This window comes from Camelus bactrianus, chromosome 1 (assembly GCF_048773025.1).
Source record: "Camelus bactrianus isolate YW-2024 breed Bactrian camel chromosome 1, ASM4877302v1, whole genome shotgun sequence".
NCBI classification, from domain to species: domain Eukaryota; kingdom Metazoa; phylum Chordata; class Mammalia; order Artiodactyla; family Camelidae; genus Camelus; species Camelus bactrianus.
In genome coordinates, this window is record NC_133539.1 from 41,928,972 (window position 1) to 42,038,433 (window position 109,462).

The following is a 109,462-nucleotide window of genomic DNA, read 5'->3' on the forward strand; positions in this document are numbered from 1 at the left end:
TTCGGCCCTACTTTTTTTTTTTTTTTTTTTTTTTTTTTGAGTAGGTACACGTGAGCTAGCAAAAACAGAGTGAAAGACCCTACTAGCTTCAGGTGAAATCACACCCCGGTCTGCAGAAACCTTTCAAGATTTCACCAACGTTTTCAGGGTTAGGTTCCCATCTCGGCTCATTTCTCTGGATCCGCCAGCAGACAATGAAAATCAAACTGCCCTCTAATGATGCCCCCAGTCATTCCCGTACTGGACCACCTTCCCCTCCCTTTCCTTAGAGGCGGCTTGCAGATGATATCACATCCGCTTCCGTTTCCGAAGGCACGCTCTTTATTCTCTAGGGCCGCTCTAGGCTACCACCTCCAGCGCTGGCTTCGAAGCTCAATGGTTGCTGGGCGGGGCCGTGACGTCCTTGGCGAGGCTGCAGGGGAGGCCGCGGCGGGGAAAATGGCGGACGGGAAGGCGGGAGAGGAGAAGCCTGAGAAACCGCAGCGAGCTGGAGCCGCCGGAGGTGAACACAACCCCAGCGTCGCGGGCTGCGTGGGATGCTGTGGGCCTTTCTTTGAGCTCCCTGGGGTGGGGGGAGGAGAGTGGGGTGAGAATGGGCAGATCTGGCGCTCACCCGGTCAGGTGCTGGGCCCAGACGAGCCCCGGGCACGCCCGGTGCGGCCCGCTGGGATCCGGGCCCACATCGCCTCCTTGTCGGGCGGAGCCGGTCACTGTTGGTCACGACCTGGCCCCAGCGGAGGCCCTGCTTCCGAAGAGAAGGGAGATGGGCACCAGAAATGGGGACCGAACTCGGGGTGGGAATAGGAGTGGCGGTGCAGGGGCCGCTGCCGCCACACCGGAGACGCACATCACATAAAACGCACTCGCGCGCTCACCAAGTGCGAGTCACCGAGGAGTGGCCTTTCAGGAACTGGCCGCAGGCCGAGTTTCCGACGGTGCCGGCCTCTCTGTTACACCTAGGAGTTAGTTTGCTGTTCCCTTTTCGCTGAGGAGGTGGACGACCTCGGCCTTGTTCTTTCCTACATTTTCAAGCCTAATACTGATCCTGTAACGGGATAGATCGAGGCGATGGAGGGAAAGAGAAATACCTTTGCCTGCCTCCTGGTTTAATCTGCGAGGTATAGGGTTAGGTTGTCTTTCTTTGAATATCTGCCTTTCTGAGCCAAGCTGTTGCCAGCTTCGCTGCATGCCAGGTATTTAGGTGTCTCAATAGGCTAGCATGATTCTTCCTCTATTTCCTTACGATGTAAACTCAGATTACAGCTATCTTTATTCTGTCACCTCCATCTCTCTAAATTGGGGTGTTGTGCATGAAGGAAAAGAAACACGTAATCTCTCGAGCTCTCCCGCCGCTTTGTCCTAAGAAGGCAAGTGACTTAACACGTGCGAGCTGATCATAATGTCTTTAGAACGTTTTAAGTACTACACTATTCTAACTCTCCCTCAAGTCTTATCCCAGAAAGTATTTAGTATGAGAAAATACGGAAGAGTAATAGTATATGGAGGCAACTGTTAGGACCTAACTAACATGTTTAGATTGACTTGGAAACAAAAATTGAAAAAAGTGTAATTAATGTTAGGTTACTTTGGACCCAGAATTTCTTTTTTAAAAAATACGTACAGTGCTATTACTTGAGCCAGAACTCTTACTCCTTCCCACACCTCTCCCCTTTTGTTTTGTTTTGTTCACTAGTAAAATAGTTTATGAAACAGCAGTTTAAACCACGTAGTGCTACGTGAGCGATTTTTTTCCTCAAAAATTGTCTTGGAAATTATCGAGTGAAATTAACATTGAAAAATTAATAGTTTGAGGAAAAACAAAGATCTCTAGCTTAAAGAATCTTATCTCGCTTTTAGACTATCTTTTAATTTTCAGAATGGCTTTTTTTTTGTTTTTGAGGGGGGAGGTAATTAGATTTATCTGTTTACTTAACAGAGGTACTGGGAATTGAACCCAGGACCTCTTGCATGCTAAGCATATGCTCTACCAATTGAGCTATCTCCTCCCCTTCTAATTATTTTGACTGAGAGTATCTGAGATGTGTTTTAGTGTGCTGCCAAAATGTACCTTAAGCGTCTGTGTTTTTATCCACCACCCTTTCAGTTGGAATAATTCCCTCTGTAGGATGAACACTGATGTTTCTATTTTAGCATTTTTGCGGAGAGAGTGGTACAAAATTATCTTTGCTAATTGGTATCAAAAATTTTTAATGTCTCCTCATTGGTGACTTAAAATGCATAATATCCCTTAATAAATCTATGTAATCTGCCTTGGTATGCCTTCCCTTGCAAGAAAATAGTAGTTTGTAGGTTCCTATAAACCATTTTTGAATGTAGGTATTTTTAATGAAATTGTGCCAAGAAATCATAGCTAAACATTTCATGCCATGGATATTGCTAAGTTGATAATTTTGTGGCAAGTAGGCACTGTTTTAAAACAGTAGGTCTGTAGGCACTGTTAAGTTTGTCTTAGGGGCTTACCTAGAAATTATTCTGATTTTTAACTCCTATTGAATAGTCCAATAAGTTGGAAATGTATTTTTTTTTTCAATGAGTAGATTACTTCCATAGTTAACCTTAATTTATGTCGATATGAGAAGCTTCTTACTTGAATTGCTAATGTTAAGGATAAGGCTTTCCGTAGTCCCCCCCCCCCTTTGGCTAAATATTTGTAGCTCCTTGAAATAAGTCAAAATTTTAGAGAAGAGCTATTCATATCGAAATCACACCCACCTCAGGCTATATAAAAGCTACTCTAATGAAATTGACACTTATTTTGCCAGACAGTAGGAGGTTCTTGAATATGTTCTCATTTAAGCTGCACACCATTACTATTAGAGAAGTAGGTATGTGCCCTTTTTTTCAAATGAAGAATCTACCAGAATTCAAATGGGTCATGAAGGGTATCCTTATGAACTTAAATCTTATTAGGTAATTTTTTTCAAAGTGAGGTACATTTGTACTCCAAGGCTCACCTCTCCTCCCCAACTACTCAATGAAAAAGGAAAAAAAAATGTATAATTTGATTTCACATTAACTAATCTACATATTTTGTTTGCTCAAAATGAGTTCAAATTAGATAAAAATCTCTTTTATTAAAATACTCCTTGATAAAGAATCTTGTAATTTGATACAATTTATCCATGTTTTGTTATAAAATGATGTTTTATTTTTTAAAAACTGACCCTGTATTTAGTTGCTCCTTAAAATGTAAGTCACATTGTTAAAAATGTTCACATAACAAATCTGTGGCCATTCAAAATTTTGTTTTCCGCAGTCCCTAAATACAAAACATTTCATTAAATAAGTAACAGCAGTTCTGGATTAAAAGCCCCAAATACTATAGTAGTACGTGTTGTGTTTAAAGGAAAACACTTAATGGACTTAGGAATTAATGTTTATGTTTAATGGTATGTTTCAAAGCTCACATTAGGTTGAAGTAATTTTCTAATCAACTATATATAGATTTACAGAAATTGTAATTGCAGTCACATTGATAATAACATAGATTTGGCTGTCATATTTCCCATCTTCATCTCTTTCTTCCATTTGCTTTATTTCCTAAATGTTTTGTGTATTTTACTGCATAGTTGTTGGAAGAGGATTACTTGAAGAGAAAATACAGCTCCAATCCATGTGACAAATTGAGCCATTTAAGGCTAAGTAATGAGTACTGTTAGTGCATTCACCTTCCTTCACTCCATCTCCCATCCCTTCCCTGAAGAGTAGATTTTTTTAAAGCTATAGAGTATTTACATTTGCTTTAAAACAAACAAACAAAAGGTGATGGGGAGCAAGTCCAGTTATTTGCTATGTCCAGAAATAAATTGTTGGATCTAGAATCAGTCATGTGTAGAAATGACCTAATAGACATGTTTAATCTTCAGAGTGAAACTGAGGTGTGGGTGGTCTTAATAGTTTGCTTCTTCAGATGGCAGGGACACAAATGTAAATAAAATTGAGTTGCTGCTAGCTGACTGATTAATGGTAAAGTAGTTTTCCCAACTCTCCTGTTCATACTACCTTTTTCTAGAGCAGTCACTATAGAAATCTGCCTTGCAGCATGATAGAATTGGAAAATAGTATAGTTTTCATGTATTAGTACATACTAGTTCAGCTGGTTATCACAATGTTATTATTAATGTTATAGTAAGAATTAAGTCTTTCACCTTTTCTCATATTTATGCTTTGATTTTTCTAGATTCTTTGTCCATAATTATTCTCTGGGTAAAAAGAGACCCAGAATTAAGAAAAGATAGGTTTCTAAAGAACCAGGAATTTTGACTAATAGTCCATGTGTCATATTTCAAAGAGCAGGGTTATAGTACAATCAAGACTAAATGTTCTTTATACTGTTTGTTTTGATGTTTTTCAGAGTTTGTGCTTGCACAGAACTTGTTTCTTTAGTGTATAGATTACTTCTGTATGTGAATCCAGTGGGTTTTTTATATGTTTACATGTGTTCCAAAATGTAAAGCCAGTGAATTTTCAGTTTTAGCTATGTGTCAGTCACAAAGAAGTAGTTATCATTGTTTTGGTTTTACTGTAAAATTCATGTTTGATTAAAACTATAAATAGAATGCAGAATAAAATTTAGCATAAGTGCTTTTAGTGATAAACTTAGACCTTAAAAAAATAGTGTTTGTATAATACTCTTTTTTTAAATTCTATATTGAGTTCTATATTTCAAATATTGAATGGCAATTTTACATTCTTTATGTGCTTTTGTAATTTTACATCTAAATAAGTGAATGGCACCTCAGGCAACCATTCCAGTACTATCTTTGCCTCCTTGGGGAAATCCCAGAACCTAATCCTGCTTAATTCTTCCCCCACATTGTTATTACAACTTTCACCCCATATCTAAAGGTAACAAAGAGTTCCTTTTCTTTCCCTCTAAACAAAATCAAATGTTCTGTTCAAGGTGCTTATTAATATAGCAACCCCATCATTCCAAAACTATATAGATTGGGATCTATAGCCTCCTGCCTTTTAATTCACCACTTGTCCTCTGTTTTTCCCCCTATTCTAGCTTTTTGTCCTGTTTTCTTAACTGTTGTCAGGGCCATCCCTTAGAGGATCTTCTCTTTCCCTATAAATAAACCATTCATTCAGTGTAGCAAAGTACATTCAGAAGAGTAAATTGGTAAACTTGGGGAAGAAAATAAAATTCCTAATAATCAGCTTTCTTCAGTCTTACCTCCCAATATATTCTTAAATAGCCTTCATCTGTAAGAGACCTAAGATATTCAAGATGTGAACTGATTTCATCATTGATTAACGTAAACAGAAGCAAAATTACTGAAAGACGTCTTGCATTCCTTATCTACATATGTATGCCTTCTGTTTGAAATTTTCATTAGCTCATCTTCCTTTCATGAGAAAAAAATGTGTAAACCTAAGTATGACTGTAGGTAGCTCTCAAGGGTAGTTTAAACAGATGATAACCAAGCTCCAAGAGCAGAATTAAATTACTCAGGAAGGGATGACCTTCAAGTTCTTTTTCAACTCTAAAGATGGTATGAGATGTACATGAAGAACACATCACTCAAGAAAATAACTCCAGGCTGTACTAACATTGTAGTTTGAGTAATAGTGGGCTGTTCATAACAAGGTACTTTGTATAACTAGTAGCATATTATTGAAAAAATTAGACTTTATTAGTCAAATGTATTATTCTGTGTTGTGACTAATTGCTAACAAACTACTTTTTATAGAAGAATTTATGTCTTTATTTATGAAAAGCAAAAATCCCACAAATAACTTGATTATTGTACAACTTACAGTGTTTAGTTGAAGGGTCTTTTTGTGAACTTTGTATTTATAATTTTAAATTGCTCTGTATTTTATGCTAGTTAATTCATGGGAGCCTTTTCTACTGCCACACAATCTCAGTTCCTGCTGTATACTCTAACAAACAGTGGAAGAGACTGTTGGGTCAGTAGGTGACAACTGCAGAGGTATCTTCCTAATAACGATGCTTTTTGAGGTTGCTGCTCCCATCAATCTGCTCAGTAAAAATAGCTCATCTTGGTAAGTTGTTTCGACTTCACCAGGACCTGAAGAAGAAGCAGAAAAACCTGTGAAAACTAAGACTGTTTCTTCCAGTAATGGAGGGGAAAGTTCCAGTCGCAGCGCTGAGAAGCGATCAGCTGAAGAAGAAGCTGCAGACCTCCCAACAAAGCCTACAAAGATCTCCAAGTTTGGATTTGCCATAGGTAGTCAGACAACAAAGAAAGCCTCAGCCATATCCATCAAACTTGGCTCAAGTGTGAGTTAATTTATATATTACATTCGTAATAGGTCTTAGGAATTTGTTTTGGAAACCTACTTTGACTGGATTATGATAAATTAAGTATAAAAAGATACATTGCTGCATGAACCTGTATGTAGGTATTTAAGAAATTATTAGCTCTGTATTCAAAAAAGATCTGGGTAAGTTATAACTTGTTAAAAGGAATTTTCAATATGAGAAGAAGAATATATGATTATAAAGTAATTGGTTAGAATTTCCTGTGTTGAGCAAAACCTCTGAAAGATATTTTCAGAAAGAATTTGTTTATTTTTCTTACCTTTAAATTTTGGTAATATTAAAAATAATATCTCTAGAAATCAGTTATTTGTATTTTAAAAGATTACTATTAGTAAGGTATTGATTGATAAGAAGAGCTTCCTGATTACCTTACTTTGGAGCTACAAATGGACATTGAATACTCTGTATTCTAGGATAGTAGTCCTTTACAGATCAACTTTTTATCCCTTGTAAGATGTCAGCCTTGAATTAGTACTTAATGAACCTTGGAGTGTCTGGAAAGTATTTGAAATATTAGATTGAAGTTTCGAGATTTGACAGTTTCTGACCCACAGAAGTGATAACTTTGTGTGGTTCCACTAAATAGATCTCTTCTTTAAGAAAAAGAAGTTTACTTGAATAGTGTATTGCTGTTGACTTTAGAAAAGAGTTATATGTAAGGAGAATAATCCTAAAATTGCTTTTAAGGTGTTTATTCAAGTCTGTTCTGTGAAAACTAATGCTAAGTTGCCAGATACATGCAGCTTTATTTCTTTTTCATTATGTGTCATTCAGAGATCTTAAAAATATGGTAGATATTAGGTTCCTACTAGAGACAGTATGTTTGGGCTGCACTTCTAGTTTTAAAAGAGACACCATTCCTCAGAACCCTCACTCCTACCCTGTGTTGTTTGCCCTTTTCCTTTGCTTCCTTTTTCTAAAAAAAAAAATCAGTCTGAACAAAAGACATTCAGCTTGTAACTTCATTATTTCATAACTAGTCTCCCTATTTGAGCTGATTCTTTTGGTTTAATCTGTTTTGTATAAAGATCATTGACATGGTTTAATAACTGCTGATCATTTTAGTTGGGAGTATTGTGCTTGAAAAAGCCTATTCAGTAAAACTTTTTAATATTTAGAAAACAAAAACCTGTGTTCATGAAATAAACCAAAGTGTAAACATAATCTTCTTGGCAAAGTGAGATGTAGGATATAAAAACTAGTTAAAACTGTTGCTTTTGATTATATGATGTGATAAGATAGTTTATCAACCAACAAATACTTATTTGTGTCTTACATTGTATGTACAACATCAGATATATGACATCTTTTAAGAGTAAAGGGTGTTTCTGGAGTTACTATGCATATTCTCCAAATGAACATTTTTTATTCCTTCAAAAGCAGATATTATTTATAAAAAGTGTTTGTGTGTGCTATATAAGAAGGGGTGGTTAATTTTGTTTCAGCAGCTTGGAGAAGATTTCACTGATGTGGTGATGCTAGAGTTGGCCTTAAGTGCAGGCAGAAGGTAAAGGGACATCTCAGATAAAAAGAACTTCATGCAGAGGCAGTTTAGATGTGAAGCCGCATGATGCATTCAGGAAATTGTTCCTGGTTAGAAGGTGTTAGGTAGGCAAATGTAGGGATAGAAAGCTCCCCAAATAAGACGATAGGACCAAATCATAAAGGACTTGTACTCCAAAATATAGTTTGGGTTTATTCTTTAGATTCTGGAGGAGTCGTGGAACCATTATAAGGAGTGTCAACCCTTAAACAGGTGTGCATTTTAGAAAAATGACTCAGGTACCAATATAGAGAATTAGAGGGGAAAAAAACAGATGGGGAGATGGTATTTTTAACAGTAGTTCAGGAGAGTGATGCTAAGAGGCCTTAGGTGCTGGTAGTGTGGTAGTAAAAGGCAGAGGCAGGTTTAAGTCTATTTAATAGAGATCTAATTAGCAGGACCTTACAATAGAACGTGCAAGTTGAAGAAAAGGTTCTCTGGCTTGGGTACTTGAGGACACTGAAACTACGGTACCCCTGGGAGCTCTAAGTGGAGCTGTCCAGTAGGCAGATGACATCTGTTTGGGGTAGACATAGGATTTGGTAGTTAAAACTGGGAGTAAATGAAGTTGACGAGGGAAGTACAGAAAAGGAAAGATCACTAAGGACAGAATCTTGGGTATCTATCATTTAAGGGAGGAACAGGAGGCAAGGAAGAGCAAGAACAAGAGGTCAGAGAATTAGAAGAATAGCCAATTAAAAGCAGTGTCACAGAAGCCAAAGTAAGGGTGTTTTCAAAAAGGAGCTGGTGATTAGTCAAATGTAGCACCCTAGTCATTGGTGACTATAGAATCAGGGTCACTTGGTTCTAGGTGAGTGGGGAATCATGGGAAATGGTGAAAGAGGAAGCCAGGTTGCAGTGGGTTGAAGGCTGACTGGTGGTGAAAGGCTGGAGATAGGACAATGTAGTTCAGAAACCTAGGTTAGAAGAGATGGTGTGGATGAAGCAAGTTTACAGGCTGAGGGGTAGGAAGCTAGCTACTAGAGAAGGATGAGTCTTGGTGTCTTTCTCAAGACATGCTATACTTAATGTTACTATGAGAGTATTAATGTCCATTTTCTTTTACCTGTACCAGGTACCTTTTAGCTTAATGATATTAAATTATAGATCCTAGCTATAAAATCTTTACAGGAGGAAAACAAACAGATATAATTAATAAAGTAAAACCTACCCATTGTTAACCTACATTTTAAAAGAGAGAGAATGGATTTCTCCAAAGTCTGTTCTTAGTTCCTTACTATATGTTTCTATGAAAATGTAAAGTTGAATCTTTGATGATAAATTACTCATATTGTTAAAATAAGCCTTATAAACACTATGTGATACTCTTTTTAATGTTTCTTCTTCAGAAGCCTAAAGAAACCGTTCCAACTCTTGCTCCAAAAACCCTTTCAGTAGCAGCAGCTTTTAATGAAGATGAAGATGTAAGTCGATACTTGGTTTTTTTTATTTTAACCAATTCTTTAAGGAAGATATTAGTGGCAAATTGTCAAGTTGTATTATGGTACTAGTGAATTTTCTTTGAACTCTGAACAGTTTGTTGTTGTTGTTTTAATGACACCTGCAAAATCTGGATTGTTTTTTTAATTTGATTGTAGGGTCATTTAAAATACTGACTGCCAGATCTGCTCAATACACATATGTTCCAGAATGAGCATAGGATGCTTACGTGCTCTTCTCTTAGGCAGTCCTAGTTCTTCTGTGCCCCTCACAATGTCCTTCTCTTACCGTCCTTGTGAATGACACAGGGAATTTTAAGCATAATTATGACTATGATTTTTTTCCTTAGGCTCTGACTTTAGAACCTAACCCTCACTTAAGATGTGACCCCAGTGTATAACAGTTACAGGATACCTGAGCAATCGCTCCCTAAAGCAGTGTGGATAAGAATTATACATTCAGAGGAGCACAAACTGGGGCTGGAGTGATTGGGAAGAAGATATGAGAAGAAATAGATAGGAGTTGGGTACTAAAACATTAGACAAGGTTTTGACAAACCAAGTAATAGTTTTGTAAGCTAAGACATTAGCCTTCAAATCACACATGGTAAATGCTAAGCAGCTATATTTGACAGGACTGGAGGTTTTTGTAGAAAAGTTTTAGGCAAGGGTAACTATGGAATGATTGGAGCCCGGATGAATGGGTAAATAATTGCTGTTATCTCTATTCTTCTTTGGACTTTTACTCATTCTACACATTTGAGTGCTTTCCATATGCTAGGTACAGTGAGATTACAAAGATAAATCAGACATGTTCTGGGAACTCAGCCTAGCAGGGCAGGGACTTAAACATAAAATAGTACGAGATAAAAGTTAAAAGTACCTGAAGAGATGAAATGATAGAGATTCAGGTAAGGAAGAGGGGCCCAGTAACTAGTTGCTGCTAGACTGGTGATGGGAAGACCTGGATTCTTTTCCTGCCCTGTCCAGTTATTAACCAATAGAAAACCTGTGGATAAATAACTTTACCTTTTTGGAGCCTTAGTTTTTCAGCTGTAAAATGAAGACTAAATTTAGATGACAGATTTTTAAACTTTCTCAGAGTTCCAGGGTTCTGTGGGAATGTCTCAGGAGCTACTGTGGTGTTAGGTGATGGTTAACAAGCACAGTTCTGGCCTCTTGCTCCTGTTTCACTTATATCTATTCTTTTATCTGTTTGGTGCTTGGGAACTCAAGTAATGTTTTGTTGAGGAAAATGTATTTAATTTCCCATCCCCCATAAAAAAGTTTGAAAAGCACTAACCTAAATTATATTTAATGTTTTCTGTCATCTCTAACATTCTTAAGAGATTAGTTAGCATTTTGATATTTACAGGTTGTATCAGGGAAGGACAGTATAGGAAAGGGAACAGCCTGTGCAGAAGTACAGAGGCTGGGAATTGTAAACACCTACCTAATGGTAATGGCTTACTTTGCCTAATGAGTTGAATCTTTTCATGTAACTTTATCTTACCTTCCATATATCCCTGTGAATTGTCTGACATAATTATTCCTGTTTTGCAGATGGGGAAATTAAGTTAAACATGCATGAGTATGTTTTAATGCATATAAGTATTGAACCAGAATTTAGGTCTCTGGTTTCTTGTCCTGTGTTCTACTGTTTTCCCTGTTTTGAAAGAAGTTTTAGACAGGTTCAGACAACACTCTTTCTGCTATAAGATGGTAATGGTAGTTAAGGATAAAGTTGTCTCTTAGGTTAAAGAACACTGGCATCTAAAAATCTTCATCTGGTTCTTCCTTTTTCTGCAGAACATAGTTAAGTAACCTTAGATGTGTATCTAAGGTTAAGTCTGAAAGATACTGGACAAAGAGGGCATTCATTTAATTAATTAATTTTGAATTTCAGTTGTATCTCTTTAGTCTCTCATTTTGCAAAATTCCCAGGTGTTCTGTGTATTTTATGGCAGTAACATTTTTGAAGAGTGCAGGCCAGTTAGTTTGTAGAATGCCTCTCGGTTTGGATTTGTCTGATGTTTCCTCATGATTAGATTTACACACCTTTCAGCAGGCAAACCACAGAAGTGATCCCAAGTTCTCAATGTATCATATCAGGAAGCACATGCTGTCAGTATGTCCCATCACTGGCAGTGTTAACTTTGGTCATTTGCTTAAAGTAATGTCTGCCAGATTTCTCTACAGTCAAGTTACTGTTTCACCATGTGTAATTAAAATTATCTTGTGGGGATATTTTTTAAGAATATGTGAAAATATGTAATTTCTTAAGCATTCACTTGTGAGTGTTAACATTCATTGATGATTCTTACTAGAATCAAGTATTATGATGTTTGCCCAATGGTGATTTTTCTCCTTCTTTCATCCCCTTTATGTTTGTTAATTGTCTCTTACTGTAAGGAAGAGCTCTTACTCATGTAAGTGTAGGCTCGTGGGTTCTTTCTTCATTCAACAGTCCATAAGGCTCAAATTGCCTCACATTTGACCAGTAAAAACCCCATGAAGCTGGATCTTGCAGATGCCCGTTTAAACAAGAATGTTTAGCTGAGCAGTAACATTTATACATAAAAACAACTAAAAGGCACTTGTCACTTACCTTTTCACTAGCAATAACTATGAAAAAGTAGTGAATGAACTTTGAAGATGTCTTTATAGTGAAGGAGACATTTCTGAGAGCCAGCCATACAGTAAAGTGGTTAAGAGCTTTTGCTCTGGCATCCAACTATCTTGCTATTTATTAGCTTTGTGACTAGACAAGTTAACCTTGTTTATTACCTCACTTACAAAATGCAAATGATGATGCTCGTACTCACCTTGTAAAATCGTTAGGGTTTTAAGACATGGTGCATATTAAAGCATTTAATGCAATGTGTAGCTTATAGTAAACAAATGACTTTAGTTCTAGAATATCAAAAAGTTTTTACCAGACTTTTTTTCTTTATACAAAATCAGCACATTGGAAGCATGAATTTCTTTTTAAAATGTAATTAAGATAAGCGATTTTCTCTTTTTACCAAAATTTATGGACTTAGATATAAAATTTAGCATTACTGGTAATCATGTGAATTTAATACACAGTTGACCCTTGACCAGCACGAGTTTGAAATGCATGGGCCTACTTACACACAATTTTTTTTTTTTTTCAGTAAATACGTGCTAGAGTACTAGGCTATCCGAGGTTGGTTGAATCCTCGGGTGCAGAACCATGGACATGGAGGACACAACTATAAAGTTGTGTACAGATTTTTGACTATGAAGGGATAGGAACAGTGTTAGTGCCCATAGCCCCCACTTTGTTCAAGGATCTACTCTATCTATATGCAGTCATTTCTGTTTCTATCTTATTTTTTTTCTCCAGAGTGAACCAGAGGAAATGCCTCCAGAGGCAAAGATGAGGATGAAGAATATTGGAAGGTATTAAAATTTTTGTATAATATTGTAGAAAATTATAGTGAATTAAGAGCAAATTGCACATGATCTATTAGTGTTCAGGCTTTCCTTATATATTTTGGCAAAACAGTTTTGTTTTCTGAGTTATCGGTGATCTTTTCTATCCTGGTAAGAGAAAATGAGTATTTTTAAAAAATAACAACAACTTAAGGCTGTTTCTTTTCAGATACATAGCATGTATATTTTTTCAAATAAACAGTTATGAGAAATGTTTCTGATTTAAAATTAAAATCAAGTTTTTTCCTGGTATAAAGAAATGGTTATCACACATCTCACTTAAAAAATATCATTCCTGCCAGTTAATCTTGGTTGTATGTGTCCCTTTTTCCTTGATAACTAGATGCCAAATATCAAAATAAGACAAAAACATTTTTTCCATTGTTTCTGTTATTGTGGAAATAACATTAATTTCAAGTTTACACCATGTTCATTTTCCTGTCTTTGTATGCATAAATGGATAATTTAGAGGCTAGTAAGAAAGTTGGGCTTCAAAACAATTTATACTGTGTCCTCATTTCTACTAAATGTATATCCTCCTGAAGAACTAAGCGCTAAGTATTCAAACATCAGTCTTCAGACTTTGTCTGTGATTCAAATGGGAACAGACCCATGGCTGCCTTCCTGCCTGCCTTTTACACTGGGACCTAGAGTAAGAAATACATCTGACATTATAACCTAGTCTAAACATCCAGAATACATATATCTGCATAACCTAAGCACGTGCAATTGAAACAGAAGTTCGTAAAATGAACCTGAATTGTGTGTGTGAGATACATCTTCATGTTTTTTCTTCTATCTCATTTTTTATAAATACTGATGTTAAGCCACCAAATGATTCCATGACCCTGTTAATGGGTTACAAGCAATGTTTTTTTAAACTGTTGTGTTTGCCACCAATAGCTGTTAACGGAATCGCCTTAAATGTTTGTTAAACCTAAAGATTTACCTGGCTCCTCGTCAGGTCTTCTGAATCTGAAACTTGAGTACTGGGGCTGGAAAGGATATTTTTTAAAAGTTCTGTAGTGGCTTCTGATGTTTGGCCTGCATTTATAGTAGGCACTAAGTAAATGTATTTTGAATGAGTTAAAAACATGGCCCAAAAGGCATTATATATAACATTTTAAGTAAATTTCCTTTCTTTTAACAGGGATACACCAACATCAGCAGGACCAAATTCCTTCAATAAAGGAAAGCATGGGTTTTCTGATAACCAGAAGCTTTGGGAGCGAAATATAAAATCTCATCTTGGAAATGTCCATGACCAAGACAATTAAATGATGTGTTTTGAAATTAGGGTGTGGGGTGGGTGTAAAGTTAAAAGGAACAGTTTCCTTTTTTAAAGAATGGTATAAGACTATCTTTGGAGCCTCCTTTTTTTTTTTTTTAAGATTGAGTGGTACACTAATAAATGAGAATTTGAAATTAGAGGTAATTTATGTTTTATATACAGATTTCAAGACATTTACTAATTTTGTAGTTTCATGTGCTTAGTTTCCAAAGGTTGCAGATAATAAAAACATCAGAAATGGTACCTTTCTAAGAATTGCATATTTTTTTAGACACAACTATTAGCACATTAAGAGGGAAGCAAAAAGTTATTGTCTATTTAAACTGTAGGCAGTGACTCTCTAACTTAACTCCCTTAGTAACCTAAACTGTCTGGCTCCCAGGAACAGCCTTATAGAGAAGGGAGTATTGTATTGGGAGGAAAAAGTCTGGATTATTGACTGAAAAGTAAATTAGATAAAATACAGCTTTTTTTCCTAATGGGCATTTGTTTTGTTTTAAGTCATCATAAACTAGGTATTGCATTGCTGTCAGTGGATACAGATGCTTAGCTCTTTAAAAAGAACATTTTAAAGTTTTATGTAAACTGTTGAGTATTTGAAATAGCCCACTTCACTTTAAAGGTCTTGTCTACCTTCATTAGTCTTCAAAGAACAACCATTTGCTACCAAAGTAAATCAGTATTTTGAATGTGCTTCTCTTGGTTTTTGTTATTAGCTAGTTCCTGTAAGCATTTCCACCAGATCTTGAGGTAAATCATAAGGAAGCTGTTTCTTTTAAAATAACAAACCACCACCAAAAATTTAAATGTACATAATACTTAAATATTTGGCTGTTCTTATCTTTTAAAAGGTATAAACACCAAAAAAAAAAAGGGCAACATTGTATGAAGATTGAAAACAAGAAAGATGCACTTTCTGTAACTTTATCAAAGCAAAGCATTTAAGTTACTAACGTGAAATCTGATTTGAACTTACTGCAGGAGTTCTTATTTAGCACAATAATATTGGTTTATTTTAACTCTATACATATTAACCAGTAGCCTCTCAAAAGCACATTTTAGGTACTGAAAATAAAAGGAAGGAAAATGCATCTTTAAACATATTCTGTGGAATCTTTGACCACACATACTTTGTTAGAGCTATGTGCTATAGGATTGTGTTTTTATTTTGTATTTTTGTATTGTATATGAATTCTTTTTTAATGTGACAATTAAACATATCTTTAGAAGCATAGTCACAGATAAAAGAAACATAGTATAATGATTTTCTCAAAAACTCCTACAATGTTGAATTTGGAGGCAGCTTCAGACTATTTTATTGGTGGTAACCACTCAATGAGCTCTTTAATAGGTAATAACTCCAGAGAAGCAGCCTGTATATATTCCTAATACTTTGTTCACTTGCATTTGAGTTTAGAGTAAGCCCCAAGTAAAACAATGGCAATGTATATAGAACTGTTAGTTCTTACTCACATGATTTAATTATATCAAGATACATGAAGTTAACTTGCTTTAATATAGGCAGACTTTCCATTTTTGTCCATTTTAATGTTTATGTTCAAATAACATCCCTCTCCTACATTTATTTTTCTTGACTCAAATGAAATACTAACCTGAGGTCAAGATGGGAGAGAGAAATGACTGAGATGAATGTCTTTACTAAAATAACCAATAAATTTGTCAAACTCAATTAGTGTTCTTATTTTCTATTTCATTTAATTGTTCCTGGGTTTTTTGGTTTGTTTGTTTGTTTGTTTTAAAGAAGAGAAATTTTATCATTGCTCTTGCCCAGATTGTTGGCCAAAGTAATGAGAGATTTAAAATTATTTATTGGAGTCTACCTAACTTAGCACAAGTTCTGTAGCTAAGGGAGGGATTGTTCAAGTTACTTCCCTGCTGAAATGAAGACAGTTTCTAATTTTTTTAACACTTCATTTTGAAAAAACTTCAAATTTACAAAATATTGCAAAAATATCACAATGTATTTCCATGTTCTCCTAATAATAGCATTTTATTTAACCACAGGACAGTTGTTAAAAGCAGGGAGTTAACATTATTAAAATACTTTATTCTGTCACCTTCTACAGACCTTACTCAGATTTCACCAGTTGCTCCACTAATATCTCCCTGATTAAAGAGCCACTTCATTATCGTCAATCATTTAGTTGTCATCTCTTAAATTTCTTTAATCTGGAAGTCTTCAGTGTTTGCTTTTATGACCTTAGACTGTTTTAAAAATACAGGCCAACTATTTGTAAAAGATCTCCCAATTTGGGGTTTGCCAGATGTTTCCTCCTGATTAAATTCAGTTCATGTATTTTGGCAAGAGTAGCACAGAACTAATATGTCATTAGTGTGTCAGTGAGTCCGTGATGTGCAGTTTGTCCTCTCACTAGTGATGTTCATTTTGGTCACTTGGTTAGGGTGGTATCTGCCAGATATAGCCCGTGTCAAATTACTGTGTTTTTGTTTGTAATTAGTATCTCATGGGAAAATTCTTGTAAGTATCTTATCTCATCATATTTTTGTCCTTTAATTGGCAGGCATTCTTGGTTTTTATTTTGGGGTGGTTTTCCTCATGATTCTTTCCTGAAACAGTCGATAGTGTAAGGATTTGCCAAATGACGATTTTCTATTTCCATCACTTTCATCTATTTTCTTGCTAGTTGAAATTCTGTGAGGAAGTTTTCTTCTCCATTTTTTTTTTTTTTTAATGGAGGTACTGGGAGTTGTACCCAAGAGCTCATGCATGCTAAGCACGGGCTCTACAACTTGAGCTATTACCCTGCCCCCACTTCTCCATTCTTTATTCGGTTATTTTATTGATAATGGGCCCACATTTTTATGTTATTCTGTAGGTTATAACACATTGCTACCGTTATTTATTTTGTTACTCAAGATGTCCCAAATTTGCCCATACAAATCCCTTCCCTTTTGACCCTTGTGCCTTTTTGACGGGTCCCCATTCTTTTTAAAATAATTCCTTAATTTCTGGCACCAGAAGATATCCTGGACTCATCTTGTATTTTATCTTCTAGCCCTGGAATTAGTGATTTCTGTAAGCATCCATGGTTCCTTTTAGAACCTATTTAGAAACCAAGTGTACACTGCACTAAGTGTACTCATTGGTAGTGAAGAGTTACTGCTTCTAGCCTCCTTAACAGCTAGAAAATGTACATATGTGTGTATATATATATATATATACACACACACACACATACATCTGTATCTATTTCTAGATCTGTCTGTATGTGTATACTGTATGAGTTCATATAGGTACTTTCAATATCAGACCAACACCAGATTCATTCTAGTCTTCCACCTTTCTATATTTATTACTCTCATCCAACAGTAAGAAATCTGACTTTGACTATAATCTGTTCACTTACTTGCTTAATTTCTAGAATACACATAAAATAGTTCCAGAATTAAGTCATATATTTCCCTATGAGAAACCACTGATGAGTGCAGTATTCACGTGTAGTTTCTTTCCTTTTTAATCTTAGAGAACGTAAACAAAATACTATTTTATAAAGTTATGTAGATTATTTTCTCTGCTTCCTCCTCACTATGGTTGTTACCTATAATGCAGTTAGTTAATTTGTTTTTGTATTTCATAATGTATTCCTGCTCGTTCTTTGTTAAGATTTTGTATGTGAAATCTTAGCAGAGGTCTAAAGTTGGAACTATACAAAAAATGTACTCTTTCCTATCCTGTCTCATTCTCTTCCTCCCGTCCTTTCTGTCCTGTTTGCACCCATCCTGTATAGGTAATCTATCATCCCCTATAGGTAATCTATCTCTAGCTTCTGGTTTATCCTTCCTATGTTTCCTTTTGGATAAATATATGGATATTTATTATTTCTCCTTTTTTTATTACATGAAATGTAATATATTACAGTTACTCTTTTATCTTTTTTTTCACTTTGCAGTATACCCTAGAAACTATACCAGTTCATGGAGATCTTTCTCCAGAATTTTAACAGCTACATAGTACTCCATTGTGTAAATATACCACAGTTAATGCAATTACTCTTCCATGTGTAGGCATTTAGGTCATTTCCTATGTTTTGCCATTACAGTGTTGTAACTGAAAAACCTTGTGCGTGTCTTTTCATATTGGGATGTATCTTCTTTCAGGTAAATTCCCAGTAGGATGCTGGGTCAAAATATAAGTACATATATACTTTTGTTAGATATTGTCAAATTCTCCTCCAAAAGGATTGTACAAGTTTCTTTTCCCCACCAGAAATATACGAGAGTGCCTCTTCCCACAGCCCTGCTAGAGTTTGTCATGCTTTTTTTTTTCTTTCCCCCAAATCTGATCGATTAAAAAAGATGGTATTTCAGAGTAGTTTTAATTTGCATCTCTCTAGCTATGAGTGAGATTGAATGTATTTTCATATGTTTAAGGGCCATTTGAATATCTTTTCCTTGTGATTAGTCTGTTCATTTCACTCCCATTTTATTTGGTTTTTGGTCCTTTCTCAGATTTTAAGAATTCTTCATATAGTAACTATTTTTGATACATGTTATAATTTCTCCCACTTATTAGTTGTCTTTTGACTTTGATTATGGTGTTCTTTTGCAGTGCAAAAAAAATTTTTTTATGTAGTAAACTAATCTTTATTGCCTTTTGATTTTATATGAATAGTTAGAAAGCCTTTCCCTATACTGAGATTAAAGATGAATTCACCCTTGTTTCTCTAGGGCTTTTTTCTTTTTCTTTTTTTTTTCATTTTAAAATTGAATAGATTCCTAATTCGTTTAGAGTATATTCTTCTGCATTTGTAAGATCAAGATCTAATTTTATTTAATTAACTGATATTTTTATGATGTTTAGCCATCCTAATTGGGAGCAGTCTGCTTTTGTGTCTTTCAGGAGTGTTAAATTTTTCCACATACAAGTTTTGTATATTTCTTGTTAAGCTTCTTTCTAAATATTTAATTATCTTTGCTATTATTGAAAAGCGTTTGTCTCTGTCATGTGCTGGTTATTATTACAGGATATGAAGGTAATTAATTTCTGTATGTTAATTCTGTGTCTTGCAATCTTACTAAACTCTTACTGTTTGAGTTTTATCATTGATTCTTGAGGATTTTCCAGGTGTACCATCTTATCACCTGCAAATAGAGATGGCTTTACTTTACCAATTTTTGTGCCTCTAATTTATTTTTCCTGTCTAGTTGCATTGCTTAATACCTCTAATACAATATTAAATAGTAGTAGAAATAATGGGCATCCTTGCCTTGTTCTTATTCTCAGTAGAAAAGTCTCCAGTGTTTTACCATGAAGTAAGGTCCTGGCTTTAGGACTAGAGCAAATGATGAAATTATATCAGGCTAAAAATATATCCATCAATTCCTAATTTTCTCAAGTGCTTTTATCAGGAGTGGGTATTGAATTTTGTCAAAAGCTTTTTCAGCATTTTATCAATGAGGGAAGACATTGATACAAAGAATGTTAACATGGGAACTATCAGTAGTAGAAGTAGCAACTGCAGGAAGAAAACACCACCCTTAGGGCTGAGGGAATAAGTGAAAAAGGGAAACACAGTATTTTAGAGGAGGGACCCAGAGGCTGAAATTCAGGTCTTTCGGGAGGTGCAACTACTTGCTACAGGGAAAAGCAGCATACCAAGCTGCCCATCACCACGGTGAAGACAGATTTTGGAAACCCTTGATTCAACTTCTGCATGAAAAATCCCTGATGATGTGTAGCCCTTTACCCACACAAGAATCCATTGGTGGTTAACAATAATTACTGGTTTTAGTTTTTTTTTCTTCTTCTACTTTTTACTTCTTTTCATTGTCCTATACTTTTCAAATTTCCTACATTGACCTTAATTACTTTGATAACTGGAAATGAGTGGGGAGTGGTATCTAAATAAGGCAAATTAGGTTATCTGTCATGCCGGGGCTTCAGATGTGAGAACTTTTTCAGACTAAAGGCCTTGGGCCGCATCACAGTGGACATCCACTTAATTATTGCACATGGACATAGAACAGTCAAACCTTGTACTTTGCATGTAATACAAATGTGCTATTATTCTAAATCTTTTTTTCTAAGCATAAATCCTCTTTGGGAGCATTTTATCTGTGGTATCCATTGAATTCACATTGCTTAATATTTAGAAAAAAGAAAAACTTGTGTACTATGTAAAATCTCAAGGATGACCACTGTAACTACTGCAAGAAGACTTACCTCTGAACTTTTGTGTATCTGTATCACTGGTATGTCATCCGAATACACCACAAATGCATTTCACTCAGAATCCAGCATTGTCCTGCTCTCATGCTAGAACACCTGGAATTACTTATTTTACCCCTGCTTTTAGAATTCCACAACTAAATCATAGTTAACATGAAATTCAGATCAACAGAAACTATGAATTCACTCATGTACCCATGACTGAAAATAAAATAGTTTCTAAATCACATATATGGAATATATAATTTATTATAACCTGACTTTAAGGAAAAGATCAAAACTAGCAGCAGGACACTTACATCAAGTAATGCAAAGGAAGTAATATGGAAGGAATGCGAGTACTAATGAGATGATGAAATATTTGCAAATGATTAAAGCAAATTTAACTGAAAGTGCAGTTGAGGATGAAAAGGTGTACGTGTGGGGACGGGTTATATGGGAACTTTCCGCTGTTTCGCTATGAACCTAAAACTGCTCTTTAAAAAAAAGTATTTTTAAAAATCCAAGATGTTGAGTAATGGTTTGACTCACAGGCTCCCAAAGTACCTCTCAACAATAAATATATTAAGTTAAATATACCTGCCTCAAATATTTTAACAATACCATTGTAATGCTGTGTGTGAAAATGAATCTGTATAAACATATACATAACCATAGCAGAGAATTCCCAAAACAGGATTTAGATGTAGTTACAGTTTCAAAGGGCTACTTTGAGAAGAAAAATATCACTTTCCCAGCTAATTTTAAACATGTTTCTTCTCATTCTATCCCATTTGAATTCTACAGTAGGCATTGACTATGTGATGCTCCAAGGAAGAAAACTGAGACTCTTTTAAGTATGAATTATACTAAATGTGCAGTATACTGTATGTATGTATTTACATGCAATATAATGTGTATGTACAGTTGAGCTAATAATTCTACCTAATAAAACTGAAAAAAATTATGAATTATACTATAGGCCTTGCTTTTCCTAGATGGAAGAACTTAAGAAGCAGCTGCAATTCTGTGCCAACTCAAAATGAGGGGTGTGCTGGTAATGAAGAATGGAGAATTATGATTAACAGCCATCTCTTCACATTCAAAGTTAGTTATTTTCATTCCTACTGTGGGGTTTTTTGGGGGGGGGGTTTTGTTTTTGTTTTTGTTTTTGCTATGAACATAGAGCCATTAGAAAATGGAAAGTTAAAATATGATCAGTTTCAAATACTAATCTGGAATTAATGTCTGTGAGACAGGAAAATAAGGCAGGCATGGAAGCTAGGAAACCAAGATATTGGTAGTATACTGCATGCATGAGTTTATAAAATCTTAAGCGCAATACATTAACAGCAATTAGCACTAATGGAATAGAAGTAACAGATCAGAGACATTGCTAAGGAATTCAGTGGCTAAATCAACGAGAAGAAATGAAAGCATCCCGGATGACTAGGGGTCTGGACCTAGGTACCTGGGAGAATGGTAGATGCTGAAGAGGGGGGAAAAATCACAAATATATACAGGATAACCTTTAAAGTTTAACAAAACATCCAAACTTACATGGCGCTACAGCTCATGAAGTGGATATCCGTGGGGTACAAGACATTGTACCAAGAATTTTACTGTGACGTCTTGGCTAACTACTGAAATAATAGTTCAGGGGGCAGGGTATAGCTCATTGGTTGAGTGCTTGCTTAGCATGCATGAGGTCCTGGGTTCAATCCCCAGTACCTCCATTAATAAATAAGCAAATAGCCCAATTACCTCCCCCCAAATAATAAATAAATTAAAAGTAAAAAGTAGAAACCAGCAAAAAAAAAAAAAAAATTTAAAAACGAATAAAAAGTTTTAAAAAATCATTAAATGCTTAAAAAATAAAAATAATAGTTCAATGAACACATAGCTCACAAGCTGATGGGAAGAGGGAACAGGATTTTAAACAAGGCAGAAAAGGAAAATGTAGAACAGGCAGGACCAAAAAAAGCAAACTAAAATGGCAAATTTATATGCAAATATGTAATTACATCATGTTTTTAATTGGACTAATTTCTATCAAAAGACAAAGATTGGCAGCCTGGAATTTTTATTTCTTTAATGGAGGTGCTGGGGATTGAACCCAGGACCTTGTACATGCTAAGTAAGCACAAGCTTCACCACTGAGCTGTTCCTATTCACCTTAGATTTTTTTTTTAAAGACAACGATATGCTGTATATAAGAGATAAACCTTAAATACAAGGATATGAACAGGCTGACAGAAACAAGGATGGTAAAACATACCACATGAATACCAAAAAAACACTGATGTAGCTGTTTTAATTTCAATCAAAGTAGACTTAAAGCCAAGACCATTATCAGGGGCACTTAATTTTATCCTTTCATAATGATAAAAGGTTCAACTCACCAGGAAAACAGTTCTATATTATATGCAACTAATAACAGCTTCAAGGAAAAATTGCCAGAATTAGAAGGAGAAATAGGCAAATCCACTTTCATACAGGGATATTTTAATAAACTATTCTTAGTAATTGATAGAACCGGCAGACAAAAACAAAAAACAAAAACCAGTAAGGGTACAGAATATTGAACAAAAGTAATAGTTTAATCTAATTGACATTAAAACAATGCCTCCACAACTGCAGAATATTTTTAAGTTCTTATGAAACATTTATAAAAATTGACCATTGCATATTCATAAAAACCTCCAGCAAATTTTAAATAGAAAATATACAGAATATGCTTTTGACCACAGTAGAATTATGTTAGATCAGTAATAAAAAGATAACCCCCCAAAACCTTTTAAGCACGTACATTAGAAATAAATACCAAATCAGTAAACCTTACCTGAATTGCAGTGAAGTTAGAAAGAGGCAGCAAAGTAAGCCCAAAGCCCTCTTTACCTCTAGCCAACACTGTTTTTGTCTTAAAGTCTGTATTTTCTGATAATTAGTATCTCCACTCCAGCTTTCTTATGGTTGCTGTTTGCATGATTTCTCTCTTTCCATCTTTTTACTTTTAATCTAATTGTATCTCTGAATCTAAAGGTGTCTCATGTGGACAGAATATAGTTGGATCATGGTTTTTTTTTTTCAATCCAACCTAACAGTCTTTGCCTGTTGATTGACTTTTGATTGAATTGTTCATTTTATTTACATTTAATGATTTATTGATGTAGTTTTCTATGCCATTTTACTTTTGTTTTCTATGTCACTTTTTTTGTTCTTTTATTATTCTTTTACAGTTTTCTTTTGTATTGAGTATTTTCTAATGGAGCATCTTAATTTCTTTAATAATTTTTTTCAGTTTTTTAGAAGTTATTGCTCTAGGGTTTACCATATACATTTTAACTCATCAGACTGAGCTTCAGATTTATACTGACTTAATTTGCTACGTATAGAAAATTTATTCCTATATAACTCTATTCTATTCCCTTATCCCCCCTTCTGTGGTGTTACTGCTATACATGTTACATCTATTAATGTTAACAACTCCAACAATAGTGTTATAATTATTACTTTACCACCTATAGTCATTCCCTTATCTCAGTACAGCTTTGCTTTCACGACTTTGTGCTGTTATTGGCATATATTTTACATATATATTACATTTCTGTTATTGGCTCAATAATACTTTCTATACATATTATTTTATACAATTGCTTATTAAATCAATTAAAGGAATAAATGAGAATAATTATGCATATAACCTGTCTGTCACAATTTTGTAACTACTGGGTGTTGTTTCTTTCTTGTTTGATTAGTGACTGGCTGGATTATTTTAGTGAAGTCTATTTCCCCTCCTATACTCCAAGCCTCTGATTTTTCTGCTCAGGCAGTTGCAGCTTTGAGTATGCCAACAGTCACCCTGGGATGACAGTTATTTTAGTGGTGCTCTCTTCTTCTACTCCATGATCACACTGTACCATTAAACTCTGTCTGGTTAAATTAATGAATTAATGGCTACAGTGATTGAACTAAAATCTCCATCCTCTCTCCCCCCCCCCGGAGGTTGGGGGTTGGGGCTGGAAGTTCCAACTCTGAAATCACATGGTTGGTTTCTCTGGCCATAAGCCCTCATCCTGAAGCCATCTAACCCACCATGTGAATTTCAGATTTTCACTCTGAGACTGAAAAAAAGACAAGGATGCCAACCACAACAGCTATTTAACACTGTACTAGAATTCCCATACAGAACAATGAGTAAGTAGTAAGACGAACAGTACTTGGCAAGCATGCGGAGCAACCAGCACTGTTGAGTGTGAAATGGCACATTCTCTTCGGAAAATATTTCAGGTATTATCTGCTGAAGTTGAACGTTCACCAATCCAAATGACTCAAATTCCACTTTTAGTTATGTACCGAACAGAAATGCAAGCTTACATAGACCAGGAGGATAAAAATGGTCCCTGCCACGTTCTTCATGATAACCCCAAACTGAAAATAACCCAAACATCCATCAATGGTAGAAAAATAAAATTGTGATACATTCACAGAAAAGTAATTTTTTTAGCAGAGCATATAGAACAGACACAGTAAGAATTTAAAATGAACACAAACCAATCAACAAGGAAAGACAGACAAGGGAAGCAGGAATATAAGTACCTATGAAGAACCAAGTAGAAATGCTAGTATGAGAAATACGAATTTTAAAATAAATTCAGTTTAAAAAAAAAAAGTTTAAGTTGAGGAACTCCCAGGTTATCAGGAAAGGAGATGGGGAGGGTGAAAGAGCTATTGAGGGTAGCAACAAAACTTACTTCGAAGAAAAGTAACCAGAGACAAAACATATTTAAAGGAACAATACTATTTGGCTCCCAGAATTTGGAAAAGACTAAAATTTACCTTAACATCTCTGCTAAAATAAATTCCTTTGAAAGTCACAGTACTAAGTTTATAAGGGAATGTCCTAGGGTCCCCAAATTGGAGAAACTGAGTTGAAACTGTAGTAGCTTTGTGATTGATGGGACTGTCAGTTTCAAAGGACTGGATTTTGACAGGCAGGATTGAGGTCCACAGAGATTGGAACTAAGAATCATACACAAAGAACCAACCAGAAAAAACTCCCATTTACCAGCACAAAGATATTTGCCCCAGGCTGGGTACAAGGTGCGCAAACAGCCTCTCTTAAAGATTTATTATAGTGAGCTTGCTCTCACACTAGTCTACATGTCCAAATTTACAGTGGTTGGTCTAGGAAACCACAGTCTGAAAAATTAATATAAAAATAATACCTAGCTATCGATAATCTTGGGGCAATCTAGCAGAAGCAATCATAAACTGATCTGGAAGGACCAGTTTCCACCCAGGTGGGTGGAGCAGGATTCCAGATAAGGCCCTACTGGAGACAAGCCTATGCTCTAACATTTATATAACTGGAGAAATCCAATAAACAGCAGTATTCAACCTCAAATCTGAGCTAAAAGACTATAAGATAGGTACATTTACAATAATTAAACAAACAAGTTATCTATGCATCTTTGCTCCACAAGCCACTACAAACTATAACTGATAGATTTATAGGACCAGGGGAGACAAAGACTTACTATGTTCCAAACATTAGTTCCAAATCAATGCTACTTAAAAAAAAAAAAAAAAAAGACAAGACACTGAAGGTCTGGATTAACTCTAAGTCCAGCAGTTTAGGTAACCTTGTGAAATTATGTTAACTAGACACTAGCTTTTAATGAAACAAACAGCAGTAACAAGCAGATTTAATCAGGGCTACACACAGTTTGAGGAAAGTCATCTGATGACAACAAAACAATGCATATTTCTAAAAAGGAATTGTTATAAATTAAATAGAAAAGTTTCCCCGATGGAAATACGAAACTCTTAATTTTTGGAATCTTAACACTTGTTTCTATATGTAATTTGTATAATTCCACACACTTAAGTTCTCCGAAGTTGGCAGTTAATCGCACTACTTTTAATTTTGAGGTAAGGTTATGTTTGAGTGTAGTTTTAATAGTATGTGTTCCCCAATGGTTATTTTTTTAACATGTTCAATTTCTCTTCCCTTTAAATGTCAATCAACTTAATAACATATCAAATAACAGCAACTGGGGGTGGGATATAGCTCAAGTGGTAGAGCGCATGTGTAGTAGCATACAGAGGTTCCTGGGTTCTATTCCCCAGTATCACCTCTAAAAAATAAATAAATAAACCTAATTACTTTCCTCCCCCAAAAAATAAAAAAATAAAAAGAAAGAAAATGGGAAGCAAATAATAGCAACTGATTTATGAAAACAGTGACAAGCTCAACTCCAAAGCTTCTGCTTTAAACAAGATTCAACATCTTTTATTTACACATTTATGACATACATTAATGGTCTTACACAATTAACTAAATCTAATAACAATGGTGACGAGATGGAACACAAAGACACAATTCCAAACTTTAGGTTGAAATACATTTTCACTAACTGAAAGATATGATAAACAAGCAGCCATTATAAAGCTATAGACTGTATGTCAATTCACTTAAAATTGAAAGTCAGCCACAGAGCTATTGAAACAATGAGAAATTTGCAAATGCAAATATTACATATGCAGGTATAGTGCATGCATGGCATCACATTTATTCTTTATCTTTTAAGCCATTTTTAAAGTAAACTGGAATAAGCATCTTAATATATGTACATCAAGGCACATTCTTTTCTTGTGCTTTAGGAATGACTTACATGTGATTTGCTTATATCTTAATTTTACACCTTATATTAGCTTCTAATACTTAAAGTTTAATTTTAACAATTATAGCTTGAGTGGTGGTCTCCCAGAGGAGGGAAACATGGCATCTCCCCATGGTTATTTTGAAAATCAGAAAATTGGAAAGCATAAAGAGGTGGGAATTTAAAAATCAAACACACAAATTAATTCAATTTAATTCTCAGGCAACTTTTAAAAAACTTACTTTCAACAATTTGGTGGGCCATAATCAATTTCCTTAAGTAGTATATTATAATGAGGGCTAAAGTGAAGAATTTTTATTATTCTGAAATTACTTGATAATTAGATGGTATCCACAGGACCGCTGTAAATGTCTATATTACTATCCTATTTCTAGACTGCAGTTTTTCAACAAAATTGAACAATTAAACATGATACAAAAGCTGCAAACATACTAAACCTAGCTTTAACTTTTTTCCCCCCATTTATTGTCTCATGTTATCAAGGAAAAATTTCTCATCAACAGTTTAATAACAGTGTTCTTTGCTTATGGTCAATTTACTTGCCAGGAAGGACAGTAAGGCTTTAATAGGCATTTCATGCATTTTAATGGCATTAAAAAAATTAGCTATTCATTTAAGGGTTCCCCACATAGATTAAGTTTACTGTGCAAACTTGATTACAACACATAACTCATTAAGTGCTTTAAAACAGAATAAAGAATATCCCTGACTTTATAAGGGGTTAAAATAAATAGTAAGTCAAGAATCATAGACTTGAAGCATTTAAAAAATGTAGTATACCTAATGCATCCTACTAAAATATTTTATATTAGAATTTTTAATCCATAAACAGGGCAAATGAAATCACAGAACCGCTATATTTTGAGAAAAAGAAAAGCCAATTGGTGCAGCCTTTCAAACTCAAAGGATATAATAACGTCAAAATGCAAATAGAACTGTACAGTTTTAAATTTAATACAGTTCTTTATAAACATTAATTCATAAAAACTATACCATGATAAACCACTGCCATCAAATAGATTTGTTTTCAATTTCTTTACAGTAAGTGGACTTTTCTACAGACCCTATTAGCCAAACTGTTTAGAAATGTTAAAACACCACCAAATAGCCCAGAGCCCCGACATACAGACTCCAGGCGGATAGTCACATAGTGCTGTAAACAAATATCCTGCAAGTTCAGTATATGTGAGATGTCATTTCCTTTTATCTCCATTACTACATTCATTCTGTTTCTGAAATATGTGCCACCTCCACTTCAACAGTTTGAATAGCTTCTGCAACTTCAGACAGCTTCTGCCCTTGCTGTTGTGCCAACACATAATTAACCACTTGCATAATACTTTGGTCAGAAAGTGTAGAGACTGAGGGACATTCTTCAGTAGCTGCAACAGCTTCAAGAGCTTCCATAGTTTCTCCTGTCACTACCACAGTTTCAAGTTCTTGAGGACCACTGCTTTCTTGTTCCTGCATATCTGCTGTTAAGATGCTAACAGCATGCTCCACTTGAGTTCCTTGGTTATGAAACTGAAGGGTATCTTTTTCCAGCATAATTTTGCAAGGCACATAATCTCTGTGGAATTTAGTCATATGCTTACGGAGTGTCCGAGCGTCTATGTAGGCTTCACTACACACAGGACAGACGTAGGGCCGTTCACCAGTGTGTGTCCTGACATGGCGTTTCAGAGATCGGGCATCAGCCCAAGCTACTCCACATGTTAAGCACTCGAATGGCTTAACTCCTATTAAAAAAGGAAGAAAAGAGGTGTGTGTGGTGAGGTGCCAAGGACCAAAATGCATCACAGTTGCCTGATAAATAGTGCTTTTCTTTAAGTACAGTAGCCCATAAACCTTTCTATCTTGACTATGGTGATCCTTTATTTAGGACTGAATGGTTTCCCTCAGAATAAAGCAGATTCTGGACTATAATCTCTGCAAAGATGTTCCCATGGACGGAAGTTACTGAGAGACAATTCTGAGTTTCCGTGACTAGTCTCTTTTAAACTTCAGCGCAATCCTATAATCCTAAATAAGGAACCAGAAGCTTCAAGTAGTCTCTTTCAGAATAAAAATGCTGATACGGAATATTAAGCTCACTAAAAAAGGAATCTATCTACACAAACAACAATTAGGTAGTCAGGTTCAAGATCACCTCTATCACTTGAATAAATCGTCCACAACATGGGATTAATCTCTTTGTCAAGGGAGGTGAGACACTAGGCAAGAGGAATGGTAAAGGGAGAGTTACTACTGGACAGGCTTTTACTCTACTTAAAGGCAAACACACAGAACTACCGTAAGCACAGTTACCTCCGTGGTTGTTCATGTGTCTCCTATACTCTCTCAGCTGGGTGAATTTTCTCCCACATTGCTCACACACCCGTTCCAGGTTTTGCTTTGCTCTTCCTTTTTTCCCATGGGTAGCTTTCTTTACATGCCTTCTGAACAGTGCCTTTTCATAAAATTCTTTGCCACATATATTACACCTAAAATAAGGGAAAAACCAAATTATTTTTTTCAAAGCACCAGTATCCATAAGAATTATACCAAGTACATATGTATCTCAATTAAGTTCAGCTCCTCCTCAAATTTACCCACCTGTAAGGCTCAGTAACAGAATGAGATTTCACATGGGAATACCAGTCCTTCTTCCAACTGTAGCACTTATCACAAAACTGGCACTGGAATGGCTTCACGCCAAGATGTTTGTTCATGTGCTGGCGAAGATCTCTAGCTTCAAAGAAACTTTTTTCACATCTGCAATAACAAAGTTCACTCATCCAACTGCATTAGCTTATTATTCTTTTAAAAGTTTCCAAGAATTCAGTATATTCTTGGGTTTCTAGAACTCTGTAAGATGATCCCAATTTAAAACAAACAAAAAAATTCCTAGTATTCCAAGACTGCAACAAGGCTGCAGGGTCTTAAGCTCTTTTAGCTCCAAAGGACTCCAAAGATTACAGGAAAGGACCCCGCACAGATCCCAAAGGTTTTACAGACCATTATTTTCTATCTCCTCCTCAACCTCAGCTGGTCCCCACTATACATCCCTTTTCACCCTTTCCCATTCTCTGTCCATGTTGGGGTAGGCCTCACTCTTGACCATAAGGATAGAGCAACTAAGGGCTAGGTCAACCAGAGCACAGCATTCTCTTGGCCACAGTGATCCGTTCAGGGAGAACCAAGTGACTCAACCAAATCCAAAGGGAGTGAACCTCAGGGCTTTTATAGGAACCACTTGAAAAGCAGCTTGACAATCTGCAGTTCGTAAGGAATGTGAGGCTGAAATCACTGCCTTGGAGCCTCAGAGGCATCAAGTGCTAACGAATCTGAATCCAATTTACATTAAACCATTCAGATTCCCAGACCTAACCTTTCATTCAAGTTGGGTTTTCTTACATTTACAACTAAAAATGTATGAAGCGGGAGGTACTGGGTTCAATCCCCAGTACCCCCATTAAATAAATAAATAAACCTAATTAACCACCCCTCCCCTCAAAAAATGCAAAAAAAGGGTATGAATAATAAAACTCTTTATATTAAAATAAGACTCATCAGAGTGACATCAGCAAACACAGCAGAGTAGGTAACTCCAAAAGCCCATCCTTCCACAAAAGCAGTGGGACAAACTGGCAAAAACTGTCAGAATCAATTTTATTGGAACTCTGGAAACTAATTAAAAGTTTACAGCAACCAGGTAAACATTTAATCGAGGAAAAAACTGTTGAATCTCCATAAGAGAGCTATGTGGCAATTTCAACTTACCCTGGCCCCATCCCCTGCTCCTCAGCTCAGTGGTCGGACAGACTGCATTCCCACTATGGGTTCCTAGTACCAGAGGGACTCATTCTCACAGAACTGTGGTTATGTTCAGCTATCTGGTGACTCCTTGCCCTTCAAAGGGCTTGCTTTTATTTAGCATAATTCCCTCAGGGCTGACGACTAAGGGAGAGGTAAGGAGTGGGGAGGAAGAGTTTGCTAAAAACATTTAAAAGCAAAAATATTAGCCACTGCCACTGGGGCAAGGAACAAGCAGTTCGGTGCAAACAATGTACAAACCAAAAGCTTGGGAGGAAAGGCTGGAGAATGAGATGCGTTGGGGGAATGAGGGCTTTGAAAAACTCTCACATATTCCCAGGAGTCTGTAAGTCCACACAGTTGCCCAGGGCTGGGCACATGCTCAGAGAAGACCTGAAAAGGCTTTAAGTTCTCACCAATGGCTGACAGCACAAACAGGAAAAGACCAAGGCAGAATTGTAAACTGCCTGGTAGGGTACTGAAGGCATTCAGGAATTAGCAGTGATGCTAACACAATACTGTGAATGTACTAAAAGCTACTGAATTACACACTTTCAAATGATGAATTTTGTTACACGAATTTTACTTCAATGATAAAAAAGAGATTTCAGGAGGCTATGGAAAATGAAAAGAGGGAGAAAGGAGTCTGAATAAAGGCCAAACTAGCAGAGGGCCCAGTACTGCAGAGGAACTGCCTAGGAAGAAACTCCTGGGGGCATCAGGGACCCTTCTTTCCTATGGGGCCCACCCCCAGAGAGCACATTCGAAGAATCTCTTTAAACCATTTTAGATGAAGTGATAGCATGGTATGAGATTTATAGCTAAATAAAACTGTTACATAAATAGGAACATTCTGACCAAAAAAAAAAACTGATTAAAATGAAGGACAAATGATAGTTTAATATTATCTTCATTCTCTTGTTTTTTTTTTCAGTTTTACTGAGGTTTAATTTACAAATAAAATTATAAGACATTTAAAGTGTACATTGTGGGGGAGGGCACAGCTCAGTGGTAGCGTGCATGCCTAGCACTGGGTTTAATCCCCAGTACTGTCATTAAAAAACAAACAAACAAATAAACAAACAAATAAATAAATAAACAAACCCAACCCCTTCTCCCCCAAAAAGGTGGACAAGTTAAAAGTGCACTGTGATGATTTAACAGATGTATACACCATGAAAGGATTCTTCCCACTCGTTAACACAACACCTCAGATATGTGTGTGTATCTATATATGGAAAATTACATATGAATATTCACATTCTTCTCTCTTACCAAAGTTCAATCATACAATACAGTGTTATCAACTATAGTCACCTCAAGTGTTTTCTTTTCAACTTCCAAATAAACTGAATACGAACAAAAGGAAATTAACTGAAAGGTTCACATACTAAATACTTACTGAGTACAATGGTAGCCTCGAACCTCAGGCTTTGGCTGGTGTTTCTTTAGGTGCTTGCTGAGTCCAGAGCCCCTGTGAAAAGACTTTCCACAAACTGCGCAAAGGTACTTGGACTCGCCTATGAAAAATAAAAACCAAATCCAGCAATTAGAGGCTCTTCCAACAGAATGCTTTATGTCATATTTCAGAAGTTATTTTATCAAGGGGACACGGAAGCTATAACATTTGGCATCCGCCTTCTAAGAATAGCAAACTATGTCAAAATTCCTATTTCCTCACTAGCACAGTACTAGCAAGGCTACTACTACCCGAAGAGGGTGATGTGCTTGCAGGATCACCTGGATTATAACCGTGTAGAGCTGCAGACAAGTTCTAGAGCAGGTTACCTACCCTTCATTAGCCATTTCCACACGACTGCTTTAAACATCTGAAAATAAGTTATGTGTGGACTAAAATTCTAATACAATTATTAGCCACCTTGCATGATGACAGTTCTATCTGCCTACTGCTTAGCTTTTTAAAAGCAAGACCATCTCTTTAGGTGCCTGGATCTAAATGATTTTTATTTCATACTTGACATACATTTTTCTACACTGAGGGAAACAATGAATATTTTTACACTAGTAAGATAGCTCTGAAACTAGATTTAACAACTTTTTGTTTCTTTTTGATCCTTGTGTGTCTGGATTCTCTGAGCATCATGTCTTCAAGGTTCATCCATGTTGTAGCACATGTCAGAATATCCTTCCATTTCATGGCTGAATAATATTCTGTTGCATGGATGGACCACATTTGTCTGTACATTCATCTGGTGATGAATACTTGAGTCATATCCACCCTTTGTCTATTGTGGATAATGCTGCTATGAATGTGGGTGTGAAGGCTCTACCTTCCACTTTCTTCTGTATATATTCAGAAGTGGCATTCCTAGATTATAGGGTAATTCTGTTTTAAAAAACCACCAAAATGTTTTGCAAAGCAGTTGCACCATTCTATGTCCCTACTACTTGTGTATGTGTTTGCATTGAGAAACTGCAAGAATAAATAAGAGAAGTATGCTGAAGAGATTCAGTTTTTAGATGGAGAAAATCTAGGCATTGCTTTTAACAACATGTCAATTAAAGAGCATTTTAAAAAATAACCAGCATAACGGGGACACTTGACTAGCATTTGAGTGGGACATCTGCAGATGGAAAGATGTCTTAAAAAGAAAAGTTAAATTAAAGCACATATTAATCTGAGTTTTAATTTAGAAAAGAGAATGACCAGCTTCAAGCAAAATGGTTTCTCAGAGTGTTGTTTTACGCAGGAATAGACTGGGACACCAGGCAATGCTTTGCAAATTCAGAAGAGAAACATGGGGTTGGACTCTCAGGATCCTGCAGGGTTGAGGAGCTGAGCAGTAGTGGGGACCCTAGGAGGTGGGTTTTCCCCTCCCTCCCAGGGTAGACATTTCATGGATCTTGGCAGGGGATTCCTTGGTTCTTCCAGGAGGGCAGCAGGGACAAAATGGAAAGATTGAGCAGGGTCATTTTAAACTTGAATATTTCTCCTTGCTTAGCAATGGGGTTAAACCAGGGTCTTCTAACCCCTGCACTGTGGACATTTGGGGCTCGGTTTGGGGGACGTCCTGTGCATTGTAAGGTGTTGAGCAGCATCCCTGGCCTCCAGATTTTGATGCCAGGAGCACCCCCTAGTTGTAACAATCACAAATATCCCCAGACATTGCCCCTGGGGATGGGGGGACAAACTGCCCTGGTTGAGACCCTCTGGGTTAAACCCGCTTAACTAGAATGAATAACAGGATTTGCTTGTAAAATTAGCATTTTTTTGCCTGGCAGAGTCAAGAGGTCCCCTTCGCCTCCTGTACAGGTGGAAAAACAAGGCTGGAGGTGGCTGGGGTCCTAGACCAGAACTGGAACCTGATGGCACCCAAGTCTCTGGGGACAGACCCCTAGAGCCACATGGCAGCAGCAAACTGCACTCAGTGGGCGACTGCAATGGGTGTCATGTGCCCCTCTGCCACAGTCTCTTTACTCTGCTAATTTCCCAAAGAGTCCCCAGGATCTGACTTTTCCCTACTGCCCTGATGGGTCTTGAAGCCTCAACTCAACATTTGCCCTGCGTTCCTGCTCATCACTGATTTAACAACTTTTAAACTTTACTCTCATTAATAAAAAACTGCACGCATATAGCCATTAGTATATCAATACAATTTCCAAAATACTTACTGTGTAATCAATATAATAACAAAGAGTATATAGTGTGTAATCAGGTCAATATGAATTTCTCATTACCTGTGTGAATACTCATGTGTTCCTGAAGACTCCGTTTGGTAACAAATGACTTAACACACAGTTCACACTGGAACTGCTTTTGTGATTGATGGAGACTCTGGTGTAATTTTAGACCATGCTTGTAGATGAAAGTCTTTCCACAGACCTAAGACAGCACAGGTGTTTAAACCATTAAAACAGAAAGAGAGATAGGGGCTGTTTCTGAAGAATGAGGACAGAGAAACTAGTAAGCCATTTAAATAAAAAAACCTAAAAAAGAAACAGAATGACAAAGCTGAAACAAGGGTCAAGGATTTTAGCTGGCTGATCATCTTCTGATTCAGTATTTTACAAATACTGCTATTTATTTTTTACATCCATGTAATCTTTGGACGAACTCAGAACAGTACCGAAGAAATCCCTGTCCTTTGTGAGACCGGTAAACAGTATACCTTGAATTACAAGAGCCATAGGAGCCTAATCAAGAACAACACACTCACTTCCTGCTGTACCAGCCAGAACAGTGCTTCTCAAACTCTCTGAGAAGGAACTGAGATGAGGAACCAGTTTCTTTCTTTCTCCAGTCCACTGGAGAGAGGTTTTTTGTTAAACACAATAAAAATGTCGCAACAATGTCAAAATGCCATGACAGTTTCTACATGTTTATTCTCCATTTTTGTACTTATCTTCCATGAACCACACATTTTGAGCAGTGCCATACTAGAAGACCAGAGGCCCAGTTAACACTTAGTTTTTAAATTTATGAATAAAATTATACTTAGGACTTGGCTGCAAAATAACTGAAGAGAGTGGGAAGTAAAGGAGGGACAACACACATAAAACACAATTGACCGTGTGCTGATAGCTATTGAAGCCGGGTGAAAGGTACCAAAGGGTCTATTCTATTCTCTTACATTCTTTTTTCATATATTAAAAAGCTTAAAAAAAAAAAAAAAAGAGAGAGAGAGAGAGAGAAACATTAAAAATCTCAATGGTTCCCAAACTGTTTATTAATCAAAACAGTGGGTCATTCTTATATGCAAGGCTACAGATACCACTAGAAAATTTTGTTTCTAAATAGCCCAGAGCTGGCTAATCCCAGGATTCTTTACTTAGGAATCACATTTCGGCATTTAGGAACCCTCAGACCTCAGCTCTAGAGGCTACACAGCTTAGGCAGAATTTTTGCTAAGCAGATTTGTTTGAGCCATTCGTTCCCTTCCAGTTCAGACTGGTCCTGCTGAAGGTTAAGTGAAGACGGGGATGATGAATTGGTTATTCTCACCCAGTACCTCCTTCGAATCCTAGCAAGTTTCATAAATAACCTAAATACATTCATTTCAAATAACAACTTCAGACAAGAAACTAAAGAGCACAACTGGGAATCACCCTTGACCTAGGCAACAAACTGAAGAAGTTATGGAATTCCTGTAACATTTTACAAAAGGGTGACTCCAGAACCAACCAGTCTTATCACCAGTTAAGTTTGAATCTTCTTTAAATAACAAAATTAATGTTGCGGCTTTACCTGGCATGCATGTGGCTTTACACCTGTGTGCTTTAACATATGTATTCGAAGAGAATATAATTTAGGTAATGTCCTTCCACATATGGAACATATAAATTCTCGTTTGGTTCTGCCCTTCTCAGATGATGATCCTGATGCCTCATTAGATGTAGAATTGGAAGAAGACGAAGGAGGTGGATCTTTCCTCGTATGTCGAATAAGGTGTGCTCGCAATGAGGCACTGTACTGAAACTGTTTTTTACACAACTAAAAGAAAAAGTAAATAAAATTCTGTCTGAATATATTTCCATTACAAATGTTAAGTGAAACAACTTTCCATTTCTTTGTTACAATTATATAAATCAAAAGACATATATTATGTAAAAGGCAGTATGCTAGGGACCAGAGTACATAGATAAAAGGGACAGACCCGGCTCCTCTCTGCAGAGGGTTATAATCTAACCACAGAGACAGGATGTGAGAAGGAGCAATCAGTAAGGAAAGGCGTCATCAGTGAGGCTGGTTCTGGAAGGAACTGTAACATACAGGCAAAGACAAGAATACAACCATTATATGAGAACTAACAGTTGTCAGGTGGAGCAAAAATAGGGGCTGGAAAAAGTAGGATAAAACTGTAATAGTCTTTGGATTTTACCCTGTAGCTGTTGAAGTTTTTGTTCTTTATTTTAAAATCAATGTTATATATTGTCAGTCTACAAAACTTTTTAAAAATAAAACTGCCTGTTGGTTCACTACCTCTACTTTTTTGACTCTTTTGATGATTATCTTTGTTAACTCTAAGTAATATGAATAATGGGCAATGACTCCCTCCTTCAACTCTCCACTCCTTACACGCACGCAAATCCTTGCCGTCACCCTTTCTCAATACAGCTTTGTTGTCATTTTGATGAGATCACCTTCAGTGTTTACATTATTTAAATGATGTAAATATTATTACAGCCAGGCCATATTGTACAGTATGACCCTCTTTCCTTTCTTCCCCAACTCCAGAAATTTCTTTCCTTTTTTTTTAATTGAAGTACGGTCATGTACTTTCTGGTGTACAGCACAATGCCCCAGTCATGCATATATATACATATATTTGACTTTTTGTCTTCTATTTCCCCTATTTCTCTTTGTATTTACTAATTCATCATCATCAAACCCTTCCCTCATTCATCTGCTGAGAGAAGGTAGAAAACACATCACCTTGTGGGAGATCTCTGTCAAAGAACTATGTCAACGATCTGGGGTGGATGTGTCCCATGCTCAGACTCCTCACAGGTGTGGACTCCAAGCTTCCCACTCCCCATGTCCTGCTCATTTTAGTGGAACATCTCTGCCAATAGCTTCCTGAGAAAGGGAGTTTGGGAGGTAAAACTATGCAGACAACGTGTATCTGAAACAGCTCTTATTCTACCATCACAAATATAGCTTGACTGTTGATTCCAAGTTAGAACTGACTGATTCCCTCTCAGTGCTGTAAAGACATTGTGCCTCTGTCTGCTAGACCCTACTGCTGCCACCAAAAGTACTGGTGCCATTCTTGTCCTTTCCCTTTCCATCGGCCTGACCATCTTTTTTCTCTCTTGCATTTGTAAGATTTTTTGTCCCTTGGTTCTGAAATTCCATAATATATCTTGGCACAGATTTATTTTCATCCATGGTGATTGGCATTCTAAAGTTCTGAAATTTTTCTTTACTGCACTAACGCGTTCTTTCTCTCTCTCCATGCTCTCTATTTGGAATTATCTGGCTATGAGAAGACAACCTAGACCAATCTTCTAAATTTCTTTCACTCCCTTCTAACTTGTCTTTTGCTTTATTTTCTGGGTGATTTAGTCAATTATTTTTCTGAGATTTTTGTATGTTATTATTATATATATTATTCCTGAAAAACTCTTCTGTTCTCCTAAGGTACTCTTTTAAAAACACAGTACCTGGTTACTGTTTCACTGAGGTAACTTTTTCATTTATCTCGGATATAAATCATACTTTGTCGTTTTTGTTTTGTTTTGTTTTGGTTGTTTGTTTGTCTGTTTGAGTTTTATTCTCACTGTATAGTCTGGGATTCCTCCAAGTTGCATTTTTCCCCATGAAATACCTGTCATGAGTCTGCACCCCTGATGCTACTGGAAATTTCTGTGTAAGTAGGGGAGTAAATTGCTGATCACAGGCTTTTTAGTGAGTGGTATCTTTAGGTCTTCTGTTACTGGGATTCAGATTTCACATCTCTAAGAAATCTTTGCTTTAGGGTTAAGGATCTGGCTAATACTCTGGGACTTGAGCAGGGAAAGAGAACTTGAAAGGATTCAATATGTAAGCTTTTACTTTCCCCTGTTTGAGGTACAGTACATTCACCTTCACTGTTCAGTGTTCCCTAAAGCAGTTATGGTTTACCTTTTTCAGAGAGTAGAAGATGGATCTTTGGCTGAAAAGGTGGTGGTAGTGATTTACTTGCTTCTTAAAAAGACGTTTCTAACAACCAGAGTCCCCTCTACTTTGAAGGTAGCCCATACTGTTAACTCCTGAGTCTTTTGGTAGTTCTGCAATGCAATTTGGATTCTTAGTTTCCCCTACGGAAAGCCTGGGAATGAGTGCTTTCAAATCTGCTGAATCAGACTCCATCTACCTATCAGAGCCCAGAATTTAGTTACCAAGGTCTCCTGTTTTTTGCCTTTCTATGAGCTTATATTTTTTAAATGATTGTTTTACTGTCATCTTACCAGGGTATCAAAAAGAAGCAGAAGTAAGTCATTGAATTTTCTTTTTTGGCAAGAAAATGACATGTACAAATCAGAAGATGACTCATAGCAACATAACGGAGACAGAGAGAAAACACAAATGGTCAGATAAAAATGACGCAGTAAGTTGGATTCTATTTATAATGGAGTTAGAGTCGTCTTTAAGTAGCTTTCCAGATACTTACTGGACACTTGTAATCTCTAGCTCTTTCATGTTTCAGTATATGCTTTATAAGGGCATATCGTCTCTGAAAAACCACTCCACATTCCCCACATTTATGGGATGCTTCTTCTTCAGTATTCTCTTTAGCATCCCTTTTTGGCTGTTTCATCTTTTTTCCTCTTTGAACTAATTTCTGAGCCACCTAATTAAGGGACAGAAAACACAATCTAAATATACTCATTTTGATTTTTAAAGTCATATTATAAATATCTCAAATCCACATCATCTTATTAACAATGGTATTTCAAACACTAAATTGCTTTCCTGCAACCACTCCCCTTTACCCGCCAATTTTCACCGTAAGTTTGTCAACAGAATGCTTTCAACTTAAAAGTTAAAACTAAAAAGTGAACTCCTTTTTCATCATACCTGTTGAACGGCTGACTTGGAAATGGCTTTCCGCTTCTGCAGCTTTTTCTCCATTCCTTTGTGTAGTCGGATATATCCCCCTTCGTTAACAGAACGCTGCCGAAGCCTGCTTCTGTAAGTCTCATCATCAGGACCGAGGTCTGTCTCTGCTGGTGGTTCAGCTAGGTTTTCCTGGTCTTTGAAAGACTGCCCAAGGTTCTGCCTGTGCTCTGGAGTATCTTCAGCACAGACATCCTCAGTTGCTGTGTCATTTCCCACATCGCTGTTTTCTGGAGAGCTACTGATTACATTCTCTTTTGAAAGCTCAGGATGAGTACTGGAAACTGTGCTATCTTCTTTGCTGTTTACAGTTTCTAGTTCTTTCTGGTTGCTTTTTCTTACTAAGTCAACAGACTCCATTTCAGAATGGGAATCAGTTCCACAGCCTACAGGTGACAGAGTGGCTTCAGCCTGTGAAGAGACCAGGGGCTCAGGCTGCTGTCCTAGCTCTCTGTTCTGCTCAGCTTCTGGCAACTCTCCGTTCACCAGCAGTACAATTTCACAATCCCCAAGTTCAGTGGATAAAGCGGTTGTGGCTCCCTCACTGCTAGACACAGGAGGTGCTGTACCTCCATTCTGTGCTGGTAAGTCCTGGGTAGATGCAACTGTTTGTACTTCACCCTTCTTATACACTGTTAGCTGCTTCTCTTCCATTAGTTTATGTACACTTTCACAGATTTCTAAAACTTCTGACATGAAAAGATGACGAGCCAAGATGGCTACATCAGCCATGCTACAGAAGTCAAAACTTAGCACAGAAGTATAGGCAAATTCTAGTAAAGGAAGGAAGCTTGCCTTACAAAAACCTATACGAAACAAGAAAGATGGAGGACAAAAAAGTCAAATCACTACTAAGACACCTTATAAGAACAATTAATATATGATTATGACAATATAAAATAGAATATAAAGGCAAATGCGATCATTTCTTCTGCAATTAAACACCCTGGATTTGTTTTGTGTCCTGGTTGCTTATTAAGCCTTGACTAACTCACTTTTATGAGCCGAGTCTCTCAATACCTAAAATAGAAAATAATATCAGACTTACTACCTCAAAGAGTTGTTGTAAGGCAGTCATTTTCAAACTGTACTCCTTAGAACCCCGGGGGTTCCTCAAATTCCCCTCAAGAAACAGCTGCTGGAGAATGGAGGGTAAAAAAAGAGAGGGAGGCAGGTGAGTAGGCAGGGTTCAACCAACCTGTCTCCTAACCTGACTGCAGTTAAGTATGGCTGTGTATTTTAATAATAGAAGTGCATATGAAAATCTGACTGTGAACAAAGGCTCCTACTACTAAAAATTTAAAAACAAAGCCTAAGGCAGGGGGCAGGCAAAATTTTTCTGTAAGAATTACATAGTAAATATTTCAGGCCACCAAGTGTCTTGCAACCACTCGATTCTGTTTTGTAGTTACAAAGAGAAGCCCATTTATACGCATAAATAATATGCATACAAATGGGTGTGGCTGTGTTACAATTTGATTTACAAAAAGGGAGGGAAAGGGGGACTGATCTTTAGATATAGTTTGTTTATCCTTGGTCTAAAGGAATAATTACTATACACATGAGATATCAGGTTCTCATTTTATGTGAGAAAATAAGATCAGTTCAGTTCTTTTCTAAGTTCTCAGTACTTCACTATCATAGCCATTTTTAATATTCATGTAATTCAAAAATCAGAAGATTGCAGAGTCCAACTCCATCTCCATAACAAGTATGATTAAGAATTTGTATAGCTTTCTAGAGTCTCCTTTAAGCAAATACTCTTATTCCTCCTTCTTACAGTAGGTGTCATATTACACATACTTTTCTGTGCCTTGCTTTTCCCACATAATAATTTATCTTAAGAGATCTTTTATTAAAATACAGAGAGCCAAGCAATCTTTTAAAACTCATGTTTGCTGTGTCTTTCAGTTTTGACTCAGGATACATAAAATGTGATTCTCTTACACAGGTAAACAGGGGATAAACAAGTATACAGGGAAGCCTTAAACTGTAAGATATATTAGGAATCAAGTTGAAAACTGATCAGACTATACACATCAATATTACCATCATGGCTAATTCAGTCATTCTTAGCAAAGCTGATAATTAAAAATAGGCTGAAGCATATTAATATTACTACCAATTATGAAACCAAGTTTAATAAGCTTGAGATAAGTAGGAATATTTCTTACAAAAAAAAACCCCACATACTAATAAAATAATCTGTTTTTTGTCTTTTACCTGGTACCTTTTTAATGTCTATGTTTGAAGTCATTAAAATTTCCAGTGAAAGAATTAACACTGTTTCAAATAAACCTCCCCCCGCAAAAAAGATACAGGTCAAATGTTTACTGAAAAATACTATAAAACACAAAAGAAAATAAGAAAATAAAAATCACTCAGAATCCTAGTGCCAAGAGATAATAGGCAGATAATTTTGTTATTTTGTTTTTACCCCTGGCCTTTTTACATACACATACACACACTCTGCAAAACATTTTAATCAAAATAAAACGGACACTTTTGTAAAATGAACACGTTCTAGAGATGTTACACAATAATGTGACTACAGTTAACACCACTGAACTGTATACTCAAAAATCATTAGGAGGGTAAATTTTATGTTTTATAACAAAATTTTAAAAAATTTTAAAGTGGACAATGGTTATAGATAGAAATACTATGATAGGGACTTCCACATCCAGCAGTATGGCAGACTAAGATATCCTGATTGACACATTTAAACAAAAAACCTAAACATAATTTAAAACATTATTTTAAATACATTCAGTGAGTACCCTAGCACTGAGTGGAAAAGGTGGAGAAATCTTCCCTGAGCTGTCATGACCACAAGCCAACTTAATTTGGTGGGGGTTTTTGTTGAATATATAGCATTTTAGTAGTCAGAAGAAAAACCTCAAGCTGAGAATCTTTTAAATTCGGAGGGCAGTAATGCCCTCAGTACCTAAAGAATCAAATATTTTCTCTGTTAAAAAAACACCTTCAACCCAGGACTCAAAGATTTCCCACAGTTTTCAAGAATACGAATTCAGTGCATATAAATATTTTTTAAAAATCACAAAGAAACAACGCACCATGAACAGGAGATAGCAACATGAATCAAATAAGCAGACTTTAAGTACTACTACGATCAGATACAGAAAACAAAGGTGGCATAATACCAGTAAAGAGCAAAAGATCATAAAAATTAGTCCCTAAAAGAGGCATCTGAAAAAGAAATAAATAGAACCTCTAAAAATGGGAAATAAACTGGAATTTAAAAATGCAATAAATTAATTTAACAGCAAATTAGACACAGCCAAAGAGTAAACTATAATTTTCCAGAATTATCTACAAAGAAAAGAACAAAATATGAAAGAGAGATTAAGAGACACTGAATATAAAATAAGAATGTCTGTTTAACTGGACTGACTCAGGCAGACATAATTTTCAAAGAGACACTGGTTGAGAATTTTTCTCAACTAATGAGAGAGAACAATCTCAACTGCTGGGTTTAGGAAGCCCAACAATTTCCATGCAGGACAGTTAAAAGTCAAAGGTACTCATACTGGACTAAGAACAAAATACAGAAATATGATGTTTAAAGAGACATCTTGTGGGGTTGGGTATAGCTCAGAGGCAGAACGCATGCTTAGTATGAATGAGGTCTTGGGTTCAATCCCCAGTGTCTCCATTAAATAAATAAATAAATAAATAAATAAATAAACAAACAAACAAACAAACAAACAAACAAACAAACAAACCTAATCTCCCCCCAAATAATAAATGAACCACAAATTTTAAAAAAAAAAATCAAAAACATAAAGATACAAAAAGGTTTGAAAATAAAAGATGGAAGAAAGATATCCTAGGCAAACAGTAACAAAAATAGTTTACATAGCTAAAAAATATTTACAATAGCTGCTAAAATAGAAAAATAGAAATGTGTTTACAACAGCATCTAACATAGACTAAGAGTGAAAAGCATCACTAAAGATAAAGGTCACTATATAATGATAAAAGGATGTTTTATCATAAAGCTGTAATTCTAAACATACGCATCTACTAACATGGCTTCAAGATACATTTAAAAAATTGAAGAAATTCAGTAAGAAATAGACAAATGAATCACACTAGTTAACATTCTAAAGCCCTTGTCAGCAAGTGATAAATCAAGCACACAAAACAATCAGTAAATAAAAGAATTAACAATTAACAAGCTTGACATAACGTACAATATACTTAATATTGCACCCAACTGAAAAAAAAACTCACATTCTACTCAAGCAAAATTAAACATCAAAACAGACTCTATGTAAGCTTAAAAGTAAGTGTAACAAATCTACAGTATTAAAGAGAAATTTATAGCCTTGGATGCTTAAACTAGAAAAAAAGGGTTGGGAGTTAAGTGGGCTAAGTTTCATATTTAAAACAAAGATAAACAGAGTACACACTCAAATAAAGAAAGAGGGAGATGAGATAATAAAGAGCCACTGAAATTAATAAAAGAAAACAATAAGTGTCCTTTGAAGGAGTGCCAGGAAAAATTAGTCAAAACCTGGGATTAGGCAAAAAGAATTTATCAGGGTTTAAAAAAATTTTTTTTTTACTGAGGCATAGTGGATGTACAATATTATGTCAATTTCAGGTGTACAATAGTGTTCCATAATCTTTAAAGGTTATACTCCATTTATGGTTATTGAAAAATATTGGCTATATATATTCCACTGTGTTAAAAGCAGTGGTGAGCACACACCACTGCTTGACTGCTATTGACTAAATATTTTACAACACTGTAGAAATTAACTTACAGAAATAGCAAATGCAAATGAATTGTGAAAGGTTGAGAAGCTATTTCTATCAGGGAAGGAAAGAAAACCCCCAAACTTAGTTTATTTTCCTATAAGGTATTAACCAGTTTTTCATCTATTAGGATATTCATTTCAAGCAAATTCATGCCTCTGGCTGAATAACAATATGTAAAATTCATTTCTTCAAAATTGTGTTAGAAGCAGTTTTAATACCTTATTGGTTTATTCAATTAATTATCTAAAACCCTGGACTATAGCACTTACATAAAAGTCGGGGGGGGGGGTTTGCAGTTAGGTTTATTCATTTATTTATCTTTGGAGGAGGTACTGGGGATTGAACCCCAGACCTCCTGCATGCTAAGCATGCACTCTACCACTTGAGCTATACCCTCCACACAAAAGTCAGGTTTTTAACATTTAAAAAATTACGCTTTTGGCATAGGAATAAGCAAAGTTTTTCTGTAAAGCACCAAATAAGCAAATATTTTAGGTTTCATGGGTCACTGGCTTGTGTTGCAACTATTCAATTCTGCCCTTGTAAGCTCAAAAGCAGTTATAGACAAGATATAAATGAATGGGTGTGGCTGCATCCCAATAAAATTTTATTTACAAAAGTAGGCAGTGGGCCAGATTTGGCCTGCAAGTTATAATTTGCCAGCTTTTGCTTTAGCAGGATTTTTTAAAAAGTCAGTAAACCTCTGGTAAGAAAAATTTAGAAATAAGAGAAGGCACAAGGAATGAAAGAGACATCTGTAGTCACTGGAGGCATTTAGAAGAGAGTATTAAAAATGAACAAATTCTGGCAAAAATTTAACTTTCTATAAATTTCTGAAGATGAAATAGAAAACCTACAGAATAATTCCCTAACCACTAAATTCGTCAGATTAGTAGTTAAAAATCTTCCCTCAAAATCCACTATAGGCCTAGTCAATTTTAGCCATCACTCTACAAAACATTTAAGAAACAATTATTCTCATCTCATAGTAACCATTTCAATGCATGTAAAAAATTAGAACACACATTTTATAAGACTAAGCCAACTCTAATATCAAAACATGACAGAAACAATGTGAAAAAGTTAAATTACTTATGAATACAGATGCAAACGTTCTAAACAATATTAGCAAACCAAACATAGTGGTTTTTATAAAAGATGATATAGTATGACTAAACTGGATTTATTTCAGGAATAAAAAAATGAGTTAACATTAGGAAATGAATGTAATTCCTCATATTAACAGGATGAAAAAAATAAAGACTGTCTCAATAGACACAGAAAAAGTTATATGCTAAGTCCATACTCATTTCAGAGCGATTTTCCTTAGGTAAAGGGTTATCTATTTAAAATGTTTACCAAATAATATACTTCCTGGTAAAAAAACACCCTTTCTTTAGAATGGGAATAAATGAGCACTCTATCACCACTTCTATTCAACTGCCGTTTTTTTTTTGTTTTGTTTTGTTTTGTTTTTTTCCAGGCCCTAGATGGCACTGTAAAGGGAGAAAAAAGAAAAGTTCAAACTATGAGGACTGGAAAGGCAGAAACAAAACCATTACTTTAAGCAGATAACATATTTGTTATATGTGGAAAATGTTAAAGTATCTATAGATAAATATCTGAAAGACTAAGGTAATTTAGTGGTATAACTGCATATAGAATCAGTATACATCAAAAATAAATCAGAAACTATGCAATTTTAAGAAAAAACTATAATTGCATCAAAAGTATAAAGTATTTTATAACCTAACAAAATATGTGTGAGACTTTTATGGACAAACCTCTAAACTTTATTAAGTTGATATAATCCCTATCAAAATACATTCTTGTCTTTTTGTGGAAGTTGACAAGTGGCTTTTATAGCTTATAAGGAAGAACAAAGAGTTCTGAATAACTAAGACACACCAGAATAATAAAGGTGGGACTTTCCTATTATTATAAAGCTAAGGTAATTAAGACCAAGCAATAATAATAACATGGGCAGAGACAACCAACAAACTAGAACAAAGCCTAGAATCAGCACCAAACATGTGAAAATGTGTTTTGTAAGATAATTTGCATGGTCAATGGGTAGGAAGAGGATTGGGTTTTCATTAAATGGTTCTGAGATAAATAATGATCAAAATCAAACACCCACCCTACACCACCAACAAAAAAACCAAGTAGATTAAAACTTATTATGAAAGAAAAAGTATCAAAATCCAAAAAAACCCAATATATGAAAATATTTTTGACTGAGTAGTTAAGAATTTTTTGGTGGGTTAGGGGGAGGTAATTAGGTTTATTTATGTATTTATTCTAATGGAGGTGCTGGAGATTGAACCCAGGACCTTGTGCATATTAAGCACACAGTCTATCCCTAAGCTATACCCTCTGGGGGGAAGAATTTTTTTTTTCTTTAAAGCATAAACAACATAAAGGAAGACACTGATGAACTGAACTACATTAAATTAGACAATTTAAAAAATGTACATTTTATCACTGTTTTAATACTTTATACATATTTTATAAATAGCCTTTACCTATTCAATATTTAAAAATCAAACAAAACTTTTAATAATGTCTACTTCACCTGCTATTGGTTTATGTCATATTTGCTGAACAATATATTACAATAAATAATAAATGAGGTATCTTGTTGGAATATTAAGATGTTGTGTTGCAGTTATTTTGGGGCAGACATTTCATTTGCTATAAGCTGCTGAGAAACCAGAAAAGACTAACACTCATACCCTTTCCTATTTCTGCTTCAGATTCAAGAAAGATAAGGACAGAATTCCAAAGCTCACATATCCAGAGACTACACTTGTGATGAGTTTTATTCAAATGGCCCAGTATAAGATATATTTTCTCCTCTGAGTCACTGAACTCAGAAAGAAAGCAAATGTCATGAATCTAGAATGTAATGCAACTCTATACTCCACAGAAGTATTTGTTCACCACTGCATACCCAGAGCCCAGGCCAGTTCCTTGCACACAGCGGATGTTTAATAAACATTTTTTAGTAATTAAACATCTAGTTACTGTTAAGGAGAAATATATAAATTTGTCTTTCCAGAAGAGGTGAGTTTTAACAGTATAAGATAGAAAAAGATCAGTGGTTAACTAGGTTAAGTATTTATATACTTGGATAAAGTCACTTTTTTTTGTTGTTTCAGAAAGGGAAAATGACATTTCACACAGTGGTGTCAGTAACTCAAGAGTTACAGCAAAAGTTAATTTTATGAGGAAATGTATAAATAAGGTTACCTATTTTTATTCTTCCTAAATTTTCATTTGTTGAGTCCTAAGCCAAAATATAAGTTCTAGTGAGGCCAAAAGAAAGTCAAATTATTCATTTACAACAACAACAATAATAAAACCAAAGAAACAGAAAAACCATACTTTGGAATTCTGATTATTCTATATTGACAATTTGATTATTGAATCTAATGAATTATAATGATTAATTTTAAATAACAAAAAATAACAGACCCACAGGATTCCTCTATAATTACACATTCCACAACATAAGATACAGGCAGTCAATTTTAAAATAATATATTTAGTGTAGTAACACTGGTACACAGTTAGATTTCTCTCAAACTGTTTTTAACAGTGTAAATGCCAGAAATACTACTTCTGCTACAATTATCTCACCCAACAGGTAGTGATAGGGAATGACAGTCTTTTCATAACTCTACCCTGGAAACCTTACTAAAAGGAAGGACCTTTCAGTTCAGCTTAGGCTTCTCCCACTTGAGCATAAATCCTGAGTTTGTAAGACACAGACACCCCTCTTCCAGTAGGCACTTATTAACAAAAAGCAAGAGTATCAGAAAATTCTTACCAGAAAGATCCACCACTGCCTCATGACTGGAAACAGCTCCTTTCTCAATAAAAAGATCTCGAAAATATTCGCTATTAGCTGACAGAACAGATTTATGAGCTTTGTACTCTTCTCCTTCAATTAACAAAGTAACATCACAGAATTGGTTAGAGAGTCTCTGTTCATTCAGCTGTTTTAAGACAGCCTGACAATGTTTTGGAGAAGAACGTTTCACCACTCCTTTGGTGTCAACCTATCAAAATAAGTTTGAGACCAAGAGTTGCATTATATATCATCTGTATTTTTATCTTTAACAGAATTTAAAACAAGACACCTTATTCCCTTCTAAAAGATTCCATTAATATGAAGAGCTAGACTGATACTCTTTACTACAGATGTATTTAAATAAAAAAGATACATTGTTCTCACTATTTTCTGCTGTGTTCATTCTGCCCGATCCAATGAAAACCTGCATCTCACGTCTTCCTGCCTTCTCTTATTAGTCAGAAATTTATTTGATGATATATGAAACTAATGCAGGCAAAAAACAAAGACCTAGCCAGCTTAATTTTACCTTGCTGCATGACCCAGAGACTGCTTCCAGAAATATATTCTACCTGTACCAATATACCATTAAAAAGAAGAGAGGAGGAGTTATTAACAACAAACTAATAAGTTACATTCTAAAGAAAAGAAACAACAGGGATATTTATGATTAAGGAAGAGGCAATAGTAGGAAACTTTGGGCACATATAACAGTGCACAGACCTGCTTAAATTTTCAACGTCAGTGCCAATAGTTAAGCAGTTTAAGTGGTTTAAGAAAAAATTTAGAAGACTATAAATACTAACACACTAGTTACAAATGTTAAAGTTGAAAGGAAAGTTCGACTTACAAATACAAGTTCATGTTTGGATACTGGCTTCTTTTTTGCAGGCTTGGAAGTTGTAGCTGGAGGCGAAGTAAAGTTGCTCAGGTCATCCTCTGATTCATTACTTTCTTCTCCAGATTCAAGGTCTAGTCCCAATTCTTCCAACATTTCTGAAGTATCTGATATTGGACGGGAGCGATCCAGTTTCTCCTGGCATTTGCTACACTGTTTAATGTAATCTTTGACTTGCTTTAATATACCTACAATAAAATAAAAATTAACAAGTCAAATTTAATACTGCTCTTATTTGAAAACTGAAGATCACATTTATTTATTTAATCTGTGTACACTAATGTATATTTCAGCGCATGTGAACAGACACGCATGCCTATAAAGTACATAGAATGAGTTCTTTAGAATTTAAGATACATCTTTTTCGTTCTTTTTTATTGAAGTATAGTCAGTTACAATGTGTCAGTTTCTGGTATACAACACAATGTCCCAGTCACGCATATACATACATATATTCTTTTTCAGTAAAGGTTATTATAAGATATTGAATACAGTTCTCTGTGCCTATAAAGAAGGAATTTGTTTTTTAAACCTATTTTCATACATAATGGCTAACATATGCAAATCTCAAACTCCCAAATTTATCCCTTCCTACCCACTTCACCCTCGTAACCATAAGATTGTTTACTATGTCTAAGATACACCTTTTTCAATGTTATAAATGACAATTTGTTTCCATGCTGAGGTAGACTGTTTTGTTGTTTACTCTTGTGATTATTCATTCACCCACCATAGAAGATAATTATGTAGCAATGCCTATATCCACATCAGTTTCAACTCAGTCATGCAATAGGAATTATATGAAATTACTGATACTCAACTGGTTTTGACCTTCATAAACAAAACAGTAATATAATAATGAGGTTCAAGCTAATACCTCTCACCCTAAAGACATCAGGCTTGACCATGCAGTTTGCTTTAGTCAATGGACTATGAATGCATATGTCTCATTAGAAGTTTTAAAAAGCAGTTTCCCATCAGTTCTCTGATTTATGTCCCCTCTCTCAAAGAGCATGTCCAGATGGATGCCATCCTTTAGGCTGAATTGTAGATGAAAAAAACGTGGAGCCAATCTGCAACCTTAACAGGACCACAACCAAACTTGTAATGAGTATAAAATAAATCTTGTTTTTGAAAGCTTTGAGATTTTAGGGTTATATGAAATAACAGCATACACAATCTAACAAAAGTTGATTACACACAAACTACTCAAAAAACCCTACTTTGAATTTCAACTTCCAGCCCAGCATGCTGGGGTGGGGATAGGGAGCAGGGAGGAACACTTTTTACTTACACACACACACTCCCATCCTCTCCAACATCCTTGTAAGAGAGGGCAATTCCCATTCTATAGATAAGGAGGTTCATCCCTAAGAGGTAAGTAACTTGTCAAAAGTCGTATCTAGTTAACTGCATAGCTGGGCTTCCAGAAGCCATGTGATTTTCAGTATATTATGCTACCTACCCAGGAACACATTTGTCCAGCCCTGTGGCAGAAACTTCTCCCCACAACAATCCCCAAGTAAAATGCAAATGGAAAGGCTCTTTAATTTGCTAAAATGATACAGAGGTATGCAAATTCCTGAAGAGTTTCAGAATGACAAATTATACCAAGTTCCTTGCACTTTCAACCTTCAGACAGTACATGAGCAGTATTTCTTAAACTGTATTATATCCCCATACTTACTAAAAATTTATACACTGGACTAATAAATTCAGAGAGTTATATTCTCACACACAATGGATATTATCATATTAGAAACTTAAGATCTACAGTAAAGAAATCCAATTAACCCAGAAATTTGCCAGATTTATCTGTTCATTGCTTTCTCCCCCAGAACATAAGAAATAATGGGTTAGGGTTAAATACAATTTTCACAAAAAGGGCATTTGTATGTGCACAGACTTGGAAGCAACAGAGATTATATTCTACTGCCTGAAAACATTAGTAAGAAGTCTACACCTGTATGAGATATGATGAGCAGGTTTTAACAAACCGATACAAAAAGCTGGATGGACATATATTTTAGGCACAATTAAGAGTAAATGGAGGGGGGAGGGTATAGCTCAGTGGTAGAGCACTGTGCCTAGCATGCACAAGGTCCTGGATTCAATCCCCAGCACCTCCACTAAGAAATAAACTAATTATCTCCCCCCACAAAAAAAAAAGCAAACAAAAAAGAGTAAATAGAAAAGATGTTCATTCTCTTTGGGAAAAAAAAAAAAGAGTAAATGGGTTGGAAAGATGAAACATTTTTGAAGATGAGTAGTTGTGATGGTAGCACAACAATGTGAATCACGTGCACTTAATGTCACTGAACAGTACACTTACAAATGCTTAAAATGGTAAATTTATGTTATGTATATTTTACAATTAAAAAAAAAGAGTAAATGGGTGAGCGGGAGAAGAAATATGTAAAAGAATATATATATATTTCTAAGAAACATACTTAGAGAATAAAGAGCTGTTATAGAAATTTCCACATCCAAAATAAAGATGGCAAGAGCCAGTTTTTTCTAATTAACCTTGGTTGTTATTTCTAAAGATTTTATGATGCTACACAGTTCAGTATATGTTGCATACAGCAGAGGTTTAAACCACTAACTGGTTGAGTTCAGATAGTATTGGAGAAACTACACAGAAAGCCTTTGAATAAGGATGAATTATAATAAGCAAAGTTGCCCCCAAATTTTATTAATGTATGATAATCAATCAACTGCCTCAAAAATCATCCTATCATGTTTTGAAGTCCTTTGAGTGTTAGTGTTTTGATGGATTATCTCAAATCTAGCTTTAGAAATTCAGAAACCAGATCTCTTTAGCTTTCCCAGAGCTGATTAAGCTGAAAGAATCTGATTCAAATTAACCACTGAAAAGACACCAATTTGTAAACATAGTTTACTATTTTAAGAGTGGATAATTACTGCAAATAGTAGAAATTACTTTATGACTTTATTATTTGAATCCACTAACTAGCTCTGTGACCATGTCCAAGTCACCTAACTTCTGTGCCTATGTGTCATCACCTGTAAAATGGGGAAAATAGCACCCACCTCACAAGGCTGTTATAATGATAAAATGTTAATATTCATAAAACACTTTGAACAGTGTCTGATACAGGGTAACTACTACTACGTAAGTGTTAAATAATGCTCACTGAGTATTTTCCTGATGTCTATTGCTATATAGGAAAATCATTTGATACTTATATTCTAATCTTTTGTTGAAATGATTTCCTAAATTTATCTAGTAAATTGTGTAGTTTAAAAACAAAACAAAACAAAACAAAAATGCTCACAGGTCAACCTTTCTGGTACGACATAAATGTCCACATAAAAGACCAAGTTAGCATTACCAGGTTCTTTACTGAGCACTGACCAAGTACAAAAAAACCCTTAGCAGGCAGTGCTTTGATAAAACAACTAGAGGATCAGTTTCTCACTCTACAGCAGGGTTTCTCACCCTCAGCAGTGTTGACATTTGGGGCCAGATAATTCTTGGAGGGGGGCAGGGAGGGTTTTCTAGAGATTATGCCTTCCTCTTCTGGATTAGGTAACAGCAGCATCAATTTATCCACATAGTCGAGACAAACACAAATCAGTTCGGAGGGTAGGCACCTCTGCAGATAGCTGGGTTAACCTTCTTTGCCCTACTGACTTAACCTTCACATTTTGGAAACATTTAACTGTGGATTCCTAGGCATCAGCATTTGACTGAGGAATGGGAGAGCTGTTTCTTTTGGAACTCCAGCACACAATTACAAGATGGGGTAAAGTAAGGTGGTGGAGGGAAGAGGATCTATTAAGATTTTACATTCTGAAATAAATTTGCTCTGTGTCAATTCTAGGCACTGGGCCAGAGTTTTTCACTATTCTACAAACTTGCCTGAGCACTAGGATATAAAGGCAGTGCTTATGATGGCAGCATTCCAGAAAAAGCAGCATAAATAATGAATCTGAGTAAACTCTCCCTGGTACTTCTAGTGGACTGACTTTGGAATAGTTCTTTTCTTGGCATCTACACTGACCAAATCTTATTAGCTCCCAGTCTACGATGGCTTTGGAGTATGAATATCCATAGTCTATATGTAATTGTATGACACATTAAAAACTAATAGTTAAAAATGTTTGCTTTATCAAGTATTAGTTCTTGGTCTAAGAATGTTGACTCTTGTATGTCTGTTAATTTTAATAGGCCTCAAATAAAGAAACAAGCAAAGTATTAATGCAATAAACATCAAAATGAATAGCTAATAATCAAAGGCAACTGTCTCTGATGCTTACTGACTATGAATTCCCATTTTAAATAAATATTAAAATAATAAAAGTATCAAGATCAAATAACACTCATCACATGCTAATAAAAATAGCATTTCTATGAAAAATACTATTTTCCAAAACATAAAAAAAATTAGTAAAAAATGTGGTGCTACTTTACAGCACCATATAATAGTGGTTAAGAAGAGTCTGAAATCACAAAGGTCAGCTCTTGGTGCTTTTGGTTTTCCCATCAGTAAAAGAGATGTAAATGTTTCCACCTTACAAGGTTTTACAAAGATTAAATGAGTGAAAATAAATTAAGTGCTCAGCACTATGCTTGCATGTAAAAGCCTGATAAATGTTATCTTCAGCTATAATTATCATTTTAACATGTCATGAAATATTAAACCTGAGACATTTATTCAGGAAAACTAGGTCAGACCAAACCAATCCTAACAAAGTGCAGCAATTACTCTGTATTTGGCCTTCACAGTGGGGTCTCTTTAGAGGAATTTAATTCAGATATTGGTTTAAAATATAAAATAAGAGAAAGCATTTAAGAATATAGATATGGACTTAAAAAAAAACCCGGAATAATGCTTAAAGGAGCAAAAAAGAAGACCTATCCAATAAAGTTCATCAATTGAAAAACACTTTGAGAAACTATTCAGTTGTCTGATTCCCTTACAGATAAGTAACCGTAAGTTAATTTCTGCAGAGTCGCACGGAGAGTACGGCAGAATCCTTCCTGACAAAATCTCTTCTATGGGCCTGCAAACTTTTACTGATTTACGGAACAGTTTGAATACTCATCGACTTTAGAGTGAGGCCGGTAAAGAAACCAAGGGCCCTTTCTCTCCTCCTCTAACCTGGCTCCCAAGGAGTCAAGAAATTTCAGAGCTATACCCCATGACCATAACAATCACAGAAATCGCATCTTTTCAGGGTATATACAGTGCCTCAAGTTTCCAAAGCGGCCTTCACAGTACCAAAAGGAAGAATATTAAAGCATTCGGAATTGACAGTATCTGCTATCGTATTTTTCCTTATTTAAGCCACAGTAGCACAATCTGACGAACACCGGCAAGCGGAGCCGCAGAACCTCAAAACCGCCGGCTAAAACCCTCGGGGAACGAACGCACTGCAAAAAGCAGTCGGGCTCTGGGCGTTGCCGTCCCTCCCGGAAACCATCAGCACCAACTGGCTTTCAAAAGGCACAGCACGCAGCACCCCCAACCGCCGCCCGCTGCTCAGAAGCTTCTGCGGAGAGAAGGAGCCGCCGCCTCCGGAGCCGCCGAAGGAGGCGGGCGCCGCGCTGCCCGCGCGTGCCGGCCCCTCCCCGCGGCTGGGCCGGCCCCCGGGGAAGCCCCCTTCGCCCCACCCCGGGCCAAGGCCCGCCCCCAGCTTCCCCAGCCTCCTTCCTGTGGGAAGTGCGGCTCCTTTCGCGTCCCCCACCCTCTCGGCTCCGCCTGGCAGCCGCTTCTCTGCCGAGCGCAGGCTAGGCTGGGCGGCCGAGTGCCGTCCGAGAGAAGGGGCGCGGGACCCTCCGCGGATGCACAGACAAGCCCGCCTCCGCCTGCGGGCCCTACCCGGGCAGCCAGACGCCCGCCCTCGCACTCGCCGCGGGCGACGTCCTACCTCGCCACCAGTACGTCTTGGACAGGTCGTGCCAGGTCTGATGCTGGGTGTGGTGAGTGCCGCCTGGGCCCAGGTGCGCCGCCTCGATGAGCCCCCGGCGCCGCTCGGGCTGCAGCACCACCTCCAGCTCCGCAAAGGTCTTGCGGTGCCGCTGCCGCCGCTGGTAGTACAAGGTCCCGCCGCGCACCACGTAGCAGGCGGCCGCCTTGCGGATTTTACGCTTGACATTGCCCTCGGTGCCCGGCGCGTACGGCTCGCACTCATTCGTCAGGTAGCGCAGAATGGCCTGGTAGCTTTCCTCGCTTGACATCGCTGACGGCGGCTCCGTGAGGGCGCCTGTCAGTGGCAAGGGGGGAAGACAGCGCACTGGCTCCGGGCGGATGCAACAGCAGCGGCGGCACTGTAGGGAGGAACGGCTGTTTCTGTGGGGAGTGCTCTTCGACGGCGCCCTCAGCGCAGAGAGAACGGACGAGTTGGTAACCAGGGGGAACTGCACTTCCCCAGCGCGCGGGATCCGCTGGCGACTGACAAAATGGCTGCTGCACCACCGGAAGTGACGCAAACGGAGGGCGGTGGGTGAGGGGACTAAACCCTGATTGGAGCGCAGTGGCTTTCTGGTTAGATGCAGCCGCCCTAGTGACGTCAATACTGCGGGCGGACATTTTGGAAGTGGGTAGGCTTTTCCTGGGAGATTGAGGCGGCCTTGAGCAGACATCTTAACTCCGGGCAGTTTCCTCTTCTTATTTTTCCCGTCTTTCTGAAGCTCTGAACACGTGTTAGAGCTGGTGGGCAGTTGTTATCCCATCCGAGATACTACACGGTGTAAAGGAGTACTTTTCTTCCGTCTGCTTTTGAGACACCTGACAAAACGCCAGACTTTGAGGCCCTCTTGTAGAATAGCCAGTGAATACGAGACCAAAGAAAGCCTTTTCACATGGAAATGGTAGCTTTCAGTTAAGTGTTATAAAATCTAAATCCTTCAGTGATAGGAGTTACTGTAATTTCTCCGCATAGGCTGCTCTCCCGAACTATCTCTGTAATAGTTGAGATTTTTCTGGAATGACTAGCATATATAGTGGCAATTTTCTACCTACGAGGGCAATCATGTCAGTAGGGAGTGGAGAAGAGCAGTTTGCACTATTTTCTTACAATTTTATTTGCATATATATAGGTTAGAGGGGGGAAGTTCTCTGTTCTATACCCAACATATACTGAATGTACACAAGGCCAAGGTAACTCGAACTACGCTTTTCAATGTACAGTGTAAGTCCTATTTCAGATTTTTAGCAGGTAGCCAGGAGCAGTCGCTCTGGTCACCCCTCCCTGGGTTGAATTTTCAGTGCAGAAAGGAGACACAGGCCTATGACATCCCAAGGCTACTGGGGTCAGTCACTTGCAGCGTTTTGCTGGAGCTTTAAGACTCTGGGCCAACCCTTTCCTCTCCCAGTCCTGTTCTGGCGGTGCTGCCTGAGGCTCTGTGACCCCTGCAGATACAAGTGAGGACAGATGCCACATCAAAGCAGTGGGTTCCAAAAGCAGGATGAGCTGAGTCCCACGATAATTGGGGGTGGAGATTGCAGAAAATTTCCAAACGGCAGGGGTACTTGGGGCGCTTGAAGATTCTAGCTGTATAAGTGTGAGCTCCCAGGCCTACAGAGGCCTGAGGCTTAGAGTCACTCAATCCTCAGATAGGCTGCAGCTGGGGGAGGGAGGAACAAGGTGGAGACACACCCATCCCCCCCGTGGGGTGGGGCACTCAGACTGGATGTCTAAATCCACGCTCCAAGGGATATATATGTGCTGGGTCAGCACCACCAGTTTGGCTGTGAAATAGTGTTCATTTAAAACTAAATTTAATGTACACAGATTCAAATTAAAAGTAAACAAGCTGTGGACTTGGCAAGAGAGCTAAATTTTAAAAAATTCCCCTACACCCGGATCAATTTGTCAGAAGTCATGAAAGCACTGACAAGTCCCCGAATACTTAAATTTTCCAGTGCCCTTATCCCAATACAGACGTGTTTCAATAAAATGCTTTACGGGTGGCCCAGTTGTCTTCCTGAGCAAAGCTAAAAGTTGCTGTCCTATGAGAACAGGTATTTAGCGTTTATATCTAGGTCTTCCTGGGCTGCAGACTATTCAGGACTCAAGGGTAATCAGAATGGTAGTTACATTTTGACATTTAGACGAGAAAAGCAATGCTTTACGGGGTCATTTTCTGGTGGCCAAAAGAAGGAACATGTTGCCCTGTGTTCAAGTTGAGTATTTTGATTGTTTAAGCTTTCCCTTGAACAATCACAGCTATTATGACCTTTTTTCCCTTGTAATTTCGTTTTTAAAAATTAGTGTTTTTTTCCCAAGCAAAATCTTACTAAGCATGTCAGCCAGTCAGCATAACTTGCATAGTTATTTTATGTACCTTTTTAGTTTTCAAGTCTTCAAAGGGACTTTTTTCTTATCCCCAACACCTACACCAATGCCTGAATTTAACATGCGCCAGAACTGATCATTAATCCCTTGGACAGAATGGAGGTGGGGGGAAGTATTGATGTGGAGATTTTACCTTCACCTAGTATTCCTATGTATAAATGAATGTTTCTCAAGACAATGTGCATTGTTTATTGTTGTAACTTTGTAACTCGGATTCAGAAGATGATCTTTTTGTATAAGTGCAAGCCTGTTCGTAACATCATTTTCCTTATCACATTTATATAAAAAGACTTAGAACTCTTGAACATCAGCAGGCTACTCAGGCACTTTTACAATTTTAACCATGGCTCTGTTAAGCTCTCAGCTCAAAAAACTTTGGTATTTTTCTAAGTATACTCTGCTCAAGAAGTTTTAGTCTTCATTTAAGCTTATTTTCTGGATGCCAAGAGTAGATTATACAGCTGATAGTTTTAACTCAGCTATAAGCTAATGGTGAAGAGGTGAGATACTAGTGAACCAAAGGCAACCCCGGTATGAAATAAATGTGTCTATCATGGAGAAGGGTAAGTTAAGAAAACTCATTAGAAAGACTGACTTTGCACAGAACTGACAAAACCATGCCTTTTCGCCATCAACCTGGACTAAAATCTCTGCAACATCCTAGTACCTATAGCTGTGTAAACAACAGTCTGCGTCGTGCGTCCTTACAACCTCAGCTGAGCAAAGCTAGCATTTAATCATGTACATCTTACTTCATACCATTTTGCTTAACATCTTTCCATCTAAGAGGTGTACATCAGGATGTATTATTTCTGATAAATGAACTCTTTAAAAAATATGTGGCTGTTAAATTCTTAACTTTGTAGTCTGGCTTTTACCCTGTTGGAAAGACATGCCTTTAAGAGTAAAAATTCCACCACAATCTAGTCATAGTGAGATCTTTATTTAAAAATCCCATTTGCCAACTTAGCGTTTTCCACCAACTCGGGGCGCAGAAACCTTCACAGGCTTCACAATCTTTTGCTTAGGTGCCGCCTTTGTGGGAGCCTGTAAAAAGATAACATGTTATGTGGCATTATTCCATATGGGTTTTTTTCTCAACCACTCCTCTCTTATGCCCAGATTCTGTTTGTATCCTAGATTGCTTTCCTAATATTAAGAAAGCCACTCAAAAGTTAAAGGTCCACCTTTATATGAAATATAAATGAAAGACAATCAAAGATATCACAGACTGAAGAGTTAAGAGACAAATAAATGTAGTGTGGGATCCTGAATTGCATCCTAAGGACAGAAAAAGGACCAATGTTAAGTTTCTACTTTTGAAAATTTTACGAGTTATCTAATTTATTAACACTGAGAAAAGCTGCATAACTTTACTATTAAAGCTAGAGTTATTTCAAAATGAACTTTAAAAAATTTTTATTTTCCCCTTTCCAGTTTCTGTTCTAGCAGTAACAGACTCATTTGGCTCTAGCAAAGGGACCGCTCTGGAGACCTGAATCACTCACCCAGAAGCCAGTTAATGGATATCATTTCCATCAGAGTTTAGCACTGAATTCCTTAAACTGAAACTCCCATTTGCCACAGTTTGGATTAAAAAAAAATTTCCTGTCATTTTAAATGAGAAATCCAAGACAATCCCACAATTACCTTTGCAGCAGCCATTGCTGTCTTTTTAGATGCTTGCTTAGCCTTTTTTGCTTCCTTGGCAGCCCTGTGGGGTTAAAAATAATTTAAGCAAGGCACTTTGCTCCTTAATGGAATGGCTTATTAACAAGACGTTAGTCCTTTGGGAAAGTAGAATTATCAGATTCCTTCTGCATCTGCAATTATTTGTAGGATAAATCCAAAGGATTTGTTAACAAATGTCCTTAACCACCAAGTCAACTTAACACTTATTAGAAACTGTACAGCACCTTTATATAATTGCATATAGAATTTCAACGTCATTTAGACTATATTATAAACATCTGTATTATTAAACCTGAATATTTACATTTGACAATCCCTATATAGATGCAAGTATCAAAACACAAAATAACATCAGATTAAGATTCCTGTACCTAGAAACCCAAACATAACCTAAAATCCATCCCCAAAGCTGAAATGCTCTTAACGAAGGCTTCCTCACCTGATAGCCTGTTCTCGTTGAGCCTTCCTAACTTCAGGTTTCTGATTCCTCTTTGCCATTATATCAGCAAGAGATGCACCAGTTATGGCCCTCTGGAATTTGACTGCACGGCGAGTTCTTTTCTTTTGAATTTCTTCCTGCAGAACGAAAAGATGGAGCACACACTTAGAAACCTTGCTTCGTGAATGTGGGGGAGAAAGTCTTTTAAGATTTTTATGTATCCTAGTCCACCTGGGCTGCTATAACAAAATACCAGACTATAAAAAGAAATTTACTTCTCATAGTTCTGGAGGCTGGAAGTCAGGGTACCAGCATGATTAGGTAAGGACCCTCCTCCTATTGTAACTGTATTATCACATGTCAGAAGGAGACAAAGGAGCTCTCTCTTGGACCTTTTTAAAAATAAGGGCACTAATCCCATTCATGACAGCTCTGCCCTCAAGACTGTATCACCTCCCAAAGGTCCCATCTCCTAACCATCACCTTGGCAGTTCAGTTTCAACATAAATTTTGGGGGGAACACAATTCAGACCATAGCAAAATTCCACCAAAAATAATTCATGTAATTATCTGAAATGAAATATTTACAAATTAAAAAAATATATATATATATAAAATACTGCGATATGCAGGTATTTTCCCAATATGGTTTAGTTAAGTCATCTATTACAAATCCTGGTCTTTACTACTTCATTTAGAAAGACAAAAAGTTAAACTCTAAGAAAGGTAACTGAATAGTACTTTAAAAGTTTTTTAAAGAAGACTTTACAATAAAGAATTTATCAAAAAAAGGGGGTGAGGGTATAGTAAGTGGTAGAGCATATGCTTGTTAGCATACACAATGTCCTGGGTTCAATCCTCAGTACCACCTCCTCCAAAAATAAATTACACCCCCCAAAATTAATAAAATAAAAAAAGTTTATCAAAAAAAAAAAATAGAGATCAAACCTCAACTCATCTATTTTGCTTTTACTCAAACTACTGGCCCTGGGAGAAACAGTCAAGTTAGAAAATAATTTAAGACAGGAAAGCCACCAAATGTTAGGAATTGTCGGAGAATCAAGACAGGAGTACAACTGAAACAGTTACTGCCAATTCTATATTGCAAATCTATACTGCAGGGCTTATGAGAAAAAAGACCTTGCAGTGCACCTCTAAGTCCAAGAAAAAAAATGAAATATACTTTAACAATAAGTTGACCACTTTAAAGCCTTAAATGTATAATTCAATGAAATTTAAGTATATTTGCAGCATTGTACAACCTCCAACAATCCCCTCCATAACTTGTTCATCATCCCAAACTCTGCATCTATTAAATAATAGTGTCCCATTCCTCACTCCCTGCTAGCCCCTGGAAACCTCTACTTTGTCTTTATGAATTTGCCCACACAACGTACCTCATAAGTGGAATCATTACAATATTTGTGTTTGGCTTATTTCACTTAGCATATCTTCAGGGTTCACCCATGCAGGCTAGTTGTCAGCTTTTAATGAATAATACTCCACTTTTTGTATATAACACATTTTGTTACCTATTTATCCATTGATGGGACATTTGGTTGTTTTTACCTTTTGGCTATTGTGAATAACAGTGCCATGAATACCGCCATGTAAGTTATCTGTGTAAGTCCCTGCTTACAGTTCTCTTGAGTATATACAGACCCAGAAGTGGAATTGCTGTACATATGATGGTAATTCTCTTTAACTTTTTGACAGTGTCAAAACACCTCCACAGTGCCTGCACCATCTTACATTCAGCAATGCGCAAGGGATCCAATTTTCCCACATCACCAACATCTGTAACCCCTCCCCTGCTTTAGGATAATAGCCATCCTACTGGGTATGCTACATCCACTTTTAATTTAGAATTTTCCCTTCCTCTGAACTCCCATAATACCCAGTAATGTCTTTCACCCAGGAGGTGCTCACTGCCTCCTGAATACTCTCTTGTCACGGCACTCAAACCCTTTCTCAAAAATCTCTTTCATCAAGCTAAACGGCCACTTTAAAAAACACATCCAGTCTTAAGAACAGACTAACACGCTGGAATACTCCACAATGTTATCTACATTAGGAATAATTCTACAAGCAGTATAACCAAAACGGGATGCTTTCAAATTTCAACTCGATATTTTTATTGTTAACCTAAAATGTATAAGGAGGCACTGTTTATATCAATCATTATCACTTCACGGTTTGCTGCTTTAGAGTTTGAGTATTTTCACATACTCTCTCATTTAATTACAATTTTACAGAGCAGCAGCTGATGCTGTTTCAACAACTTTAGACCAAAAACATCAAAGTGCATTTCACCTACCGATTGTCCCTTTTTGTGCTTTCTTCTGTAGAGGACAGTCCAGTTGATCTGCCGAGGATTCCTCTTGGAAAGGAACGCCGACTCACATTTTGCATTAAGGAATTGGAAAACCTGTCGTGACAAGTTCAAAGTAGGAGTCTGAACTTGAAATTCTTAGTAAACTAATATTCTATTTCTATCCTCTAATTTTGTAAAATTAAGGCCTACAGAGCCCAAAAGGTTTTTGCCACAGAACTGGCAAGAAACTGGCTTTGCATCTGATCCTGTCTTTTCTCGAAAGTAGACAAGCTTCATATCGAAGGGGAGGGTGGAGTGCCAAATTCTGGGAGGCATCTAGCTCCTGTCCTTCCATAAAACAGCCACATACCCCGGCGGCCCACTTCCCTTACACCGGAACATTAAAGCTGCACAAGCTTCTAACTTCCGATCTGATTCACACTCGATCAAAACTCAAGCCTCACTTACAAGCTTCTGATCCTAACAACCATTGCATACAGGATCCCCTCGGAGCAAGCCTTTCAGGGACCAAGAGTGATGTGGTAAAGGATCCCGCCCAGACCGAATAAGACCGGTCTTTCCTTAGAAGCACAAGTAGCATTTCACCCATGCGGCCTTTCACCTTCCCGTCTGTCCTGGCATAGCGCCTCCCGTGTCCTGGGTAGATCTTGTACCCGCTGAAACTGCACAGCTCGACCCTGTAATGAAAAACGAAAGCCCATTAGATGGGGAGGGGTGTCCTCGACAAGAAGAAGCCATGTCTGGGAAGCCGGAGAGGAGCTCCGCCCGAAGATGGAGGAGGATTGGGACCGAGGGTCCCTGCTTACTTCATGGCTGCGAAGGGCCCGGGAAAAAGGAAGATGGAGAAGAGAAAGAAAGAATCATGGGAAGACGCCTTATAAGGTCGTGGAAAGCAATCTCCTCCCACAATCCCCTTCCGCAACCCCGGCGCTCTGTGATGACGTCATCTCGCCTAGGCAACAGATCTAGCGTTCCCCAGAGGCCGCCTTCCTCCGGAGTGATTGCCCTGGAGACGGTCAAGGCTCTCCGGGCGATGGGGGAGTGACGGTCACGCAGGCAGGCAGGCCGGCGGGCAGTTGGTTTCCGAGTCATTCTGTCTCCTACATTCGTGTGTCACAGAGCCCTCGTCCTGGTGCAGGGAATGTGAACTGAAGAGAAGGGGGTCCTCTCTCTCTTATAGTTCAGTGATGCACGGATGAATACTGCGCAGGTAAAACTGAAAAACTTAGTTTGCCTTCCATGTTGGCTCGTTACCTTAACTAACAAAATTAAATTGTAATAACTTACTTATTTGTAAAAAAAAAAAAAAAAAAAAGTAATGATACCTGAACTGCCTCCCGGCCGTGGGAATGGAATTGTACTCGATGGCGTTTTGTATTCATTGTAATTAACATTCATTGAGTGCTTTCTCTGTGCCAGGACTCATGCTTAATTGTTTGCATACATTAATTCATTTAGTTTACGAAAATCCCTATTAAGCGCCGAAGTACTGCGGAATGACGACTGCCTGTGGGGGAGGAGCTCGTTTGTTGGGCCTACTGCTAGCGGAGAGCTGGTGGTTGCGCTAAGGATAAAGCCCTTGTCTGGAGAAGGCAGCTGTGGTCAGGCCCAGGGGGAGGGCCAATGCCTGGATCGCCTGAACCCTTCTGTGATGCTAGATACTTAAGCATATGATGGGGAGGGGAAAAGGCGAGCCTTGAATTGTGTAGGAAGCTGGAGCACTTGCCTATGAAACAAATAAAATGATTGATTTATGCTGTTGTTGGGGCCCAGAGCAGGCTACTCCAAAATGTGCCTCAATGCCATATTGGTTACTTTGAATTCAGGTTACTTAAGAAATGGCGGATGCAAGAGGGATACTTTGAACCTCCTCTCTGTCCCTCTGGAAGCAGGACATAAATCTCCATAACTCCCTCACTGTATTGTACCAGAAGGTAAAAAGACATCATTATTACCCTTATTACCAGAGGTAGAGAATTTGGGGGGAGAAACTTGTATAAACGAACTTTCATACTTCTTTATTAATTTACTACCCAAAGCCCAAAATTTGCTACATTCCTTACTAATTAAGCACCCAAAGCCTAAATTTCTTTGTCTTGTCAATTCCTTTCAAATGTGTTGTTTCTTTGTTTAAAAACTATAAAAGCTGCCTGCTTTATCCACTTCTTACTTAGGACTCATTTTCTACAAGACCTCTGTGCACACAAATTAAACTTGTTTCTTTTTCTCCTGTTAACCTGTTGTGTGTGAATTTTATTATTAGTCCAGCCACAAGAACTCAAGATGGGTAAAGTAGGAGGTTTCCCTCTCCCCGACACTCTCTATATAAGCAACTTACCCTAAAAAGGTTCTGTAAGTAGGTGGTTGAAAAGCCTTGTAAAGTTTAATAAGCTGGTTGACTAATCTTAAGAAAGCTGCACACTTACGTTGGAAACACTGTCAAGAATGACTTAATAGAGATCTGAATGGAATTGCAAAACCTTAGCAAAGGAATTTGACAGTCTGATCAGCTCTGACCAGCTGTGGAGAATACCTAGTATACTTAGATGACTTTGTCTAAATAGACTATAGGCAGATGGATAACTCAGGCTGAACTTAACTCTGACATCCATCCAACTTTCTTTGTTTTAAATTACTGCTGATTAAACTATCACCTAAAAAACAAATCTTTCTGGAATAGTCCTGGCTTCTACAAACTCCAAGGCACAGCTGGATGTGAGTAGAGGGTGGAGCCAAGATCTCCTGCAGGAATTCACACCTGTTTACTCCACAGAGCCCCAGAATTTATGGTCCTGTCCCACATATTTTGGAAGATTTTGTTCTTTTGGTCTTTGAATTATGTTTGTTCTGACCAGCTCTGTGGAGGAAGATCAGGAAACTGAGTCCTCAGGATTTTAGCTCTTTTACTCTTTTCTGGAGGGCATTCTGGAGCTGGCATTTCAGAGTTCTTTGTAACACATTGCATTTATCACGCCTTAAATTGTGTTCAAACACTCTTAGTATAAGAAGAAATTATACAGAAACCCCTAACAGCATTTTATGTAGTGCCATAAAACAGAGTGTCCACACCATCCATAAATTTTTACTGACTTTATTCTTCCTCTTTTACAGGCAAAAGGCTCAGCTGCACTTGATTTTCTTTTATGTATTTATGAAGCAATACTGAACCAAAGTTGGTGCTCTCTGGGCCTCTATATACTTCCTGAGAACAGAGCATTCTCTTCACTGTTTCTTCACCTTTTATACATACTCGCCTGCTGTATTAGTATCCTGTGGTTGCTAGAACAAATTACCACAGATCTGTTGGCTTAAAGCATCGGAAATGTGTTCTTTTGCAGTTTTGGAGGCTGAAAGTCTGAAACCAGTATCACTGGGCTGAAATCAAGGTATTTGTGCTCCCTTCAGAGGCTCAGGGGCAGAACATGTTTCTTACTCTTCTGGTTTCCACCCAGATAAACCCTTTTGAATTCCTAACCCATAGAAATGGTGAGATCATTAATGTTTCTTGTTTTAAACTGCTGTGTTTTAGGAATAATATGTGAACATAGCAATAGATAATTAATGCAGGAGGTAAGGAAATTGTGAAGATGGAGACTTAGTGAATAGTGGTATTTGTCAAAAGAGGACTGATAGGAGGAAGGAGCGTGTTTGTGAGGGAAAAGGTCAGTTTGGGAAAGACCAGGTCAGCGTACCCATCAGATGTTATGGTGGAGCTGTGTGGTGGGAAGATAAACAAGTTCAGAGGAGTGTTTGGAATAGGATATATTAGGAGTAATGGACCTATAGGTGATAGTAGAATATGGGGGATAACATCACCTAGTGTCACAGGCTGTCTTCTCTGGGAGCGCTTATTGAGACTGAGTTTAAAATAAAAGAAAGTTATTAGGGGTCAGGTCCTATGAAAGGAAGATGGAGGAAGCAGTATTAGGCAGAAGGTAAAGACATTACTGGCCCAATTAAACTTCTGTCAACCCTGCCATGAGCTCTGGAACAATCATTGCCTGTTAGAGTATCCCTTTATGAGTCAAATAATCAATTCTCTTTATACCCCCACCTTGCTTAGTCAGCAGATGTGGGTTGCCCCAGAGAGTTTATGAGGTGGTTCTCAGCAGCTGAGCCAGACCCTACTGACGGCTGGAGAATGCTGCTGACTACCATGTCCACTGCTGGGCCGCAAGCCCTTGCTTGCAGAGGGATCTGGAGAGTGCATCCTTGTATCTACCACCCCTGGAAAGAGTGGCTAGAGAGAGTTGCAGAAAGGAATTGGGAAATACCTACATTTAAGGGATAGGGAAATGGAGAAAGAATCTACTGAAAGAGACTGAGGAGATGAGGTCAAAGGAAATAGATAGCCCTGACAGTCATCCCACAGAAGCCTAGGACAAGTTTTGACAGCATTAAAAGTCAGAAACAGTCAAAGACAACAGGAATGTGCAAACACGAATACACAGTTTGGAACGACTTAGGTACCAATCTTAGTGTTTCCTTCCAATAGCATTCTCTTCTCAGGTGTGGGAGGGGTCCTGCCTTTTTAGTATCTACAACCACAGTTCTCAGCAGGCCAGTCAATCCCAAGACTCTCAGGCGTTGGCTTCCAGGAGGGCTTTGAAAGGAAGGCCTAGTAACTAGATTAGAAAATAACTAGGTGTAAAAATTACTCAGTAACCACTTACGAACCTTTCCTTAAAATTATGAAGCATTATTAAATTTAAAAATTTTAAAACATTATTTTAAAAAAATCTAAATCTAATCAAGCCCTCATACCTACCTATCAATTATGTGAAATATAGGGGACAGAGGAACATGTGAAATGACTCCATAGGATTACAGTTGGCATCTACAGGATGACTTAACTTCTTCAACATCATGTAAATTGAAAGAAGAGAGAGAGAGAGAGACTGGACGAGCTACATAAAGAATTTGCCAGGCCCAGTGTAAAATGAAAGTATGGAGTCCCTTTGTCAAAGAGCAGGAAAGGATGTCCTTAAAGGTACTAAAATTTATTTATTTCCTTTCTTCTGTAAGCTGTCTCTTGACCTTTCATCATATTTTTTCATTTGGTACTTAACATCATGCTCCCTCAAGGCAATGACTTTGCTGGGCGGGTGCAGCCCCTCACAGGTACCCAGGGGCCTGCCTTGTGACTTGACAGTGTGTTTGAACATGCCAGGCCCACCAGCTCTATGGTCCCCCTCCTTAGAGGCTCTGGGCCAATATACTGTGCCCCAGCAGGGCTGGAAAACATCTCTTTCCACTGTCCTTCTGGGTAGGTATCAAACCACTTGCATAATGCATGATAGTGCTGCTAGCTTTGGAGAGAGCAGAGGAAGAGGGGAAGGACTGGGTCAGGGGAATGTCGAGCCAGCAGCCCTCTGGAATGCATCCCTAGAAAGAGAGGAGGCTGCAGAGCTGAGGCTCCACGCCCCGGGCACAAGCTCTATTGTCCCATTGTACTTCACCTAAAAAACACAAAGTCAAAGATAAAATTATTAAGATGTTCAAGGCTGTGACTGCAGAGCATTAAACTCCCGAACAAGGGACGCTGTGCTGCTGCACTGACTGTGCAACTTGAAGCTGGCTTGGCCTGCAGATTAGAAAAATTTTTAAGCCTCCTCAACCAATTGCAGTATGTGGATTTTAATTCAGGCCTGATTTAACCAACCAAGTTACAAGGACCATAGGGTAATTTGAATACTGACTGGATGTTTGAAGATGGACTGTTAATCCTTTATGTATTATAATTGTACTGTGATTGTGTTTAATGAAGAGTTCTTAAATTTAGAGATACATACTAAATATTTACAGATGATATAGCAGGATGGCTGGGATTTGCCTTAAAATAATCTGAGGGAGGGACTAGTGGGTAAGGGCATGGATGAAAAAATGGTTGACCAGGAGTGGATAATAGTTGAAGCTGTGTGTTGGGTAGGAGAGTTCATCACAACAGTCTGTATTGTTACGTAGTCTTTGAATTACTTCTCCATGATAAGAAGTTTCAAACAGTTACAAAGCGTTTTGGATTGAAAGATTAAAGTCCCACACGTCAATCCTGAAAAATAGGAGGAATAAGCACAACCTGTAGTATTTTGTAATAAAAAAAGGTTTTAAAGAAAAAAAAACTATACAAGAATGTTTATAGCAGCGTTATTCATAATAATACAGAAAACACTCTAGGTGCCCCATCAAAGGTGAGTATATAGGCAAACTATAATATGTGTTTATACAATGGACTACTACTCAGAAATAAAATGGAGTAAACTATTGATTTATACATCAATATGAGTCCCCGAAACATTATGCTAAGTGAAAGAAGCCTTATCCCCAAAAAGTGCATACTGTATGATTCTGTATGTATCAAGTTCTATGCCATACAATGGTGGAAAAAAATTCAGAACAGTAGCTGCTTCTAGGTGGGAGAGGAAGGACTGAAATGGGAAAGGGTATAAGAACTTTCCGTGTTAAGGGTAATGTTCCATATCTTTATGGGTTTGGGGTTAATTAAACACAGTCAGTCAAAACTCAGTGAATGTTCACTTAAGATTTGAGTATTTAATTGTATGTAAATTTTACTTTAAAAGAAAAGAAACTAAATAAATACTGAATACTAGTTAAATACTTGTTGAGGTATATAGGGGGTGGTCTACTGACACAGCAAAAGACCAGATGGCTGGAGGAGGGATAGATGGATACATATGTGATAAAATAAGTATATCAAATGTTGATAAGAGAATCAAAGTGGGTTTATGAGTGTTCCCTGTAAAGTTCTTTCAAATTTTCTGCATGTTTGGTAATAGTGCATAATAAAATTTTGGATAAATAAAGGGAGCCATCTTCTGGAAGAAACTGGTATTACTGATTGGCTCAAAAAGGCAAGAGGAACGAAGTATGGCGCTTATAAAATTCTGAATGTAGTAACTGCTTATTACTGTTCACACTGTTGGTTCTCACTCATGTGCCCAGCTGTCTTCTTTGGCTGGAAATCTTCCTCCAGTTTACTGGCTAAGTTCCTACTTAGATTTTATTTCCTCTAGAACAGAGGTTTGCAAATAGTGTTTTAGGCTTTGTGGGCTAAGAGGAAATTGAGAATATTTATGTAGGTATTTATATAACAAGAGAGAAAACCAATTTCTATAATATATTCATTGATGAAATTTAAAATGTAATCATAATATTGAGTATGTTTTTGTAAAACAGATCTACTAAAGAGAAAAATGAAATTCTTTTTTGAGGAGGTCCCATTTCTCTTAGGGTTCAAAATTGTTCCTGATCATCAAGATCAACTGCAAATGTTTATCTGTTCATCCTGATCTATAATGAGATTGTACAACTTTCATCTTTAAAAAATGTCTTTGCACCCTGACAAATACTGCCTGCAATCCAAGCACATATGGTTTAAATTGAGCATATTAATGTCTTGGATGGCAGTTATAGAAATATTAGACTATTCTCCTGATATTTTCCTTTTAGCATGTCAGATTAATTATTTCCAACTGAAAATTAAGTGAAAGCTCCTCAATTGCACAGTCAAGTTGGTCTTGAAATAGGGAAATTTCCTTTGCATTTGCATTAAGGTCTCTACAACACTGTTAACACTAGTATGAACTCGAAAAATATAGCCACTGTAAGTTTATATGATATTTGACAGCTTCCTTTTTGTTTTAACTTGCGAGAAAAATCATGTTAGTGATTATCAAAATGACTTTACCACAGAATAAGTTTTGTGTGTGAGCGCTGCATCATCATTAAGTCGAGTTCATGAAGAAGCATCATCACATGATCAAAATTAGCAAGCAATAAATGAGTCCTAAAGCCATTCAGTCAGTGTTGCATAATAGTGGTTAAGGGAAGTTCTCATTTGGAAAAATTTCAGTCTTGGCCCCAAGGTAAAAAATAAATAAATAAAATGATACCACTAATAAGTCAACAAATACTATGTGGTAGGGCAAGTCAGGATATTCAGCTGCTATTTCTGACAAAAATTCTTGGGCTGACAATGGTAAACCGACGAGAACAAATAAGTTTATCACTGACACTACTGGCTCAACACATGGTAGATTCAAATGTTTTCCACAAAAAACCTGCTGATTAATAATACAATGATGTTATAACCATAGGCTTTACACCTTACATTTTCACCAGTGTTGTAAATCTGTCAAACTAAATCTTTTTCTACTTTCTTAAGTAACAGATTCTACTTAGATGTACTGAATTAGTGTTTTCACTTCTTTAAAAATATTCTCACCTGTTTCATGCAGCCTATTCATAGAGGCTAATTCTTCAGTCACTTCAAATGTTGACTCCTTGAATAAATAGGAACAAAGGAGCAGTTTCAGTAACACCTGTCGTATTAAGAGCCAAGGAAAACAGTTCAAAATAATTTGCCTCCACTAAATAATTTAAATTAACTATTGATATTGTTCCCAGTGTGCACAGCACTTTAAGCAGCTGTTCTCACCTAAGGCTAATGATCTTAAACAAGTTTATTTTTTCTAGATACATTTCTTCACCTGCTGCAATCAAACATTATTTGCTTACCATACCTTAAGTAAATAACTTTCCTTGCTTGGCTAACAAATGAGCCCCTTGGAAATTACTTTGGTTGCAGCTTAGTTTTATTTCTTTTTCTCTCTCTCTCTCTTTTGTGAAGAAATTGCACTATGATGAGATATTCTATTTACAGTTTCTAACTTTTCTGTTTTCTGTGATTTGAAAATATTGTGAAGACTGCTTAGTCTAGTCATGTTGACATGTATTGTTTTAGTAGAGATACAGGTTCATTGCATAATAAACATAATGCTTTGTCATCTAATTTGTTAACAAAATAATCCACAGTTCACAATACCTTAAAGATGGAATTTTTTATGCCTACATTTTTCCTTTTTTGTTTGACATGATAGGTATATGCTGGTAATAAAAAAAATAATAAAATGTCACAGTATGCCGATATACATGGCACTTGAAATGCTTTCAAGTAAAAATATGTTACTGTGATTTGTAGTGTGCAACAGCAGTATGCAGTGCTACACGTGGTCTCAGTCATGAGGACTCTTGTAGTGTAAAGGCCGCCATAGACAATAGGTGAATAAATAAGTATGGCTGTATTCCAATGAAGTTGTATTTGTGGACACTGAAATTTGAATTTCATATAATTTTATGTGTCATGAAATATTATTATTATTTTGAAATTCTTTCCAGTTGCTTAAAATGTAAAGACCACAATTAGCTGTAAACTGAACAAAGGCAGGCAGCAGGCTGGAATCAGCCCACAGGCTATAGTTTGCCAACCCCTGCAAGAGAATTATCTGTGTAAAGTAGGCTTTTGAATTTATTATTTCATTTGAGGACATGGAGAGGAATTGGTATTTTAGTTTAAAGAGGTTGTTTTTCATATTCCTTCTGTATTATAGACTTTGTGTTGTAGCTAAGTGTGAAAATCGTAGTGATTTCAAAGTTTTGAAAGTGCTAGTATTTTTTTTAAACCACGTCCCCACAAATTGGAATAGCATTTAAGTCCTGCATGGATCCAAGGAGCACTTTTTATTTTTTAAATTCTTTTTTTAGAGGGATAATTTGGTTTACTTATTTATTTTTTGGAGGAGGTACTGGGGATTGAACCCAGGACCTTGTGCGTGCTAAACATGCACTCTATCACTTGAGCTATACCTTCCCCCCAAAAGTAGTAGTTTTGAAACTTTAAAACTTCAAAGTTATCAGTATATTAATTTCTTTCAAATACAAATACTCATCCTAATTAGAAAATCTCCTTTGTTTGTCAAGATAAATTGCACTACCCACAAATGTTGTTCCAGTTTCCTGTCTACCTAGTCTCTTGACTTCATGTTATCTAAACTTGTACATAATACTCTGAAACTGCTCTGTAAAAGGTTACCATCCACTATTACAAGTCTCCTTCCTGCCACTACTCTACTTTTCAGTTCATCCTTGTTATATGAGCAGTTTAACCTTTCTAAAACAAGTTGCATTCTGTCAGTCCCTCAGTCAAATACCAAATGAAAACTAGTGGGAAGTAGTGTGAGACCAGATTATGGTGGCCCTTAAAGTTGAATTTCAAGAGAGAAGTTTTTGAGGAGGGGATTAATGTGATAAAAGGTATTGTTTCACTTAGGTCATGCCAGTAGCAGTGGGCAGATGAATTAGAGATGGGGAAGATAAGTCAGGGGGATCAGATGTTGCAGAGATCAAGTATAGTGTGCTGATAAGAGGGAAACTCTTGTGGGACCTGTGCCTGCCAAAAAATGCTACCTTGTTAAGAAGTTCGTGGTGTTGGTCAGCTGAATTCTCCAAACTGATTGGAGTGTGCAGGGTTTAACATATATACAAAATGAAGCAATTCATTAAAATGTAGCAATTTGATTTAGATACAAAAGCTATATCTGAAGAACAAAAGTTTCCCTGGTGATTTTAAAGGGTTGCTGGTTCACTTGGGCATAGGGGACTGTGCTTAGGAATTGTGGCCACTCTTTAAGAGCAGTGACCATACTCAGTTAACCCCATGGAATAAATCCTTCGGCCCTTTCCTCAAGATCCCAGGTCAGATGAACCTGACAAAGCTCTGGTTCTGCTATTGCTGTAAACTTGTAGGAACCTGTAGTTCTCAAGTAACCTCTGGGCCTCCAGGATCTCCCTCCCAAGTCATTATCCTGTAAAACTGGAGGGAATTTTCTGCCTTCCTGAGCTAGAGACTCTCCTCAATCCTCACCAGCTATTCCAGGGAACAAAGGTTAGTAGGAGGCAATATTCAGGCTTGCTTTGTTTTTATACCTACATAGCAAGACTGTGCTTTTTAGGTAAGAGGTCTCTTGGTTAGAAGAAAAAATTCCTAGTGTTAATTCCTTTCAGAACTAGGAAATCTGTCTTCAGACTGAAACAGTGGGGAACAGAGTTTAAAAAAAAAAAAAAAAGAGTTAAGGCAGGTGTAGCCATTGAGACAGGAGGAGAACCCAGGACGGGGAGAATGCACACACCATCAATTGCCTTGAAAATACAGAAGCGTGAGTTACCGCATTTTCCCAAACAGAAATTATCAGAGATTTTTTTTTTATATCAGAGATTTTGAACACTGCTGTTTCAGAAAGAGAAAAATTCAGAATACAGATTGCAAGAGGGGATGGAGGAGTGGGTAGTAGAAATTGAAAGCTCCTTTTCTACATTCTGTGGTGCTATCAGGTTATTTTTTCACTTCCTGTGAAAGCAGCTGCATTACCACCTGCCTCCACCTGCAGCCTGTGCTGATACCTTTTCATCTACTTCTGAACTGGTTAGAGTCTACCCATTTTTTAAGCCTTAGCTCCGTTTCACTTCCTCCTTCGAGTCTTCTCTGAAGATTATAGTTTCCATTCCCTGAAATCTTACTGAGTTGGTAGCTACAGTCGCGCTAGTTAGCATGTAATAGTTATAGCAAAGTGTAATCCTACTCCCCTCCAGCTAGGCAGTGTAATTTTTGAATTTGGAGAGTGTATTGTGAACTTCTTTTGTAAGCTTCCTTGAAAAATTCTAGGTTTATCCTTATTAAATACACCTCCATATCTAAAGTTCTGTTAAATAGTCAAGAACAACCACTTTAAAATACTGTATAAAAAGCTCCTATTCCAGCAGGCTTTAACTAAGTTTTCAAATAAAATGTATCCATTTTGACTATGTCAACAAGATCGCCTATAGCAGAGTTGAACACTTTGCGCTTACGCAGAATTTTCAAAAGAAGGGGCAGCCCCCGTTGCTGGAAGTCTCAAGCAATGAGTTCTTAAATTTGGTCTGCACTGAGTAGAGACCTTATAATCAGCCCGTTGATAAGAGTGTCAAATTTCCAAAACACCTAGAAAAGGGAGTGAAGTGATCATCTAACAATACAGTTTGCTCGTCTGCCAATGAGAGGGTTGACCAAGGTTTCTCCTAAACTCACTGCGGCTCAGATTCTAACCAGGGTTTTGCATCTTTGGGCGTAGGCAGCCGATTGGGCCGTTTGGGAGCCGTGCACCCTGGGAGCTGTAGTTTCTGGGTCCCTCCTCCCGCCTACAAGCTCCACAGAGCAGCCGGAGGACGGTTGCTTGGTATTGTTAGTAAGCGGGAAGTATGGCGGCGGCGCGCGGCGGCGCGGCTTTGCCTCCTGGAGAAGGTAAGGCGATCCCTACCCCTGGGCCCCAGGGTTTACTCTATGGAACTGAATTAAATAATTTCCTGGTGGAGAGAAGACAACTGGGTTTAGGGTGCAGTTCTGGACCAGTCCTTTGGATGAGGGGCTGTGGGCGTGCGGAGGCGCGCTGCCCTCTGGGAGTTGTAGTCCCAGGGCGCTGCCCGGCTCTCCGGCGTCGCGGCGAGAACCGAGCGGGGGGACTACAAGCCCCCAGGGACCTTTGCGCCACCTGGCGTCCCGCTCCCGCGCTCCTGAGGTTGCTTGGGCGGTGGGTTTCGGGCTGCGGTGACCTTTCTTGGACGTTTACTTTGAGTTCTGGGTGCCCAAGTGAAGACTGCAAGATCTACCCCATCCCTTGGATTCCTAGAACGTTCAGGAAAACCCTCTCTCAAACACCTCTCCTTAGATTGACGTTGACCCCTTCTTGGAAGTGTCCGGTGGCGGTGATAAAATCCAGGGGTGATCCAGAGCCCACAGTTCTCTCTCGTTCTGCAGACGGGGTCCTGGGATCTGGTTTGGTTGCTGCCTAGCAGAGCGTGGGGTGTGGATGCTTCTGTGGCCGGGAGCCGAGTTCCTTTGTTTTGGTTACCGCTCGGAGGCTCTGGGTCGAGGGAGGGCGGAGGGTCGAGGCCTGTCTCCACGGCTTAGAACAGGCTCATTACCAGGGGGCCGTAACTTCTTGGGAGGGAGGTTCCGAGAGGTTTCTCTACCCTTTGGAATTGCGCGCAGCGGCTGTGCATTTTCCTGGGACGGTGTATATCTTTGACTAAATTCTCAGAATCCCGTGACCCCCAAATGCTAAAAGCCCTAAGACAGTGGGAAAATGTTGAAACCCTTCAGGAGAGAAATTTCGCGTAATTTTTTCCCGCAGTAATCTTAATCTGGGTATAAATTTGAAATTGGCAGCTTCTCTGGCTCCTCCCCACTCTGATGTCTGCTTCTCTTAAACTCCACCTTCCCAGCCCAAGAAAATTTACTAATAATAGCAGTTAACATTTATAGAGCGCTTTTTACATGAGCCAGACTATGAGTGCTCTTTTTTTAATCTAATTTTTTTTTTCTCTAGAACAACATTGTAAGGCAGGTGTTACCATCATGATCTTACACAGTAGAAAAAAGTGAGCCCAAAAGAGATCAGTAACTTGCCCAACCACAGTAGTTAATTGGTGGAGCCCGGATTTGAAGATAACATATTCTGAATTACTTCATCCAATGCTGTGTGCCAGAAATGGGCTTAGTGCTGTTCGTGTGCTTTTTCTTTTCATCCCCACATCAATTTAATGAATTAAAGATATTATTCCCATTTTGTAGATTAATTAACTATAATTTGATTTTCAAAATAGTTTGGGCACTTTACTGTAGTTAGGTTGTGAGCAGATTGGTCTCTATCAAAAGATTAATTCCATTTAAAAAATACTATCACTACTTAGGCACACAATGTGGAAGTAATAGTTGATATTGGAATATGAAGAATTCCAGAGTATTATATCATAGGAACTTGAGTAGTATATCACAAATCTAGGTATAATTTGATATTTCTGAGGGAAAGTGAATAATTTCAATCTATGGTCATTTATAAATCCAATGCTTTAGTTTTAAAATCTTAATATTTATTATGCTCTAGTGTTTTCTAACTCTAAATTTATAGAGTATAATTTTACCCCAATGCTCAGCTGTTGTATTTGTGTTTTCTAACAGTTTCCCTTCTCTTTTCAAGGATCAGTGCTCAATTGGTCAGGGCAGGGGCTACAGAAATTAAGTCCAAACTTACCCTGTGAAGTTGATGTTCATACTTTGATTCTGGATAAAAATCAGATTATTAAATTGGAAAATCTTGAGAAATGCAAACAATTAATACAGGTAGGTATTGCTATGTGAGGGAAATAGTTATATAAGACCAGTTCATTATTATTATACAAAATAAAACAGTAAAATAACTTAACAAAAAGTACCTCTGCAAGCCTGGAGAGCAGTAAATGTTGCCTTAAGTTTTAAAAAAAATTTTAATAACTAAAATAAATTTATTTAATAAATAAATAACTTAATAAATAAGTTTTAAATTTTAATTTTTACATGACATGATTATTAAATGATGATGTTTAAATTTCTCCTGAAGATGAACACATAATGTACTGCATTTAGAGTAGACTAGAAAAAGAAGCATTTGTTTAAAAAGACAATATTTTATGTTGGCAAAATATTATGTTGTTAAGATGATCTTGTATTTCATAATGGGGCTGAAGAGTTCATTCATTCATTCATTAAAGAAATGTTTATTGGGCCCTTATGTGTGTGGCATTGTTCTAGATTTTGATGGAGACAGTATGAGGACTCCTTTATTGTCGAACTTACACTCTCAAGTAGTTGCTGTGTTAAAAATGTTTTCTTTTAGTAGCTGGAGGAGGTCTGCTCCACTTTATCTGTATTTTCCATTACTTAGGAACAACAACAACAAACTAATAGTTACAGTATAGGATATTTAGACAATATGTGTGAAAAGTACAAATTGGGGTTGTATATTTGGGAATGTTTGACCATATACAGGAATCTTTTTTACCACCCTCATGTGAAAGTAATATTTATATTTTACTCCTGAGAGTAATGATATGTTTCATTCCACAGTTGTCAGTGGCTAATAATCGGCTAGTGCGGATGATGGGTGTGGCCAAACTGACCCAGCTCCGAGTGTTGAATTTGCCTCACAATAGCATTGGCTATGTGGAAGGGCTAAAGGAACTAGTACATTTGGAATGGCTGAATTTGGCAGGAAATAATCTCAAGGTGAGTTGTTTCTTTTTTTCTTCTTCTTCTTTTTTTTTAGTAATTAGGTTCTCTTTTTTTAATTTACAAAAGTATTTGCTGTGAAAAAGAAATTGAAGCAGTATAGAATGAGTAGAATACAAAAGTGAAAGTACCCACTGCCACTCCCCAGAGATAATTTCAGTTAACATAAACTAAGAAAAAAACCTCATTTTGAAACACATAAGGCAGTAAAATATTCTTTTAAATGTGAACAAAGAATCTATGTTATACTTAGGAAAGTAGATCAAACAGTAGAGTGAAATGTTAGGAGGGAGACTTTATTACGCTGAATTAAGCTTTATGTACATGTTTCATGGTACAGTGGAGAATGTACTGTTTTAAAAGTCAGGAGATCTGAATTCTAGTCTTGCTTACACCACTGAGTAGATCTATAATTTTGGCTAAGTTAATAAATGTCTCTATCATTTTTTGATATGCTATATAAGGAGACTGTATTAAATGATACTAATAGCTGACTTTTATTGAGCATGTAATTTATGCTAAGTACTATTCTAAGCACCTTAACTGTTTTAACTCATTCAGTCTCATGACAACCTATAAGGTAGGTACAGCCATTATGCTTATTACCTAGATGAGGAAACTGAAGTACACAAAAGTTAAGTAACTTGCCTAAAGTCACACAGCCAGGAAGTTGCAAAGCCAGGATTTGAATCCAGGTAGTTTGGTTGCAATGTTAACTTGTAAGCTCTATGCTATACCCCCTGTTATGTGTCATCACCAAAGTTTTTTCAAGCTGTAAATATCTAGATGATATAATCCTCTGCTCTTAGAGGGATAACGAAGGTGGAAACATGCCTTATAACAATATACCAAATTCTCTTGGCACTGCTTCTTTCTTGCTGCTCTGCTTCTCATACTAAGCAGAGGAGACAGGAGGCTCAGCTACAAGGAACTGGGGAAGAATTTCACTTTTTGATTTTGTGTGCGTGAAATAATGTGGTCCTTTTCTTGTGATAGGCCATGGAACAAATCAATAGCTGCACGGCTCTACAGCACCTGGATTTATCAGACAATAACATACCCCAGATAGGTGATCTATCTAAATTGGTATCACTAAAGGTAAATGTGTTTTCTGACTATGTCATTTGTGAAATATTATACTAAAATACCAAGAGAAAATGATCTTATTGGTCTGCTGTATATGAAGAACAGATTGTGTTCATTATGATAAAAATTCTATTTGAGTGGCAGCAATTAAGTATGGAACTTTTTGTTGTTAATATCTGTAACTGATTTATTTTAACTAAAACTGGTCATTGTAGTTAATTCTTACTTACCAGTCAGTGAACATTATGAAATTCCCTTCATGCCCAGTCAGCGAGTGTTAGCAACTGTAATTATAGAGTATATAACATGTTGGTGATGTTGAGAGTAATAATTCCTGATCTTGAGTTTGTTTTTTGACACTGAAGATTACTGTCTTTTTAGTACTGCATATTACTAAATAATAAAAATTAACCTCACTTTGATTTTAAAAATCTGTGGCATATAGCACTTTTTATGGAGGGGAATATATCATGCAATCAAATAAGTAACAGTTGGAATCACTTCAAAAAGCATGTGAAGGCTTTTTCCATATTTTTGCCCCACTGGATATTATTAGCATCAGATGAATTCATTAAGCCTTAGAAACAGTATTATTAGCTCAACTTTCACCACATCTTTAGCAGAGATCGTTTTTAGCAACAATTATTCTAAGCAATTTGATGTAGCCAGATACTAGGAGAATTCAAATGAACTAAAGTTCAATACCAAGCACTCACTCTACCCTCCCCACTTTGCTGACTTAATTTGAGTCAGCTTCATCTCCAAGCACATTCTGCCTTCCTCAAGCTTTAAGTTACCAAGAGAATACAGTTGCAAATTATGGTTTGTGGCTTCTTCCTCTCTCTCTCTTTTGGAAAATATGCTTTATACCTGATTGTTTTAATAAATGTTTTCTTTCACTTTTATCACCCTCTATTTTGGTGTTTGGAAAGGAGATGAACAGGTGTGTTGCAAATTGCTCAAGTTTATCACAACATGCCTGTGGCTACACCAAACGTATGTTCTTGGACAAAGCTTTAAACTTTCTTGAACTTAGAATGTGGATATGAAAAGAGAGAGTTGGACCAGAAGACCACCTAGAACCCTTCTAGCATTAACAGTCTTTGATTTGTGTGCGACTGAGAAGTATAATAAAATATATCACTTTATTTTCGTACACACCATTTGGGTTTTGTCAAAATAGACCAATTTGTTTGTAATCTTTTCGTTTGTAATTCATTCTGTTTTTACTTTCAAGACCCTGCTTTTACATGGAAATATCATCACCTCTCTTAGAATGGCACCTGCTTATCTACCCAGATGTCTTGCTATACTTTCTTTGGCAGAAAATGAAATCCGGGACTTAAATGAGGTAAAATTTGAGGTTACCTTATGGGATCCAGGAAGCTGGGAAATCAGGAGAGATGCAGGAGAAGGTTGTGAGCTCACTTTAGACTGAGCATCTTGGAAGAAAGTGCTATCGAGATGAAGCACTTGGCTCTAAAAGATCATTATTTTTCTTTCCACTTTTCCTTAAATTGGTAGATTATTAAGTCAGTTTAATTTGCAATGGTGCACTTATCATTTCATTGGAAAGTGATTGTTCGTAGAAGGACATATACATTAAAGGGGTTAATAAGGCATCCTGTGTGCACCTTTTGCTGGCTGCTATTATGTTTTCAAAATAGAGTGCTCTTTGCTAGGAAACAGTGCTTTTTAAGGGACTTTGTGCAGCAAGGACAGATGGTCATATTGTTGGAATTTTGGAAGTCAGTGGATAATATAAGAGTGTTACTTGTCATTTTCAAAACAAGAGGGAAATTGTTACATTCTTGAACTGCCAAAGATGTGTAATCAGCAGAAGCCCTGTGCTTGACACGGAGTAGTCCATTTCCTTTAACAAAGATGTCCTTTGTTCCAGATCTCTTATTTGGCATCCTTAACTGAATTGGAGCAGTTGTCAATCATGAACAATCCCTGTGTGATGGCAACACCGTCCATCCCAGGGTTCGACTATCGGCCCTACATCGTCAACTGGTGCTTAAACCTCAGAGTCCTAGATGGATATGTGATTTCTCAGAAGGAAAGGTGAAAATGACTTCTTTAACATCACATTTATCGTGGAGGTTACTGAGAAGACCATTTCTAACTTACTACAGATTAAGAAACTGAATATTTCTTGAATTGTGCATTTAGAAATCAAGATCATTAGTGCAATCACATAGCAGACTATGTGCTGGTCATTTAGGATTTTCTATCCTTTCCGAAAAAGGATAAGAAATAAATGTCAGCCTTAGAGGTTGGGGCTAGTGAGTTTAACTTACTACCCAATATACAACAATTTTATTTCTAAAAACTCTTTTGTTAATCGGTTGTTTGGGGCTTGGAGCACTTCTACCTAGAAACTTTGTTATAGATACTGTATAGGGTTTCAGATCAACCCCACAAAAGCTTGTATCCATCATATTGTAAAGGCAGGATTAATAACACCTTAGAACCCAACTACTTTTTATAACAGTGACCCTGGGAAAATGCATGCAGAGTTCCAGTTTGGAGCTGGTAGCAGACATGCTGATTGGTCCTACCCTTCTACCTGTGAGGCAGCAGAAGTGGGAACCCCCCACCTCCAGATCACTGATGGTGCTGCGGCTTGGAACTGGGACCCCTTGGGGTCTTCTGGACGCTGACACATGACCAGTACAATCAGAACTTTAGGGGAAGGAAGGAGTTAGGTGTGGCAAGAAGGGGTGGAGTTAGGATAATGAGAATTGAGGTGACTTTATTGTCTTCACTCTGCCTCAGTTGACTCCCTCCTTTCACTGCATACATATGTGTATTTGCAGGCTCAACGCATACATTCTTCCTCACTGTTTTTGTCCTTCTGTTCTAGAATTTGATAGTAGTTGCTTGAGGGGTTTCCTGATGGAGGGTGAGTGGTAGATTTCCTTCTCTCTGCTGTTTCGTCTAGTTGCTGCTGGGGTGTGGGGCAGAGAGGAATGGCAACCGTGAGCTGTGTGGTGCTGGTGGTTGTGGTTAGGGGGCAGGACATATGCTGTATACTCAGAAACTTTATTTTATTTCAAACTGTGGGTAATTCTAAGGCTGGAATACAGGTTTACTTGGATTATCTTCTAGGATCTACATTTAAGAGAAAGAAATAAGCTGTCGGATTTTTCTTTGGGAGTAGGACTGGCAACATTTTCACATGTGGGAGGTGGCATGGTGAGATGGGCTGAGATCAGGGTTTGGTGTGAAGAGAGACCTGGGAAGAGAGATGAGACCTGATCAGGAGAGACAAGAGAAAACTTCTCATCTTTCCCTGCCACCTATTAGCTGTGTGGCCTGGGCAAGTCCGTTAGCCTCTCTGAGCCTTAGTTTTCCCATCTGTAAAATGTGGATAATACCTCCTAGCTTTCAAGGATGCTGTGAGGATTAAGGATAACGGAAATAGCATAAAACTGGTCATACAGTAGGTGCCTAATAAGCGATAACTGTCATTATTACCTAAGGATAGGGACTAGGGATTGAAAAGTTTCGTAGACACTAAAGCAAGTGTTAAAAAGCAGAAAATATTTGTTGAATAGACAAATAATAATGCAAAGGCTATGTTTCTATACTGTGGAAATGGTTTTAATCCAAGTGACTTCAGGGTGAATTTGAATTTTCTTTGAACTTTGTCTATAATGTTTTGCAAACGTTTAATTTCAGAGGCTTGGGGAGGTGGGCAAGAGTGGGCTTCTCCTTGGGTAGCCTCTCTCTGTGGGGATATCCTACGCTAAAGAAGTGTGGGAGGAAGGGAGAGGTGAGAGGATAGCAAAATAGCAACACTTTCTGAGACAGATTCCTTTTCCCCCCACATTCTAAAAACTTGCAAAGTATCACAATTCAGAAATAGTTTAAACATAATTTTTTTTAAAATGCCCATATAATCATCACTGAAAATAAGAATAGAACATAACCAGCACTCCAGAGAGCTTCTTTGCCCAAGTCTCGTGATAACTTCCTCCTCCCCTAGAGATAACCACTATACTGACTTTTTTTGGAGGAGGATAGGCAGTTAGGTTTAGTTGTTTATTTATATTTAGTTTTTAATGGAGATACTGGAGATTGAACCCAGGACCCTGTACATGCTAAGCACGCACTCTACCACTGAGCCATACCCTCCCCTACATACTGACTTCCTGATAATTCAGAAAAATTTTTTTCCCTCATTATTATGGAGTCTTCAAATCCATCAGTTCCCGCCAGTGAAGCTCAAATTTAAAGGACAGACAATACTAAGTGTTGATGAGTAGGCGGAGCAATTGGAACTTTCCTACACTATTCTAGAAATGTAAATGGTGCACCCACTTTGGGAAACTGGTAGTGTCTACTGAAGTTAAGCACATAAATACCCTATGACCAGCAATTTGACTTCTGGTATATACCCTAGAGAAATAAGTGCTTATGTCTACCAAAAAACATGCATAAGCATGTTCATAGCAGTCTTATTCATAGTCGCTCCAAACATTTGGGAGCTATGTGGGACATTTGAGAAACAACCTAAGCATCAAGCTACTAGAAGAATGGGTAAATACAGTTATATTCAAACCAAAAAACCTAGGTTGTTGAGAAAAATGCTTCTGCAGTTGACATCTGAGACACCTCTGCAGTCTGTAAACAGTGTTTCCATGTTTTAAAACAACTCTGGAAGTATTCTGTCCTGGCAGGAGGAGTTACTCTAAGGGAGAGCTATTGGCTTAAAAATCGATGGATAGCCTGAGCAGCGTTCAAAACATTTTCCTCATTGACCTTGGGAATTGCCCTGAAGGACAGGAAGGAATTTCTAGTTTTTAGATCTACCCAGCTTGTTATTTTGCTAAGAGCATTCAAGTTAAAATTTTTCTCCATTATGAAAAGTATCCGAGGTTCTTTGATGACTTCAAGTAGCCAGATCTCTAGTGTGTGTGTGTCACCCAAAAGAGTACCTTGAGCGACAGGCGCCCACCCCCATGGTACTCTGGCTGGGTGCTTTCTGAGAGAAGCACACCTATGGAAAGACTGGCACCTTTGTGTAACATCTCAGTGTTTGGAATTCTTTCTGAATTTGTTTCCCCCTCTGTTTTACTGCTCATAGGACTTAGTACCAAGCTACACCTCTGTTGCTTACAAATCGGAACTGAGGGAACAGAATTTTGGAGATGTTCCTTTTTTGAAAGGATGTTTAACATATATAGAGAAGCAAAGTAACATAATGAACATCTAAATACCACCAGGCAGCTTCAACAATTATCAACATTTTGCCAGTCTTGTTTCATCTATCCCCCACTTTTTGTTGTTGGAATATTTAAAAGCAAGTACCAGATATCATTTAATCCAATATTCCTTCTTTCTTATGTGAAAGAGCAGTTTTAAATTCTCTCTCTTAATAGTTGTTATTTCTGTTATATAATGTAAACTGTTCCTTTGATTTCAAGAGTCAAATTCCAATGATTTGAAATTAATATGTTAGAACTGAATGAATTTGAATCTTGTTTGTCTTTGAATTGGCAGGGAGATTTTTTTTTTTTAACCTAGGAAAGTATTTTACGGGTTAATAAACTTGTGTAATGGTGTGTTAATTGATGAATGTGAAGCAGAGGCAGAAAAACAGATCTTCCAGTTGCGGGTGCTCCAAGGTCTGTGGTTTTCCTCACGCCTGAAACTGTGATATTTAAGCCTGAGCCTTCTTCTGTGTCCTCTTACTTTCACTTCTCTTTCCTCACAAACTGCAAGTCACCTATAACCTGGAAATGTTACTTGCTAGCTAATATTAAATATTGATGATTGTCCTCTACTATGGACCTGTTTTGGGGGACAGCATTTGCTTGGCAGGACAACTTAGGAAACAGAGTAGATTTCATGAAGATTCTGACTGGCCTTTATTTAATCCAAGGAATGTGTCTGTGGAAGATATACTTCTAACATTTTTATTAAACAGAATAAAATTTTTTATTGTTAGACTAAGATTGGGATTACATGACTTCAGTTAATCAGCTTGGCACCCGTCATATCTCATTGATAGAAAACAGTTTTAACTTTCTTGTGGCACTGGCACATCACAGAGCTCTAAACTCATTTATTGCACCATGACTTTTCTGCTTGAGTTAACCAGCTATCAAAAGGACCAGTTTCTTTGCAGTGTTTAATACACCTTGGGTAGCTTGACAGTTTTGGACTGTACAGTTTTTTGTGTGATGTGGATACCTTAATATGAAGATCCAAGAAAATGGTTGTGTATTGGAAGTGACTTTCAAACCATTTGCAATGCTGAGTTAATGGCATAAAACCAGAGAAACAAAGTATACCAAAATGATCCAACTTCAACTTCGAGTTGAGAGGCAGATTTAAGAATGGTAAAATTGACACAAAGGCATGTCAATAAAAAGAAAGTGAAACATATTGCAAAAGTAAACAGTACTTTAATGACCTGCCATGAATCTACGATCCAGCTTCAACAGTTTTCAATTCATGGCCAACCTTGTTCTGCTGTACCTTTACTCACTACCCCTTCTCTATTATTTTAAAGCAAGTCTCAGATCACATACGATTTCATCACTAAAAGATAAGAGCTTTTAAAGAACTACAATCCTATTATCACATCTCAAAAGATTTAACAATGATTCTTTAACAACACTAGATATTAATTAAGTGCTTATGTCTCCAGTAGTACTCATAAATACAGTTTTTAAATGGATTTTTGGAAATAGGATCCAAGTAAGGCCATACATTGTGCTTGGTTGATATATTTCTTAAATTTCTTTTTTGCTTTCTTTTTTAGTGTCTTAAAATTTTATTACTATCGTGTGCTCCATGGGTTGGCTGTGCTGATTAGGTAGTTCTCACTCGGGGTCTTGTAGCGAGATCACACACGGGGCTGGAGTTCTTTGAAGGCTTGACTTGGCTCGAGGTCGAAGATCACACTTTCAGATCTCTCTGTGGGTTCCTCTTTTATTTTCTTTGCTTCCTTTTCTCTTTTTCTGATTGTTGAAGAAATCAGGTTGTTTGTCCTGTAGAGTTTCCCGCTGTGCTCATTTTGCCGGATGCTGTATCCCTGTGTCCTTTGACATACTCCTCTCCTTCGGTGTTTCCTGTAAATTGGTAGTTGGAGGTGGAGGTTTGATCAGATTTTTGTGGGAGCAAGGACTGCTTTGTGGGTTCTTTTGAGAGGCACACAATGTCTGGATGTCTCTTGCAATGAGTAACTATTAATAATCAAAGCCTAAGCTCATTAATTAATTGAGAGTTGCAAAATGGTGAAATTTTAATTCTATTATTCATTTTTAATTAGCTGGAATACTTCTGTGAAGTAACTGTTTGGTTACTCGTTGGTATAGTTTATATAGGAAAGATAGAATTAATAATATTTAATTCTTCCCCTTTATTTGCTGGTTTTTCCAAATAATCCGTTGGTAGTTCACTAGCATCCTTCAGCTGTGACCAATTAGCTTTTTTTTTAAACTGTCATTATGAACTAATGGATTTTGGGGGAGGTAATTAGGTTTGTTTGTTTGTTTATTTTAATGGAGGTACTGGGGATTGAACCCAGGACCCCATGCATGCTAAGCATGCTCTCTACCACTGAGCTATACCCTCCCCCCTGAGCGTGGGGTCTTCCTTCCTAAAAGCTGGACTGGGAGGCAGCCTCTTGTAGGTGGTTTGAATGTTCTGAAATGTTCTCCCAGGGTGAGAAAATGGGATTCACACGTGGGTGTGAGACTTGCATGTGTCTCAGCAGAAGCACAGTTGGCTCTTGTGCTGCAGCTCCAAGAATGGCTGGTCCTGAATCCACCTCTTCTTTCCACCTGGGGATTCCCAGCTGCCATCTTGTGCGGCCAACGTGCCATGGCGACCTTTGGGTCCCACGGTGAGAGCCAGAATCCTAGATTCTTTTCTCCCAGGGAAGTCCTTGGTCTTGGCTGCAGGGCTGTCCTCCAGGACCAGGGGCCGCAACGCTGGGCTCCAGAGCTGGGCTAGGTGACTTGGGAGGCCTGGGCTGGGCTGGCTCCCGGATTCCCGCACTTACGTGCTCCCCCTGGATTTAAACACAATTTATGTATTTACATACTTAAGTTTGACTGTGAATGGAGGGAATACTCATTGCTTCTTCGAAAATAATTTTTAAATATTTGGAACCATTACTACAAATCTTTGGAAATGCCCCTAGGCAAAAAAAAAAAGGTTTAAAACATTGTAGGAGTAAGGGAAGTGAATCAGAAGGATAGATTTTTTCAAAAGACTTGAGTGAGTTTTATTTATGAAAAACATCCAATGATGCTAAAAAGGTAAATTAAGAAGGAAGATCATTATTGCTTAAAAATGTATCTTGTCTGCCCCAATGCCATCCCTTCTTCATGTCCTCTGATTCCAGTTTAAAAGCTGAATGGCTCTATAGTCAAGGCAAGGGGAGAGCGTATCGGCCTGGCCAGCACATCCAGCTTGTCCAGTATCTGGCTACCATCTGTCCTCTCAGTTCTGCGCTGGGTCTTCAAACTGCAGAGGATGCCAAACTCGAGAAGATTCTGAGCAAGCAGAGGTCAGCCCATTTATTTGTAGCAGCTGTTGAATTCATGAGTGAAAATACCTCTGAGCCTTTCCCAGGGGGTTAGTAGGGCTGAGGCACGCGCTGCGTGTGGCCCACGTGTCTGGGCACTCGGGCCCCTCGCCACTGTGGCAATCCTGCAGGGGAACTGAACCCTGCAGTGCCGTCCAGTTTGCTCTCCAGCAACTGAGTTGTCAATCATTTCTTGAGTGGGGAGAGCCATGAAGCATGGGAGAGTGGGATTTTTAAACAATGCATTAGTCCTTTTAATGTAGGTGTTTCACATGGACTTTAAAATACTAACATCAAGACAAGTATAGCTAGAAGCATTTAGTAGTCACTTCTTTTATCAGAGATCCTGCCTCTGAAGGTTTGTGTACGTGTGGCACATGAGGGTGTCTGACTATCTGATTTAAAAATAAGTTTCTTAACCATTTCTGTCCAACACTTTTAAATGAGATTTTGTAATTTGAGGGTTATTAGAGATATATACTCCGAAACCCTGGAAACGTCTACCTTTTTGACAGTGTTACCCAGGAAGCAGAACCATGGTGGGGTTTTTTTGTTTTTTTTTTTTTTTTTTTTTTGGTTTGTGTTAAATCACATCATATGTTACTGGTTTTTAGGTTTCACCAGAGGCAGTTGATGAACCAAAGCCAAAATGAAGAGTTGTCTCCTCTTGCCACTGTTGAAACGAGGGCATCTCTTGTACCTGAGCGTTCAAGCCCTGTTCAAGATTGTCAGATAGTCCAGGAAAGTGGTAAGAAGTTAACTGATCTCTGATCTTTCTTCTCCAAGTTGTTTTGCTCTGTTTGGTTTCAAACAGAAAAAAGGATATATTTTCACAATTTTTTGTCAACTTAAGTGAACATTGGGATCCTATATTTTACATATGTATATACACAGGTAGACATATAATTACTATATGTCTAATTTTTGGAAACATTCAGAAGACTGATCCCTTTTAAATTGACCTGATACTCTGATTATTCTTTTGATTATTACAAGAATTAATTTTTTAAAAATTTGGTTTGGTATTTTAGGAATGTTAGAATTAATTACCAAAAGCATTTTACTGCATTTTGCTATATTTCAAGGATTAGATTTCATTAAAAAGATACAACTGAAAAAAATACCTCTCTAAATATTTAATGTTTTAAACTCAGAATTCTGTTGATTCTTTTAGAACCCGTCATCCAAGTCAATTCTTGGGTTGGGATAAGCAGTAATGATGACCAAGTATATGCTGTTAAGAATAACTTTCCAGCCTCTGTTCACACTACAAGATATTCTCGAAATGACCTGCACCTGGAAGACATCCAGACCGATGAGGACAAGTTAAACTGTAGTCTTCTCTCTTCAGAGTCTACTTTTATGCCAGTTGCGTCAGGACTCTCTCCAGTGTCGCCTACAGTTGAGCTGAGGCTACAGGGCATTAACTTGGGCCTAGAAGATGATGGTCCCAGAGATGAATCTGTGAAAGGGTTAGAAAGCCAGGGCTTTGATAAGGAAGAGGAAAAGGCTTTTTGGGCTGCCAGTGAGAATTCTGTCCAAATGATGAAAAATACGATTAGTACAGAGGGAAATGAGAAAGATAGTCTGTTACCTTGTCCTGAGCCAGCAGTAACCAGTGCTGTCTTGAAGGTTAACACCCACAGTCTTACATCTTTTCCTGAGTCAGTTGGGCACAATGTCTTCCATACACAGCCAGGCAGTGAAGAAACCATGTCTCAGACAGCTGCAGAGAAACTTCCCTGCAAGGTTTTAACCCAGACATCTGTTGCTTTGGGCCAAGATAAAGTTGCCCTTCAGAAGTTGAATGAAGCAGCCACCAAGCTTCAGGCCTGTTGGCGGGGCTTTTATGCCAGAAGTTACCACCCACAAGCCAAAGATGTGCGCTATGAGATCCGGCTGCGCAGGATGCAGGAGCACATTGTCTGCCTAACTGACGAAATTAGGAGGTGGGTGAGAAGTCCTCTTGGTGCTGTTCTGTAGGTTTGAGGGTGTCAGATTCTTAGAGTTGATGCAGAACACTGAATCGCTGCTGTTGTGGCCAGGACACTTTTCATACCGTGTTGCCCCTCTTGGTTGGTCGCCTACAATGTGCTGAAAGCATCCTGAGGGCAGGGACTGCCATATGCATCTCCATCCCTAGTACAGGAATTGGGACATAGATGCAGTGCAATAATAAATGCTGAGTGAATGCACGCTTTATAGATATCTATATACCTAAACATAGAGGGTACAGAAAATGTGGAAAAACTGAGTAAGTATAAAAATGGGAAGATAAGAAAGTCTACATAGAACCCAGTAGGTGACATAAGAATTAAAGAAACTATAGGGATTTAGAAGGAGCTAAAATTCTAGAGCAATGGTGGGAATTATTTCTTCATTCCATGGCTGTCAACCCAGGAAAATTAGGATTTCATAGGCGTAATCTGAGTATGAGTATAGCAACTAGCAGTATTTATTAATATTATCAGGTGGGAGAGGAGGAAGCAGTACAAGAGACTGAGAAGGGACAGCCAGAGTAGTAGGAGGGCTAGGAGAGTGTGTGGGGATGTTTCAGAAGAGAAGAAGGGTGCTGGAGGAGGACAGACAACGATACATTAAATTTAGCAGCTGGAGGTTATTGGTGACTGTGTCGAGGGTCCCCAAGACTATCCTTGGGTTTGATGATTCGCAAAAAGGACTCATAGGACTCAGGAAAGCTATTCTTTGTGTTCATGATTATGGCTTATTACAGTGAAGGGATATAGATTAAAGTCAGCAAAGAAAAAGGACGCACAGGGAAGAGTCCAGGAGGGACCACATGCAAGCTTCTGGTTTTCTTCCAGTGCGATTGTACAGATGGGGCTCCATTCTCCCGGCAACGATGTGTGACCACACATACGAGGTATTGCCAAGCAGAGAAGCTCACTCGAGCCTTGGTGTCCAGAGTTTTTATTGGGGGTCAGTCACATAGACATTGAGTACCCATGTGACTGACCTTAACTACTCAGACCTCAGCTCTTGCCCGAGGTCAGACTGATTCATTGTGACCCAGGGTCCCAGGTGAACAAAACAGTTATTTACCAGAAAGCACATTGTTAACATAAACTATCTGCTGTGGCCCAAGACCCCAGGTATACAGAGATACTCTAATGAGGCAGGGTAGTCCAAGGGCTTGGAGCTTATCTCTCAGGAGCTGGTCAAGGCTAGTACTGTCTTTAGAATGCACAGGGTTTGAACCCCAGTCCTGCCGAGTTAATTCTTTCCTGTCCAGCTTCAGTGTGTAGTGGTTTGAAGGCAGTTTGGACAGGGTTGAGTAGTGAATGTGCGGAGAAGAGTGACTGTTCAGCTTTGGGGGAGTGTTGCTGTGAGGAAGAGAGAGAAGTGTGAGGAGGTGGTTGCACAGAGGAGAATCTGGAGTTAAGGAAGATTCTATTTAAAAGATGGGAGATGCAGAGCATGTTTATGTGTTGATGGAGACGATTCAATAAGGAGGGAAAAAGCTGATGGTGCAAAGGAAAGAAAGGGGAAGTGCAGGATTGAAGTTCTGGAGAAGGTGGGAGAAGGGGTCCAGTGCACGAGTAGAGGGAGTGGCCCGAGGTGGGAGCAGGTGAGGTGGTAGGTGTGATGATGGGGATGGGGACGTCCTATCTGATAGATGCTTCTCCTTTTTCAATTTTATGTAAGATGTGGTCAGCACTTGAAAATTTGAGGAGAGGGATGAGTATGTGGGAGGTTTAAGGGGAGATGTGTGAGATGTGGGGTATTCATCTTAAAAGTGAACTTATAAGGGGAATGGAGGAGGACTGCTGGATAGTATGAGGAAAAACCTAAAATGCAAAAAGAACAGGTCAGACTCTGATTTTCATCAGCAACTCTCAGCTGCTCTGTTCTAATGTGGACATGGTTGATTTGGTTCAGCCAAGAATGGGTTTTCCTAGGCGAACATTGTAGGGGAGAGAGGGAAGGACAAGGGAGCTGAAGATATTTGGGAAAGGGATGACTATAATGATGGACCTTGGAATTTACGTGAGGTAAAAGGAAAACAGGAGGAGAGGTCTAGATGAAGATTGGACGTCTGGATTGTTGTAGTGGGTGCAAGACCAAGGGAACTGGGAGGACTGGAGGTAGTGGTTTGTGCTGGTGCTTGGAATCATTTTTGAAGATGGTGTCATCAGAATGCTTGGATCTAGAGTGGGAGTGAGAATGGGTGATGTGGGGTGGGTTATTGTTAGGTAGAGCATCCATGTGAATGTTGAGGGCTCCAGAAATGAGCACAGGAACAGGGCAGAGAAAAAGACCAGTGCTGAGCCTTCAGTGAAAGGGGCAGGTAATGGGAGGTCAGTACTTGAAAAAGAGTTAGGGGAAGTTCAGCAAGATGGTTGGAGCTCTTGAAGGAGGAAGGTTAAGAGTCATTTGTAAACAGCAGTGAGAAGCAACGTTCTAACTCTGATGTATGAGTGAGAAAAATAGCTGCCACTTGAGAGGGCTTCCGTGCCCTTAGAAGTGGATCTGATTTGGTCAAGGAAAAGTTCAGAGAAGAGGTTGAGTGTATATGGGAGTTTGCAGATTACAATTCAGGAGTACCAGATGGCACAGGAGGAGGGCTTGAGGAGCTAGAGAAAGTAGGTCGGAGCTTCAGAACAAAATGGGATGACAGTTTGGGAGATAATGGACAGCTAAGGGATCCTTAGGTTATGGCAGGTGTAAGTATGGAGAGGGGGGCAGTGAGCCCAGAGTGAAACTTTAATGAATGAGGGGAGTGACAGATGTGAGGTCTGTTGATGATAGCAAGGACTATATCAGGAACTGGGACAAACAGAAATGTGAAGTTTGATGGGATTAGTCCTGCTGGTCTCTTAGGATGTTTCAAGCTCTTTCAAGCTGCCTTTCTGCAGCTCCTGCCCCTTCCATGTGTTTGGCTGGGAAATTGAAGCTAGATAAAGAGCCATTTAAGATTTTATTTTTCATTACTGGCAATACTTTGTAGAACCTGCATAATCTGAATTTCAGTCACATCTTATTTGCTTTTTTTAAAAATTAAACTATAGTTGATTTACAATGTTATGTTAGTGATGTAAAGCAAAATGATTTAGTTATTAATAAATATACTCTTTTCCATTATGGTTTATTACAGAATATTGAATATAGTTCTGTGTTCCACACAGTAGGACCTTGTTTATTTTATATAGTAGTTTGTATCTGCTAATCTGAAACTCCTGATTTATCCCTCACTCCCCCGCTTCCCCCTTGGTAACCATAAGTTTGTTTTCTATGTTTTTGAGTCTGTTTCTGTTTTGTAAATAAGTTCATTTGTCTCATTGTTTTAGATTTCACATATCTATTATGTGATATTTATCTTTCTCTACTGACTTTCTTCACTTAGGATGATAATCTCTAGGTCCATCCCTCTTGCTTCAAATGGCATTATTTCATTCTTTTTTATGTCTGAGTAGTATTCCATTGTGTGTGTGTGTGTGTGTGTGTGTGTGTGTGTGTGTCTGTCTGTCTGTCTGTCTGTCTGTCTACGTACCACATCTTTATCCCATCATCTGTTGATGGACATTTAGGTTGCTTCCATGTCTTGGCTATTGTAAATAAAATAGTGCTTCTATGAATTAGGGTGCGTGTATCTTTTTGAGTTACAGTTTTCTCTGGATATATGCCCACAAGTGGGATTGCTTGATCATATGGTAACTCTTTTTAGTTTTTTAGGGAACCTTAATACTGTTTTCCATAGTGACTGCACCAATTTACATTTCCACCAACAGTGTAGGAGGGTTCCCTTTGCTCCATACCCTCCAGCATTTATCTTATGATGGCCACTCTGACTGGTGTAAGATGATACCTCATTGTAGTTTTGATTTGCATTTCTCTGATAATTAGTGATATTCAGCATCTTTTCAAATCATATGTTCTTTGGCTTCTATGTTGAGTTATACTTTAAAACTAAAGTTTCAGTTAGATATTCTAAAAGTGGAAAGGACTGTCATTAGATTATTAATCTTTACAATGTATGTGTTTATTAGTTGTAACAGGAAGTACAAGTGAAAGCATCCTTTCTTGTTTAGTAATGGATTTTGAATTATTGTAGATTAAGAAAAGAAAGAGATGAAGAACGCATTAAAAAATTTGTACAAGAAGAGGCTGTCAGATTCCTTTGGAACCAGGTAAACCCCCTCCTTCTGACTTACCTACTGTGTGAACAAAGACAAATTATAGATTTACTGAGATAATCATAGATTAGTTATAGGTAAGGTAAGCACCCTTTCTTAAGGTTAAGAATGTGCTTCGTGTTCTGTCGCTAACTCAGAACTAGGACTGTGAAATTTGTTATATTTTATTTAATCTGAAGAAAAATATTTTCATAATTTTGACTTGAAAGCTCAATTTGAGGTTTTATCTAGCTATCTATCTTGTTTTATCTGTTGAGACTGTTTGAATAAAAAGTGGTTGAAGTGCTGTATGACAGCTACAGTATTGCATATCCTCAAACGTACACATGACCCCCAGGGAGAGAGTCTGAGCCCTGTGGCAGCACACTCCAGGGGTGGCTCACACATTGATTTTCCTGTTGTTGTATCCCAACAAACATGTCTTGATGATAATTCCTTGGAAATATTGTTATAAAAGAATTTGTTATAATAGGATTTTACCTATAACATTATATTTGAAAATACATAGTATAAGGTCTGGAAAGATAACATATCAAACTGCTATCAGTGATTACCTTGGAGGACAGTCAAAGGAAAACTAAAATATTGTATGTATTGTTTTCTTGTTGCGGATTTTACAGTGAAATCTGGAGATTTTAATTATACTTGAAAAATGTAAAGTTTGTATTTTCAAGAACTCGGGGTATTTTTAGGTATTTTAGAGTTGCATATACTCTGTTGCTAGTTTTTAAAAACTCTTAATCCCAAATGGGTATCTAAAATGAGACTTTGATTATAGAGTCTGCTCATATGAATATGCTCTAATCTGTCTTATTAAATAGACCTCAGTGTATATATTTTTTAAGATTTAAAAACATTTTTTTGGATGGGAATTAGGTTTGTTTATTTATTTATTTATTTTTAGATGGAGGCACTGGGGATTGAACCCAGAACCTGGTGCATGCTAAGCGTGTGTTCTACCACTGAGTGATACCCTCCCCCTGACCTCAGAGTACCTTTTTGACCCCCAAGTTAGCTAGACATGTGCCGTTGTGCTTCTGATTATTTTTCAAGTCAAGACGAGAATTGCTTCGAATAGGCCCATGTCTGCTCCCCTGGAGAAGGTCTTTTGTTACCAAGGACGTGAACCACTTGTGCCAGCCAGGTCTGGGCTGGGGGTGCTGTGGGAAGGGTAAGGGGAGTCAGGTCGTTTCTAACTCCAGTTCTGCCATCTGCCATTTACCAGCTTTATGAGTGTTGAGGAAGAAAGCTCAAAGGACAGTTGTAAAACAGGTATAATTTTTATTTTGTAATAAAACTATATCCTTTGGTTTATAGGTAAGGTCTCTACAAGCTTGGCAACAGTCAGTGGATCAGCAACTAAGTTCCTGGCAGATCGATGTTCCTCCTGTATCAAGTACCTTGGTGCCACCTAAACCTGCATTACTCACCCGAAGTCAGGAGCCCTCTTCTGATCAAAATTCTGATTGGTTCATTGCTCCTGATGAAGCTCCTCAAGAGAAATCCTTACCAGAATTTCCAGACTCTGGTTTTCATTCCTCCCTAACAGAACAAGTACACTGTTTACAGGATTCTTTGGATTTTGAAAAAAGTTCCACAGAGGGTAGTGAAAGTTCCATAATGGGGAATTCCATTGACACAGTCAGACATGGCAAAGAGCCAGACCTAGGGGATGATAGTGAAGAACATGGTGAATGGAGTAAGGGAAGCTCAAACCATGAGCAGGATAATAGTCTGCTTGAACAGTATTTAACTTCAGTTCAACAGCTAGACGATGCTGATGAGAGGACCCATTTGGATGAAGGGACTGGAGATAGTAAGCTTCACATAGCTGGTTCCCCTGAAAAGTTAGATGCCTTGTCTGACAGTGCTTCTGTAGATGATGCTCATGGCATATCTCCTGCTCTGCAAGATGAAATCAGCCAGACACCAGAGAATTGTAAATTAAATGCAGACACCCAAGAGCAGCAGTCAGAATGTGATTCTACATTTCAGGTATTGCATGTTGGTATTATTGTGTAGCTTGCCTGGTTGCTTGGGAAGCAGAAATCCAACTAACTTCAGACTATTTTCAGTTGGCTTTTTTGTGTCAGGGGTGGGGAGAAGAATATTCCTCCCAATTTTGTTACTATTTATCTAGAATTTATATTCTTGTCTCATATTTTCTGTATCCTAGGTACTAAGCTGAATCTTCATTTTGATTTTGTTAGCTTTTTACTTAGCTGTAAGGTATCAAACAATATTTATATTGAAAGCTACATGCACTTTATTAACAACTGAATTGCATCAACAGTGTTCCTGTGTTTTCATGTATTCACTTCCTTTCAAAAATAAACTAGAATATGTTAAAGAAGATAGAAAATTTTACCTTAATGATATAAATAAGAGTATTTTAATTCCTCTGCATACAAGGAAATTAATTATGTCATAAGGAATGCAATTTGTTATAATGAATATAAATGACAAATAGGTTTGTGAACTATTGAAATTTGCCAGCCTCCTTGGAGTAAGAACATATATTTTTAAGCATTTTTTTCCTTCCTTATGAGTCAAGGAAAGCCTTCTTATAAGCAAAAGGTAAGATTATAGGAATTTTCAGTGGGGATGATTAAATTGTCTCATGGAAAAGTTTAGTTAATGTCGTGTATCAGTTTTAACATGTGAAGCAACAGTGTTCTATCTAGAATTAAAGTCAAGTTTATTTAAAGAGGCAACACAAGAATATTTCTCTTGGATATAGGCTCCATTCACTTGGAATAATGTCACAGGAAACATTTGTTATCTTTTCATTTAGTGATGATTTTACCTCACAGATGGGCATTTCTGTGCCAGTACATTGCCAGAAGTTAACGTCTGTTTGTCTTCTCTCTTCCTGCTTTCTATTTGCTTGTGTATCTCAGCAGAGGTCCGTGGCCATTTACTTCACTTTTGACCTCTGCCCCATAGAAAAGAACATTTAAAATAATACCAGTGGAGGAATATGAATGACTTTTTTTTTTAAGGACTATTTTCTATCTAAACTCTGAAAAAGTGCCACATTGGGAAAGACAATTTGATGGTGGTTGAGAAAAAAATACACCTCACTTATTTCTTTACTTATTAAAAAGAGTATGTATCTGTAACTCCAGGAAGAAATGACAATATCATGTTTGAACGTTATAGATAGACACATTCACAAATCAAGGATAATTTTGGGAAGCTTATTTTAATCTTTGAGACTGTTCTAGTATTGTTGAACGACACATACCTGACTTGCTCCCAATCTGTGGACATACAGCTATTTTAAACTATGGCAATACTTAAGTGTTCTCTAAATTGAGGTGCTAAATAACTGTTCATTCCTCGGTTCAGTCACTAGGTCCCCTTCTTTGAACTTATACAAAATAAAAGCTTCTGATTCTTCCAAGAATAAAGTCAGGGAGTCCCATGTTCTACTTTGTTGATAGTTAGAAACATTTCTCCAATGTGGGTAAGGTGTATTTTTCTTGGTTTATAAATATGTAGCACTCAGGTTGAGAAAACTTGGATTTCATTCTCAGAAATCCAGAATCTCTTGCAAAGGAAATATTTTCTGTCTCTTATAAACAAAACAGCAGTCTTACATTGAAAGGATTTTCCCTAGTGAAGCACATATCACATTGAATGCATGTTAAATAAGAGAAGAATTTTTACCTTTTTGAATAATGCTGATTATCTTTTATGAATGATTTTGAATTTCTTCTTAAATGTACCCTATTTTTCTATTTTACAGTTAAGTGCCTCATTTGCTGCCCATAGTTAGACAAAGAAAAACCAACTTGCGCTGCACTAATACCAAAATGCTGCATCATGGTGCATTAGTTTCTCATAAAAGCTTCTGAAATGTCATGGTTCAGTATTACCTCAGTAGGCTTCTGCTGACATCTCCCCACTTTTCTCTTTTTTTAAGAAATGACAAAACACAACTAAGTTCATTTGAACATCAGCATTTGCCAATAAGATTTCCTTTTCCATCTTTGCCTTGTTTTTCTAGCCCATAAATGGTATTCAGCATACTTTTATTTTAAAATTGGCAGAATATGATTAAGATACTCTGCTGTTCATGCTATTTAACTTTACTAGCATTTTGAAGTGCAAGAATATTAAGTAGCCCCCTACCTTAGATGTACAGATTATCTCGAATGTAAATAGAATGAACGTAATGTAAATTAGAATGCAGGAAGACTGTGGCATAGACCTAATATATTTTAATAGGTTTACAGTGTAATTTAAAATTATTTATTTGACTAAGGTACTTGGTTTTAACTCTATGAGCTATTTATTGCTCTGGTCAGAGAATGAGTCTGGTAAGGTTTGGGAAGTTGAGCTTTAACAGAGTCTTTGTGTTCTAATAGGAGAGGTTAGTTCAGCTGTGCCATTTTACTTTGGTTCTCCTCCTTTGTGAGCAATTTCAATATATTCCTTCAGAGGCATGGAATCATACCATGTGAGAATTGGAAGGAACGTTAGAGATTGTCTATTCTAATCTCTTTGTTTTAAAGATGAAACTAAAGCACAGAGAAGTTAGATGACTTGTTTGAATGGATAGCTAGTTAGTAGAAAATAAACTGTGAAAACTTAAAAGTTATTGTATTCCAAAATGTATTATATACACTTTACGTTAATCTTTACACAGTAAGTCAGTAAGAAAGTCTCTACATATTCTTCATCCTCTTTGAAAGAGACAAAAAAACAGTTCTAAGAGAGCTGGAACTCTACCATTCAAGGCAGAGTGGCTTGAGGAAAAACAGCTGATACATGCAGAACCCTGAGTGAATTTTCTCTAAGAAATGTGATTTGATTAAAATGGTTTTCAAAGAGTAACATGGTAGAAATCAACATTTTAAAAGACTAACTGCATCTTGGAGTCCATTTATTTGATGACAGGAAGTATAACAGGTTGCTGGGATACATAATTTTCTAGTGAAATGCTAGTTTGATTATATTTCATCTTTAGTTTTACAGAAAAACAGATGGTAAAGTTTTGACTCTCTTCGTGTGCAGAAAGCTCCAATCATGACCGTTGATACATACAGAATATAGTTTGGTTTTAAAAATTTAATTATAAAAAGCCTTACAATGTGCATGTTTGTAGGAAATAGTTAGCCACATAATTTTAGTATATATGCAAATAACTAAAAATTGAAGTATAGTTGATTTACAACGTTGTGTTAATTTCTAGTGTACAGCATACTGACGCATTTATATGTAAATATATATATTCCTTTTCATATTCTTTTTCATTTTAGGCCATTACAAAGTATTGAGTATAGTTCCCTGTGCCATACAGTAGGACCTGTTTTTTATCTAAAAATAACTTCTTATGAGTATTTTCAGAAACAGTATAGACTTATGATATTATACTGTCTCCCTTGATAATGTGTTTGACACAGATTCTTAGAGTTGAATTGATAACCACAATATAAAATATAAAAATCTTTTTTTCCTGTAGTAAAAAGGGAAAATGCAAGATGAGTCTGATCAATTTCCCATTCATAAATTTTAAAAAGACACATAATTCTTTAATGTGTATTTTTATTTTACCATGTACCTTATTAAGGAATTTTTATTACAGTAACATTTTAACTTTTAAATATATGACCCCCTTCATTTATGAAATAGAGCCGAAAAGGTCTGTAAGGAACATTCTAAACATTTTTAGTGATATTGCTTTCACTAATCAAACCTATTGTGCCATACTAAATTTAAAGGTCAAGTAAACAATGTAGTCCTCACAGCCTTGGAGAGAAACAGGTATATGTCTTTTAAAAATGAGGTGCTTTTTAATTGTGAATGAGTAGAAATCATACTACAATTTAATTCCTTAATTAACTTTAGTGGATAGCAGGAATTACTCTGTAGTGGCTTTGTTCATTTCCTAATTAAATTTCTTTGAGTGTTTTGTAATTATTTTAATGCTGACAGTAAGAGTTTAAAAATAATTTGATTTAACACTATTTTTAGGTTTCTCTTTAATTTTGTTGTAGAAATAATGGATGATTTAAAGTGGTTGTGGTCTGTTTTATGAAGGCTTAATATTTTATATTGTACTTACTTAATTTGTATTTAAGTCTCAGATTCTAAATAAAAAGTTTGTACATTTGTTTGAGTGATTCATCTATATATTATAGTGATTAGTAGTAATGGCTGTTATTAACTGTGCTTGTAATTAATGGGTAATTAAAATTCAGAACACATTGCAGATAGAATTCTTAAAGAACATTCAACAGTATTGTATAAGTGAATTGACAATAAAGCAATTTTAGCCTTATGAAAGGAATACGAGTTTAGTTTTGTTTGGTATAGATTTCATTACTTCCAGGATACTCACTGGAATTCTCTGGGTAGAGAAGAACAAATATTATCCCTCAAAGAGCATAGGTGACACTGTCAGACGCTGTTGAAACAGTGGATGCTGAAAGTGTTAGGGAGGGAGGGAGTAGAAGCCTTCTCATTTGACACAATTAGGGCCTGTAGTTGGTTGGTGTTATGGACTGAGTTGTATCCTCCCCCACCCCCGGTTCATATATTGAAGCCCTGAGCCCCAATGTGACTGTATTTGGAGATAGGGACATTAAGGAGGTAATTAAGGTTAAATGAGGTCATAAGGGTGGGGCTCTAATCCAGTGGTACTGGTGTCCCTATAAGAAGAGGAAGAGACATTATTTCTTTGTGTGCCTAGAAGAAAGGCCATTTGAGGACACAGCAAGAAGACAGCCATTTGCAAGCCAGGAAGAGAGCTCTCATCAGACATTCAACCTGTTGGCACCTTGATTTTGGACTTTCAGCTGCCAAAAATACGAGAAAATAAATTTCTGTTGTTTAAGTTACTCAATCAGTGGAATTTTGTTATGGCATCCTGAGCAGACTAACACAGTTGGTTAATTAAAAATTCAGAAAATAGTAAAGATATATTTATACCCTATAATTTAAAAAATTACTGAAATATAAGTAACATACAGTGAACTGCATATATTTCAAGTGGACATTTTGATACATTATGACACATGCATCCCATCATCACAACAGTCAAAATAAATATATTCACCCCCAAAAGATTTCTCATAACCCCTCCTTCTGTTTTGCCTGGTTTCTTTTATTCAGTGTAATTATTTAGAGATTCAGCTGATAGTCCATTCCTTTTTATTGCTGAGTAGTATTCCATTGTTTATACTTGCTACGATTTGTTTTTTTCAATTTTATTAAAAATAGTTTTCCAGCTTTATTGCAAAATGTTGACATATAACATTGTGTAAGTTTAAGGTGTACAATTTGATGATTTAATATATGTATATATTGTAAAACGTTTATCATAATAGGATTAATTAATATATCCACTACCTCACATGGTTACAATTTTGTGTGTGTGTATGTATGTGTGTGTATTGAGAACTTTTAAGATCTATTTCCTTAGCAAGTTTCAAGGCGTTTTATGGTATCAGGTCTTATGTTTAAGTCTCACTTTGAGTTAATTTTTGTGAATGGTGTAAGATAGGGGTCCAGTTTCATTCTTTGGCATGTGGATATCCAGTTTTCCCAGCATCATTTGTTGAAGAGATTATCCTTTCCCTATTAAGTATTCTTGGCTCTTGTCAAATCTTAGTTGACTGTATATGCATGGGTTTATTTCTGGGCTCTTGATTCTGTTTCATTGGTCTATGTGTCCGGTTTTATGCCAGTTCCATACTGTTTTGATTACTGTAGCTTTGTAATCAGGAAGTGTGATATCTCCTACTTTTTTTTTTTTTTTTTCCCTCAGCTCTGACTTTTTGAGGTCTTTTGAGGTTCCATATGAATTTTAGGATTATTTTTCCCATTTCTGTGAAAAGATGCCATTGGAATCTTGTTAGAAATTGCAATCTATAGATGGCACTGGGTAGTTTAGACATTTTAACAATATTAATTCTTCCAATCTATGATTGGGGGATATCTTTCCATTTATTTTTGTCTTCCTCAATCTCTTTCATCAACGTCTTACAGTTTTCAATATAAAGAAATTTGACTTCCTTGGCTAAATTTATTCCTAAGTATTTTATTTTGTTGTTTGTTTTGTAGTAAATATTCATTTTTAATGAGAAAAGGTTTTTTTGGTAGTGAGTTATTTTTGATGCTGTTGTGAGTGAGATAGTTTTCTTTTTCAGATAGCTTATTAATGTATAGATATGCAACTGATTTTTGTATGCCAATTTTGTATTCTGCAGCTTTACTTGTGTTCATTGATTAGTTCTATGGTTTGGTAGAGCCTTTAGAGTTTCCTCTATGTAAGATCATGTCATCTGCAAACAGATAATTTTACTTCTTGATTTGGATGCTTTTAATTTTTTTTCCTTGACTGATTGCATTGATTAGGACTTACAGTATTATGTTGAATAACAGTGGTGAGAATGGGCACTCTTGTTCCTTATCTTAGAAGAAAAACTTTCAGCTTTTCAACATTGAGTATCATGTTAGCTGTGGGCTTTATGGCTTTTATTATATTGAGATATGTTCCTTTTAAATCCAATTTGTTGTGAGTTTTTATCATGAATGGATGTTGATTTTGTCAAATGCTTTTTCTGTATCTAATGAGATGATAGGACTTTTATCTTTCATTCTATTAATGTGAGGTATCACATTTATATTTTAAATCATACATAAATTTAAATTATATATGAAATTATATGTATATTTGTATATATTTATATATAATTATTATGTACCATATTTATAATACATAATTATTATATATAGTTGATCCTTGAGCAACACAGGGATTAGAGGTGCTGACCCCACCCCACGAAGGTAAAAATCCAAGAATAACTTTATAGTCAGCCCTTTCTGTCCACAGTTCCACATTCAACCAACTGAGGATTGTGTAGTACTGCAGTATGTATTTATCAAAAAAACTCTGCATAAGTGGACCTGTGCAATTTAAACCTGTGCTGTCCAGGGGTCAACTGTATATATAAATGTGATGTGTCATATATATGTTATATATTTGCATACATATTATATAATTATACATCATATAATATACATGTTATACAATATACAGTTGTAATGTCTTACACATATGTATGTTATAGATTATCATTATATATTATATATAAATTATATGTATTTGTGTATGTTGAACCATCCTTGCATGGTGTATGATCATTTTATTGTACTTTTGAATTTAGTTTGCTAGTATTTTGTTCAAGAAATTTGCATCTATATTTATCAGGGATTGCTTTTCTTTTCTATCTGGCTTTGGTACTGGCATAAAGCTGTCTTCATAAAGTGAAACTGGGAGTGTTCCTTCCTCTTCAACTTTTTGGAAGAGTTTGAGAAGGATTGGAATTAATTCTTTAAATGTTTGGTAGAATTCACCAATGAAACCATCTGGTCCTGGACTTTGCTTTGTTGGGAGGTTTTTAATTCAACCTCCTACTCATTATTGATCTGCTCAGATTTCTTCCTCAGTCACTCCTAATTGATTGTATGTTTCTAGGAATTCTCCATTTCTCCTAGGCTGTCTAATTTGTTGCTATTTAATTGTTCACAGTAGTCTCTATGATTCTTCATATTTGTGTGATATCAGCTGTAATATGTCCTCTTTGTGAAAGCACTTAAAATTTTATTTATTTAGATCTTCTCTTTTCTTGAGTAGTCTATCTAAAGTTTTGTCAATTTAGTTTATCTTTCCAAAGAGCCAATTCTTAGTTTTGTTAATCTTTTCTATCGTTTTCCTGTTTTCTATTTTGTTTATTTATGATTTCATCTTTCTTGTTTCCATCTTTTGATAACTTTGGGCTTAGGTTTTCTTTTACTAGTTTCTTGATGTGTAAAGTTAAGTAGTTTGAGGTCTTTCTTTTTTCTTGATGTATGCACTCGTCATTATAAAATTCCTTCGGGGATTGGCTTTTGCTGCATCCCGTAAGTTTTGGTCTTTTGTCTTTTCATTTTCATTTATCTCAAGATATTTTTTTAAATACCTTTTCAGGAGAGTGTTGTTTAATTTCTATATATTTGTAAATTTTCCAGCTTTCCTTCTGTTATTGACTTCTAGTTTCATTTCACTGTGATTGGAAAAAAAAATACCTGATGTAATTTCTATCTTTAATTTGTTGAGAATTATTTTGTGGTCTAACATATGCTCTATCCTAGAAAATGTTCCATTTGCATTTGAGAAGAATGTGTGTTCTGCTGCTGTTGGATGGAATGTTCTGTACATGTCTATTAGATCTATCTGGTCTATAGTGTTCAAGTCTGCAGTTTCCTTATTGATTCTTTGTGCAGATGATTTATCCATTGTTGAGAGTGGAATTTTAAAATCCCCAACTATTATTATATCACTCTTTATTTCCCTTTTTAGTTCTGTTAATATTTGCTTTATATTTTTAGGTGCCACGGTGTTGGATGCATAAATATTTACAATTGTTTTATCTTCTTGATAAATTGACCCATTTATCATCATATAATGACCTTTATCTCTTTTGACATTTTTATCTTAAAGTCTATTTTGTCTAATTTAGCTGCTCATGCTTTCTTTTGGTTACTATTTGCTTGAAATATCTTTTTCCATTCCTTCATTCTCAGTCTGTGTGTCTACTTAAAGTGAGTCCCTTGTAGGTGGATGTCATTGAATCTTGTTTTTTAATCCATTCAGCCTTTCTCTGTCTTTTGATTAAGGAATCAAACCATTTATATTATATAGGTAATTATTGATAGGCTTTTTGCCATTTTGTTAATTGTTTTCTGACTGTTTTATAGATGCTTTTTTCCTTGCTTCCTCTCTTGCTGTCTTCTTTTGTGATTTGATAACTTTTTGTGGTGGTATGCTTTGACTCCTTTATCCTAGTCTTTTGTGTATTTATTACAGGTGTTTTTCTTTATGATTACCGTGAAGCTTACATAAAGTGTCTTATATTTATAACATTCTATTGTAAGCTGACAATCACTTTGATAGCATATTAGAAATTTTATACTTTTGGGTAACCTCACATTCTAGGTTATTGATGTTATATTTTTATCCTATGTATCTAATAAGAAATTTTGGTAATTATGGAGTTTTTTTGTTGGTTTGTTTGTTTTTTTAGTTACAAAGGATTTAATTTCTGGCACACTGTAAGAATTGACATTTAAAAATGAAATTACAACATTCTTCTAAATGTCTCATGAAAAATCAAATGCTATAATTTTATAACCACCATAACTGATTTAAAATACATTAATAAACTCTAGCTTAACACTTAGAAAGTTTCCATTGTTCCTTTTTCTTTGTTAACTCATTTCTATTCTACTATACTCCCAGAGATATTTATCCTTGAATAATATATTTTATGCTTGAAAAATATTTTGTTGATCATCATATCATGCTTATCTGTAACAAAATATGCATATAGGTTTAAATTTAAATTTTTAGTTTTCTCTAACTCTGAGACTTTAAATGTTATGATTTTTTTCTGGATTGAATTACCATCATAATTTTTAGTGATATGTTCTTATTTTTTTTAATTATTTATTTTTTTTGAAGTATACTTGATATACAATATAAGTTACAGGTGTACAATATAGTGATTCACAATTTTTAAAGGTTATATACCATTTATAGTTGTAAAATATTTACTGTAGTCCCTGTGTTGTATAATATATCCTTGTAACTTACTTTATACCTAATAGTTTATACCTCTTAATCCCATACCCCTATATTGCCCTTCTCCCCTTCCCTCTCTCCACTGGTAACTGCTAGTTTGTCCTCTATATCTGTGAGTTGGCTCCTTTTTTGTTATATTCACTAGTTTGTTGTACTTTTTAGATTCCACATATAAGTGATATCATACAGTGTATGTCTTTCTTTGTCTGACTTATTTCACTTAGCATCATGCCCTCCTCCAAGTCTATACATGTTGCTGGTAAATGGCAAAAATTTTGTTTTTTTTTTAATTGGTTGAGTAGTATTCCATTGTATAAATATACTACATCTTCTTTATCCATTCACGTGTTGGTGGACACTCAGGTTGCTTCCATATCTTGGCAATTGTAAATAATGCTGTTATGAACATGAGGGTGCATTTATCTTTTTTCAGATCAGTGTTTTTGGATTTTTTTTGGATATATACCCAGGAATGGAACTGCTGGGTTATATGATAGTTGTAATTTTAGTTTTTTGATAAACCTCCATATTATTTTCCGCAGTGACTGCCCTAATTTACTTCCCGCCAACACTGTACAAGGGTTCCATTTTCTCCACATCTTGCCAACATTTGTTATTTGTGTTCTTTTTGATGGTAGCTGTTCTGACAGGTGTGAGGTGATTACTCATTGTGGTTTTGATTTGCATTTCCCTGATGATTAGCGACATTGAGTATCTCTTCATGTGCCTGTTTGCCATCTGCATTTCCTCCTTGGAAAAATGTCTATTTATACTTCCACCCATTTTTAAATTGGGTTTCTGTTTTTTTTTTTTGATGAGTTGTATGAGCTGTTTATGTTTGTTGGATAGTAATCCTTTACCATTTGCAAATATTTTCTCCCATTCAATAGGTTGTCTTTTTGTTTTGTCATTATGGTCATTTTTAATGCATTTCCTTTTTAACTTTTAAAGTACAGTTATAAGCGAATTATGCACCAACATTGAAATACTAGAAAATCTTACTTTGACTATATATTTAGCATTATCAGTGAGTTTTATACATTTATGTTTTTATGATGTTAATATCATCCTTTTATTTCTGCTTGAAGAACACCCTTTATTATTCCTGATAAGGTAGGTCTAGTGATAAACACCCTCACCTTTGTTTTCCCAGAAAATTCTTTATTTTTCTTTCACAGTTTTATTGAGATTTAATTGACATACAACTTGGTATAAATATAAGATGCACAGCATAAGGATTTGACTTAACATATATCATGAAATGATTAGCACAGTAAATTTGATGAATATCCTTCTCATATAGATACAAAGTTAATGAAAAAGTTTTTTCTTGTTATGAGAACTGTTCAGATTTACTCTCTTAACAACTTCTGTATATAATATAAAGCAATCTTAATTATATTTATCATGTACATTAGATCCCTAGTACTTATTTATTTTATAACTGGAAGTTTGTACTTTTTGGCTGCTTTCATCCAATCCCCACTCCCCTCACCCCCCGACTCTGGTAGTAACCACAAATCTGATTGCTTTTTCTATGAGGTTTTTTTTTTTTTTTTAAAGTATAACTGGATTCTATTCTGTTCCAGTGATGTAGTCATTTATATTGTAAATGTATATGTACACTACACTATATTGATTACTGTAGCTTTACACTAAATCTTGAAATAAGGTAATTGAAGTCCTTCAGCGTTCTTTTTCAACATTGTGTTCTTTGAGTATAGATGTTCTGGGGTTTGGTGGCTTTTGTGTATAAATTCTACCTATAATGCACCATTTCAGTTTTTATTTCTCTGAAACAGAGAGCTTAAAAGCACGTGTAAAACCACCCAAATGGAGAGTACTTCTGGATTTTTATAATTTCTCCCTCTGACCTTTGATAATTTTCTTGTCCATCTCTAACTCAGTAGCAGTTTTTTGTTTTACTCCTTTATGCAGTTCAATTTTGAGTCTTTCCAAATCACTCAACTATTTGTTTTCCAAGAATATTTTCTCGTTTTACACTTGATCAAAGGTTCATATAATAGCTAGATCATATAGTTCCAACAAATTTTAAGTGGCCTAAACTGATTTAGAAACAAACAACTCAAATTGGTGAGGATGGCAGTGCATGCTCTGGAGAGAGGATTGAAAGCAAGTCAGCAGAATAACAAAGTTTTTTGTGCACATTCTCACGTATATTTAAAGGAAAAGAAAATCTGTTTGCCCTTCAAAAAAGATTCTTCCAAATTTAGATAATCGTTGTGGGCATCAGCTGGTCAGTGACATGGTGACATGCAGGTTGGTAAAAGAATTTACCAAAGATAAAGTATGAGAATAGAAGAGTTTACTAGGCGTACACTGCCATAGACAGCAGCAGGCCATACAGACGAGGGGCACCTGTGTGAGAGCACAGAGGGCAGGTTGTTGGGGTCTTTTATAATGTCAGGTCACAAGGTGCCTCATTGGCTTGTGTGCAAGTCTCCGATTGGTTGTAGGTGAGGTAAGAGGTTTAGGGTCTGTGAAGGGCAGTGGGGTTTGACTCTCATAAGGTGGGCTGAAACAAAACAGCCTCAGCAATTATGAGATTAGGCATTACCTAGGGCTATTAGTTTGTTATGGGAAACACGCACAGTAAAGAATGTACTTTATCTGTTGAGGGATCGAAGGCAGACATCTGAGAACCCATAAATGGAGGTCATTGGACTTTGAAGGACATCAACTGGCCCAACAATAACATACAGAGCTGAGAGGGTATGTCCTTTAAAATGTACTCAGTTGAAGCTGACTCCCGATTTGGTCATCAGGTGGATACTGGTACTTGTTTTAGGAAGTATCTGAATTAGCAAGACTAATGGTTTCCAAACTTTCTGATAATCAAAATCTTGGTAGTACGTGTTGAATGACTCCATGTATATGACATTCTGGAAAAGGCAGCACTATAGGGAGAGAAAACAGGACTAGTAGTAGCTGAGAGCTGCTTGTGGGAATTTTTGGGTAATGTATCCATTCTGTATGATACCGCAGTTGTAGATACATGATTCTAGGTATTTGTCAAAAGCTATAGAACAGTACACGAACACTCAAATTTGACTGTATGCAAATTTTACCCCTAAATCTCAACTAGGATGTTAGGGGATCTTAGGATGGAATATGGAATATGACAAAGGAATCTAACTGTATTACAGATGAATGACATAAACTCACTGAATAGGGATACGAAAAACGGAATGACCTAATTAACTTTGGAAAACAGTTTTGACTGGATTGTATAAGTGTCTTAGTCCATTTGGGCTGCTATAACAATACCATAGACTGGGTGGCTTATAAACAGCAGAATTTATTTTTCACAGTTCTGGGGGCTGGAAATCCAAGAACAAGGCACCAGGAGATTTGATGTCCAGTGAGGGCTAGCTTCCTGTTCCCTAGATGGTCATTTTCTCACTGTGTCATCACATGGTGGAAGGGGTGAAGGAATTCTGGGCAGAGTGGAACAAAGGAATGCACTCTGAGTCTGAGACAGGGAAAGATATTCCCACACAAGGCTACAAGCTCAGCACAAGCCAAGAGTTTTTATCTCTGGATAAGGAAGTGTTCCAGGCCAAGGCCTCATGCATGAAAGACTGCCCTTCCCAACAAGAGGCAATTAAGTTTAAATAAGGTCATAAGGGTGGGTCGTGGGAGTCAAAGACACTAATCTGATGAGATTGGTGTCTTTATAAGAGAAGGAGGAGACACTTGAGAGTTCTCTCTCTCTCTGTCACGTAGGACACAGTGAGAAGGTGTGTATCTACAAGCCAGGAAGAAAACTCTTGCCAGGAACTGAATCAGCTGGCAGGCTGAACTGGGTCTTACAGCCTCCAGAACTGTGAGAAAATTAATTTCTGTTGTTTAAGTCACCCAGCCTATGGCATTTTATCATGGCAGCCTGAGCAGACCAGTACAGGCACCAAATAGCTCTTTTAGTCTCCCGCCCTTGGCAGCATCCTCTCACGGTCCGTGGTGTATTTGGAATAGGGTGATTCGCATCTAATGTGACAGCAGTCACTTATTTTGAACCATGGCTTGCTAGTTCTTGGGGCCCAAGTTTCAGTCATGTATTCAAAAGGAGGAAGCCAAGGATCTTAATCAGCAGCTGTGGGCTCAGGAGTGCTCATGCCCCAAGCTTCTGCCATCAGATACGGAGCCACATTTGCTGGTGAATATCCCCCAAGTTAGCGACATCAGAAACAAGCATAATTTGCTTTTGTTTATCTAACCTTAGGAGCCATTCTTTGTTTTGCTTAGTGAAATGAAGTTTAGTAACATAAGCACCTAAACTATTTCTGCAGACAGGTCAAAAATGACCAGTTCTTTTTGTTTCATATCATAATATTACAAACCTTATGTTCTTATTTTTTTTCCAGCTCAAAAGTAGGTTATCATAAATGACACATTTAGAAATTCCTTATGCTATGTCATAATCTGAGATAGAGAATTCAAGAGGAAGAGATTTGGGCCGTGTACTAGATGCTTTTCACTTGTCTTCTCATTTATTCCCAAGAGCAGGTAATGTTGCCCCTAATTTACAGTTGAGGAAATGAGCTCAGAGAAGTTAAATAATTTGCCTAGGATGGCACTGCTAGCAAGAGACAAAGCTGTGGATTAGACTCAGTCAGGCTAGGATCCAATGCGAATATTCTTTGTACAGTATTTCTGCAGTGGGAGTGTGGTGACTTTGTAGTCAGAGATCTTTTAAGAAGCTGTTAGTGATGAACAGCCATTTCTAGACCCAGCCACTCTTGTGTCTATAATGACTGTAAAATATAAATAAGATCACTCAAAAGCCAGAGGGTTCTGAATACCTGTGTGAATGAGGGTTAATAAGGATCACTAACGTGGTCCAAAACCATGGCTAGAAATAATTATGTCCTAAGTACTTGCCATGTGCCAGACAGCCAAACTGAAAGACAAGAGGGAGGGAGTCCATCTACTGGAAGATAAGACTTAAACAGAACAGCAGGCAATCATATGGGCACAGAGGCAATGGAAACCACTTCGTATTAGTACAAAAGGCTGATCCTTTAGAAAGAATGAAACGATATTCCAGAAAAGACTGCCTTATGTAGAACCTCCTTGTATTCCACAGGTCACTTATGCATGTCCTGCCATGAAAACTTCGGAATGAGAACGTAGAGTCCATTGTGGTCAATAAATGTAAAAATAATTAATGTTAGTTGTAATTTATATTCATTATTCTTCTTCAACCTTAAGATAATAGTCTGGGGCAGTCTACTTTTGGAACCTGCGTTTTGCTGGGATAAATTCGATTAACTCCACCATGCTCCCAGCGCTGGGGAACACAGAGCAGCCCTGCCTTCCCTTCTGGTTTCCTGAACAAGGGCTTCTGTCTTTGAAGGACTCCTCTCAGTTCCTGAATTTCACACAGCTGCTCCGGACCACTAAGAAGAATGTCCAATAGCATTACACAGAATTTGGGGGCGAGGGGAGGGGAGGGAAAGTATTCAGG

General features: G+C 37.2%; 4 protein-coding genes across 8 annotated transcripts; 2 read left to right on the forward strand and 2 right to left on the reverse strand.

The window, feature by feature from the left end:
* The first annotated feature begins 369 nt into the window (after positions 1–369).
* Positions 370–15,735, forward strand: PCNP (PEST proteolytic signal containing nuclear protein). The gene is made up of 5 exons (XM_010966376.3): positions 370–502; positions 6,057–6,271; positions 9,206–9,280; positions 12,666–12,721; positions 13,905–15,735. Exons 1-5 carry the CDS (start codon positions 376–378, stop codon positions 14,029–14,031), a joined length of 600 nt encoding a protein of 199 aa, XP_010964678.2. The 5' UTR covers positions 370–375; the 3' UTR covers positions 14,032–15,735.
* A 10,767-nt stretch (positions 15,736–26,502) lies between these two features.
* ZBTB11 (zinc finger and BTB domain containing 11) lies at positions 26,503–55,249 on the reverse strand. Of its 2 annotated transcripts, none has more exons than XM_010966375.3 (11): positions 54,717–55,249; positions 48,771–49,006; positions 47,897–48,128; positions 39,238–40,082; positions 38,831–39,010; positions 35,923–36,168; positions 34,416–34,560; positions 32,119–32,236; positions 29,517–29,675; positions 29,229–29,404; positions 26,503–28,660 (listed from the first exon to the last, which is right to left on the reverse strand). In XM_010966375.3, the coding sequence occupies exons 1-11, from the start codon at positions 55,024–55,026 to the stop codon at positions 28,143–28,145; spliced, it is 3,165 nt and encodes a 1,054-aa protein (XP_010964677.2). In that variant the 5' UTR covers positions 55,027–55,249; the 3' UTR covers positions 26,503–28,142. The 2 variants fall into 2 exon arrangements, with proteins under 2 accessions (XP_010964677.2, XP_074218576.1); XM_074362475.1 differs by lacking the exon at positions 54,717–55,249 and adding an exon at positions 54,221–54,407.
* A 2,821-nt stretch (positions 55,250–58,070) lies between these two features.
* Positions 58,071–62,497, reverse strand: RPL24 (ribosomal protein L24). Its single transcript, XM_010966374.3, has 6 exons — positions 62,419–62,497; positions 62,214–62,289; positions 61,595–61,705; positions 59,278–59,414; positions 58,797–58,860; positions 58,071–58,193 (listed from the first exon to the last, which is right to left on the reverse strand). The coding sequence occupies exons 1-6, from the start codon at positions 62,421–62,423 to the stop codon at positions 58,113–58,115; spliced, it is 474 nt and encodes a 157-aa protein (XP_010964676.1). The 5' UTR covers positions 62,424–62,497; the 3' UTR covers positions 58,071–58,112.
* Positions 62,498–62,502: 5 nt separating this feature from the next.
* Positions 62,503–98,460, forward strand: CEP97 (centrosomal protein 97). 4 transcript variants are annotated; one of them, XM_045503791.2, is made up of 15 exons: positions 62,503–62,822; positions 63,439–63,546; positions 64,724–64,998; positions 66,403–66,602; positions 73,576–73,745; positions 75,481–75,623; positions 76,386–76,544; positions 77,544–77,645; positions 78,871–78,984; positions 79,534–79,700; positions 86,002–86,166; positions 86,799–86,932; positions 87,359–88,133; positions 92,258–92,333; positions 93,657–98,460. In XM_045503791.2, the coding sequence occupies exons 5-15, from the start codon at positions 73,703–73,705 to the stop codon at positions 94,359–94,361; spliced, it is 2,583 nt and encodes an 860-aa protein (XP_045359747.2). In that variant the 5' UTR covers positions 62,503–62,822; positions 63,439–63,546; positions 64,724–64,998; positions 66,403–66,602; positions 73,576–73,702; the 3' UTR covers positions 94,362–98,460. The 4 variants fall into 4 exon arrangements, with proteins under 4 accessions (XP_045359747.2, XP_045359748.2, XP_074218593.1 ...); XM_045503792.2 differs by having other exon boundaries at positions 64,951–64,998; XM_074362492.1 differs by lacking the exon at positions 63,439–63,546.
* The last annotated feature ends 11,002 nt before the right edge of the window (positions 98,461–109,462 follow it).

Excerpts from the sequence above, each read along its gene's own strand:
- PCNP (XM_010966376.3), top strand. The coding sequence starts at position 376 with ATGGTTGCTGGGCGGGGCCGTGACGTCCTTGGCGAGGCTGCAGGGGAG. Across the intron at positions 6,272-9,205 it reads CCATCAAACTTGGCTCAAGT|AAGCCTAAAGAAACCGTTCC; the intron begins GTGAGTTAATTT and ends TTTCTTCTTCAG. Across the intron at positions 12,722-13,904 it reads AGGATGAAGAATATTGGAAG|GGATACACCAACATCAGCAG; the intron begins GTATTAAAATTT and ends TTCTTTTAACAG.
- ZBTB11 (XM_010966375.3), bottom strand. The coding sequence starts at position 55,026 with ATGTCAAGCGAGGAAAGCTACCAGGCCATTCTGCGCTACCTGACGAAT. Across the intron at positions 48,129-48,770 it reads CCAAACATGAACTTGTATTT|GTTGACACCAAAGGAGTGGT; the intron begins GTAAGTCGAACT and ends TTATTTTGATAG. Across the intron at positions 40,083-47,896 it reads GGCAGTGGTGGATCTTTCTG|GTTTTTGTAAGGCAAGCTTC; the intron begins GTAAGAATTTTC and ends TGTTTCGTATAG.
- RPL24 (XM_010966374.3), bottom strand. Across the intron at positions 59,415-61,594 it reads AGCACAAAAAGGGACAATCG|GAAGAAATTCAAAAGAAAAG; the intron begins GTAGGTGAAATG and ends TTCGTTCTGCAG. Across the intron at positions 58,194-58,796 it reads CAGCAATGGCTGCTGCAAAG|GCTCCCACAAAGGCGGCACC; the intron begins GTAATTGTGGGA and ends ATCTTTTTACAG.
- CEP97 (XM_074362502.1), top strand. The coding sequence starts at position 66,560 with ATGGAGTCCCTTTGTCAAAGAGCAGGAAAGGATGTCCTTAAAG. Across the intron at positions 75,624-76,385 it reads AATGCAAACAATTAATACAG|TTGTCAGTGGCTAATAATCG; the intron begins GTAGGTATTGCT and ends TTCATTCCACAG. Across the intron at positions 86,167-86,798 it reads AAGATTCTGAGCAAGCAGAG|GTTTCACCAGAGGCAGTTGA; the intron begins GTCAGCCCATTT and ends ACTGGTTTTTAG.